Raw genomic sequence first — 144,179 nt, 5'->3', positions numbered from 1 at the left:
CTCCCGAAAACAGCTTGGCATTCAATGAGTTAAGTAAAAGGAAACATATTTTTATTTATTTGTGTGACCACAGAACTTGAGCCTGGAGTAGACATTATTTATTTTTTGCATTAGTCATTTCGTTTGCACAAAGCGTGGGCCCCTTATTTGGAGTTGATGAGCACATGGTGTAGGGGTGCGTGAGTATGTACAGGGTGCTAGATGAACTCGACTTCAATTACTGGAACACTTCAGGGAATTAGAAGTCACAGAAACCTGAGCATGGATGGGGAAGCTCCTCGGCAAACAAAACTAACAGTTCAGCAGTATCATCACAGACTGCTGCTTTCTATACTAATAATAATCATGCAGCCTACGCCTTTTCTTCAATAACATACTGCTCACTGTACAGTGATAAGTCATTACATGACCTACCACATGGTAATAGTCCAGAATGCCTTGGATGATTTTCTCCTCTTCACTTTTCAAAGGCTTCACTTTTCAACATTCTTGAGTCAGTTTCTTATGCAACCATTGGTTTGGGTTCGTGTGAGAGGGTCCCCATAACTCATACCATATGTTCCGCCATAACATCAAGGCCTAAGTCATAAGCTTGTATCAAACCCACCTAAATCCACACTGTTATTCCAGTATGTCACAATCTTTACATTACATTTAGCAGACACTTCTTGACCAAAGTGACTTACATATGTCAGCTATATTACAAGGGATTACATTGTCCCCGGAGCAACTTGGGGTTAAGTGCCTTGCTCAAGGGCACAACGGTGGAAGCCGGGAATTGAACCGACAACTTTCAGGCTACTGCACGCTAGCCCAGCTCCTTAACCACTACACTACCACCGCCCACAATCTTCTACCATTCAATTAAACAAGTCATAAACTAATTTTCTGTTTATGCCCAAAATTACAGACTGGAATGAAACATTACACAGCAACAGAATATTTGGGAAAATGCTAAAGTCCTGAATACACACTGAAAACCATCAAGACAAAGATAACCTCCGTCAGTTATATTGTCTTTAACACCAGATAAGCGTAATTATCGCAGCTCCGTGCTACCAGAGAAATTAAAGCACGAACTATCAGTTGCTTAGTTAAATGACCAAAGCCGGAGTGTTAAATACTTGGATACATCAGCAGAGGCTGGCGGCTAATATGATCATCAAATTAACACATGCTTAAGAAAAAAAAACATTATGCCTACATGGCATTTAACAAACAAAAATATTTTAGTCTGTAATAGACTACTTTGCACAGAAAGTCCCTTTAATGTTTCTGTCTCTAAATTAAACTGGATCCTTCCTGGAGCGATGTGAGAGGGACTGAGCTGTTAACAGAAACAGCAGCCTGCAGTTAACCAAAATTTAAGAGAAATCTACCACGCTACACTGGAAAAAAACTATTATAAGGCTATTCACAGTGAACTCTCTGCAAAGATCACCCTGCGTGCAGCTTTGACTTGGGCCACTAAGGTCAGGACTTAGCTTGAAAGAGCGTGGAGGAGATCCTAAACAAACATAGCAACTCTCCTTTTTCCCAAAACACCTTATGCAACACTCACACATGCGAGGTGTTACCCAACAGGCTGGCTCTTTCGCTCCAGCTCATGTGAGTACCAGGGGGCCGGCCAAGGAAGGGGGACAGTTGTCCATCCACCTATCAAGACAAAGGAGGCCTTGGCCAAACCGACCAATCAGGAGCGAGCAAAGGCTGAGACTAAAAATACAGCATGGTTTGGTAAGTGCTCAGCATGCCACGGACAGGCAGGCAGCGGAGAGAGTGCGTTGCTAGATTACTCCTGGGTGGAAGCCGGAGCATGTAGACAGATAGATAGATAGCTAGATAGAGATAGATACTTTATTGATCCCCGAGGGGAAATTCAAGATTCACATGTTTTGTGTAGAAGAGGGACACCCCACAATTCCCATTTGGGGGTTTAAAAATCTGGTTTAAAACCACATTCATTAACTATAATAATTGTTTGAGTATTTTACATAATAGTGCCCTGGAGGTTTTTCCAACCAAATTACCATGACAACGTGACGTAAATAACAGGCAGTTTAACAACACGTTTGATTTAAATGGTACTAAAGCTCAAACTGCAGCTCCCTCATGTCCTGTTTAACATTCACGTTAGTAAAAGGGACGACACAACCGAGTGCCGTGGTGTTATGGACACGTGACATTAACAGCAGCCACCACATATGGCATGGCATCTCTAGAGCAGTACATGGTTTAAAGAGATGGTATTGAACAGGGACACACCCAACAGAATGGAACAGAACAGAACAGCCATGGCTTAACAATGAAATCATTATTTGGCAACTTTCCCAGAAAACTGCTCAACGAAAAATGTAAACAGAGCTATTGGTGATACTGAGGGATACATACTAGCTGTTAAAAACAATATCTAATCACAATAAGATTATAAGTAATAATAAGTAAGTATATAGTAAGTAATTATATAGATATAATAATAATATTAATAATAATAAAGTGTTTGGCCTTTAAGGCCTGCAGTTTAACACAAATCGATGATCTATTTTGACTGGAAGGTTTGGAAAGCTTAAATGTTTACATCTGACGAGCAAGAACGCCAAGTAACCAAACACCAAGTATCACTCACTCTCACACACACACACACACACACACAATACAAGTAGATTAAATACGGTTAGGTCTACTGTATGTACAGCTATAACATTTAAGCAACACTTCTGGGCATAGGCTTGTGCAATCTGTGGTCGTCAATTCCTACACTCAGGACAATATTTCTGTGTTTCTGTTTCTGTCTGAGTAGTGTGTACAGTATAAGTCTGGATCACATAAGATCCATGTGCTACTGCATAGTTAGCTAAAGACATTTGAGTCCTTCCAAAGGGGGTGGGGCACTTGCAAAACCTGAATGACCATTCTGTTGTAAAGGCTGTGCCGTCTGTGTTCTGCAAATCCTCTGGTTTGGTGCGCATGACTCAAGTGTTTGCACAACATTCACTGGAACTGATAAGAGCCAGCCAGGCACCCATCTTTTTGAATTAGTCAGGACAAAACTACCCTATGATCTGATGTTGGGATTTTTTTTATTTTTTTTTATCAGATGGTCATTGACTTTCTGTGTGCTAGTGTGATTTTATTAGATTAAAAGGCATTAGAATGAAAGTGTATAGATCGGAAATGGGTTCCTGCTGTGGTTAGCCTACTCTTCTTGACTCATGAAGGATATACCGTAAAACTTCAAATAATCGCAGAGTCCCTAAGAGACGCCTGTCTCTTTTAAATGCCTGGCGTGGCTACAGGTTTGGGTTAAAGGCCGGTCTCCAGTAGAGGCCTGGTCTGTTTTTTAGTTTCGGGTTGTATTTAATCTTCTAAAACCAGTCAGATCGTCTGTTTAAAGATTCGCAATGACACAAAACCGTTACAGAAAGGAGGTTACAGCAGTGTGAATTAGATGTTGCACGTCGTTACAAGCCGTCGCAAAGCATGTCTGGTCACAGTTGCAAGGTTTTACAATGTTGCATCAAGTTGCTGCTCATCACGTTGCGAATCTTGGGTGTGATTTGGGCTTAAGTATGGCGCAGACGGCGCACGTTATGATTAGATGGAATTAAATGCAACTGTATTTGACAAAGGACCGATATAGGCTATTTGCTAGTGACAAAATATGAGCTTTCAGTGTGATACGATCTCTTTGTAGATTACTTTAATTAAAATGCGTTTCATCTGTTCTGGCTATGCTATTTGGATCTTACTGTATCTCACTCAATGAACAACATCTCAACACTAAATGAATGATGATCTGTAATTGTCATCAGATAGCCTAGTCATATAGGTAGACATTCAGTGTGTTTAAAATAATTAATTCGATAATATTTTCCGTCTTTGCAGAGGAAAAGTTTTGTGTAAAGGGAATTAAAGGCCTGTCTCATATAGACGCCTGTCTCTAATACTAGCCCGTGCAGTTTGGCGATTTGGGAAAATAAAAGCCCGGGCTATTATTTGGAGTTTTACGGTACATAAACGAACCCATGTTGTGGCGCCAACTTACTCCATTTCCTTTTTCTCTGCCTCTTCCTGAGTGAGGTCTTCCTCCACACTGTAGTCAAGTACTGAGCCAACGCCAAAAGCCTGGTTCTTGCTGATCAGAGGCTTGATGGCATGGTGGTCTTCCCCCGCTACAAACTGGCCATAGAAAGTCATCTTCATCATCTTCTCAAACAGTCGTTGGCCCAGAACTTTCTTGCTGAGGTCCATGAGCTAGACAGATCAAAGAAAAGTGAGGATCCGCACACCGGAGAGAAGTTCTTTTTATTTAGTGACGTTTCCAGCCCTTCGGCGGGTACGATACACTGAACTTGAGAGTTTTCATTCGCCCTGTAATGAGTCATTTAACCATATACCGACTTACGAAGATGAGTAATTAACACGAAAACGTTGCCTGGTGTGCCTTTAAACAGAGCATCGATAGTCTATCATGAGTCCTTCCTGTCTCTACAACACATCAAACAATGTCCTCGTTACATGAATGACATTAAGTACTCGAAACCACATGGGACTTGCATACAAGAACTTAGCTGCCATCTTAGGTGTGCTTGTCATTATTTTGGTCATGAAGAAACGTAGTAGCCTACTTATGCTAAATTATATATTATATTCTGTCCATACACTATATGCATTTTAAAATGAGCTGCATCATAATTTCATTAAGATAGGCCTACGTCATTTTACTTTAGTCGCACCATAATTTCACAATTCACTTACCTCCTTATTTTTGTCCACCAGGAAGTCAATTGTGCACAGCTTAAAGACTAGTAAACTTCTCATGAGTTCTAGAGTGTTTTTGCTCTTGTATGCTTCTTGAGTATTTTCAAAGTCAATTGAAATTTTTGCCTTGCGATTATCTACATTTTTGGTCTGACTGATGAGGTCCACATCGACTGGTCTCTCGACCATAGTGCATGTTTGGTCGACAGAATCATCCGCTTTCAGCTCTTGGCGCTGAGTTGATGCTACTGTTGATCGGAGCCTTTCTTGAGCAAACCTCATTCGCACTAACTTGTCGGAACTGGCTCTAGCAAAAGCCGGGGCAATCTTTGCGTAAGACATGGTTTTCCCTCCAAGTAAATCTTCTTTTTAAAAGTACAAAATCAACCACAAGTCTCGGCTTCCTTCCCCTGAAAGATCACGGATGGATGGGGGCTATATAACAGAGCGCGCATGTTGGAAAAATGCATGTTGGCAAAATATATTCAGCATTCTGAGCACGGATTGGCTGCAATATTCTGACGTCAACCTTATCCTCTCGTTTCTGTATACACGGGTTTCCCGTTTATCAACAAAACTAGATGCGCGCGCAGCCGTGAGGCAGAAGACGCTTGGTGGCCGTCCACAACGTTATAAACTTAAATAGTCAGCTGCTGTAAGCTACAATCGGATTTTTTTGTATACCCCTGTTGTCTCAATGATAATAACATCTCATTTCAGACTATATTTCAAAGTTTGACGTTAATTTGCATTATTAATATAACATCGTATTTTGTCATTTTTGGCGAAGACATGCATTCCGTTCGGGATATTGAACATATTTACGTTCTCTAACCATCGTGATTTCGAATTGGTGCAGTTTTCAGCACAAAAACTAATTTTATTCTTTTGCTCTTTTTTTGCTCTATGCTGTTCTATGGTGCTTTCTGCCTCTTGGTTGCTCACACATGTTTTCATGACGTTGCATAGAAATCCATGTATGGCGCTGGCGTTATCCACATGTAGCCTACTATGTAAATATAACCACATGTACACGACTGACCAACTGGATATATTTAAATATTCTCTCAAATCTCGTCATCTTCTGTATTTCTTGAGTCATATAGCCTAGCCACCGGTCAGACAGAATGTAAAAAGAATGAAGACTGATTGTTTGAAAACTGTTCTGTCTGTCTGATCAGATCAAGTTGGATCTTAAATGAGTTAATTTAGACTAGGCCTACACTAGAGGCAGCAATATAGCATCAAAGTGCGCCATCAGCTTCCAGTTGGCCCCCAACAACAAGTCTCATCTTCCACATCCTCCATCTCTCGAGCCATTGAATCCATGCATACATGTCTTGTCTGCTGGACATGACCTTTAGCCAGATGATGTGGAGGCACTGCGAAAATAAATACTAACAAGCAGAAACAGAGCTCGTCTAAATCAATGATCACTATGTGAGGGGTTTGCTCCTGGGGATTAGCCAACTAATTGAATCTGACACCCCTGTCCCCTATCTGTTCAGTTAGCTTGCTGATTAAAAGTAATAATGTTTGAGGAAAAAGTCAGTGTTTCTAGGCTTTGAAAGAATTGTAGTACGACTACTACTACTACTACTACTACTATACTGCTAGCCTGCTACCAGCCTACTGATAACAATAATGATCAATTTCAGCTATATCAGAGAAACTAAAGCACCTTTATAAACCACTGTCACTGCACCTTTACAGTGATTTATGTTCTCTCAGTCTGATATTGTTGTTAATTTTGTACTTAAACCACACCAAAGTCTTTTAATAGCCAAAGCACTTTATTGAAGTTGGGCATAAAAAGGTGCAACACATTCACACATACTTGATCGTACTAATTTAGTGCAGTAGATCCAAATGTAGGAGACGTCCATATCCACAGCCAGAGCCTTTTTTATCAGTACTGCCTCTGGTAGGCTAGCTGAGAATGGAGGCAAATACCACGTCAGTAACAGTCAAACTGCAGGTGCTCTCTGTTTCATAGTACAGGATGTTCTTGTGTGATATACATGCATGGCAAGCAAGCAAATGGAGAAACTTGACACTGAACTCAATGAGCAGTCAACAAAAGCTGCTTCTCTTTCTTACTTTGTTAAACAAGTGATAACTGTTTCTAAGATAAAAAGCTACCAGATGTCAAGATGGTCTTTGTTAAAATGATGGATTTTCACTTTTGTTCATCAATATAATAAACATCAAGTTGTATTGACCAGAAAAAAGGAAATGCTGAAATGAGTAGTTGCATAACTCCCCTCACTAGATGAATCAACATAATGTAATAACTGACCATTGACAAAGGCCTGCTATCTTATTGGTATTTCCTTAATATAGTAGTTTTACCAACATTTTAAAACTGTTCACTGTTACTTTTTAACTATTGTTTTGCTTTATTTGAAAGTCACTTTGGACAAAAAGCATGCTAAATCACATTACCATAACTACCGGGTTAATTGCAAAAACTGGATAAATGTTGTACTGTAGCTTGATGCATTTCATGTTGCACACTTTGTCCTGCCACTGTCATATTTTTGCCAAACATGTCTGTTCATGTATGCTGAGATCATATCAGTTTGCCTGAATCTGACAATTTATGAAGTATCAAAAGGATTTCAGTTATTTCTGTTCCCAGTATTGAGATGAGTGTTGTGTTGCTCACAACTGTTTCTGAAAGGAAAGCACACACACACACACACACACACACACACACACACACACACACACACACACACATCCATAGAGGTTCTCTTTCCACTGTTATAAAACAAACTATAAAAAACAAGATTATAATTTGGCTCTTTCAAAGCCTTTTCAAAAGAGGCAAGGATACTGGAAGCCAAAGGCTTATGCTGGAGGGATGGGCTATTCTACAAAATCACTTTTGACATTATCACAAAAAATTCCCAGATTCTGCACATAATTTGTAACCTGACTCTCGCCAGATGAATTTCGTTCCGCTTAGCTCCGCCTAGCTTCACTCACATCCATCTGGGACCTCTTCCATTGAGAGTGATTTCTGCACCAGATTGTATGGTACAGCCAATGAGGACGCAGGGTGGGTGTTTCATAGATGTGACATAGCGTAGAAGCGACTGTGAGACTGTTATCAGCGTCACGGGTTGGCTTCGATGTGAGTGGTTGAAGTAGCACGTCAATGGATGACGGACAAGTGGCTTATTCAATCAAATGCAAACATTTTTTGATTAGGCCCAGCCTTCTGAAGCAACACTCCAATGGATTGGTCCCAGATGGATGAGTGGAGCTAGGCGGAATGAAATTCATCTGGCGAGAGTCAGGTTACATAATTTGTGCACTGAAAAGGTTTGTCCTTTGCAGGTCTTAACGTCTCCTAAAGCACCTGAAGATAGAGTAAATACAAGATAAACAGCCACTGAGCTGCTGTTAGAAACAGGAAGCATGAAAAACAGTCATGGTGTTTCGTCCAACCTGTTTAGTCAAGTTTATTTATATAGCGCATTTCATACACAGAGGTCATTCAATGTGCTTTACATAAACAAAACCAAACAATAATAACAAATAAAAGCATAGAAGGGCAATATAGTCAAAGAATAGTTAAAAGGTAAAGATCATAATAAAAAGAAAACATAAAACACAAGGTAAAATAATTTAAAAATAAAGAATAATTAGTGAGCAAAAACAAAGGCAAAAGTAGTAAAAAAAGTAATAAAGTATAAGTATATATACTTTTTTGATCCCGTGAGGGAAATTTGGTCTCTGCATTTAACCCAATCGGTGAATTAGTGAAACACAAACAGCACACAGTGAACACACAGTGAGGTGAAGCACACACTAATCCCGGCGCAGTGAGCTGCCTGCTTCAACGGCGGCGCTTGGGGAGCAGTGAGGGGTTAGGTGCCTTGCTCAAGGGCACTTCAGCCGCGGCCCACTGGTCGGGGCTCGAACCAGCAACCCTCCGGTTACAAGTCCAGAGTGCTAACCAGTGGGCCACGGCTGCCTAAAAGACAAGGTAGAATAATTATCAAGGCAGATTCAGAATTTGTAACTCGGCACAGTTAGCAGAAAGCATCTGAGAACAGTTTGGTCTTAAGTCTAGATTTAAAACTGGCTACAGTTGGGGCCTTTTTGATTTCATCCGAAAGTTGGTTCCACAGCTGAGCCGCATAGCAGCTAAAAGCTGCTTCACCATCCCAGATAGCAAGGTGACATTGATATGATGTTGATTTTCCATCCAAATCATCATTTTGGTTGAGATTGAAATCTCAATGGTAAATAGACATTGAATCAGCATTACGATCCTGACAAAAACCCGACAGTGCATGAATATCGATATCGAAACAACATTGGTTTATAGTTTATGTTGCCATAATCGATAGAGCATCGATACATAGTTCACTAAAAGATATTGAAAAGTCATGGATTTGTGGTTGACTGGGAAATCTTAACGTGGTGATTGAAAAGTAGTGGATTTATAGTTGACCGCGCGACGACGTTTGAACTGTCCAGTTCATTTTCAGCAACAGTTCAGTCAGACCAACGGGGGTGTTCAGCTCTCTGTCAAGTTCACTCCTCCTTAATGGTAAGCAAGCATTTATTTATCAAACGATAATGTTTTATTGTAAAAGTGTACTACATTAAATTCGGTCATGTTTACAGTCTATGTACATCGTACTGTCAGATTTACAAACTGATTCAAATGCTAGGCTAGCTAAATTTACTTGCTGTTGTCAAATTAATGTTTAGGCTAACTTACATTATGGCAGTTCATCATAATGTTAGGTTAACGTTACTCGGCAGTCTGATTTATAATTAGGTTCTACCTTTGTTGTCAGTAAGTTACAGTTTATTATACTCATGATAATAAAATATGAAGTAGTGCTAGGCCTACCGGTAACGTTAGCTTCTAGGCTGTCAAAATTATAGGCTGAAGATGTGCTGCTGGTTTACGTGGAGATTTAGCTAACATTTATGCAACTCCTGGTGATCATATTTTTGTGAGTTTAATAGGCTAACTTTAGCAATACTGATATAAGTCAACTTTAAGTCATATCTGACTAGACTGCTATCATTAACCGTTCATTGGGCAGCAAAAGTGTTAGGACGAACAGAGCTGCCCGAATGGCTGGTGCTGCTAGCAAACACGGCATGTTCAATGAGCTCACCCAGCTTGCGAAACTGAATTATTCTAACACCATCTTCAGCCTGGCATTTTGACAGCAAACTCAACAAACATATAGAATATATATTCTATGATTATTCTAAAGTTTCAATTATAAGTAGCCTTCAGTTGAACATATTTATCTAACACTGTCTATCTCTTTTTCTTCTGTTTCTGTTAGGTGCCACTTCACTCTGCTACTGGATGGTGGAGGGCTAACTGCGAACGGGTGGTCTATGAATGCTATACTACTGAATGGATGGCAGGGAAGCACAACACACGTGAATTTCTAAATGAAGAAGAGTTAATAAATGCACTTGATTTTCAAACTGATAAGTTGTCTGGTTATTTATGCACGATTGTGTAGCCTAAACCAGCCATACTAGGCCTAGTCAAATTTATCCTGGCTGTATATAAAGCAGGATGTGAATTTCCCAATATTTTTCCAGATTAAAAGTGGTTTACTGAGGTTTAATATCAATTGAAATACCATTGAAATCGCATTGATCTTTAGTTTGGTTGTAATTTCAACGTTGTTTCAATATTCATTTTAATTGAAATACCATTGAAATTCTGTTGATCTGTAGTTGGAATTTCAACATTGCTTCAATATTAATAGAGGGTGCAAAATGTTATAGGATCAATGTTTAAGTGCGACGTTGACTCAATGATTTTAACATTGACAAAATAATGTTGATTTAACATAGATTCAATGAGTAATTGCTATCTTAGTTCTAACTGTAGGTTTTACTAGCAGGTTTTTCACCTGGGACCTGAGAGGACGAGAAGGTGTGTACTGCTGAAGCATGTCTGACAAGTATTTAGGTCCTGCTCCATTTACTAATTTATAAACAAGCAATAGTGCTTTAAAGTCAATTCTGTGACTTACTGGAAGCCAGTGCAAGGACTTAAGAATTGGAGTAATGTGGTCAGTTCTTTTAGTTTTTGTTAGGTTAGGTTTAGGTTGTTGTTTACCATCAACTGTCAGATACATCATTTGTCAACGACTTGTTTTTGTCTCTAATTATTCAACAAATTGTGTGCATATAAAATCTTCTATGAATGCATTTCATGTCTCTCTCTCTTTTTCTCTCTCTCTCTCTCTGTGTGTGTGTGTGTAGGCCTATAATAAAAATGAGATGATAACTGATTCTATCTGAAAGCTGTTCAGTGTTAAGTGGCACAGTTTGGTTGCTTTATTGGAGAGCATACCCTAAATATTCATCAATATTGTTAGAGACCCTGACATGAGTACATTGAACACAACACTGAAGATTAAAATGCAGTCATAAAATAGGTTATATACACACAATTTACGAGTTTCGACTACAAAATTAGAAACAAAAACAATACTGTGACAAATGATGTATTTGGCAGTTGATGGTAAACAACAACCTAAAACCTTCTTGCACTCTTGACTCCTGAAAGTTTATATGTCTTTTTTTACATTGTACTGAACACTCAGAACTCTAAAATAACTGGGGTGCCTAAACAAAATAATGTAAATGTTAAAATAGCAAAATATTTTAGACTTTCAAAGTGGACAATTTTTTGATGACAGCATTTCACACTCTTGGCTATCTCAGTCACCTAAAGTTACACACTGGGATTGGTTTTCCTACCTGAACGGTTGGATACATGATGAGTACTTCTTAGCTGCTTTAATCAAGCATTCCAGGTGACTATTTCATGAAGCTGGTTATAATGATGCACAAAGCAGTCATGAATACATTTATTATTTTAACAGAAGAAAGCAAAGCCTGTTTCATGATGTTTTGAATAGTGACTACAAGGTAAATGTATCCATGCATTAAATCTCTAAACTTACTAATGGGTAAATCTTACAGTGTATAAATTATACACTGACTGTTATAAAGGCCTATGCGACGTATTTTAATGAGACTGAGAAAGTCCAGAATTTTGCACACAACTCTATGAGAACCATTGATTGTCTGTCTCCAGACCTATTATGTATTGAAAATGTGTTGACTCCAAGGGGGTCAATCATATTTTTCATCACTGTATATGTAACATGCTTGTTTCTGAACTCAAAAATATGCATATTTATGCTTAGCTGGCAAACCTGGTGGTTTGACTTTGATGTTCCAACTGTTATCTGTTTTAACTTGATTAAAGTACTATAGTGACACCTTGTGGGCACTTTATTGAAAGAGGGATATGGACCAGCCTCAAATTTAGATGCTGCTCATAATGGGCTTTTACTAGAGGGAGAAGAAAATCAGTGTAGTTTGAGATAGGCCGATCATAGATAGTTTTACATAGCTTTTGTTGGCTGAATACTTATTAAGATGAAACCATCTACAAGACTAGGACCTGTTCCCCATGTACATGGATTAAGGCTAGCCCTGAATGCTTCATAAAACAAGGCAACACACACATAGTCTCAGCAATTGTGTTGCAATCTACTAAAAAATACCTTAAATGAAGAATCTTGATGAATGCAATGCAACCCCCATCTAGACTAATGTAATACTGTTCCCTTATTTCATTAATTATGGGATGTGTGACACAACTTTGTTTTTAAAAACTATATATCTTTAAGGACCTTGGCTGACAAAACCTCAGGTAGTTAAAGTACTAGTGAATAGTGACACCTTGTGGCCAATTTTTGTTTGCAGAGTGTAGGCTATCCACTAAAATGTCCTTTTAAAGGGACACTTGGCAACTATTTCAACATAATAAACCCGTTTAGAAATCCTTCGGAGGGTTAAATGACCTGTTCCGGTGAAAATGGTGACTTTCCCTTTCGCCCTAAGCGCCCCAGGCGGAAAACCAACCTTGCAACATTGAGACTTATCGTCCCGGAAAGAGAAGTGAGAAACAAGAAACTCGTTTTAAATCGTGTTTCTTATCTTGTAAGATCCACATAGTTCTGCTAAACTTATGCTAACCGTTCGCTAGCTTTTAAACAAATCCATGTGCTTTATCGTTACCTTTTCCCACAGTTTGAAATAGCATAATGCACATGCAGAGGGGAAATCCTTCCAAGTTTCCCTTTAAAGGGGTTTACAGATAAGAAGTGACATGGGTTGGGCTTGGTGCGCTGGATTGAGTGATTTGTCCAAAGAGATGGTAAAAGAACAAACCCATAATATTTTGGAGCAGATCTGACTCATGGGCCAACTACAACGCTGTTGTTACCGTTGTGCCATATGGCATTCACTAGTTTGCCCTCCACCGTTCAAAGCAAGGAAATGCATTTCTTTACAGACAATCTCACCCAAAACAGTAACTTTGGGGTTCATGAAATTGTGTGTAGGTGTTTTCATGACAGAATTGATCAATTAATGGCACAATCGGCGACAATGCAGCATTTTCATCAAATTAATTTCCTTGAAGTTGATGCACATCTGCTATAGTGTTAAAATCTACATATGGGGCCTACTGGTTAGTGCTTCAGACTTGTAACCGGAGGGTTGCCGGTTCAAACCCCGACCAGTAGGCACGGCTGAAGTGCCCTTGAGCAAGGCACCTAACCCCTCACTGCTCCCCGAGCGCCGCTGTTGTTGCAGGCAGCTCACTGTGCTGGGATTTGTGTGTGCTTCACCTCACTGTGTGCTGAGTGTGTTTCATAATTGGGATAAAGAGACCAAATTTCCCTCACAGAATCAAAAGAGTATATATACTTATATATAAAAGCCAATTAAACAATGATTTCTTAAGTTTGACTTGCACAGACCAGAGATAACCTACATGGCCTTGGCAGAGGTCTGCACTCCGAGTGACCTTGTAGTTCTTACCTTGTAGTTGCCTGAACACCAATTAAGCTGCAACTGCTGTAGGTCCACATGAAGCCAGAATTTGAGTTTTGAGTGATGACTATTATCAATGTAGGCCTACAATATAATACTGATATAGCACCTAAGGATGGGTATGTGTCTGCTAAATCTAATATAATATCCACAACAGCAAGGGATTATCAGTAAAATCTGAACAATATAACGGGGAAGTGGTTGAGCACTGCTCTCCTATGGCCACATCCATGGCTGAAGTGCCCTTGAGCAAGGCACCTAACCCCTCACTGCTCTCAGAGTGCCGCTGTAGCAGGCAGCTCACTGCTCTGGGTTAGTGTGTGCTTTACCTCACTGTGTGCTGTGTGTGTTTCACTCATTCATGGATTGGGATAAATGCAGAGACCAAATTTCCCGCACTGGAGTATACTTATACTTACTATATACTTCTCATGCTTGCCTTTCATAACTTAATCTTATATGTCCAGTCTTGCCTTAAAGGTGTAAAAGGGCAAGTTAAAATTATGCAATACCACACTTCTTGTTTCTAAACTTAACACTTGGTCCACCAAGTGGCAAATACTTTTGTCAACCTAGCTTCATAAAACTGAATCTAACCAGTCTTTTCAGCCTAGCTTCATAAAACCAAATCGAAAAAGTCTTATTTGAATTATGCTCGATGGTGTTTTATGCCCCCAATGTCGTCTTCCTGGCAGCGCTCTCACCACTGACTTAAAGGCACCTAATCCTAAAGCAAACCTCAACCCTAACCCTAGTGCCTTCCAGGCAGCGCTGCCTTGAAGACGTTGAGAACGTTGGGGGCATACAACACCAAGAAACTTGAATTATGCTCTGCTGGTGTCCTTTAAAGACTCTTCAAAATCACAGGGCAAGATTTAAAGCCTGTGGATTACGCAAACTTCAGGTATGAGGACACTAAATATGCCAAATCTTTAGCGCATTTGCCTTACAGGACAGGCCAAATCTAATGGATAGAAATTACATTTCCCTATACTTGATCTACACATACAAGTGAAAGGTCTGGTTTAAGTAGTAGCACAAAGACTGAAGTGCCATATTTACCCCAGTCAAGAAGGATGGTACAATGATTTATTTATGAGTGCCCATCTGAACTCTTTACTGAACCACTGTAGGCAGCAGTCAGTTGTGGAGGAGGCACATAGCCTATCCATTTCTATCTGCAAAATGTCAGTAACACAACAAAACACATGTCTAAGTGTAGGTAACTGTTAGATTTATTAACGTTAACATAAAATTAGCCATTTCCACACAAAGTAAGAGACATGACGACGACATGGGAGGCTGCATTAAAGTATGACGAAGGAGGAAGAGGAGGCGACACCAACAATCCAGGACTTTTGAATCCTTCAAAGTCTTTAACATAAACGTTATATTCCCACACACTTGGGCTTTGTGCCAGATGACGATGGTTGTGGCAGATGAGGACACAGTCCATGGTGCTGGTGTTGTCAGGGTCAACTCTGGGACTGGGAATGCAGCCGGCCTCAGACCCACTGAACGCTGTTTCTCGAAGTTATTCTTCGTCTTTCTCTTCGTAGTTGTGTTTGATGTGTTTCCACAGTTTCTGTCAACAAAATCGACAAACAATACTATATACTCAAATTTGTCAACATTGAATATCAATGTTAAACTAGCTCTCCATCAACTAGCTACAGCGCGTTTGCTAACCATACCGCTAGAATGCTGCAATATCTGATGAGACTGTCAGCTAGCAGCTAACGCTGGGTTTATAAGCTAACGTCAGACGTCCTCTCTTACGAAAGGTCAGGCCGAAACCCCGGTCATCTAATTTTTATATATTCAATACTCACCCCGCGATTTATCTGCTCAAATATCGCGTCTCCACCTTGGTCAAACACTCGCTCAAAGACGACAGCTCCAACCATAATGGTTATGGCGAAGGTTGACGTCCTCCTGAAGATCAAGTTGTAGACACTCTTTGCTAGCGCCATGTTGGTAGAAAGAATGACGTTAAGGAAATCAGCCTGGATAAGTAGGGGGAAAAAAGTCGAGACCATTATTGTCTTTCAAAATAAAAGTTTGATACTTCTCTTAACCCGTCCAGACATTCTCTGGTTTTAGCCATGGTTTTACCATTAGTCTGGGGTTTACGCAAGGAGAGAATGCTTTCAATTAGTAGACATCGATGGGAGTTTTGATAATTACCATTGTTGATATCCTAACATTGTCGACCTTTGGGTGTGGTTAGATTTGAATACTCATCAATAAATACCCAAGCTGCTCTGCTTTCTGCAATCAGAGAAATTCTCCTTCTCTGCATAGTTTGGCATGTGAAATGTTTACAACACAATTACTAACAATCAAAATTGGTAAGTGACAGATAGCTTCAGTTCATGTTATTCAAAATGCAATATTGACGCGACTTTTAATTTGATGACATAGCTGTAGTGACCTGGAAGTTATATGAGCTCATGTCGGAAAATGGTTAGTGTCTAACGCCGTGGTCAACAGAAAGAAAATAAGCGCTAGATTCTAAGGAAATTGTGTAAAATGCTTTTCATTCAACTTGCCATATGTCATAGAAGGACTTTTAACGTTTGATGTAGATAACGTGTTGGTTGAGCCTAACGTCCGTTATTCGTTAGTGTAAGTAAGTTAGCCTAATTAACATTGGCTAACGAGAAGTGACCATGGGGAAGCGTTACTACTGTGATTACTGTGACCGAAGTTTTCAGGACAACATGCATAACAGGAAAAAACATTTAAACGGTGTTCAACATCACAGAGCAAAGAAGGCATGGTTTGACAATTTCCGAGGTACCATTACTCATTTTCTGTGTTCATAGTAACCCATTCTTTCTTATTCACAGAACATAAACACACGTGTCCACTTCAGCCTCGAACACGAGATATTATTATGACAGTGTGTAACAGCTTGCACATGAACAGAAGTGGATGTTAAGTTTGGGTGATTTTTTGTTGTTGCCTGTCCACAGACGCTGCAGCCATTCTTACAGATGAACAGACAAAGAAACCTTGTAGGAAATTCCTTCAGACAGGTGAGAGGCCGTGCACCCATCAGTGACATCCCATTCTAAATCCATAGGCATTAATGTGGAACTGGTCCCATAACAGCTTCCACTAATCTGGGAAGGCTTTCCACAAGATTTGTGAGCGTCTGTGTAAACATTACTTGGTGCATTTAGATCTTTGGGAAATATATCACTAAATAGGGTTAGAAATTGTGGTCCGCGACTTTCGTTCAATGACGGTAATGTTTTTGCATGAGTCTTAGGCAACCCTTGGGTGACTGACAATCAGTAGGCCTACTTATTTACCCCTAATGCATACAAAAGGATATCAGAGTAGGGTTTAAGTGCATTTATCTCTTACAACAAAGATGAATGCACATTTGAGAGCTCACTGGCGCAAAAAACATATTCACTGCTCTACAAAGAGATGTGGAAAAGCGATAAAGTTGGATGAGGCATCCTTCACAAAACTCTTCAAGAAGTGGGCAAGTGCATCTGTGGTGTACATCATGAGTAGATGAAAAATGAAGGGAGGACACACACATCCCCAAACACTATGTGTTGGGTGCAGAGTCAAAGCAAGTGTAAAAAAAAAAAAACTCACACCGAAAAACAGCTCCCATCTATACTTATGTGTGTAATGTTTCAGACTGCTTTTGCTATGCCATTTTAAATGCATATGACATGACGCACAATGCGCCTATTCTCGATTTATATAATTAAAGCTCATTTTAAGCTCAGACAAATATGTACAGTGATAACACAGTGTACAGGATTAGCCTATACATAGAAGTGGATAGTATTTTTCACATTCATGCAATATATTTCTATCTATGTAAAGATAACAGATAAAGGGCCTGACCTTTGGCTCAGTGAACACCTTAAAAAAATAGTCCATTAACGTAGAACAAATAATGTGTAAAAACATTGATACACTGACATTGTATGCACATCACAGAAAATTTAGATATCAAAATCTTCCTTGAGGCCTTTAGGACCAAGAGTACAACACTGGGAAGAAATGGATGACTAAAAATGATGAAGTCCTGTTTAGTGGTCTAACTCCACAAGTTAGCACCACACCGTTTGCAGTCTCTTGATAATTTTTTTCAGGAGTAGCTTCCTAACCTATACATGATATTGTCTCACTGACAGTGAGGTGATCTGGAGGCTCTGCTGTTCCAGAGATTTGTAGAAACTGTGCTGAGGTGCATTGAAGTTGTTCTGGCAGCTTGTGTTGTCCCAAATTCTTACTAAGACACATTATGCTATTTTATTCTATTTGTCACCTGCCAATATAAGGAGGGGATCAGTTACTTAGCAACAGTGGAGACACACAAAGCATTTTTATGTTGGTTGATCCTATTAGCAAAATGATTAACTCGTTGATGTGTATCGGTTGTATGATGTAAGGAATGTGCTTTCACGGTTGGCTGATTTAGATGGAATATGTTTTATCACAAAGAGAAGATTGTCACCAAAGTCATGAAAAAAAACCCATAGTAATTTTAAGTAAAATAGGAATTTATGAAGTAAATCAGTGCTGAATGGCACATACATTTGTTTTGTGGTTTCAACTGTTGTTCACCCAATGTATTTTACACAACATATATAAAATTAATTATTTTGGATGTTTTTTGAATGTTTTCGGTGCTTTAAATGTACTCACATTGTGGTCTTCTGCTTTGTTTCAGGCCAGTGTGTGTTTGGCACAAACTGCCGTTTTTCTCACATGACTGAGCGAGAAATTGAACATTTGAAGAGATTGGCAGCAGGTACATGATTGACGATGCTCAATACTGCCCTCAAGTGGTAGCCAGCCAATCATCTTAGATTGCCTCTATACTCACAACATGGGCCTATTCCATTGAATATAATACTGGTTAAATGGATTAAGTTTACTAATCACGTTTGAGTTCAAGAAAGAATGATGCCATGCCAGATGCACAGATACAGTTCTTCCGATTGCGCTTAGTTGAGTGCTCGCTCAACATTATCATTAGTGGATGAGTCACCTGTGCACTGTTCCTTAATAGAGCTCCTCAGAGTAAAACACTGTCATGATCGCAGATCTTTTCACGTTGGCCCAGGTTCAGATGGCAGGTACCCCAAGGCTGCGTCTGGACGGAGAGGGGCCGTGTCTGAGCCTTCAGTGGGCGAATGGCTGGCCCGGAGGGAGAAGAGGAGGGCTGCTCTGGGCAGCGGAAGGTTGGTGTCAGACGCGGACAGTGGTGGTCCATTTAAAGGAAAAATTCGGAGTAAAAACAACCGAGGGTCTATTTATGGATGATAATGAGTTTGAACTTTCACTTGGGAACACTGTCACTATCCACAAATATACTCTAGGGCAGCGGTCCCCAACCACCGGGCCTAACCGGGCCGTAGCCTACGACAAGAGTTTAAAAAAAAATGCATGCAAACTAAATAAACTCAATTTAATTCGCAATAATGTCACATTCGCAATAATACCCACTGACGATGGTGAGCCAGATACCTCAAAGAAAAAGAAGGGGTCATTCAATACGAAATATGACGAGTCATATTTAAAATATGGTTTCGCAGAGACTGGTGACTCGCATGCACCAAGTCCTTTATGTGTGGTATTTGGCGATAAGTTGTCAAACGAAGCAATGAAACCATCAAAACTAATCTAGAGTCCAAGCATCCTACACTTAAAGACAAACCCCTTGAGTTCTTTGAGCGTAAGAAATGTGAGCAAGAAGGACAAAAAACTAGTGCGTAAAGCAACCACATCGGTGAACGTGGCTGCGCTAAAAGTCTTATAGTGGCTAGTCGGATTGCTAAATCTAAGAAGCCCTTTACTATTGGGGAAGAGTTAATTCTGCCTGCTGGTAAAGGCATGTGCAATGAACTCCTTGGGGAGGCTGCCGCTAAAAAAATAGCTCAGGTACTGCTTTCTGCAAGCACTGTCCATAGGCGAATTGATGATATGTCAGAGGATATTGAGGCACAGTTGTAAAAAAGTCACCGTTAGCTGCATATTTTAGTGATGAGGGCTGGGTGTCAAAACTCGCTTACCTGTGTGACATATTCGGGTTGCTTAATGACCTCAACCTGTCACTGCAGGGGAGAATGACGACTGTCTTTAAACTGGCAGATAAAGTCTCTGCATTTAAAGCCAAGCTTGATTTGTGGGTATGACGAGTGGATCGGGGTGTATTTGATATGTTCCAAACAGTAGTGGGGGTTTTGGGAGAGACTGAGGCAGGGCCCTTTCTCTGCGAGCTGGTCTTGCGATCACCTTGTTGCGCTTTCAAATGAGTTTGAGCGTTACTTCCCATCCTCCAAAGATCCACGGCAAACCAATGAGTGGGTCCGCAACCCATTTGTCAATATCCTGACGGTGACAGTGGTCTTAAGAGTGTGTAGGCTATGAGGAAACCTCTCTGGAGGGTTTTTGGATGAAAACCAAAGCAGGATGTCCCGAGAAAAGTGCTGAAAACGTTGCTACCATTTCCCACCACGTATCTATGCGAGGCCAGGTTTTCGGCAATGACTGCAAGACCAAATTGCGCAATCGACTGGACATTTTAAACACACTGAGGGTGTCCCTGTCTTCCATCACCCCCAGATGGAACCTTCTTGTTGCAGGGAAACAAGCACAGGGCTTCCACTGATTATATTCGTAATGCACGTTTAGTTCCCATGTTTTGTTACCATATTTTGTTAACACATTTTTAAGAGTTTGTTAATACCTTCACTGTTCATACATAACTGGAGCTAGTTCTTTTCAAGTAATGCATGCACAACACGGAACATGGAACCCCACGAACCCCCGTGAAAAAAAAAATGGGAATCAAACCGGTCCACGGTACATAAAAGGTTGGGGAACCCTGCTCTAGGGTATTCTTACTCCTGATTATTCCTTTAAAGAGCACTGGTCACTTTGACATGAGTTTTTAAAAAATTTTTTTTACCAAAGTGGTGTTTGTAGGTTTTCATCCAAATTGAAATTGGTAGGTTCATGAACAGGACAATATGTCTTATGTCAGTTTCCATAGCATACCTTGTTGCATTTTCAAAGCTCCGTAGTATTGAATGTGGTTGAGCAATTTCTTTAAATCTTTGCGTACCATCTCTGTTGTTACTGCAACAATGGTGCATTTCACCATCTTCTCCAAGCTGTCTTGTGTGAAATCACGTTGGTTCCTGTGTTATGTGATCAGATTAGGGTATTTTGCTGAAAAGTTTTGCAGGCACTTATAATCAGCACGTGGGGCAACATTAATATCCGTTGTCCTCCTCCTCCTTCATGCATTGTTGCACATAATTATGCAGTCGCCTAAACTCATCAAATCAACAGCAAGGCAGTGGCTGGCTTGCATATGGTAGGATTCAAAGTAAAACTATGAAGGCAACATGCTGACATGTCATGACATGTCCAAAGGCAAACAAAAAAAATATTGCTCTGAATATGTCAATGGTATCAAAACCCGTTCATCACAAAACAATGATGTTTGTCAGGCAGTCAGAAAGTTCATGTAGACAAAGAACACATACTAATGCTTGCAGGCTATCTTGCCCAGGAACTAACTGTTAAAAACACACACACACACACACACACACACACACACACACACACACACACACACACACACAAATGTTGACATTTTAATGGCCCCAAGGACATTTCGGCCAGTCGCCCTTTTTCAGCGACAGATGTGGAAATCATCAGTGTAGTCTGAAGAAGGATGGCCTGAAATATCTGGCCTGAAATATCAGTGGGTTGATTAAAAACGTTTTAAAAGTACTGTTCAGTGCTGTTCTTGATTTAAAATTATATATTCATTACCTGAAGGATTCAGCACCCAGTCTAACTGAGATTAAGGTGTTGAGCGTGGAATTCCATTTTTTCCAAACACATTAGACACAAGACAGCTTGACAAAAGCTGGCCACTGAATAGCTGAATGAATCATCACCTAGAAAAAACAGGGCTTTGAGGGAATGTAGTGATGTCATCAACAGGACTGTGGTTTGTTTTAGAGATTTGTTTGTTTATTAGTCATGTTCACCTGTCAACTTGGGAATCTTGTCTTAGTGTCCTCAGTGACGAGGAAGATGAGAAGCCCCTGGGTCTGGACCTTCCACATCACTTCCTCTCCATCCCAGACCTCCCTCCCTCTTTGATGCCTCCGCCCCCTAGTGGATGGACCACCACACTGCAGTCCCAATGGGGATGAGCTCCACTCAACTCCACTTCAATCAACACATTCATGCCCTTAGGTGCTGGCATATGCAGAGTGTGGTCGGTGGAGCTAGGATTGCCTGGACTACCGGCTTTTCCCCAAAGTGCACTCATGAATGACTCGGAATGCCATTTCATCTCCTCACTGGGCAGAAAAGGATGATTGCTGACCAGTCTCCATGGTTCTTGAGGAAACGTCTGCGTTCTGGCTGTGTCAGTTGTCCTATATTTAGACATTCAGAGTGGGGTGTCTTGGCACGGCAAACCTTTGACAACCATCTGAAGCATGTCTGCTCTGCCTGATACCCAGGCAAATGTGAGCTGACCGAGGATTTGGTCCCTGTGGTTCATTAAATGACTTCTGCCATCATCTATATTGGTGGTAGTGGAGACGTATGGATTTCTAGAATTTTCTGTGGAACAGCCTCGTAGACACGACCGGCTGTGAGTTTTTACAGATGCTTATCTAGATAACTCTCACGTCCTCTCACGAGGATCTGTGTCACATTAGCATTTTGATTACATAACATTTTATTGACTAGGTTAGACATTTTGGCAGAAAATATGTTCTACTTTTGATGAATTATTCTGTTTTATAAGTTTTGTACCTTATGTCTCCTCTGTATATTGTGATTAAATGACTATGGAGGAAATAAATGAGTTTGTGTGCCTTTGCAGTGGTGTGTTTCAGCCTTAGAACATCAGTTAGTGCCACTACATAATAGATACTGCAGTTGGGAGTGTAGTTGAATTGTTTCGCAACGATATATCCAGACATAATCAATCCATATTTAGGTTTGTCTAGATGGAGCCCAAAATACTGTTGCGTAGGTGCTGTAAAGGAGCCTCCCAAAATAACCTGGGCATAGACAGTTCTACCCTGTGGCAGCCGGACTCTTTATTCTGCCTCTGACTTGTTGGCTCCTCCAGGGAAGGGCCAGCGTTTGTGCTTCGACACGCTCTCAGAAAGAAACCTCACCGGGCCCTCTGATGCGTGCATGCGCACTCTCCCGACCTGCACGGCACCGTTTCCTTCGGGATGGCGGGGCTGAAGCAGTAGGTGTGAACTCGAGACAGTCTGCCAGGCTCCCGCGTTGATTGATACACCCCCGTGGGGAAAGCTGGATGCTCCTCCGATGATTGACAGCTCTGCCAGGGGGCGAGGGTCGGCTGCCTCCGTATCTGTCTTGTACCATCACGTCAGATTTCCTTCAGCCCCCCCCACACACACCCACACGTCTGACATATGATAATATCAGCCAGCCAGCCGGCAGTGGAGATGGACTCTATTGCCCACTCTCTGAGTTCAGTTAAGCAATTGAAAATGTCCACAGAAAGAGGAAGACTATTTCCCCCCTCTTCACAGCTGGAGAGAAAATATGGCCTCACAGCCCACTTCCTTCACCCAACAGGGAACAGGGGAGTATAAATTCGTCTTACGTTTTTCTGGTTGCTCTGTTCCCCTGTTTAGTGATGCAGAGACTGCTTTTCTTAGTTGGAGGAAAAGCTACAGGCTGCAGCGATCCATCCCCTTTCTCTGTTTATTCCGAAAGCATGTCTGTCTGATTTAAAGTGATTTATTCAGTCGATGTGGAGCGCACTGTGCTTTTTTATTTCTTCTATGGGCACCAACAACCAATTAGCCTAAAGTCACGGCGGCAAGCCTCAGTCATTTCAAAAAGAGTGTGTCTTCCCCTTTCTACTCCATCCAGGATGGCATGCTGAATATTTAGGCTTCCTTAACGATGCCGCTCCGAAGTTTCAAAGAGATATAAGGCCTCCCAGCGGGACCATAATTCCCACTGAGACTAAAAGGAACTGCTCCGAGAAAGGAACAACAGTTTGTTTCTGCCCTATGTTACTGATCCGAGAAAAAGGCTGTTTTGCTCACATTCTTGCACACATTTGAACAGCGACTCTTAATGTATGTATTTATTTATTCATTTAATTTATTTAATTTATTTGTAATGTGGTGTAAGATGGAGTGTTGAAATTGGCCTAAATCCTGCACTGAATGACATGCAGGTTTATTGTGAATCTCTATCCACTTCGGGGAGAGAGTATAGCCAAGTCCCAAAGCTCTCTAGTCTAGGCAGCCTGACAGCCCAGAGAGAGAGAGAGAGAGAGTGGCAGGGCTCTACGCCAGAGGCACCAAGAGGAGCCCTGAGAGGCTCTTATGCGTTCAGTATATTGATCTGGCAGATAAATATAATCTGTTTTCAGGAAAAAAAAGACTTTGTGATTACCACTGTTGAAATAGCGCCCTGCAATGAATAGCTTTTTACACACTCGAAGGCCCTCTTGCTGTCCAAAAGAAAATAAGATAAAATTCAAATGAACACAGACTGGTATAGCAATTAAATAAGCAGCATTTACCATCCAAATTAAGTTTCAGGGCCTGGAGGAAAACAGCATATTCCCTACTGAACTTGTGATGAGCTTTTTAGGGATTCTCCTTTTCTTGGTGTTGACAATTATCCGTTGGCTGTGAATAATTTCTGAAGGCATCGCTAATGGGTGCTGAATCGCACTGCTGATAAATATTCCGTCCTTCACGGCAAGCCATGAGACTGCACTTGCATTCACCAAGCCTTTGTGACTCATCAGCTTTCTCTCTCAATCTCTCTTTCACACACACGCAGGAAAAAACACACCTTTGGAGACATGGAAAGATTTCTTAGACATTTCTCTGAATTTCATCATCTCGGGTCCATCAGCCTAGTCATTAACCACCTGTGATGTCACACTGTGTTGTTTTGTGGTATAATAAATAAATTACATTGTTGCAGTCATAAATTCATAAAGGGCATCAAAGAGGGAAGCAGGATGGAGTTTCAAATGTAGTTATAGGAGGTAGGATGTACAGAATCTAATCAGTTTAATTTATTTAGGATATTTTATATGCTGTTGGTTGCACACAGGAAGATTACATTGAAAGCCCCAGAGCATTTAGGGACATTTTATTGTTTCCCAGTAGGCACTCGAACCCTTTTGACAGGTTAATTTTACGTATATAATTTTATATTTTCACCAAGGCCTTGACCTTATACATGTTTGGGCTGTAGGGCCAACTCCTAGACCATTAGACAAATCTGCTGCCCAAATTCAGTTTGAAATTCATTAGTATGCAGCGATCTTCGAAAGAGCCTGCCCTACATTTCACATTTCACCACATTTCTCCAGTCTGCACTGATATCCGTCAGACAGCTTGGAGCACTGCCATACCCTCCAGCTCAGAAAGAGAGAAAGGGAGAGAGCGAGCCCTGTGAGAAGTGCAGCTGAGAGTGCCAGCACTGTCAGCCTCTGTGTGTGATAAACGGATGTAAACAAGAGATTTCTGCGGGCCCAACGTAGCAGATGCTTCGGTGTTTACTGTCTGCTTTTTGCGATGTGTTACAAACACTGGGGATGCTCCGTAATTATGCCGAGAGACACGATGGCTCGTAGGTTCAAGACAAGCAAATTCAACCAATCAGGACACACACCATGATGAATGCATCAACTACCTTTATAATTGTTTTTCAACACCAAAAACATCATTGAAAGGGTTACACAGTGATCTATATTTGCTTTTACACATAAATATATTCATATAGTCATTCACCATAACATTTCTTCAGGTACCAATAAATATATGGTGAAAAGCTGTGAAAAAGGCAGAGAATTTTCTGTATTGGTAAACATTAAAATGCATAATGTCTTTCTCATCATAATTCCCCTGTTATTGCTGTTACGTCTTTGTATAGTCTTTATTCCAAAAGAAGACATAAAACTGTACTTATAGAAAACAATTTATAAATAAAAGGATGTCATTAAAATTAGAAAATACTCATAATCAAATCAACTGAAAATATAAGTCACAACATTTATAACATTCTGACACTACCATTTAGAAAAAGCCAACTAATAATCATCTCTATTGTCTCTATAAGCCAATTGTTATCAGTTATATATCATGACTTTTCAGTGTTCGTTTGTAGCCCCAGATTTCAGATGCATGTGCAAGTCACCTTATATCTCGATAACAAAGTTTGCTCAAAGTATGTTTGAGCAATGTATTATATTTTTAGGAATGCCCTCTATCTTGGGTCAGAAATAGTGTTTTAATACAATGGTAAACCTTTTAAATCTGCATTGTATTAAGATATTGCATAATTAAAATGAATTAAAACTCACATTTCAATACATCACACTATCTGTTGATACACACATGAGAAGTTACTATAGACACTAGGAACTAGTTCACATTATGGAATTCTACTAACTGCTTTGAGATATAGGTAACTGCTTCCTATAGGCCTAAGGGTATGCTGCATTAATAGAATGACAGTGTGATGACATTATATATCAAATGGTATTATAATTTGCATAACTTTTTCTCATGTATTCACTTGTACAAATATTTTGGAACAATATGACAGCGTTCATTGAAATGTAGGTTTGACATAAGCACAGAAACATGTTGTAACTATTTATACACATGCCCAGTATGTTGAATCCAATGTTATAACAAAAATTAATGAAATCAAAACAAAACAAAACAGACGAAAATCCAAACACATATGTTGATAATTAGGCTACTGAAACAATCCCTCATTATCGTCGATTCGATTATCAAATTGACCACAATGATGGACTTACTGGCTATGATTGGTCCAAAGACTACATAACTAACATTTACCATTTAAAATTCACATTAAGTTTCCCATGCAAGCTACTAAGAGCAGCACAGCACTAGTGAATTTAGGCACAGACATATTACAATTGTGACAGTTAAAGACTTCATTCAGATGGCAGGGTCTCTAGATATTATTAAAAAAATACAAGGACTTCTTTTAATTATTTATCCTCAAACAATTTAAACCTTAGTCTTTAAATCTTAAATATTCTTGTCGACTTTGGGAAGTATCTGCGATCAGCACCACACTACATCTTCTCACAAGTCTGGAAAAATCCTTAGTTTAGTTTGCTGTCTTATCTGGACCTCTAGAAAGTCATTATAGCAGTCCAGGGTCACCTTCAACAATTGGAGCTAAATATTTTAGCTAAGTCTTTTTTTTGTCCTGCAATGTGCCAAAGTGTAAGCACAATAAATATTTGGGCGACTTGACTAACAACATGTTACTTGAGACACCATGTGCATTCATGTGCATTACCAGTTGATTCCCCATAGGACACTTTCATGACACCTTCTCAATGAGCTGAGGTAGCTAACACTTTCTATTCATTTACACAATTCTATATTTTTTTTTTTTTTAATAGAAATTAAACTTTCATCTTCATGTCAGTGGGGAATACATTGTCATCAGGTCTAGATATTTCATTAAGCACTTTATGGGGAATATGAGATGAACTATTTAAAACAAACACTTTGGCAACAGCTGGGTACTTCTGTGTGTATTTACCACCAAGAGATGCAATATTGCACTTTCCAAACAAGAAATGTGTGATCATCTCTCAAAACTAGGGCATACAATTTAGATGCAAGCTAATAAACTCCCCTCTTGATCAGTTGATATTGTGTGTGTGTGTGTGTGTGTGTGTGTGTGTGTGTGTGTTTTGCATTAAACTAAATGTAAATTGAGAGGGTTTAGTTGAGATTTTCAGAGGGGATTAGATGGGCACTGTTTTGGGTGATGGGATCATTGTAATTTATTTGACTTAATCCTACCTGTTACATCTTAAAGACTATAAAATGTAATATCCTCCTGTTTTGCTTTGCTTAGTTTAGGGAGTCATATCCTTCTACTTTGAAATACTTGAAGAAGCCTTTCAACAGCTCATGAATACACTACCAGCGGCAGCAGCAGGAAGTCTTCCCTCTGAGCAGATGTAATACAATTAGAGGATGGCACGGTAAACTCAACAAGGTCAAACAATGATACAATGATAAAACATAACATGGAAGACCAGACTGTGATCTGATTTGAGGACAACTTCTTCATTCTAGCTAAGAATAAATGATGATCTTCTCTGATAATCTTATTAAGCACAGTGGATGGTCGATGTTGAAATGAGGGGCAATTTTTCATATGTGGAGAGTTACAATGCATATGAATTAATTATAAAATGATACTATTATAATGTGTGTGCACAGTTTATGTACACATTGGGATTTCACATTCAATACTTTTTGCTTGTCAGGTGTTGATTTCTAGCAAGCCAGAATGCTAGAATGCCTAACACTGATTTTCTGAGTGTTTTCGGAAGACATGTACTGCATAAGCTGCATTCTTCTGAATGCTCTTTTTTAAAAAAAAAAAAAAAAAAAGAAATTGTTCTTCGTTCGTCCCTGTAGATCAGGTTTGTTTTGGAGAGGTCTGGTCCTAAGAGCCCAGTTACACCCTCAGTAGTCCACACTCTGTAGAATTGGCCAGGGTTACTCCCAGAGACGCATCGAAGGCTTAACATCCTTTGGAAATAGTGAGAAGAAATGTGCCAATTCAGATTAATGTCTCAGTGACTCCAGAGCTCAAGGAATATTTTTTATGTTTTCCATCTACCCACAAATGTTCAGGGTGTTACAAAGATGGTTGGAATCAAGATTTATAAATACAGAGGATGTACTAAATGAGATATATACACAATAAGTGTCCTAAAGTTTAACAACAACTAACATTTTTTTGTCTTTTTTCTCATTGCCTCTGCATCCTAAAATACTTAATGTTTTCACTACTACCCTGACTTCTTACATCATGTTTCACAACATGTTTTTGAAAACCCACATAAATATACGTACATTTATTTTCTGTTTAATACATGCAATTTATGCATTATTCATGACTGTTATCAGTGGACATCAATTTGAGGGCCTTCGCCTTCTCTGAATGGTGAGTCATTATCTGTGGACATGAGGGCAGTTCTGGGATGATAAATATTTTTGACTTTTACTTGGGTGGTGTCTGAGTCATTGGACCAGGGTATCACGGGATAAGAGGAAGCATCCAATTTTCCAATCGGGTCGCACCGATCGATTTTCTTCCTTTTCTGAGGATGGCCCTTACTTCATCCCCCTGCGGAGCATCTGATTGGCTGCGATGAGCATGACGCTGATGATGAACGCAATGGCGAAGGCACATATCAGGCTTTTCCGCACGCACGTGTGTTTCATCTGATGTTTGGGGCTCGCTGTCAAAAGGAACATTAAGGAGATTACAGGTCAGTTACTGAGTTACTCAGGAGATGCAAACAATGACAATAAACGTCATCTTTATGGCCACTTTAGACAAATAAAATACGTCACACGCAGATCTTCAAAGGGTTCTACAAACGTTTCCCATCATTAGAGGGCCCTCCTTTAATGAACGTTTCTACATGACAGGTTTTTGAAGAGTAAAGAAAATCAAAACATGGCAAAAACAGTTTTAATGAGGCAATCAGTAGATATCATATCCACACTGAGAAAATCATTTTCAATATTGGTCCTCCACAACAGCAGTCATTTCAAACACTGCACACCACTACCACCATCGCCATCTCAACCACATCACTAAGACATTTCAAAGCTCTTTCCATGGCCAGTAAACTTTTGACAGTTTTATAAAATGGTAATCTCTTACTGTTAATGTCCACTTGACACTCTGGGCTGTCCAAGTGGCTTTCTTCTGTCATAATGATGTTCTCGATGTCTTTCATGGTCAGGTGATCGCAGAAGGTGTCATAAAGGAGCCTCTTGAGTTCATCCACTGTCAGCTTCTGCATGTCGCACTGGGAATAGCACAAGACAAGATGGACTGTAAATGAAGTGGCAGACAGTTAATAGTCAAGTGCTATCTCTCAAGGGGGTCAAAGAGGTGCCATTACAGGCCATACATAATTCCACACCTCGGGCTGCTTTAAAGTCTGCTCGACTTGTCCCACAATTTAACACAAGTGTGGGCTTGTTCTCCACTTTGGCGAGCCTGATGAGGAAGAGCTGCAGCCCGCACTGCCATTTGTTCTTGTTATCCTGTAGCAGCCCCCTCTGCCCGTTCTGCCAGTGAACACGTCAGCCATGATTTCGTCCCTGACCCACTAGTGGTAGTCGGGGGAGATAAGGCAAGGGAATTGCAGTCTTACCGGATTTTGTTTTTTTAAAACATTCACATCGACGCTGATGTTGACAGGTGCTAACATTGTTATTTACAACTGAATCTATTAGGCTCTCTGGGAAGATGGGCTGATATGTTCATTCCTCTGGTCATATCCTTGACCTGCTCCTATTAATATGTGTTGGAGACGGTAATGCATTCATGCAATAGCGTGAAAGCCAAACTGCCTGACCTTTGACCTTTTTATCTTTGTGATGTTTTTGTGTTGCCAGGAGCTATTGGAAATGTAGCACCTTTGGTTAGTTTGGTCCACTGCAATTTTATCCAATAAAATATAGGGGCGTGTCACATAGAACTGTTAAATAAAAGGGATGGATCAAAGTAGTATTAAAACCAATTGATGGCTGTATCAATGTGAAAGGACACATAAAATGTGATGCTCTCTCTTAAAATGGCCAATTTTGAACCGAATTACAGGACATTTTCTTATGTTGTCTTGTAAAGGCTGTTCAGTTTTTTTTCCATCAGTCAATGCTCTTACTGGCCAATGAATTGGTACAAAGACAGATTTGTGGACAGATAAATATCAAAACATAATTAAAGACATTTCAAAGTATACCTTCCAGAAGACAGAATCAAAGTCCGCTCCATGAAACTTGTCTGGCATGGTTGTCGCTGACAGCTTTGGCCCTAGCAATGTGACAAACTCCTCAAAGTCAACCTGACCATCGCCTGCAACCACAAAACAGAGAAAAAGAACACAAATGCATTTGGACAAAGACAGAGTTGAAAATGTGAAATATTTCCCTCATCTTTTCACGTAGGCGGCCTTCTATTGGTTCAGGTGGTGTAAAGTGAAAGTAAGGCATCTGATATTTTTAAAATGTAGAGTAATGTGGTCTTAAATTATTTCCATTTTTTACCATTTGATGATCTCAGTCTTAATCTATATGGAGAATGCGTACAGGTGAATAAAACATGAAGGTATCCATTGCATCAGGCAATCAGGTCTAGTCATCAAGGTGATTTAACAAATTAAATGTAACAAACAATGAATTATATATAAAAGCAGAGGCTGAGGTTTAAAGCAAAGTGATATGACTCACCGTCCATGTCTAATCGCTGGATGATGACCTCCAGCTCCACCTCGTTGGGCATGTAGCCCAGGGAGCGCATGGCCATGCCCAGCTCCTGCTTGGAGATGAAGCCGTTCCCATCACGGTCAAACACCTTGAAGGCCTCACGGATCTCTGCATGGAATGGTGAAGGGAGAGTCCGAATATTTGAATAATGTCATGGATTCAAATTATAAATCCAGCACATAGATCCTAATGGCAGATTGGCAAGCTAAGGGTTACTTATTTTAACCTTAACCTCTAATGTGATATGATTGACAACAACAGTTGTGCTTGTACATTATAACTCATGCAGTTTGTATATGTATATGGTAATTCTATTTTGTCTATTAAAACACACACACACACACACACACACACATCATATAACTATAAACTGTTCATTTGAATGTTAAGGTAATGCTTATTGATCTATAGGGATTTCGTCACATACTGCAGGTAAAACTTTTACAGGGAGGTCTTTTTAAGACAAGATGCAATCTAAATCACACAGAGGCAAGATGCTGCAGAGAGGGCCGTTCTCCAGGAGAGGTTGCATATAATGAGATTAAGAAGGAAGATGAGAAAGAATTAAATGAGCAATAAATTGGCCTTTTCAAGTCAACTTAATTAGGCCTGGTCATAATTGCTTGCTTGCTTTAATAAGCATTTGAAGTAATTTGATTAAAATGGATGTTTATGTGTCTCAGTTGTATCACTACCATATCAGCACAGTGCCGTAGGTTCATAAATATACAACACATTTTGGTTATCCAAGATGACGTGCATATTTTGTTATTGAAATGTATTTGTATACTGGAATAAATATGACACAATGGAAAAACTTAATGCATGAAATGTTCTAATTAACACAGATGCAGAGACACACACACGCACGCACACGCACACACACGCACGCCATTCCCTTTGATCCATTTCATGTCAAAACTCATGCCATCACCAAAGGGTACTGGGAAAAAAACATTCTCAGATCATTAAAACATCTTATGTGTCAAAACACCCAGACTTGTGTCCCCAACATATCACTGGGATAAGATCGAATGGTTTGATGTTCCATCAGAGTAGTGGCCCTACTCCCCAGAGACAGATCGATACATCAAACCAGCACTGATGTGAGATGCCACGTCACATTAATGGCTCACTCAGTCTAAGACTTATGGCACTTCTTTTGTAACAAAGACATGAGAAAATCAACGTGATTTGTGGAAGACTACATATTCTGTATTGTTTTGATTAGAGGTTTTACACGTGTGAGGATTAAATCACACTGGAACACACATACTGTATGGTAGCCTGGAAAATCCAGACCCTGATAATCTAGATAGATGGATAGATAGATAGATATTTTATTGATCCCCAGGGGAGAAAGATTAAGGGTCTGGCAAAGAACAATGTAATGGCCCAACTCGAGGGGCGGCAACAAGCATGCATTTAAAAACCTCACTGCACGCAATTGGAGAACACTAGACCATGTTTACTCTGAATGATTTCAGACTTCGACAAAATCGGATAACTCTACGACCAATGTGTACTGTCCTCCAACGTTGCAGCGCTGTCTTCATCAGTTTAGCTGGTTCCCTGGAATGTTGGGGTAAAAGTAACGTGCATCATTGCTCTTTGCCAGAGTGTCTCGCAGAGACAATTCCATTGTGCTCTCGCGTGAACTCTGGATTTCCAGGGTACTCATATGGATTAAGACAGTTCAAATTGTGTACTGGCAATGCAGTGCATGTAAGCCCAAAAACTCACCCTGCCAAAATGTGATCACTCATAACAATGCTTTATTGTAACACCAACAGAGGCTTGTGACAGTGGTAGACTAAAAGCACAGGCTTACATCAACCTGGTACCTGGAGTTTGCGACACAAATGGAAAACTTCAGAGTTCAAATCTCACTGAAATTACTTTTGTTATGTGTTTGTTATTCAAGGCACACATGCAACTACTGTAAGTATCAACATCACAAGTATAAAAGGGTCTGTTTGTGTAAAAATACTGGCAGTATTGTATTAAAATATCAAAAAGTCTACAGGCGTAAGTGTTAGACTGATGAATGATAAAGATGTTTTTCAGCTTAATGGTTTATGTTACACCTACTAATAAATTGATTTAAAAATATCTTGTCAATCTACATTTTGTAATTAAGGTTAATTGTTTTTTGTATCATCAGTCACCTGCCGAGGACACTCCAGGGCTGTAATAGGTTTAACACAACACTTTACAAACTATGGATTCATGTCTTAGCACTAATAATGGACTGGACTCATAAATCAAGCGGAGCTGTAGTTCACTTTCTCCTTCTTTGTCTAAAGCAATTTATTTTCTTAGCATTGTTGTGCTGTGTTCTTTTCTGGTGAGTGAAGGTCAGTAATAAGCTTAGGGGCCGTTGGAGAAAACTCACTGCTTTCTTGACATATTTTGCATATTTGATTGATAGAGATCCCCCAGACATGGCATCTCTGCAACAATGTCCCGACATTGCTAATCACGGACCCACTTAAATTCATAATTACCAAACGCTTGGTTCATGAACTATTAGCATTTCTGTATCTGTTAATTACATGAGTGGCCAGATAGCTGAATAATTAAGTAAGATGATTACCATAAACATGCAGAAAAATGACTTTCATTGACTGGCACTGTGGTGACACTGAAATACATCCAATGGAGTTTTATAGATTCATGTCTCTGTAAACAAGTTACGGTTCATAAGGGCCTAAACAACTGTTTTTCTTTGGGCCCTGAAGAGAATTTTGGTAAATCCCAAGAACCTGAGTTGGACTTCAAAGCTGTGTATGTTAATAGGTAGATATGTGCTTGAGCAATTTATTTGTGATTCATTTGTGTTAGGCGTGTATGGTGTAACTGCAAAATTCTTAGACAAAAAAAAAAAAGAATCATGTCGTGAATACAGAGAAAAATGGTCATGTGAAACTTTATCTTCTACCAAAGCTTAGTTCCATTCAGATTTAGTACTTGCGAGCTGTAGTGTTTCCCAGTGATGTCTAACAAATCCTTTTTTGGAACGGTGCATCTTCTGTTGATAAGGGCAGTGTCATCTCAGCAGAACTTAATCCTGCTATGATCAAGAATGCCTGTTACACTGCACGGGAGGAGGGAGATCGCTTCAAATCATTAGAATAGGATTGTGATTGACCTTGGCTTCCGAGGGGGATGAGTGCTCTATAGGGACTGTGGACTATTAGGAAGCACAGCAGATAGAGGAAATGTGTGTGTGTGTGTGTGTGTGCGTGTGTGTGTGTGTGTGTGTGTGTTAGGGCAGGGGGTAAATGATTGATCACTTTGTTTAGTTGAAGCAAACACAACAAAAACAAAACAAATGTGTATTTATAAGAACAACTAAAAGATCAATAATGGCCTCTGGCTCATTGTGGCAGTGAAGATGTGGAGAGCACTAAAAACAGGACATTTCTCCCAAAATAAACTTCAAAGTTTGACTAAAGCCATTGCCTGCATAGAAAAGTAATACTGAAACATTTGCATAAAGTAGTGTGTATATTTGCTGCAGGCAAACACTTAGCCATCTGCTCTGGGGAACACCTTAAGCTGTATTGTTCCACACGGTGTTCTTACACACACTCTGCATGCATTTCCAAGGAGTGAAACATAGACTGGAATCACTGAAATCGATCGACCCAAAATAAACCTTGCATACTACCACCTGCACACTCACACCCCTGTGTGTGTGCAGTTAAGTATTCTACATGCATGTTCGACAGAAATGAATATTCAATGACATACCCTTAAATAAACGTGTCAAAAATATTCTGTTTTCTAGAATTTTGGTAGCTGGATCAGGAGGCCAACAGGTCAACCAGCAATTCAAGAACCTTAAGTATAGTCCATGGCTTGATGTCCAAGTGTCCTTGAGTTAGACACCGAACTCCTGTCTGATTCCAGTGAGTAAGCTTCGCCCTTGGCAGGAGAGTGAGAGGCATTACCTGCGAAGTATCTTCAGGGTGGAAACTGTGCTATATTAATGCAGTCCATTTGCTGTTTCCCCTCATCACCTGAGCCCGCACAAACCACATGTGCTTCATCAAAATCAAGAAGGGACCATTTTTTGAAGACAGGCAATCTTCAAATGTCATTCCTCCACTACCACCATATAGCTCAGGATCTCTTATCTGAACAACTGATCACCATTATAGCTCAAAGCAAAGCAATAGAAATGAATGGCATGTTGCAAGATGCCATATAGCTGCAAGTTGTAAAAACATGGTATTTTTTCCAAGGATCATTCCATTCATAGCTGCCGCAATGATTCAACTGCCTGCTATAACCTACACTAGACTTTGCTTTAATCATTTCATCTTAAACAGACTTGCCTGGAGTCTTGCTCTGGATTGCATGTAAATGTGCAAAGAGCTTTTATTTCTTTAACACCAAGGGAATATTTCTGCTGAGACTAAAGATGTTGTATTGTAAATGACATGACATGATTTGATATTCTAAAGGCTAATTCATTTCAACAACCAAATTAATTATGATTGTTATGTTATATAGGCCTATGGCTTGAATAAATCTGGTATGCACAAGACGTATTTCCACTAAGTTATGATTAATGTAGATTTTCCTTTTCTATAAAACAAGAACCACATGGTTTCTAATAAGCATACATTGGCGGTCGTGCAATCCAGTGTCTGCAATTTACTCTCTAAGAAACTTCACTAATGATTTATCAGCAATATACCTCTTTATATAAAATTTTTTTTTGCAATTGATATCCAATGCAGCTTTGAAATGTCAATTATGTAGGTTAACATTTTATTCAAAATGCACCTCAGCCAGCAAGTGGTTGAACGGCACCTACAAACAGCGCATAAGAGCTCTCCAAGGTGCTGAAGTTTCAACTGAGAGAAACGCATAAAAGCTCCCTTAACCCAATAATCGATGGCAGCTGCCAGTCAGACATACACGATAAGGTCCATTATTTCATAACATGTTGTCTTTGGCTTACCTTCTACCTCATCGTCCGGCAGCTTGATGGGGGGCCGATAGGACAAGATATCGGGGATAGTGCAGAGTCCGCGGTACATGAACCTGGAGGTCACAGCACGCACTGGCATTTCTGCGCGGGAAACCCAACACCTGGCTGGTGATCTTCATATAGCACGCTGATGGTGAACCAGCACTTTTTTGCTGTACTCCTCTTGGAGGCTCAAGTCAGTAAACATCGAGAAGTATTCTCCAGCCTGTGGCTATATGCTGTATATCTGCTCTAGTAAATGGAGCAGTGTGCTCTTGGTGAGACGCCGACACACCAGCTAAGAGTTAAGTGGATTGTCTTTGGTTATAGCAGGGAGTGCAATCAAACAGAAGAAGTGACAAGAGATGCTTCCGGAATACAAATATTGCAACGCCCAAAGACTAGTATTTCAGCTTTATGGACGCCGAAAAATCAATTGCATGTCCCCGGTGACACACAAAGCACTTTCTCTTAAAATAGAAACATTAAAGAAACACTTTATCTGTGCTGTTCAGATGGCTCAATGAATTACACAGGATCAACACAAACACCCAGAACATGAGACAGAATTGATCTTACACTTCGTATTCCCTGAAACCCGCGCAGAAGATATACAGCTCTGGAAGATTTTTTGTGAATCAAGCTTAATATATCGATGATCCGTTTTCTGTCACACGAATGCCAGTCTTGTTTTGATCCCGGCGACGCCGCCTAGACAACACTGTTTTGGATGTTTGCCTTAGATGTATCTCCTTTCAAAATGTTTTTTTCTTGTCCCCTTTGTTGTTACAAGTCAAACAATTGTCCACTACAAGTAGCCTAAGCCTTTCGTTTTTCATCAAGATATCTCGACTAATTACAGACTCAGAAACAACAACAAACGACTGTCCATAAAATGATGTAAACCAGCTGACTTTGTTTCCTAAACTAAAGTACTGTATTAAGCCCAATCGGCTTTTCTCCGGTAGGCTAGTAGGCTACTCCCACCTGTCTCGTACGTGCACCAGGTTCGGTCGCTTCTCAGCACGCTTCTGTCTCGTTGCTGCTCCTCTCACGAAACCCTCACCGCCACTTGTAACCAGCAGCCTCGCGCACTTAGAGAGAGAAAGTGAGTGAGAGAGAGAGAAAGAAAGAAAGAGAGAGAGAGACAGACAGAGAGAGAGGGAGGGAGAGAGAGAGAGAGAGAGAGAGAGAGAGAGAGAGTAGTCACATCCAACATGTGTTAATTCCATGAATTTGACATTTTTGTTTAAGGTACAAGCAACAGCAGATTAAACGACCCACGAAACGCACAATATCGCAATTTTATAGTCAGGACACGTAATATTCATTTAACGTGGGCTCCACATGGTTGCTTTATCATCAATCGTTTTGGAGAGGTATCCAAGACACTGCTGTTGATTGAAAACGAAGCCTGGGAAAGATGGTGGTGGTGCTTGTTCCAAAGTAGGATAATATCTACATTCATTTAAAATTCATCCAGATGGATGAATGCATAATTTATTCAGATTTACAGACTCCCTCAAGGACAACCGTCCACACCTCAAATTAACACACAGTTTATCTATTGCAGATGCACACTCCAGCTCTAGACAACCAGCCTAAATAAGTGTTTCTAAGCCAAAGCATTTCTGAACTCAAAACAACACTATTCTCTCAGAATAAATTAGAGGTATAGACAAACACTAGGCACTAGACAAAAAAGCGGAACTTTATCTATCTCTCCATTTAAGCACCCATACAGATACATCCAGCTAGATATGCAACAACTGTGTCTTCTAATTCTCTGATGTGGCAACAAATTATTATACAGAATAGATTTCATGGAGACTTTGATCGACCTTCCACTTAAGATATGATTTTCACACCATGCATAACTAAATCATATTCTGAAAAACTTTACTGAGGCAGGATTCTATCTGGGTAATGGGTACAGAGGCCACAGGAAATATATGATGAGGCTGACCAGTTGAAATGATGATGAAGTTCATTATCTGTTACGGAGAACAGAAGCTTTGAAAGCCCTGATTTGGACGCCCTGGCCGACTGTGCAGCTGGACCAGTTTGACTACCTCAGGCGCCGGCCAAAGATGCTTGATCCGAGTGACCCGCCGGCGTTGGCAGCCCTGCCACTTAATCTGCTCACTTTCACTGTCAATTCTCAAATGGCCCCAGCTGTTCTCCTTCTTCACACCACCAAGTCTCATCATCGCCTCGCCGATTCACCTCACGGAGGCTGGGGGAGGGGGGGGTATTTGCGAGCAGCTGCTCCTCGGAAGCCACCCTCGGCATGTCAAACTCACCTGCCTAGTCACCCCGGCGCTGTCTGATCCCTCGTGCGCAGCCCTCCCTCACTGGGCCATCTTACAGGGGGGTGAGTGCCGTGCAAACTGAGTGTGAGTGGCTCTCCGTGTCCACCTGTCTTTTGCCATGATGTTAAACCTGCTCAGGTCCTGCCTTTCCATGCACTCAAATCTGGAGTTGACTCAGATTCTATTCAGTGAATGGACTGGAAAGGAATGTACTATAGCGTGGGAAGTTTTTTTTTTTTTATCTGCAAGGGCATCTGCATGGCATAGAGTAGACACTGGCACAGGAGAGACAGTGACAGACTTTCTGGTCTGCTCTCTGTTCTGTTTTGTTGCCGAGTTCAGAAGCTCCCTCATTCTGTGCTTTGCTTATCAGTGCTCTGAGTGCTTCATCCTGTGTTGGCAACGGTTGCATGGAGACAGTCCCAGGATCCTCATTTTGAGCCCTTTTCTGATGGTATTATTAGCTCATAACTCTAGTGGGGGATATTTTTTGGATTTGTGGCTCTCTGTCTCTCTGTGTCTGACTTCCTCTGCTGTCACCGTGTCTATGTACATGATTACCCACTGTGGTTTAGTTTTCTCTTGTTTGGAGTGTCATTTTGAGGCACTGTTTCCGTTCTAAAGTCTGCATGCAGGAGCACAGATTCATACATCATTAGATATGGTTGGATTTACCAAGCCAAGCTTCTGGGCATACTATTTTCTTCCTGTGAAAACATATCTGTGAATAAAGCCTGCAGTGCATCACGCTGACGGAGGGGTTATCACTGCTGACCAAAGACTGACTGGTCCACAAAGGATGGGGCTGCTTACATGGGTGAGTGATAAAATGATTTCCTGGGTGAGGCAACAATGGAATCCTGGACAATACAGGATTCAAGGGCTGTGGGATATTATCCTCTCCTAGTCTCAAATCCCATGAAGCATGAACTAAAATGTCAGAGAAAAGTATCCTCACCTTCTGACAGAAGAGCTTAAAAGCTGTATTTGAAGCTTATTATGCTATTAATATTTTACATTTCAGCACTGCAATTGGTGCAGTATGTAAAACTACTCGTTATTTGTCATTGTAACTGTAAATGAAGTGCATTACATGCTTTAAATCTAGAAAAGTACTGTAATTTATTATTCATTTTTCCCAATATTCTCACTCTCTTTTTTCTCAGATTCTGATGTATGCATATGCACCTCACTAAACTCAGTACTTAGGTGGTGTCACAAGAGCCCCTTGATTCATGTTTTTTCCTCAAGTGCAGCCACTCTTTAATCCAATTAAAAAAATGACCAGCTAAATGTCAGGCCCTGGTCATATGACTCCTTGATTTTCTCCTTAACGCCTCCTGCTGCCACAACATCTTTCTGGTAAAGGGGCTCCTCAGACCAGCAGGATACCTCTTCGGCTCCCATACGAGCGGCTGTCCCTGCAGCAGTCACCTTTGTCATTCTGCGGGCATTCTGTTGCAGGAGTCTCCACTAGTCTCAGGGCTCCGCTGTGACAGTCTGGCTGGCCGCTAAATCTCCTTGGCAGATGGTCTTACTCTGCTCGCGTCTCCTCAAAGAGGGAGGGTGTCATTTCCTGAAAGGGAACAGATGAAGGAGGTTAATAATTGGCTAAATTGTTTTTACTGATGTTGTAATAAGCACTTGAGTCATTTCTCCTTTCTCCTCTTTAACATAGCTGATTTTCGTGTTTAGTCTCTCCCAGATACCATAGAATCTATTAACAATTTAGTATTTTAGCACACTGTCATATTTTTCCTCTGTCTTATGTAAGAATTGTTTTGTTTCTCTCTGTCTACCGCTCTAGGTAGTTCATTTGCTGATGCAGTTCATATTCCCACTCCCTGTTCTTTGAAGACAAAATGATCACTGCATCTCAGAACTGTGTATTCCTTATGGTCTTCATGATGGCAAACAACCAGCCAGTGGGCAAATTGAAATGTGTGACTTGACTGAGAGAAGGCAGATTATGAGGCAACTTTTTCAATATTCCATGGCTTAAAACCATGTGTAAGTTGTATATAGCCCGGTGCAAATAGGAATCCCTAACTATTTTGGCTTCTTGCATTCCTCACCTCAGTGTGAGCAAATCCCACCTGATACGGTTCCTTCCATGAGCTGTCTATGGCTGCAAGGAACCTTTAATAGAACTCAGGAAAGGGTGTTTAGGGACTGATACATTTTAATGTGGAAACATAGCTGTCCTATTTTTCTTCTAGATTTTCAATACTCAGTCCAATCATTGGGAAATGGTGGCCAAACTTGAGTTAATTTACAAGCTTTTAGTGCTGTAATATGCTACTAATGAATCCAATCTCATGCTTGTTACAAGACATGGCAGTGTGCCACATGGCAATGACATGAGCACAGAAAGACCTGTCTGACGAGTATGAGCTCGGAGCGTGTGCGGGATAGTGTATCGGATGCACCCGTCGCTTGCGTTTGCATCCATCACAAAGGTGCCTGTGTGTGTGTGCGTGTGCGTGTGTGTGTGTGTGTGTGTGTGTGTGTGTGTGTGTGTGTATTGTTGGTTCATGTGTTTGGATGTGTGTGCCTTGCTTGCAAGCAAGTGGCGGTGTGGATGAAAGGCGCTTCGCCACATGCTGCCGGCGCGGCCGGGCTGCTGCCTGCGTGTCCTGTGTTTACCGCTGTAATGGAAGTGTAATGGAAAATCCCACCTGTCAGAGATGGGGGGGGGTTCATTGAAATTCCGGACCAGCCTCAAACTGACATCAATCCCAAATCCGAGGGGAGCCTCTCCTGCCGGTGTTGCCCTGCTGGTTGGGGGAGCAGTGATGGCTTAGCTCACCCACAGGTATTATATAAGGGAGTAGGCTCTCACAAATGTCCTTGTGAAAAATCTTCCATTTTACATATGTATGAGATGGCAGAACCTAATCAGAAAATGCTGTGAAATATACAATATCCATATGAAATATAACCTCTACGTGGGTAAGGCTTATGTTTTATTCCATGTGATTTATGCAAAGTCTTGAGAGAATTATCAGTTTGAAAATATCATTGACGACAGAGAGGCGGCAGATCGTCCAAGGAAAGTAAACACAGTGGCTAAAGAACTGTGGAAGTTTGTCAGAAGCTTGGATAAAATATGTTGAGAACAAAGCAGCTCAAAAGACGTGCGACACTTAGACACATTACTCTACACAATGCTGTACAGCAGGGCCCATTCATTGTGGATGTCACCTACAGAGAGAAATTGGAATAGAACGTTATGTCCAATATTCCAATATGGTTTAATGTTCTGCATTATGTCCAATATTCCAATATGTGGTCTAATGTTCTGCATTTCTCATTAGTGGGTCACTTTGACACTAAAAGTAAGATTCTATGTAATGACTGTATGATATCTGTACTGTCCCTGTGTATATCTGTGTGTGACTGTATTTAGAGATAAGCGGGAAAATTATGTCTTTGCAGTGTTTCACTGTTCTACATGGCTGCATCAGTAGCTATCTGCTCCGGATTGCCAGGTTGCCACTAATCAGAGTCTGATTTAGTGTAGTCCATGTGATATGGGATGACCAACGCCATCTCCCGTCAGCCTGTAAGGATACTTAAACCCTAACTATTTCCTTGTCTAGTTAGAGCAGCTGATGGATCTTTAGGTGAAGTAATGCTGTCTCTCCCTTTGTATCATTGTAAATAAATCTGTTCCTCATTTTTCATACTATTGGTCTGACTGGGTCTCTATTCATCTGTGGTATCAAAATTACCATCAGTACTAAGGGCCATCATTATACCAAATATAATTCATCAAGCTTGTTTCCTTTTGCAAAACAATCTAATGCAATAAGCACTACTAAACTAATTTTATCTTGTGTATTGCATCACCTCAATACTGATTACACGTTTAAATATTCGAGTATTCAGGTTGCAAAACTACATCACATGATGTCCACAAATACTTGCACAGTAGGTATCAGGAGAACAGTGTGCAATATCACTTAAATGTCAAACGACTCAGAATTGCATAAATTGTTACCTTATAGTTAGGCTTGGGAATCGGTTCCAGGTATCGGTCCAAACATCCAAACGTTAACGATTCCACTAACGATTCCAATACAAAGCTTTGTTTTACAAATGTATACTTTTTTAGAAATTTTAAAGTATTCAACTTCTGTATTGTTATTGCACACTTGATATTCATTCTCTAAAACCACTTTAAATTAGACATTCAAAGCCAACAACTCTCAAAGCTGTCCTATAAGTGTTCAGCAAATGGGAATCGATATGGGAATCGATAAGGAATCGCATCGACAAGCAGACTCGACAATGGCATCGATATCGATAATTTCTTAACAATGCCCATCCCTACTTATAGTAGATGCATTACTTCTATGTTAAACAGTACGTTGAAATCAGATTTGCTATATTAAAAACAAAATAATGCCCGCAATGCAACACACATCAGTACATCTTTCATTATTGAGATGTAAATCTTTTTTCTAATACTTTTTATTTTTGATGACTCTTTTTCTTATTTACACAATTATTCAAAAATGGCTTACCCAAATTCTGTTTTAAGATTCACTATCAGTGATGTATTATGTGATAATCTGTAGTAGTTATGTGGGAAGAAAAAAACAGGTATTTTGTTACAAAGTAAACATCCTCTCTCCTCCACAGAAAAGTAAATAAAACGTCACAAAAGATACTGATTGACTGTATATCAAAATGGAAAACAAAAGGTTTTGCCTTTCAGCAACACCTTTCAAATACTAATCTCTACTCTTGTTGTGAATAACAATTCCCACAACACCTTCTAAAGAAAAATGCAATCAAGGCTAAAATCAATATATCTGGCAACCTACTTTAACAGGCCCATTTTTAGAAAAAATATCAATTCAAATTGAGACTCAGGGAAACCACTATCCAAATTATTGGAACCTGTATTTTCTCAGGAATCCACAAGCTATTTTTTTTTCAGGACTAAATCAGCTTGGTGCCTCTTTGTTAACACAGATCCTGATTTTCAGAGATAAATCTATACACATATTCAAGACATGACTAAAAATACTGACTCACCACCAAGTCCATATAAGACTATCTATTTCACAATGGGAGAAAAACGTCCTACAATGTGAACAGGGACTCTTAAAATGAGTCTTTTGGAAACAGACATATGAGCAGCAGTAACAACTGATAACCTCCATGCCATCTGCTTCCACCCACCAGTCCATCATCTTTGGCACCAAACAAAACTTGCCACTCTCTCAGGAGACAGTACCCTGTACCACCCCCTGTGCTCACACAGACATTTATCAGTGGCATGCAGATCATGCACACACACACACAACACACACACACACACACACACACACACATGCGTGCACGCACGCACACACACACACACACACACACACACACACACACACACACACACACACACATGCACACACACACACACACACACACACACACACACACACACACACACACACACACACACACACACACGTACGCCACACACAAAAACACACACACACACACATGCATGCACGCGTACAAGACAGACACACACACACACACACACACACACACACACACACACACACATGCACGTGCACTAACACACACACACACACACACACACACACGTATGCGTGCACGCACACAAACACACACACACACACACAAACACACAAACACTACAAGTGAGAATCAGAAGGCTGCCCAGTTATTTATTCCACATGCGTACAAATAGATTACATATATATTGAAAGGCTCAAGAACCAACCCCATGTTCCATCATAGGTCTCAGGTCTGAAACACACCCAAAAAGAAAGTAATTTAATGTTGATTAACTCCTCAATCTAACCATATTGATCCCATACTCTTTTGTTCATCTAAGTACACTGCACCCAGAAGCTATTGTTTTTCTACACAGCCTGACTTGGCACAGTACGGCAAGTCTGTCCTCCAGGTCTTTTTAACACCAAGGTCACAGTGGACACAAAGGGCTTCCAAAGTTTGAGGAGGCCTAATTTACTCCGGCATGGCCACTTTTATGTAACCTGACTCTCACCAGATGAATTTCGTTCCGCCTAGCTCCACTCATCCATCTGGAACCGATCCATTGGAATGGTGTTTCGGAAGGCTGGGCCTAATAAAAAAATGCTTGCATATGATTGAATAAGCCACTTGTCCATCATCTATTGACGTGCTACTTCAACCACTCACATCAAAGTCAACCCGTGACGCTGATAACAGTCTTACAGTCGCTTCTACGCTTTGTCACATCTATGAAACTCCCGCCCTGTGTCCTGATTGGCTCAACCATACAATCTCGTGCTGAAATCACTCTCAATGGAAGAGGTCCCAGATGGATGTGAGTGAAGCTAGGCGGAGCTAAGCGGAACGAAATTCATCTGGCGAGAGTCAGGTTAACTTTTATGTTGTTGTACCCAGAATGACAAAACAGATAGCAAGTGTTGTCTGTGTAACAAGACATGTCACGGTAGTGCAGAATATATATCTAAGTACAGAATCACCTTTTTTGTCATACAAAATGATCAATGAGTATACTTTAATGTGAACACAATGTAAATGAGCACAACCCAAAACCATAATATCTCAGGTAAATGTTTACAGTCAGCAGGTCATTGCATCTTACACTTAAAGGTGTTGTAAAGTCTGTGATTCTAATCCAGACATTTTATCAAATTCAGCAAATTGCTCTCAGGGCACTTCAGCTGCCAGTTCAAAAGAACCCAATACACAGTCCTGGTTCTGGTTCAGTACACAGTCTTGGTTCTGGTTCAGTACACAGTCTTGGTTCTGGTTCAGTACACAGTCTTGGTTCTGGTTCAGCTCGCTGTCCTGGCTCTGCACATGGGAAGAGACACAATGGTTCAGACTGGGCCATAAAGGATTCCAGCCAATCCGCATGTTGCCACTGGAGCACAGAGGGCGTCGGTTTAATTTGATTGGCTATCGAGATCAAATCAAGATCAACATCTGTTTGCTTACAGTCATAACAAAGCCTGAATCGCAGACAGCATCTTCAAGTAGGCTATAGAATTGTTATGACTTGGTAAGCCATGGTAATAAAAAATGTCCAAGAAACCATTTAAAATAGGATACTGGGGGAAGGAGGGGGTACTTTCTGAACGAAAAACTCATAATTGTGTTGTGAGGCACAAACATTGCTTTTAGCTTAATAATTAACACATTTAATTTGGATGTTTGGTCTTTTTAGGAGGAGGCAGAAACCTGAGACATTCATAAATGTCTCTACTAGGCACCAAAATGATCAACAAATCTGTTCGGCTGTTAATTTCTCCGTCAGTAACTGTATTTGTATGCGCTGCACACTCACCAGCTGTTCCAAACCTTTGTGCTGCGAGACAAAAGGGAAACTGTGCTTATTGTCCACTACTGGCAGCTTCTATGTGCGTTATCAGACTCATATCCCAAGGTCACACTGGTAGCGCAATTCCCAACCGCGTGCCGTGTTTTCCAACAGGGCGGGCCCCCAGAACGCGCTTGTCTCGTCTGTTTGGACTGTGACCTTGGGGACGATTCCAAAGCCCTTGGGACGTTCGTCCGCCACTAAAGTCAATTACGCCCCAGTAATGCATTACGTAGAGTCACATTTGGCCGGCAATCAGTCACTGTCCACGCCAGGCCGCGTCACACCCCCAACTGACCCCACTCGTCTCCTATACCATTATGCCGTATGCATCCCTTCTCCGACTGACCATCAGTGGCTCCCTGCAAGGTGACCCTCCAGAGACACCTCATGGTTTATTTACTACATGCCTCCTGCTCGATGCTACTCACATGGGCAACAGAATGTTACTACCAATTTGTCCCAGTCTATCTTTGAGCTCTCCCCGAATGCATAATGTAAAGGTTTATAATGTTTGGGATTTCAGCTGAACCTTACCCACAAGATTAGTTCTCTTACTTTGATTTAAAGAAAATGTGGAAAGAGGGAGAGAAAGAGAGAGATATAAAGAGGGAAAAGAGAGAGAGAGAGAGAGAGAGAGAGAGAGAGAGAGAGAGAGAGAGAGAGAGAGACTACTCATTTGAGTTTCAACTTCTGTAGTCCAATAGCAACTAAATAAATTGAATTGCTGTGTAAGAGGAACTGAAGTGCAGGCCAAGAGGGAACACTAAGCCAATTATTAGATACTACCCAGAGATGGCCAGATAAGTGCTTCACACTCGATACCATCTCATAATCTGCAGCCCCTACATCTTACTTCATAATTCATAATCCAATGAATTCATAATTCATAATACAAAACATTTCATGTTCATAGTATATTCTACTGATAGAACTCTTTATAGTAGGCCAGGCCTGCATTACTTTTTAGTATTTCAGTTTAAAAATCTAAGACAAGGCACATGGTGGTGGAGACTAGTGAATTAGACTAAAATACTTTCTTCTTGCAAGTTAAACATTACATTACATTACATTAAAACACCTCAATTAGCGAGTCAAATACTTCCTCTTTCCTGTACTTCATTTCAGCCTTCGGCAGCACACAGGACCTGCAGTGCATCTCAGCAGGACTGCACCATGATGAGAGACATTAGCGCGATGGGATGTTTCGTAACCCCACTCAAGAGCCACTGCCCATAAGGGCTGCTTGAACTTCCCACCACCTCTCTCTCCACTCAGGGGCTGGATGACAAAAATTAAGAATGATGAGAGGAGCTCTGTCTCTCTTTCCGAACGTCCCAGATCTCGGAGCCCGAGCCAACCCGGCGGAGTCGAGCTTTGCTGCAGGTAAATATCAAAATTATTTATCTGTGTTTGTACATGTCTCCCCGAGGTCTTGGCGTTAGTGCCCACATGCCTCCATTAGATTGTTTTGTTCTGTGAAATTACACCTCCCCGGGTGTTGTCCCATCTCCTAATTATTCTGCTAGCAGAGCGTGGCCCTCGGAAAGGAGGGGAGAGTCGCTGGACGATGTGTGTCGCCTCAATGACGAGTCCTCTGGAGGTAAACAAAGCACCGCTGATGAATAATGGCAGATGACACCCCATCTCTTGAGTCAACAATTGCGAGCGAGTGGGAGCAACTGTGAATACAGATTGTTATGGGGTGGATAGTAAACGTGATTAAGTGATTTGTTTGGGGACGTGTAACGTTGGGGGCTGATTGTACAGCCTGACATGCACATACAAGGGGTGTGTGTGTGTGTGTATGTATGTTTATGTGTGTGTGTGTGTGTGTGTGTGTGTGTGTGTGTGTGTCTGTGTCTGTGTATGTGTGGTTGTGTGTGTGTGTGTGTGTGTGTGTGTGTGTGTTTGTGTGTGTGTGTATATGTGTGTATGTGTGTGTATGTATGTGTGTGTGTGTGTGTGATGTTGAGAATGGGGTTGTTGTGAATGCTCTTTGGATGGGGGTTCATAACTATACATCTCATTTTTGTTGAGGTAATGTATTGCCACCTGAGGATGTGAGGTGTTGGAATGGAGCAAATGAACAGCATTTGTGCCGTTTGAAGATACCCTGGAGGCAGAGAATCAACAGCACCCCATCAAGGCCCACTCATGGTCCACAATGGGGTGCTTTAGCCATGGGCAAATTCATGTGCTTTGGAAATGGATGTCAACCATATGGATGGATGGCTAGGGAGGCTGGGATGGGGTACAGTATATATTTATTTTTACAACAGTCTCTGGTTTGATGTAGCCAAGACAAGTACCAACAGTTCACACAATTTATTCAATATTCACACAATATTCCTTTGTGCTACTTCACAGAAACTTTTTTACAATCTTTATATTTGCAACTGACAGAGGCAAAAAACATGTTTGGTCTCTACAGAGAACAATAATAAGCAGCTACAACTTCTGGATTTTTGCAGCTTAATTAACCAAACAACATTAAGATACACTGAGCCATGCAAATGTGTCTGGGTGCATTGAACATTGAAGGCAGAAGGCACAATGTTAGAAGTGGATTTAAAGGTTTAAAGATTTAAAGATTTAAAGCAGCTTACATGAAGTGCGTGCCCCCTTATCATTCTTCAAACTTAATAAGAAGTTTAAAAGAAGTTTTACAATTGTAAATTTATGCATAGATTAGTTTTAGCTTGTTAGTTTAAAAAAAAAAAAGCATTTGGAACAAACACCAGGGCTTTCTCAGTTGGTGCACATGACAAGGTGCCATGCTGGTGAGGATTCCACACACATCCCATTATATGTATGAAAACGGTGTGCCTGGTTCTGGATGGATACGTGCATGTGTGCGGCGTGGTTTGCCTGATCCTGGTTAAATATCTGTGTGTGGTGTGGTTTGCCTGATCCTTGTTGGATATGTGTGTGTGGTGCGGTGTGTCTGATCCTGGTTGTATGTTGGTGCTGTGCGGTTTGCCTGATCCTGGTTAAATATCTGTGTGTGGTGTGGTTTGCCTGATCCTTGTTGGATATGTGTGTGTGGTGCGGTGTGTCTGATCCTGGTTGTATGTTGGTGCTGTGCGGTTTGCCTGATCCTGGTTAAATATCTGTGTGTGGTGCAGTTTGCCTGATCCTGGTTGTGTGTGTGTGCGGTGCTTTCCTGTAGATTACTCGCTTCCTCACATGGCACTCTCATTAGGAACTCATCTGCTAAGATGCTAGGGAGAATTCAGCATGCCCATTCATCTTTAGACACTCTGCTCATTACTATACGGCCATATCCTCCATCATCAGGCATGCATACATTAATATGTTTTTGTGTGTGTGTGTGTGTGTGTGTGTGTGTGTGTGTGTGTGTGTGTGTGTGTGTGTGTGTGTGTGTGTGTGTGTGTGTCTGGGGGGGTCCTATGTGTGTAACGTTGGAGACAATTTGGACAGTTGGTCCTGGGTCCATTGCCATTCGCATCACGGTCAGGCTGCCCCCTCCGGAAAAGGGAGGGAAAGTCATTGTCTCTCTCTCTCTTTCCCTCTCTCTCTCTCTCTCTCTCTCTCTCTTTCCCTCTCTGTCTCTTTCTCTGTCATTCTCTCTCTCTCAGCAACTCCAGAAGCCTCCCCGCTCTCTAAGCAGCTGCCGCTGGAGCAGGAAGCAGCCCGGCGCTGCGCTGTCACTTCGCCGATGAAAACAGCCCCCTGTGCATGTAAAAGAGGGCCACCTCCACCTTCTTCTTCCCATCCCCATTATCTTTCCTTTCTTCTCCTCTCTTCCGTCTCCATCCCTCCAGCTTTCTTCCTCCTGCTACACTTGCACCATGTAAATCAGGCAATCTATCCAACCTGTTTCTTCCACCCCACCCCCCCTCTCTCTTTCCCCCCTTTCTCACAATGCACTTATCACAGATCATGTTGTAAAACCGTCTATATATATATTTATCAGTCCTCTTCTTCCTCTGATTCTCCCCCTTCTTTATCTCTCTGACTATCGGCCATCAATCCTTCCTGCACTTGCGCTGCCTTTCTTGAGGACACACACGCACATGCACACACACACACACACACACCATGTAAATCAGGGCATAATGAGTTCCCTATGTTCTGCCTCCCCCAGCACCCGTCGACGTTCCACTTCCCCCCCCATTACTGTAATGTCATTCCCTGTCCTAGTCTCCTCTGAGGACTCCTGTCGAAGCCTGTTGAGGCTCTTTGTGCATTGCACAGTTCAGATGTGCTGTGTTGACACTAGTGATGCCTGGTGTTCAAGGAGATACGTTCTGACTCTGAATCAAAGCATTGGTCCCAAACAGACTGGAGAATGAAAGTCATGACAGCTCAAATATTTGAAGATGAGTCTAGACCATGGAAATGTATTTTTTAAAAGTATGCCGTGTATCTGTCAGTGTATCTATGAGTCACTGCACTTCCGACATGTGTAAGTGTGGTGTGTGTATGACTGTACAGTATGTGTGTGTATGCCTGAGATGGGAAGATAGTATTGTGATATTGAAGATATTTTTGTGTATATTGTTCTTGAAAGGGATACTACCTTGAATGCAGAAGTGTTCTCTGTATACCACAAGCACATCTGATCTGAGAAATAACAATAGCGTAACAAGAAGATTTTGATTCCAGTCCAGGTTTCATACATTTACATACATATACAACAGCAAAGATCAAAGATCATGGGTAAGAGATGGACATCAAGGTCAAACAAGAATAGACTAAAAGGAATCAATGAATGGACAATAATCATTTAAATTTTACATACTTTCATGCTTCTACTTTCATCAGCGCTCTTTGGGGACAGAAGATTCCCCTCTCTGGGTGGCACAGCTCTGCCTTCAGTACTACAAGTGATTGCTGTTGCTGTGATAATAAAAATTATCCAGAATCAAAGAGGATGCAAGTGGAGCTGCTTTGTTCCTCTGGTTGCTCCACCTGGTGGTTTTATATCGTACACCTGACTACACCCGCAGAGGCTAATGCCAGTAATCTTCTCTGCCTGTGAGGGGCTGTCAGGACTGTCTCAGAGTCTTATGTGTTCCCACTGTTCCTAAAAACTCTCAGCCCACCAAGGAATATGTTGGAAATTCCAGGCTGTTTCCCTTTTTTCGATCCTGTTAAAATGGCTGAAGGGATTTTGTTTTAATGCTGTGATGGAGGTTAGTTCTGCCCTTGATTGCACTTTGCTGGGGGGCAGGGATGAAACGACAGGCAAAAAAAAAAAAAAAAACTTGACTCATCAGGTGAGGTCAGTCAGTCGGTAATGTTGTCTTTATTTTGTTTGGGTCCTTCAGCCTACGTTGTTTTATCTCTGCGAGCCGAATAAAACTCTACGAGGAAGGAGGGCATTGTGAATTAACGAGATGATAAATTAATGTGAAATCAAGGATTAATGCAGATGTTTTCGACGCACTGAGAGCATGCTAAACAGGCATTGTTCTGGTTGACTTTAGAAAGAAGATGGAGATAAAAAATGTATTCAACATGTCCAAGAAACTCCTATTGTCTAATTAATTAAATTACTTTCCTGTGTGACCTTACTTTTGAAAGCTTACCATGACAAAGTCCCAGCTCTTTGTAGTAACTGTCTTGTTCTTTGAAACATAGAAGCCATTTTATTTTGACAAAATGGAATGGAACTTTCTCTGAGTCATCCTCAATAGATTCAGTTTTAGCCTTCGAGTTTATGGGCTGGATATATATCCCATATTTCCATCCAGGGGCTGTTGTGAAAACTAATAGAATGATCTCTTTATCTCTTCCATTTATTAATTTATATTTGTGCTTGTTTGTGCTTGTTTGTGCCCCTTTTCTCCTTTACTGTTTCAGAGCTGAGTGGCGTCAGAGCCCATTGTTGTGAAACCAGTAAAATGGAAAAGCAGAGAATTAGAGAGTATATATCAAGAAGGAGGACCATAAAATATGTTTGTATGCAGAGGGCATATCCTGGCTCCCCCCAAAGTCCCATGTTATCATTGCTTCCAATATTTCAAACTGGAGAGGTGTTTTTCATCTCACAATACAAGGTCAATTGGCTGGAAGAGTAGCCTATACTCCCTATAACATGTCCTTCAGTCGTAGCTATCCTTTATAAGGTCATGTGGCTTGTGCAATCTAAGGGACAATGTGTGAGTGATATAATGACACTTATTTCTGGACAAATGTTATGATTTTGTCTGTCCATACGTTTGTTTGTGTGTCCTCTCACATGGCCAAAAAAGTACTGGTCAGATGCACTCTGTTCTCTCACTTGGTCATCTGAATCCAGCTCAAAATGCAGATGCTGGAATTTGCTTTCAATTTGGTTAATATTGTGTGCTGGCCCATACGACAAGGGTCTGCAGGGTCAAAGGTCACCTGATTACTCATGTGTTTATGTTTTAAGAACTGCCGATGTTAACAATGTGGAAAGAGAGACAGTCGAAGTTGAAGACAAGCTTCATCCTTAATGACCTTTTCTAGAGATCTTCACTGTGTCCCTCTAGCAGGCTTCTTTGCCTGAGGACAGAGAGATAGTCTCAAGTCTTCAATAAAACTGCTGGGGCGTGACGGTGATGAGGGGTGAATCTTGAATCACTGGAGTTTTGGAAGCCTGACAGCACTCTGTGAAGAGTCTAACTGCTGGTGAAAGACCTACTAGACCAACATAGCTTGAGCTAATGACCTGGAGGAAATGCACATGATCCTCCTCGTCCTCTTACAACAACTCAGCTGCCAGCTCAGCATCTCCTCTCCTCAGCTCAATGATCTTCTGCTCAAGTGAATAAACTAACACTAAATAAGATTCATGCATTATCATACTGGATATTTAAACATCACACCTCTTTGTAACATACAGTACACCTCAGGTGGCTTTAAATACCATGTTCTTTTCTCTACACTGTTACTCATGGGCCTTCTCTGATTGTTTAATGCTCTGTAAAGGGCCATGAGACGTGCAATGTTTTGGCGCTCTATAAGTGATATTAAATTGAAATTGAAGTTCCTGCAGGACTCCCTCAGCTCACAGGACTCTGCTGCTTCTGCTGAGCTGGGATCAGTTCTTTCACCTCAGAGTGCCATCTCTCAATGCACAGCCTTAATGAAAAAGAACTATAGGAATCTTATAGTATATATTTTGGGAAAATAGCTAATTGCGATAAATATTGATAAATATTACGATTGTGATTTGATTTGCGTTTTTTTATTATAGTTTTTTGAAGTCGTGCTTCAGTTCAATATTCCAAAATTCACTTTAAAATAAGGTACTTAAGTAAGCATGCCTAGAGCATGAGAATCACCACACTCCTGTTAGGTGAGCTTCACTGTCTGTCACACAAAGAGGATAACATGAATCTTAAAACACAGATGTGATTAACCATTGGGACAGAGTTACGAGTGGCACAATTAATTGCAGCCTTTGTGACTGGCTAATTGCATTAAACATTGATTAATTGTGTAGCCCTAGTTTCAAAGGAAGTTTCTCTCCTAACTTTCACTGGGCTTTCTTATAAAAAGTGAAAGATATTCAAAATGTAGTGCAACACACAGCAAGCATGTCGGGTGGTGTGTGTTACGTGTCACATATGACGTTAACCATGATGTGCAAATGAGTGTTGTGGCTGTTTAACTACTTATTGCCTATTACTATTATTATTGCCTGTCATAAGTTATGCTCCTAGTTTGATTTCCCAATGTTTCCTATCTGAGTACAACTCTAATCTGCAGTTTTTGAGACCTGCATTCTACCATTCTGTATTCAGTGGAAATGGTATTGTGCCAAAACGACAACTTGAAGCTTGTCTAAGCTTGATTGCTTGGTAGTATATTGATTGCTTTGAAGTACTGTTGTTTAATAATGTATTCTGTCACCTTGTGAGAAGACGAAGTTTGTCTCAGCTCTTGAAGGTCCTCCTCTACTTGCAGGATTTTCTGTTGGAATTGATTCTGTATTTCCCCCAGTTGCTGGTACATGCACATGGTACAACATACTCTTCATCGATTTCTCACCCACAACATGCATTTTACAAAAAAATACATGCATCTGTCATGCACTAACTCACATTTGTTACTATTCAGCATATCAAGCTAAACTGTGTAGAGATTTTCAGTCATGTTTAAGTTTGAGGACTGTGGGGCATTCCAAAACTATACTGTTTGTCTTTCTGGAATTACTTCATGATGCATTTTGAAGTAGGCCATGAATCATTTTCCTGTTTCCTGCGACTGCTGTGGTGTGATTGCACAAACTGAATTATGCATAAAAAGTACAGAGAATAAATATGGATAGGATAAGAAAGTGTATTATTCAGGTTTATTTTTATTTCATTAAAAATGGGTCAGGGTATACACAAGAATGAGCACACAAATACTTGATGTCATTTCATATGAGTTGAACGCTAGTTAATACCTGTTTCTCTGCCCTCTCTGCTGTAGCTGAAACAGTCTCATGGCCACTGTGTTCGTCAATTGTGCACCACATGCAGAAACGAAACTAGTGCGATCTGTACAGAATGCCATGTCAAGAAGCTTGTCATGTTTACCACAGAATCAGAGCCTCTCCTGTAGCTGTGAGGTGGCTTTAACCTTGTGCTTCTTTAAGGCTGGATGTACATCATAGTGAGGCTGGATGGGAGATAGGCAAGACAGGTTTTGGCAGCTTTGAGTTTTCCCTCTATTAAGGCATGATTGATTTTTAGAGTGTCTATCAAAGGCATCTACTGTAGTTCCTCTGATTGAGTTCATTTTTCTGTTGTGATGAATTAGATAGTAGAACTTCTTTTTTGCAATTAGGCTAGTGCCATAATTTGCTGATTTATAAAATCTCAGTTTTAAATGAGAGATTGAGTTATATTTCAGTTCAAATTTTGGTGATTTTAATGTACATTTTGTTTTGTCAGGAATAACGACAACAGTGTAAATATGCCTTTAAATGCTTAGTTTATAGGCTATCTGCAGCTTTTTCAGTATACATTCCCTTTAAAATCCCCACCATGAAGCACCATGCTGCTAGCCGCCAGCATACCCAATGAGCAGTTTGAAGTGTAGCCCAGGGATAAACCAGGGGTGACTTTCTGAAGTCATTAGTGACGGGAGGGCTTCCTTAAGATGCTGCTGCTGGTCTTAATAGGGAACTGCCCTGAACTGGCCGACACTAGGGTCTTCTTCCCCGGCACCATCCTCATTAAACTGCAGCGAGGTATAATTATCATGTCCTGAGTCACCAACAGGTCATACAGCAAAGCCTGGAGGCTTCAGAAAAAGAACTCTCTCGTAAACTGTGACATCAGAAGGCCGGATGTTATGAGCATAGCCAGCATCATAAACTGGCAAAATGCCTGAAAAGTTTAGACTGTGATAAATTCTGGCTTTTCTGAGTGGTTATTTTATGATGACAACAACGTATGCCTATGGGTATGGGTGCTACTGAATTGGATGAAACTTGGTCTCTGTCTATGAAGGCATAGAAGGCACTATGTTCAGAAAAATGTGTTCATTCAATTTTTTTGGGGATTAGTAACACTATATATTTTTGGAAACCTAACAACATATCAAATGATAATGATAAAAAAAAAGACTTGATTCCATTTTTTAGAAGTCATTACTGCAGTACTTTTGGATCTGGAAAATGGTGTACTTTTACACCATTTTAAAAAACGCCATAAGCTAATTTGGGTGTTTCTTGCCTTAAAGTAGATCTGAATTGTGAGCTGACAAATGGACCCCATCTGTAGCTGGGGTCCAGCTAATTTTGTTGTTGGGTTCCATGGTGGCCCTATTGGGTCAGCCCAGGTGGGCTGATGATGGGTCCTTTATGTCCTTCATTCCCACATGGGTAACCTTACTAACCTAAGTTTTTACTAATCTTAAAATAATTTTGAGATTAAAGACTTCAAGATGATTCCACATTCCTGGTGGAAACAAAGTATGGTTCATCTCAAAACACAACATAACAACTCCAAATTCTACTGATCTTCAAACATAACTCTCTTTAAGAAAACCATGTGAAAACTTTTGGCAAAAGTGATAACTGTTTGATTATCTCAGTGTTCTCTCATTCTCTTCAATGAAATGGTGACACTCAGGCATCCCATGTGTTTATTTGCTTTCCGGGTTCAGTACTTAGGTGCTACACATTGATCCTAAATTATTATCTTGGATAAATTCATTGCTGTGGCAAAATAATGCTTTGATAAATGGGTCAGCCCAGACTTTTCCTTTTTGTCAGTGCAGGCATAAGATGTCATAGGCTATATAGATCATTGTAAGATACAATTTGTATTTTCTTTTGAGAATGTCACCCAGTTGGGACCCATGCAGTAGGCCTACCCATATTCGGAAGTATCTCCTGAGAAAGTTAAACTCATTTGGGGTTAGTAAACACATACTAACTCTATTCTACTATTCTTTTATTGAGAGCATCATGACTTTCTCTTTCACTTGTTGGTTCCACTCTATTAGCTTCTCGAAGGGCGACTTCAAAGACTAATGTCTGCTCCAGATAATTGGCTCTCCCCTTAGAAACCTCTCCTCACTATGTGAGCAACAGACGATTAGGTTGGCTGGCAAGATCCTGGGAAAGTATCCAAGTCCTAGCCTCATATTAACCCTTAGAACCCTAAGCTGTTTTTAGGGCATTTTCACTACCTTTATTCATAAGGATTTATTCTGGTCATTGTAAGTGCCACACACACATATTATATATTGTTTTTCTTTTTTAGGAGAGTCAAGGCTATCCAGATCATTTCATGTATTAATACTAGCATTGATTTTATTTTGCTTTTTAAAGAATTAAAATATAAAAAGTGTATCATAAAAATTCTTATATTTCGACATGTATCTCACCACAGCAAGCTCACAGCTCTACATGCATTTTATGTGTGTGTAGGGCAGACTGTCCTGAATCGGGCAATATAATTGCCATGTTGGAGGGATACTCTGGGGCTGAGCAATTTACAGAAATATGTGCTGTGTGATTTCCGGAAATAAATGCCATTTTTTATTTAGTGATGAAAAATGACCTTTCTGCGCTCCATATCTGTGACACGAACTGATCTGACCTGACTTGACCCGAGGTTGCGTGTTAGCCTGCGTGCCTATGTGTATGCAGTCATAATAATTCTCAACTTTTTACTGCATTGCCATGAGCAAAGTAAAGGCAAAAAAGGTGTTTATTTGTTGAAAAAAAATGGGATGCAATGTGAGCCTTGAATTGGATGCCATGCAGGAATTTGCTAGGATCTCAAAACCGGAATATGAACATGCTTTGCCATAGAGAAACACATGATAGCATTGGATTATAAACATGCTTTGCCACAAGAACAGACAAAAACGTGGGGTAAGTCCAGCTATATGAAGTTATTATTTTGCTGTCACTTCATCTGTTTTATAACCCAGAAGGATGTACTTGGTCAATTGATAGCTCTGAGTCTCCTCTTTCATCTGACATGCGTGGCATATGCGATCACGGGTCCGCGAGTAATTCAAACGAGAGTAATGAGTGTGTAGTTGGTTTGTGTACATGACGTTATTATTTTGCAGTCACTTCGTCTGTTTTTATAAGCCAGAAGGATCGATAAACATGGTACCAATGGATAGCCCTGTGCCCCCCTCTTTCATCTGATATTTGTGGATAGCCCTGTGCCCCCCTCTTTCATCTGATATGCTTGCCATATCGATGCGATCAGGGGTTCGCGAGTAATTCAAACGAGAGTAATGGGTGCGCAGGTGAACGCAGAGAAGTATAGACTGTAAATATAATGCAATTTGATTTAATTTCATGATTTTTTTTAATTTTCATACTTGAGCCCCACTTTTGCTCTGTCATGCAATAAAGGTTTCATCTCGCGATGAACAGTTCCGGAGCAATGTAACAGAGAAGAAAGGGTGTGTTTTTTGACACACTTTGCGTCAATCGGGTTCTAAGGGTTAATTTGGGATGCCCATGTTGGGACCCACGCATGTAGGCTACCCATGTTTGGTAAGCCCATTTGTACACTGCAAAAACTGCTTATCTAACAAAATCTAACCAAGTGTTATTAATCTTATATCAAGATAAAAAACTAGTTGGTATTGTATAAAGAGACTTACCTAGCGCTTTTTTGTGAAATCATTTGACTTAATTAAAAAAAAATTGACTTATTTTAAGACATCTCATCTTGAAAACAAGCAAATTTGTCTGCCAGTGCGCTAAGCAAATTTGTCCTAAAAACAAGCAAATTTGTCTGCCAGTCGCGTTGAGCAAATTTGTCTTGATAAGACTCCCTTAAAATAAGTTAAAGTCTTCTTAAATTAAGTCAAAATGATCTTTTGAGAGGGCGCTAGGTAAGTCTTTTCATACTAAAAACAATACCAAATAGATTTTTTAATCTTAATATAAGATCAATAACACTTGGTTAGAATTCATTTTTTGCAGTGTAGTAGGCCTACATGTTGAGACCCATGTGGTACCCATAAAGTAGCCTACCCATGTTTGTTTGCAGGTTTAGTTATTTTTGGCGAGTGTAGAGCTCCCTCTAGAGTCGGGATGTATTTATGTTACTCTGCTATTGTAAATAGCAAACTTCTCCAACTTATCCCCCCCTGTACACAACGCAAATACTTTTGCTGTGGAGGTGAAGGATTAAGAACAGGCAAAAACTATCTCCAAAGAACTTTATATACTGACAAGGTAATGTTTGTTTCACGATTCTCGCGAGGTTTGGCAGGGCGCCGCTCTTGGATGTTGCATGGCTGGTTTTCTCGGTAGGGACCATAGACTGTAAAAAATAGGTAGGGACTCGTTAAGGTGAACGATTCGCCTATTATAAGTTCGTTTACCATCAAATTGGCTTCATAAAGGTGAAAATCTTGCATAGTGTCCCTTTAAGGCCCATCTCTAGCATGTATGTGTGTTTGTGTGTGTGTGTGTGTGTGTGGGGGGGGGGGGGGCTGCTATGACTCCAGATGAACCACATCGATCTGTAGGCAATGTGCTGCTCACGTGTTCTGATTGTCACCAACAGCTAGATGGCAGCAGAGTTGTTCTCTGACCGCAGTGCGAAACACATTTCCTCTTTGCTTCATAATGTTAAAGTTTTGTTTCCGGGTCACGCAGCTTGCGGGGTTAAATTAAACCATGGAGCAGAAAGAAGGTAATATTAACTTTGGGTAACTACTGTATATGTTGCTTTTTAAAAGTTCATATGCACGAGCTCTAGATATAGCTTACACATGATAAGAGGATGTTGTATAATGAGACAGAGGACTGAACGTTGCGTTTGTAAACGCTGGGCAAACTTACAGTATTTAATGCTGGCTAGCCTTCACCAGTTCCAAGATAACTCATCCCGTAAAAAAACACCAAGGTGTCTGATTATACAAATATTTCATGTAAAGTTCTGTAACAAATGCGCAGGTACTATCATGATATGCTGTCGTTCGTTTTTATTATGTAACATTACAGGGTTTACCTTTTGCTAATTCCATGTCGTCAGCCAACCTAAATTGACACTCATAGCTAACATGTTTCATGTGTATGATAATGTTATCGCTAGATTTTAGTAACATTAATGCTCTGGGATCTTTCTTGGGGGCGGTGGTAGTGTAGTGTTTAGTGTTAGTTATATGTGTATGCTGGGGAGGGGGGTAAGAGTGTAAGTGGGCTGCTGGCGTCCCTGTTTCTATTCTAAGACTGCTTGTTTGGCCATCACATCATCTTTAGTCATATGGAATTTATTTATGTTACTATTATTTTATTTTATGTTTTTATACTTGCCCAGGGACTACAGGTGCAAATTAGCAATTGCTGCTACAACCTGGCCCAAGACATATTTTCCTGGATCCCAGGATAAATGTTATTTCGTGCATTGTCCCTGATTCAAATAAATAGATTTCCATTCCATTCCATTCCATTCCATAGTGGTTAAGGAGCTGGGCTAGCGTGCAGTAGCCTGGAAGTTGTCGGTTCAATTCCCGGCTTCCACCGTTGTGTCCTTGATATGAGCAAGGCACTTAACCCCAAGTTGCTCTGGGGACAATGTGATCCCTTGTAATATAGTTGACATATTTAAGGCACTTTGGTCAAGAATTGTCTGCTAAATGTAATGTAATAATAATAATAATAATCTTTGGTTTACACTCCGGAAACTGAGACAATCACGCTCTTCGTGTTTACTTTGTAAGACTTATCGTTTGACTTGCCTTGCTTGATGACCATTCTCAATCATTTATTTTCCCAATTGTTGTAGAAAACAGTAACGATGATGGAGACATTTCTTCTGTCATGGGGTTCTCTGGCTTTGGTGAGTAAACATGACATTAGGTTACCTAAAGAGAGGTTGTTGGTCCAGTTCATTGGACCATTTGTGCATGTCAGTATAAATATAACATCACATTACTTCTCATCAGGAAAGAAAGCCCGGACCTTTGATTTCCAAGCTATTTTTGAACAAACTCGAAGAACAGCCATTGAGAGAAGCCAACGAGTCTTAGGTAAACTGGGATATAATTGTTAGACTTCTGAGCAATTCTACCTTTCATACCTTGTCACTGCTTCTCACAGCAGTGGTTATCAACTGTACATTGATGATTTCCATCTTGTACAGAGGATCGACAACTTGAAGACCTTCAGAAAGAGCAGGCTGGTAGCTCTCAAACAGCCAGGTCATCTGATGCATCCAAGACACCCTCTGTATCAAGGTATTCTTTATGGTCTACGGTTTATGCCAGGACACCTGAGTTTATTTTACAGTACTTCTGCCTCTAAGTTCTTGTAATACGGAATTGACATTGTCAAAGGCTTACTTTCAAATGTTGGGGCCGTGTCTGTGTGTGCACGCAGGAAACAGGAGAGCAGCAGCGGCAGCAGCGGCAGCAGTGGCTCAGACTCTGATTCAGATGGAGAGGGCATTGGGCCCCCACCGCCCCCGGGATTCAAACGATTCGGGGCAGCTGCGGTGGCGGAGGAGGAAGAGGGACTGGTGGGGCCTCCGCTTCCTCCAGGCTACGGAGGCAGCAGGGCTGAGGATGAGGATGATGATGATGATGATGACGACGACAATGACGATGATGATGATGGGGACACTCAAGAGGAAGATGATGACGTAAGCACTGTGTTTACCCTGGCTTTGTTTTGGCCTCCATAGGAGAACTTACAGTATGATACGGCTGTGTTCATTAGGAATCCCTCCAGATGGAGAGTGCCTCAGTGATCTGTGAATAATGGATGGATTATAGCTGAGAGTACATCTTACCGTGGGTGATGGCACTTTCTTTTGCACACTGTAAAACAGTGACAGGTTAGTGGGTTTCTGGTAGACACAAATAGCTGGCGTATTTTAGCGGGAAGTCTGACCAAAGGGTTCAATTGTGTGCCGTGTTCAGTAATGACAGAATTCTGGGACAGCATTGTCTATAATGCAGACAACCATATTCATGAAAGTGTAATACTTTTGATGTATACTTTTATTATTGATGAAATAATTGGCTAGCTTGAAAGCTGGTTTGCTTAATAATGGACTGGTTTGTCTTAATAGCTTGTTTGTACAGTTTGAAGGAGACTTCATATTTCTAGCACTAGGGGGCAACAGTGTTGCAACATTTATCATGTGCTCCCTCACTCACTCCCACCACCATCTGTTGTGTATGTGAAGTGACCCCAACAGACATTTGTCATGCAGTGATTCATGGAGGTTCTCCACATGCTGTCATTCAGACTTGACCACTGCTAAATTGAAATGTCTGAAAACTGACTGGACAGTAGGGAGGCCCTGTAAGGCTAATCATCCATGGAAGAAAACTATACCACATTAAATCAGATGGGGACATTTGGTCACAGAGCATGACATTGTATTATAATGATGTTGATGAGACAGTATATAATTATAAGGCATGCTATTTAAATTGTTTTTCGGTAAGTTCATGTAGCACTATAACGTCAACTGGACAAATAACATGCTGTTTTTGTACTAAAAATAAACTCAGAAAACAGAGGCTTCCCTTCAGTCCATTATGATTGCTTGCCTGTGTCATCACCTCAGTGCTGGCTTGTCACCATATGTGTTGTGTATGGTGCAGAGCCAGACGGAGGAGCGTTAGTGGTCTATTATAGGTGTTAATGGACTCTTGAGATGATCTGAACAAACAAACAAACAAGCAAACAAACCAAAGCCACAAGGTGATTTGTTTTTATCATTTTGCAAAGTGTACTAAAAGCAGCGTTAAAGGGGATATTCCCCTGGCTGTCTTTAAGTACAGGTGTGTGTGTGTGTGTGTGTGTGTGTCTGTCTGTCTGTCTGTCTGTCTGTAACAGTAGTTGTTAAATGTAAATGCCCCATGACCGTGCAGCACAGGGATTTGGTTCAGAGTATTAAAAGAAAAACTCTTACAAAACTACTTTTCTACAAAACTACTTTGGAGCAAACTGTGAACTCAGTGCTCTGGCCTCACAGAGAAATGTTATGTTTTGCGTTCTTTGTGTGTGTGTGTGTGTGTGTGTGTGTGTGTGTGTGTGTGTGTGTGTGTGTGTGTGTGTGTGTGTGAACAGAGGTGTTGTAAACGTCCTCCCAGCGTTGGTTTGGCTCAATGTGACGGAGTGCAGGTGCTTTGCCCTCCCCGAGGGCTGCTCACACTCCACTCTGCTGATGGATGGCCTTCTAGGACAAGTCTGCCCTCGTGATGTCACTGCGTCTGAGCCAGACGCACACACACACATACACATATACACATAGACACGTGGTGTTGACGAAAAGCCCAGACTAGACGTCAAGTTTGATGAAAGACAGATCACCCGAAATCAGCAGGCACTTAGGCCACACTCTTACACGTGCTGAAACTCCTGTGTGTGTGTGTGTGTGTGTGTGTGTGTGTGTGTGTGTGTGTGTGTGTGTGTGTGTGTGAGAGAGAGAGAGCAAAGCCGCCCTGTGGTGGGCCATGACATTTTATTTCCGTCTCCGCGTCCATGGGTTGGGAGGGGGTGGCGGGGGTGCGAGACCTTCATCTCTTCCCCTGTGCACCTTGTCAAGTGGCGCCATGATAAATGACAAGTCCAGCACCTACGGGCCGGAGGTCTCCTGACACCCCCTCGTTTCCTCCCCTTCCGGTTGTTTTGGCCGTCCGCAGGGTCACCGGCGCTCAGGAGGGACCCAGCAGGCCTTCTCAGACGCAGCCCTTACAGGTGCAGTGCACCTCCCTAAGACCTCCGGGAGTCCTGACGTGAAAGGGTTCTCTCTCCTGGAGCATTAGTGTGGTTGGTGGGTGGGGGGGGGGGCGTCAGTGGCCCACTCCTCAACCTCAACCTTTCCCCCCACCCCCTCCAGTTTTCAGTGTGAAGTTCTTCCCGTTTACTGACCTGTGGGAACCACTAGGAAACATTACTGTCAGACCTGTGTGTGTGTGTGAGCGAGTGTGTGTGTGTGAGATCTGATTTGTACCAGCCAAGCATTGCATCTGCGCGAGTCCTGTTTCGTCTCCGGAGATGCTGTTATGTTAACAGAGAGCATGTTTCAGACTTGCCCCTCCTGCGCTGTTATTAATGTTCTCTTTCTTGCTTTCTCTCTCTCTCTCTCTTTTTCCATCTCTCACTTCCAGAACCCAGTGAAGAAGATTCCAGACACGCATGAGATCACCCTCCAGCACGGCTCTAAGACGGTGAGTGCTCCCCTCAGTATGCTTTCCTCCTCCTTTCTCTCCCTCTCTCCTCTCCTCTCTTTCCCTCTCTCCTCCCCTCTCTTTCCCTCTCTCCTCTCCTCTTTTTTAACCTCTCCTTTCGTCCGCCGAGCACTCATCAATTAATGTTCCCCTGGAATACGTCTCCGACTATGTCATTGGGGGAACGTTCTAGAGCATTCCGCCTCAGCTGTTATTTATGTCCGTGGCGCCCACACACACACACACACACGCTCAGGGCTTATGCAAGAGTGCGGCGCGAGTGGTCAGCTTTACCGTATATGAGCAGCGCTATATTAAGCCGTGCTAACCAAAGTCCAGTAATTGGCTCGTTAATGAACATTTTTCTCAGTGAACCCCTACTCATGAAGTAAGAGTCCAAGAGAGAGTGGGGATAGGGGGTGGGGGAGAGTGTGTGAGTGTATGAAGTGGCTGTTGAATGCAGGTTGCTCCTAGTAGGAGTCTGCAGTTGTGCATGTGTGTTGTCTGCATGTGTGTGTGGTCTAGCACCCGCTGTTCTTGTCTCTGTGCCTGACTTGTCCTAGCTGAGATGCCATTTTTTGCATATGTGTGTGTGTGTGTGTGTGTGTGTGCATGTTCCTTCCATTCTTCTGTGACAGTGGCCTGGTTCTGCAGGTGTCTATATGTGTGTGGTCTACTATTTTCCTCCTGGTGCGTGTGTGTGTGTGTGTGTGTGTGTGTGTGTGTGTGCGTGTGTGTGTGAGACTCTGTGACTGAGCTGTCTTCTCCCCCTGCAGGTGTCTGCACTCGGCCTGGATCCCTCAGGAGCCCGTCTGGTTACCGGGGGTTACGACTACGATGTAAAGTTCTGGGACTTTGCGGGGATGGACTCTGCCCTGCAGGCTTTCAGATCCCTGCAGCCCTGTGAATGGTGAGTCCAGGGGCCTTCCACTCCTCCTACTCCTCTTTCTCCCTTTTGCTCTTTCTCTCTTTCTCTTTTTCACTGTCATTCTTTACGCATCCTGTCCTGTGCTTTCCTGTCTCATCTCCTTACCCCTTTTCTTCTTTCTGGGTCATTGTCATGAATCCAGCAAACCACCACCACTTCTTCTCCCACTGTCCTTCTCTTCCTCTTCTCTCTTTCTCTCTACCTCTCCTCTCCTCTGGCCATCCCATCTCTCTGACCCTGTGTCTCTGTCTCTCTCCTTCTCCTTCCCTCTCCCTTCTCCTCTCCCTCTCCTCCTCTTCTCCTCTGTTGTCCCTTCCCTCTCTCCTTCCCCTCCTCCCTCTCCCTGCCTCTCTTTCTCCTCTCCCTCTCTCCTCCTCTCCTTCTCCTCTCCTCCTCTTCTCCTTCCCTCTCTCCTTCTCCTCCTCAACCCTGTTGTCCTCTTTTCTCCTTTCCTCTCTTCTTCTCCTCCTCTCCTCTGTTGTCCTCTCTTCTCATTCCCTCTCTCCTTCTCCTGCTCTCCTCTCCCATCTCTGTCCGCTCTATGCCGCTCTATGCTTCTGGGTTTGATGTTTACGCTGCGGTGGTTTCATCTCTCAGGAATGGTCCCCCACTCCCCCTCTCATGTCCAATCAGCCCAGTAGGCTAAATGGACCCAGATGCATGGTCCGGTTGCCCGTGTTTGTCTGTACAAGAGTGTGTACACATGTGTATATATGTTTGTGTTTGTCTCTGTGTGTGTGTTTGTGTGTGTTCGTGCACGTGTAGACCTGCGCGCGTGTGTTTGACACACTGTTGCCACATGCGGAAGTAGTCCTAGTGTGTAGTGTCTCGTGGGACTGGAAGCCAATGGGGCTTGATCCTCTTCCTGGGACAGTGATTATCTCCACCTCATTGGCACGGCCCCATCCAGCTACAGCGCTGCTGTGCATGGTGACAACAAGGTGTGGGTGGAGGCTTGTGGTGGCCCTCTTCGTGCCTGCGTGTGTGTGTGGCAGAGTTTCCGCTAAAAAAAAATGGTGCCGGTCAAAGTGACCGGCAGAGGTTTCGTTTTCCGGACATTTTGATGATATGCCGGTCAAATATCCTATTATCGCTTCTTAATTAGTCAAATTGAGAAAAAACTGTTGACAGGCTATGTAGCTTAAAAAATTACATAATCAGGCTGTATAGAATGCAACATGTTCATTAGCCTAACTTAAACATGATGCCTAACAAGATCTAGCCAGTATCTTTTCATGGACAAGAGTCCGCTTCGTTCGTTGTTTTAAAAAGGCTACGTTGTTTGTTGCTGCTACCCACGTTATCTCCAGTGGTGACTGTTTAACTTACACAGATGCGCACACACAAGAATGAGCACTCACACCACCACCCCCTAATGCTATGCCTCTTTATTTGATAACACCACTACCCCCTAATGCTATGCCTCTTTATTTGATAACAATAAATTAAGAAATGTCTCCAATTCTGGGAAATGTTTAGTTTCTTTTTCGTTCGCCCGCGGTTCAATGATACAGTTTAATTGTGCCAGGAATTATCCGCGGACCAGCAATCTCCTCGTCGAGGAGGCCCTGCAGATCATAGACACAGGCCTACTGTATGCTTTGGGTAAAGAACACTTTGCATGTCCAGTGTAGGCTACACGGAGAATGATAGTGTCTTGGAGCGGCCGCACCCCCCGCAACTCCACTTCCAATGTCACTGATTCGAAAGATACGCCCGACACTTCTGCTTTTTATCTGGTCGTGGTGGAGTTGACCGGACATCTGAGGCTTCAGACGTTACCAATTTATCATCATCCATCGCGTCTGGCTTCTGAAAAAACTTTTAAGGCTAGTCTGCCTGGGCCTGTGTTTGAACCGCCTCACTCATTTGTTCATTGTTTCACATGGACGTTTTAAGCGTGCGCTTCCTATTTGGAATGCAGCATAGGCTATGCGTGTTGTTTAATAGCTTAATTTTCAAATGGTAGAGCCTGTTCATTTAAAAACATAGACAGAGGATGTATAATATAGGCTTACATATTAAGGCTTATTCTCAAATTCAGATTGCATTAGGGGACGGGATTATTAGCCAATTTCAATCGGACAATTTGACCGGAGAGATTTAATTTTGTCGGACATTTCATTTTTTTTCCGGCCAATGTTCAACGGAAACCCTGAGTGCGTGCGTGCGTGCGTGCGGTGTTTTTTAGTTGTCTTGGTCAGTGTCCCCAACTCCAGAACGGTCCAGCTGGACACTGAGGCACTCAATTCTACGCCTCGCTCTACACAAGTGTCTGTCTGCCAGACGTTCATCTTTGCTCCTGCATCCGCAACGAGATACTCACAGTACTCCTCTCTCTCTTTCTTTCTCTCTCTCTCTATTTGCTCTGCTGCCAAAAACATGCTATAAAGTTACAACTTGTCCTGTAAAATGTGAGAATGACATTGGATTGGATGTTGCTTCTCCTTCTATGTCTGTCTTTTTCTCTCTCTCTTTCTCTCTCTCTCTCTCTCTCTCTCTCTCTCTCTCTCTTCTTCCTCCTCTTAGGAGCTCTGTGGAGGGCATTAATCTCTCTCCATCAGTGAGCTGGGCTACTTTCTTCCTCTCAGTGGTCTCTCTCTCTCTCTCTCTCTCTCTCTCTCCTCCTCAAACATTACTATTCTGATTTGTTCTCTGTGAGTTTGTTCTGACGGAGATCGCAGAGACTTCCTCCTTAGGGGGTCATCCATGTCCTCTGTCTGTACGAGTATGTGTGTCAGGTTGAAAGGCTCAGTGGCTTCCTGTTTTGTTGTTGTGTGTTTTTTTTTTGGATACCATGACAACAACTCTGTGGGTTTTCTTTCTATCTTCTTGTTTTCACCTGTTTAAAAAAAAAAAAAAAAAAAAGCCCTTATGCAACGATGCACAGGATTGTCTTTGGAGGTCGGTTCTTGCACAATCCCAGACAGATGGTTTTGACTAGTAGCGGATAAGAGGTGCAGTCCCTTGCGCTCTCCATCTGAGAGGAAGGGCCCCTGGGCTACACTAGAACACTCTGTGAGGCGGGGTCAGGGGTGCAGTGTTCCAGGTGATCCAGTGACCTGAGGGCTCGGGTCACGGGGTCGTTTCTGGACTGGGCTGGTGCACCGGTGGAAACGACCTGGCATATTCCTGCACTGTTGACATAACTCATTGTCATCATTGATAGGGAGCATGTCAATCACTGGTGTAGAGCATGCATTTTTTCCCCAAGTAAACTTTTAGGCTTTATGCCTCCAAATAGGACATCGAAGAGTGACAGGAAGCGAATGGGAGTAGGGGATCAGGAAATAACCACGGCTCTGATTTGAACCTGGGTTCTCGGGGGGGCATGAGGGGGCCACAGATTCCCCTCATACGTGTATGGATCCAATGCTACCACTCTGTGACTTGGCTTGTTAAGTGACACACGCCCTACCTTGCAGCCTCTGCATATTCCCGTCTCTGGCACGGTGGGTTTTAGCCTGAGAGATGGCCACTGGGGTCCTGTCTGACCCTTGTGCTGACAATTGACCATTCTGTCTCTTTTCTCCGACAGCCACCAGATCAAGTCCCTGCAGTACAGCGTGACGGGCGACGCAATCCTGGTGGTGGCTGGGAACGCCCAGGCCAAGGTCCTGGACCGCGACGGCTTCCAGGTGATGGAGTGTGTGAAGGGGGACCAGTACATCGTGGACATGGCCAACACCAAGGTAAGCTGCGGACTGTGGACACAGCACACAGTTGCAGACATAAGGACAGTTCACACCAGGAGCGATAACTAAACATAATGATAATCATATGAGCGTCCATAACGACCAACGATAAGGAAGGTCTCGCCTCATGTTAATGAATGTGACGTCTGAAATGTGATGGATTCTGATTGGCTGTCAACTTTTTATCGTTCTCAAAATCGCTCGGAAAAGTGATCTGCCAACGCTAACGTTTGTTGTTATCGTTATAGTTTATGTGTGAACATATAAGCTTGAGTTATATTTTTTGCCGATATCATTCTGTGTGTGTGAACGGCCTTTTACTGACTGGAAGGGAACAGAAGAGGCAAGCAGTACAGACTTGTGATAAAAAAGTGATACAAAAAAAGATTGAACCAAGGCATTCTTGATATAAAAATAGAAGATTTATTAGCAGGCTAGTTCATAATGGAACAGATAAAAATCTTTCCAACATATTTTGGCCAACATGGCTTTCATCAGGGCAGCTTACAGACTGTCCGAGCGAAGGGACCCTTCTCTCCCTCATCTTGTTGGCTTTGATCTCCGTCCCTTTTTAGTTCAACACCAGTTAATGTGGTCACCTTGAGACTGGGTCAGTGGTGAAATAGGACCACTAGTGCACATCGGCACTACCAATATGGGCATAGAGTACCAAAGCCATGATGTATATTTTATATATATATATATATATATATATATATATATATATATATATATATATATATATATATATATATATATATATATATATATATATATATATATATAGTATAGTATATTTTTTCACTATAGCCTACATTTAAAACAATTTACTAGCTAGAAATGATGCCACACGTCTACATTTAATGCTATTTAAGCCACTTCGAAAGTTTGTTTAGATCCAGTGATTCTGCCGTCATGGAAATGGAACGTCACACTTCGGTACTCTATTAAACTGCTTCGTGGGGCCCACTGCCTCAGCAGGGAGCACTGGTAATGTGCAGAGACCAGGCACACTCATGTACTTCCCAAGTAGAGCATAGAATAGTCTGAGACGTTCAGGTGAACTTATTGCGTAACCATTATGTGAAGCTGAGGCAGGCTAGCGCTAGGCTATCAGTGGAAAATGGAAATGATATTATGCAGTGGTCATATGGATATGGTGGCCAGCAAGTAAACTGGCACCAGTGATCATGGGCAACAGCGAACGCCAAGTGGCATTGGAAAAACAGGGTGGTCAATGCACACATAACCCAGGCACTGGTAACAGGCAACATGGGCAACAGTAATTAGAGCAGGTGTGTGTGTTTGTGTGTGTTTTTTGTTTGTGTATGTGTGTGTGTTTCGCATTTGGAGCTTATGACTGAGGGGTAATGAAGTGTTTAGTAAACCCTGCCCTAATGGGGGAAGTGTGTGTGTGTGTGTGCTCGAGCACATGTGTGTGCATCTCTGCATTGCTCAGAGTTTAGTGTGGGCCCAGGGGATCCCTCTAGCAGCCCCCCCCACCATCCCCTGGATGTGCTCTGCCCCAGCCTAGCCCACCCCTCCCCTCCTCCACCTCCTCCACCTCCTCCCGTTCCCCTGGATGTGCTCTGCCCCAGCCTAGCCCACCTCCTCCACCTCCTCCACCTCCTCCCGTTCCCCTGGATGTGCTCTGCCCCAGCCTAGCCCACCTCCTCCACCTCCTCCACCTCCTCCCGTTCCCCTGGATGTGCTCTGCCCTAGCCTAGCCCACCTCCTCCACCTCCTCCACCTCCTCCCGTTCCCCTGGATGTGCCCTGCCCCAGCCTAGCCCACCTCCTCCACCTCCTCCACCTCCTCCCGTTCCCCTGGATGTGCCCTGCCCCAGCCTAGCCCCACCCCTCCACCTCCTCCACCTCCTCCACCTCCTCCCGTTCCCCTGGATGTGCTCTGCCCTAGCCTAGCCCACCCCCCCCCCTGGATGTGCTCTGCTGCCCTGGTGCTCCTCTAATTTACTGCAAGGTGCAGCGGAGCACTAAAGTCATTCTAATGTGCTGTGTCCTCATGCTATCCTTCATCTGTACACACACACACACAAATGGGTGCACCAAACTCTGGGGTTTCCTAGAACCTCCCTTCACTTGTGTTTATAATTGGCAATCCCTTATGTGGCCTTTGGAGTGTTTATATTTGTGTGTGTGTGTGTGTGTGTTTGTGTGTGTGTTTGTGTGTGCTCTGCCGTCTGGTTCTCCTTAGTTATTGCCAATTTGCTGTCCTGTGTTGTCGGGGGGCTGTAAGTCAGATGTGCATTGCCACGGTGGCTCCCAGTGGCCTATTAAAGGTCCATCATCACTCCATTTATTTTCCCGGGGTTGTTTTTAGCCACTTGGGACAAATCAGCCGTCCCAGCCACCCATCCAGCTCCCTCACTTGCCGTTCCCCCCGTAACCGTGGCAACAACAAGTGAGCGCAATAGCTTGTGTGTTTACCTGTCATCTGGCCTCATCGTTCGACACAGACACAAAAGCCCAAGTGTACGCACACACATTCGTTCACCCAATAGATGAATGTGCATGAGTGTAATATTGAAACATGTTATCGTAAACTTACCTGCATATATATTTTTCGCTTTTTCATTCATTTATTTATTTATTTATTTATTTTAGAGGCTACTGCTTTCCTCTCTTGTCGCAATCCCCTCTTGTAAGCACGTCTTCTCTGAGGTTATTTGTTATGGTTTTAGTTTTTTTTTTTTTGGAATTGTTTTTGGATGTGTGTTGTTGAAGGAGCTCTGGTTGGGGTCACGGCGCCATGATCCCACAGCTTGGAGTACTTTAGCTCTTGGCTGCTCTCTGCTCGGGAGAGGCCTTCTCCCTGTGCTCTTTCCCATGACATAAAACAGTAGACTCAAGCCACTGGCCTCTCAGAAGGCCCAGCCTTTTGCTGTTCGTGGTTCATTTTAAAGTATTTTTTTTGCTTTCATGAAAATATTTAAATATTTCATTAAGACCTCCAGACTCCCGACTGGTGCTTGGACCTCGTTCTTGAAACAAATGGATGACCGTGGTGATGAGGTGCAGGTTAGCAGTGTGCCTCGTGTGTTCTTGGAGTTCTGCTTTATTTTATGACCTGGAGGTCAAATCTTAACCCTAGGGGGGATGCATAACAGTTTTAGAAACACACACATTTGTTCTGCTTAAACACAGTATGTTAGCTTTTGATGTGTGGTGCGGTCGAGGCCACTGAGGTAGGAAGAGGAAATGCCTCAGACTAACTGGAGCTTGTCTTGTTTCATTTAGGGGCACACGGCCATGCTGAATAGTGGCTGCTGGCACCCCAAGATCAAAGAGGAGTTCCTCACCTGCTCCAACGACGGGTGAGTCCTCGCCAACCTGTTCAAACCATATCACTCTTCCACAGACTACCAAAGACCACTCTTCACTTGACTTGAACACGACCATGAAGAAGTTTCGTCCAGTTATGGTCAATGAGGGCCAGACAATGTCACATCACAGGTCTGTGGTAAATAAATGGCGGAAGAAATTACTTGGAAAAAAAATAGAAAAAAAATACAGTATTTTGGAACCAAACCCTTTATGTTATAATAAACATAACATGTGTTTCATGAAATGAAACTCATTTTTGGCAATCCTAAGGATGAAGCAAAAAAAAAAAAAGAAATAATCACGTCTAATCACGTTTCCACAGGCTAGTCATCCCAAACATAAATTTAGACCTAAGCCGTCACAGACCACATAAGAGCTCTGGCCTATGACTGGACCAATCATGAGTCAGCTCATGGTCCCTCAGCTTTGGTCACATGAGTGAAAGTACATCAGATATGTCTGCTCGAAGGATGTGAGTAGGCTTCATCAACAGGGACATTTTAGTTGCTGCTCAGTCTTAAGAATATGACTCAGAGATGCGTCATCATGCATTGTTGCTGCTGGAGATGAGTTCAGCCTATCTTCCTCCTAGCCACCAGTAGGGAGTACCATTCGCCCACAGTTAATGGAGTACACTGGCAACCTAGTCCTCATCCACTCACTCACTTGAGATTGTTTCCTTTCATGTGTTGTAGTACGTTTTTGGTGTTACCATCCTTACACCAGAAGACTTTGACAAGATTTGGGAAAGATTCTTAAAAGATCTAAAATTCTAATTTTTTTCCCTCGGGATAAATAAAGTATTTATCTATCTATCTATCTAGATTGTAGTCTTTTGAGTAAAGCTTGTATGGGTGGCATTAGTTAAAAGACTCCAATCGTTCAAGAATCTTTCCCAAATCTTGTGAAAGACTTCTGATGCATGGGTAGCATAAGGGGAGATAACTCATCACTCTGGCAGGCTCAGGAGTGATTGATGGCAGTTGTTTGCCAGGAGTGTTAACAAGAGTTTTCTGTTGTTTTACAGCAGTCTTTTTCTTGATGGTTTATGAAGACATTTCCTTGCTCAAGGCGTGTGTGCGTGTGTGCGTGTGCGTGCGTGTGTGCGTGTGTGTGCGCGTGCGTGTGTGCGTGTGTGTGCGCGTGTGTGTGCGCGTGCGCGCATGCATCCTCTTGCCTCCTGTTCTGTTGCTGGAGCTCATAGTGACTATAACAGCTTATGACAGGGCTTGGTGCTGGAAACTGGACCCTGTCTAGCCCAACTGGAAACACTCCCCCCCAGTTAGCAAAACCAACCCCACCACGCACACACACACCCTCGCACACACACACAGCAGGGCGACGGTTCGGCACGATTGCGTGTTTGCTGAGCCCAGCAGCGCTGTGCAGATGTGCGGCGGCTTTTTTTTGCCACAATCTGGAAATGTTCCCATGGCACGTTAGTGGCGCTGGGTGTTGGCCAGAGTCCGCTGCTCTGTGTGTGTGTGTGTGTGTGTGTGTGTGTGTGTGGTGGGGTCGGTTTTGCGAGCCCATTGTTTGTTGGGGTGTTTTGGAGGCTCATGAAGGTGACACAAGTGAACTCACTCTTATCCACTAATGTGCCCACACACACACACACACACACACACTCCTGCTTCTGCTCCAGCTCAACAGCTCTAGCTACTCCCCCAAGGCTTTCCACAGGCATACCAGTAGGTGTGTGTGACATAGTTGTGTGTCTGTTTAGAGCCTGTGTGATTGAGCTTGGGTATGTATGTGTATTCACAATTGTGAGTGTGTGTGTGTCTGTGTTGGTGTGACCACAATATTCTGTTTTGTCCATGTGTGTCACTGTGAGTGCATGTGTTTGTCTATTTGTCAGTGTCACTGAGGGCTTTGTGTGTGTGTGTGTGTGTGTGTGTGTGTGTAGAGGTGGGGAGCAGGGGAGCAGAGATAAGAGGCGTGGTAATGCAGCAGTCGCTGTGGATTAAGATGACAGCCAAATGAAAATGTATGAGCTGAGCTCAGCCGGGCTGAGCGCTCCTCTGATAGCTGATGGAGGGGTGTGTGTGTGTGTGTGTGTGTGTGTGTGTGTGTGTGTGTGTGTGTGCGTGTGTGTGTGAAGCAGGACCCCAGGGAGTCATGAGGACACGGGCCTGCAGACTGAACCCCACACTGTGGCCTCACACACACACACACACACACACACATTCATGCTCTCTTTCATGTACACTCACACACTATACAAAAACATATACTCTGACACACACATGCTGCTACACATGCACACACACACACACACACACGGATACTGCACATACTTTTAAGCACGCACACACACCATTTAAAATCAGGCAGGTAACTGTTGTTGTTTCCCCAAGAATGGTATGTGTGTCTGTGTGTTAATGGAAGCATAGCTGCGTTTATGGTGTTTCTGATTGTGTGAAGGCATTCATGTGTGTGGTGTGTCAGACAGTAGGTATGCGTATGAGTGATACTTTTCATGTGTGTGTGTGTGTGTGTGTGTGTGTGTGTGTGTGTGTGTGTGAGACAGAGGAAAAGAGAGTAAGTGTGTCTGTGTATGAGGGAAAGTGTGTGTGTGTGTGTGTGTGTGTGTGTGTGTGTGACAGAGGAAAAGAGAGAGTAAGTGTGTCTGTGTATGAGAGAAAGAGAGTGTGTGTGTGTGTGTGTGGCCGCTGGCCTCAGGGTCAGATCACAGTGTCTGGCCCAGCATGGCTCTCGGCTCTCTGCAACAGTTTTGCCTCAAACCAAACTTCTTGCTTTGCTTTCACTCTTTCTTTCCTGCTCTGTTTCTTTCCTTCTTTCTTCCTTGCTTTCACACTTGCTTTCTTTCTTGCTTAACCTTAAATCTCTGTTGTGAATAATTGTGTCTTTCTTCCTGGCTGTCATGTCGGTCCACACAGCTGTCGGTTCCTTTGGTTGTTGAGGACAGAGCCGTGGGCTGACCCTACCTAGCAGGCTCTTCTTCTGATCGCCAGGGGGTTTAGAGCAACGGCTGGCGCTCAAAAGAGGGGAGTAGGGGCTGTAGTGGAGCTGTTGGCCACCCTGGTGCGCTAGGCCTTTGGAGGAAGCTGCTTTTATATGCAGTGCTTCATGCGTACTTAAATGGTAGGAAAAAACTAGCAGTAAACTTCATAATTACTGAATGAGAAACAGAATCCTGGTCTTTTTGTCTCTCACTCAGAGACTCACAGACTCACTCAAACACACACACGCAAACACACTCTTTATCCAGGCAGTAGTTCAAAGCACGCTTTGCCTGCAGTTTGTTATGGTGAAACCCTGAAACTGCAGTTTCCATAGCAGTGTGATGGCACTGGAGGGATTCTGCCTGGCCCCCTCCACTCCACTCCGCTTGCATCTTCTGGAATGCTATTGTAAAGACGGCATACCACAGATTCCCATGTGTGTCCTCTGGCTCCACTTACCAGTCCTGGCTCCACGGGTAACCACTACAGGGCTACATGTTGATCTCTCCTCCCCCTCACAGACTGCAGACTAACAGCACAGCTTGGTGTGTTTTGGTTGACCAGTACAGTCGACCAAGGGTCGTGGCCCTGAAGGCCATTGATCAACCTCTGCGGGCTTTGCCGCCCAGCACACCTCTGAAGTTTGATGCGTTATGAGGTCAGTGCTGGAGTTGCGGTGCACGTGTCCGGTTTGAGCTGCCGGTCCACTTTGGCACTCTAGCTCAGGTCACTACCGCAGGTTTGCCACCTGTTGTAGCAGGCCCCGTCTCCTAGAACAGATGGGCCATGAAATCCATGACCATTGGGAGCCCTGTGGAGCCCTGTGGTTTCTGAGGCGACATGATCAATATATCTGTCAACACGGTGACAGGACCGCTGAGAGGAGCCTGTGTGTGTGTGTGTGTGTTGATTTATTTGTGTGCGTGTGTCTGTGTATGTGACCAGTCCAAATAGTTGTGGCTGAAAGAAATGCCAGTCACCAAGATAAAATGGCAAACAGATCTACCTCACAGCTTTTACACTCAGTGAGTCATAGTTTTGTGGGAAGTCACATTCAAATGTCTGCAGTTCAGCACCAGAAGCTGGTTGTTTATGTACAGTATTTATGGAAAAACAGTATGGAATAATTTGTACAAATCACTACGATGTCTGTTTAACAGCATGAAACGTTTCAATGAAAACCACGTTTGAAAGGGCTTGATGGACCGGGTCAGCGCTCCATTAAAATGAATTTATATGGATGATCTTTTGATGCGTGTCACGTGTCACCAGTAGGCGTCGGCCTTGAGTGCCACGCCGCTCCTCTTCTCCATCGTCGAGGGATCAGACGGACAGTGGATGACTTCCAGTCTCGGTGGCAACGATCCAGACACCCTTCAGCGGATAACTCCGAGCTTGTGGCAAATGGGCTCGCTAACTAAACAGCTTTATGCACTCTCACACTCGCCACAGTGCAAGATGCCTGGACGGCTTTGGAATGGATTCGTACAAAAGCCTCCATTAGTATAAGAGCATGAAGTCTGAAGGTGATGGACATTCTTAAAGGTAAAAAAAGGCCCCTGGTGTGGACAGAGCAGTGCATTTCTTTGATTTACATGTATTTGGGCACCGTTCCTGGTTTTAAATATAGCCATGAAGCACGTGGAATTGGAACTCTTGAACTCTGGATTCGTGCAAGGAGGACAAAGCGTGTTTTTGTTATTTTTTTGCCATTGTGAGTACGCTATGTTGTGTCTCACTGGCTGTAAGACGACACCTCAACCTTGTGGCTCAATGCAACCTTTTTTTAAAAATTTAATTTCTCACATTCCTCGCTTGTCTTGCAAAACACATTTACCATTTTTCCTAGATGTAACCCAACTCTCCGGGGGATTACTCCGAGGCTTGGGATCACCTAATTTGGTCTTTTTCAGGGGTTCTGAGTGCACTTTTTGGGGGACGAAGAGCGCCATCCCCATGGAAACGGGGTGTGAGTTCCAAATCTCTTGGCCCAGCGGAACAAGTCTGGGCAATCAGTTGGGGTTCACCTACAGTCCAGCGAGTCAGCAACTGTAGTCCGCTTTGTAGGTGAAGTGTTCCATGTCCTCTTGTCAGGGAGCGTAGCGTTTGGTGTGTCAACTCTTGCATGTTCAAGATACGCTTACCCTTCAGCACCATGTTTTCTTGCCTAAAGACTCTGGGACCATGAACAGGCAGGAAACATGTGTGTTGTGTGTGTGTGTGTGTGTGTGAGAGAGAGTTTAATTGGACACCCAGCACGGCAATCCTTACCAGGGCTTTCCCAGTTCAGGCTAAAATGAATAAATTGTAGCCCTTAATCAGCTCAGGAAGGAGCTGTTTGGCTCCTACTCAGTGCTGTGGTCATGCTGCTGGAAGGGTCTCGGAGGCCCACGGTAGTAGGCAGCTGCTCCCCCTACTTGCCTCTTCCATTCTGGGAGGGAACATGATTTGCCCCCCTGCTACTTTCTCCTGTCACCCACCCCCACAACACACACACACACACACACACACATCTACAACCACCAGCGGTGACAGCCAATGTGGTCCCTAATGTGGCCCTACCGCAGGCGTGCTTTGATCAGACACTCTTTCATTTCTCCCCCTTATCATCCCTTCATCTGAGGCTGTTCTAGCCACACTCGTCTGCCTGGGATCAGAGGCTGATAGCATCTGGCGGGTGGGGCGCATACATGCTTGCATGTGCGTGCGTGCGTGCGTGCGTTTGTGTGTGTTTGTATTTTGTGAATATAGTACCATGCATGCATGTGTATTAATTTGGCACATGGACTGTGTGTGTGTGTGTGTGTGTGTGTGTGTGTGTGTGTGTGTGCGTGTGTGTGTGTGTGTGTGCGTGTGTGTGTGTGAGAGAGAGAGATCAGCAGGCTGAGCTGGTGGGTTTATGTGTGAGTGGTCACGTCAGCTCATAAACTGGCTGTGCTCTGCTGCGGCTGTATGGCCTGTGTCTCTTCTCACCCCGCCGTCCCCTGTGTGTGTGTGTGTGTGTGTGTGTGTGTGTGTGTGTGTGTGTGTGTGTGTGTGTGTGTGTGTGTGTGTGTGTGTGTCTGTGTGTGTGGAGTGACAACATAGTATGGAAAAAAAACACGTGTCATTTAACAGTTCTCAGTCCAGTTGGCCAGAGTGATGCAGAGTGATGCTGTCAAACATACAGGCAGTCCCATATATCATCGGCTTTACCAGCGACACATCCATGTTTGAAAATAAAATAAAATAAAATTAAATTCCATTCTAAATCCAGCAAAATGAGTGACTACCTACAGAGTGACCGCTGTGAGATGCTCAATATTCTGTGACTCTCTGGTCCCCATGTTTGTTTGTGTTTTTTTTGTTGTTGTTCGGAGGAGAGTTGCAAGCCATTTGGTTTTCACAATGCCCCCACCTGCCATGTGGACTAGAGATGGACATCTGACATAGAGCAGGTGGCCTCATCCCTCACCAGCCGCTGAGCCCTGATGGCCCTCTAAGCAAGGCCCAGAAGCCCTGCCAGCATTGCCATCACTCAACATGTCTGTATGGCACGGCTGACGCTTCCACCTTCTCCGTCATGGCCATGCCCAATCATGATGGAGGACTTCCTCCCGTCTGAGACTTGCTGTGTGATGAAAACCATTCCAGGCATAGGCAGGCTGAGAGGGGGCGAAGGCTGGTGTCCGTTATTCTAGCATCCGTGTGTGTGTGTGTGTGTGTGTGTGTGTGTGTGTTTGCCTGGCTGTCTAAACACACTGGGTGTGTGTGTGTGGTGGGGTGTGTTGTCAGAGACACGTGTGTGTTTACACTCTTGGCTGGACGTCTGTGACCCCAAAAGGTCAGGCTGGTAAAAGCAGCCACTGCGAGGGCTGGGCTGTGGTGGGAGAGCACCTCTTCTCCTCCCCACATCTCTCTTAATTTTTCCTCTCTTCTCTCTTCCTCTCTTCTTTCTTCCTCTCTTCTTTCTTCCTCTCTTCTCTCTTTCTTTCTTCTTTCTTCTCTCTTCCACTCTTCTGTCTTCCTCTTTCTCTCTTCCTCTCTTCCTCTCTTCTGTCTTCCTCTCTTCTGTCTTCCTCTCTTCTTTCTTCCTCTGTCTTCCTCTCTTCTCTCTTCCTCTCTTCTTTCTTGTCTTCTCTTGACTGCTGTTTCCCTCCCTCCTTCTTCTGTTCACCATTTGCACTGTGGTCTCCTCGTTATTCTTCCCCGTGTACTTGACCTCACTACTGTCTGTCTTTACCCAGAATTCCCAGCAGAGCGTGGGAACCCGTTTCATGGGTCTGCTGTTTAAGATGGAGGTAGAATGGAGAGGGAAATGCGTTGGGAGAGTATTTGCAGAGTATTTGTTGTGTTTGGATGTGTGTGTGTGTCACAGTGAGTTGGAGAATGCGTGCATGGACATGTGTTTGTGAGGGCCGCTCAGTCTGGCCGTTGAGTGGTCAATCTTTATTCCTCAGTGACCCAGAGTGCCCCCCCCCCTCTCTCTCTCCTCCTGTCTCTCTCTTCCTCTCTTTTCTTCAACTCTTCTCACTACTTCAATTTTTCCTGGCTGAGGCACATTGCTCTTGAATGCACTGAGGAGCAGGCTGTTGTTTGCTACAGAGGTGGCGGCGGCAGCGGCAGCGACCTCTCGACCCTCCTATTTCCCATCATGCTCTCTGCCTCTGATTTAGTGCTGTGTCCTGCCAGTCACCTTTGTGTGTCCTGTATCTACTGCGGGTCTGTTCCTGCTTCACGTTGGACTCGGAGGTTCTGGATTAGACCAAACGAGGTTCAGCCAAACTTTTCTTACTGCTTTCTCCCATAATTTGTCTCTGACCGGAAATATAGTTTTGAAGCTGAATATCAGTGTAAATGTGTGTGTGCCCTTTTATCTCCATGTAGGCCTAGCCGACTGTATAGGAAAGACTGTGAGAACGTGAAGTGTGCAGTGGAATATGTGTTTGAGAGGGAGCACTCTGTTGACATACACACAGTACATACGTCTGTGTGATGTTAGAGTTATGGTAGGTGTGGGTCCCTGTGAGTTTTATTTTTTTATTTTTTGTGTGTGTGTGCGCACATTCGCCATGTCCACCCGGCAGCTGTAATGTGTTGAGCAGATGTTGAGAAGAAAATGGGAATTTCACGGAACCCCACAATGCGCCTGTCATTCTGATCTACTGTTCTCTCTGTTTATAAGTCCTCCTGGGTCAGGACATACTTAAGCACTATTTAACGTTCAGTGCCTTTCGTGCTTCTTCAATCCCCTAGATGCGGCACCACCGTGTCTAGTGTTTAGGCAAAAGGCATTCGGAGGGATCAGCATCCTCGCATAGCATCCTGATCCTCCACTTCATTTCCAGCGGGCGTCTGCTTTTCCTTCTGCAGAAGTCCCAAGCCATTATTCTCGTTGCATTTTTTCCACTCTGTCTGGGCTGCTCGGTTCTTGCTCTGTGTCACCATGTTGTTGTGAGGGCTTTGGGTTGGTCTTTTGTTTAACGGTGAGAGGTGACTAATGTACCCAGTGTTGGATGTGTTGTAGATGGTGTGTGGGGGTGGTCTGATTTAAAGAAGCACTATGCAACAATTTTAGCAAAATTTACCTTAATTATGCAGGTTAAGAGTTGTTCTGATGGTTCTACAACACTTTCTGGGTCGTTTGGTGGGTGCTTCGTCTCCCCCTATCGGTTCTCCGCGGAGAAAACGAATATGCAACTTTCTGGACCCGGTCCGGGTAAATCCGGATGTGACTCGGCGGAAGTATCCAATCGCGCCTCGAAAATGTAGTCAGATTGTAGTTTCGAAGAAGACTGCAAAATGGACGCTGATTTGGCTTTGTTGCTGTTGAAATTAGCCTACCCTTGGGTGAACTTCGTCTTTGTAATGTTGTTTGATAGTCTCTTGAACAATGTGTTTGCTCGACCGTTTTATTGTGAGCCCTGTATGTGTTTAGCTTGGTTTCTTGATGGCTAGCTCGCTAGCTAGTAGGGGGTTAGCGTAGCAGTCACTTGCTACCGAAGCTGCAGGGGGAGCTGTGTAGTGAAAAATGCGAGCCCAAATCCGGCGAAAACCCAGAAACAGCGAAGGAATAACCAGAACTGCATAGTGCTTCTTTAATCAGTTGGGTGTGTGCGCGTGCGCGTGTGTGTCTGTGTGTGTCTGTGTGTGTGTGTGTGTGTGTAAGAGAGAATTGAGAAAGAGATGGGCAAGGCTTTCCAGTAACGTGAAGCAGTTGTTGCCGTTTGTCTAATCTCGGTCCTCCACTTTCTCTCCTTATAGCAGTTGGTCTTTGCACTGTCATTCTGTCGGCTGCTGTATCTCTCTCTCTCACTTAATCTTTCTTCTTCCTCCGCTCTCCCTCTGTCCTACAGTACGGTGCGCACATGGGACGTGAACTCGGAGAAGAAACACAAGGGTGTGTTCAAGCCTCGCACCCAGCAGGGCAAACGTGTTACCCCGACTTGCTGCACCTACAGCAGGGATGGGAAGCTCATTGCGGCAGGATGCCAAGATGGCAGCATCCAGATCTGGGACCGCAACTTAAGCGTAAGTACCCTATCAGTCAGGTGGTTTCCCTCCTGTCTCAGTTAGCTCCATCTGACTTAAAGGTGCTCTAAGCGATGTTACGTGGTTTCTAAATTTGTTTTGACACATACAGCAATCACCTCCTCACCATCTGCTAGCTGCCTGTGCCCTGAATACAGTGTAAAAAAACGCGGTCTCTGTGGACCGCCCACGGCAACAAAAACAGCCTGGTCCAGCCTGGACAATAAAAACATAACAAACTGTTCCAGCCAATCACCGACGAGATGCGTGTTTAGCTTTATCGCTCTCAAAATCACACTTAAAGTGATCCCCACATTATGTCATGTTATTCACGTGTGGACGTGGTCATTCATATTATTACAACAATACTTTTTTTGCCATTATCGTTAAAGTTATAACCGCATTGTTAACTTGCTATGTTTGTGAAGTACAGTATCTGATAAAGTTGGTGTGAATGGCTCTTTAGACTTAGATTTAGAAAAATGTAGTGTTGTCAAGAGGCAATTTATGTTACAGCACAGACACATGCCATGGGGGCATTCATGGCCTACTGCTTAGGGAATGCAGTAAAGGTGACCGAAAGGTGGCCGGGTATGGTACAAGGGCACGAAGAGCACACTATGCCCAGATGGGTTAAAATGCCAAATTTCCTACAGGAAAGTATAACTAACTTAAACTCAGACACACACACACACACACACACACACACACACACACACACACACACACACACACACACACACACACACACACACACACACACACACACATTGGTATAAACTATCTATGGCATTGTTACTCTGACCCCATACATAAAAGTCAAAACTGTCTTGGCTTGTCTTGTACACTGACCAGATATAGTATGTGAGACCAAGCAGCTAAATGTATTATTTTTTAGGCTTCTGGCAGCCATTCCACTCCTTCTCTATCCCTCTGTACTAGTTTATTATGTCATTGATGTATACTCTGAGATCAGTGGCCTATTCAGGCAACCAGGATAATCCAGATCACCATTTAAGTGTCACCAATGAGAAAGTGCAAGGTGACTAAGTTGTAATTGCCAAACTGGGATTGATTTTTATGTTTTCTGAGGGCATGAGAACTTGGGGCAGCAGAGAAGAATAATACACCTATGCATGTATGAGGACCGGTCAGGTCAGGTCATGTGTAGGCCAAAGTGACTGGAGGAAATAAGAGAATACCTGCACACACACTTTTAAAGTCAAAAGCACTCAAGCCCAAGCATTAGACCAATGGGACCAATGATGACCCAGTGGTTATAATGAAGCACTACTGTATTTGGGAGAGTTGTGTTGAGTGTGGATTGGGTCAAGCACGACTTGTTTAAACACAGATTGACCAACCAAGGCAGGCCAAAGTTCAAGAGGTCACTGACACTAACCAGGTCAGGGCTGTGCCGAAGATGGGAAAAGGGTGTTTACAACTGAGATGTAAATAAAGTCTCTGGGTTCCTCTCTGTGTAATATCAGACCAGGGCCATCTCTTTGGGACTTGGGTGTGGAGGCAGGTCAGAGTTCAAGGGTTGGATCACAGAGGGCACTGACTCACCTCAGAGAATGTCCATGTTAAACAAGGTTCTGTCGTTGCACTGACGGTGCAAGTAACAAGAACACTGATTGAGTTCTGTGAGTTTTCTTTCCGTTTGACATTGTTGGTGTCACAGACTTCTGGAATTTTCTGTGTATGTGCCTGAACCTTGCCACCCTAATCCTCCAATTCCCACAACTATGTCACTAAAACAACAATGAGCAATGAAGAAATCTGAAGCAGAGAAGAGTGGACCGTGTGGGAAAGGGGATTGGGAATTCTGACACCAATGGGCATTACTATAAAGATGCTAAAACTAATACAGAGTTTCCCATACATTGACTTATTTGTGGTGGCCCTCCACAATATCAACATTGACCACCACACAATCACTTTTCATGTTATACTATTTAAATAGGATGGAAATCATTAATTGTAGAGCTATGTGCACCTTTGCACAGCCTCTCCTTGTGTCTCAACAAACCTACATGCACGTTTAAAGAAAACATCAACAATCCTGCTAGCCTAGAAATCTAGACGCGCCCCTTGCTGCCAGGGCTAGTCTAGCAACTCTCCGTTGGCTTGTGAGCTCCAGAAATTGAAACTTATTCAGGCCAATGAAATCGTGTATAGAGTCGTTAGGTGGGCTTAACATAATGATTGATGGCAGAGTTGCAACGGTTTGGCTTGAATTCCCTGCTACTTGAAAACAAATCCGATGGATGTTGCTGCTGGCGAACAGTGTGACAAGAGTTAAGCTTTTATTAAGTTGGCAAGCGTTTGAACTAGCCAACTAGCTCCGCTGGTGGGAAACGATAAGACTCATAAGCTGCCGCTGTCCTATTGCGTGCAGAGGGAATTTGAAAGACAACTGATTATCCCGCCCCTCGGACTGAGCACTGCGAACGGTGAGTGCCCAGACCCTACATTTTAATGTGGGTCTGGCTCGCCAGGCTACAATCCTGCAATTTTTGGCATAAAAGTCGACTGGCTAAATTGTGCTTAAATCTGCATTATAACCATGTTGTGCTAATTTGTTAAAAACTGTTGCTTCAAACCTACCACCACAAATATAATTAAATTCTGTGGGAAACTCTGTAATAGTCAATATATTATATATCTGTTGGGTGGAGGGCTGCTTAAGGATTTTCAAAGAAAGACAGGAAGTATCACGCATCTTGAGTATTAAGTCTTTTAAGCGGAAAAGTGCAGGATCGGGAAGTCTCTTTGATGCTGTTGGTGAGCTGGCTTACATTCAGAGTAGTAAAATGAATTCACGGACCATTAGACATGCTAATGCAATACTATCAACAAGGCTGTTATTGCGGTCTGTCCACCTAGGTTGCCAAATATGGCAACCTTAGCAGACTGCTTTATAATCAGATAAAGCATATCCTATTACCGCATTGTTAACTTGCTATGTTTGTGAAGTACAGTATCTGATAAAGTACTGAACATGGATATGATCAGAATGAACATCTTTGCTCATCTGGTTTCTAGTCTGTTTGGAAACATTTCAAGATGGTCACAGGTTGACCTATTCCTGGTACTGACGATGAAGATGAAGATGAAAAGCTTGTGTCTAGTGTCTGTGTTTTCATGGCTTGCAGGAGGCATAGTGCGGGTGTCTTGACCAACCGTAAGGAACCGCTTATGATGTAACAATGCCGTGTCTAGTAGTGATTGAGTGGCTAGACCAAGCTAAATGGAAAGCCTAATTATCTTTCCTTTCTACTTTTTCCATTATTAGTTCGTCTAAGCAATTAAGTAATCAAAGGCAACGTTCCTTTCTCCTGATTTAGTGTTTGAATAAGGTTGTGTTTGTTGGCGCCTGAAGTTGGTCCTCCACTGAAGTGAGGAATTGTTTGTATGCGTGTGGTAGAATTGTATTACTGTGAAGAGGAAGGGAATATCACAGAGGCTCAGCAAATGTTGATGCTGTAGGAGAGATGGGTAATGGTGGAGTGTGTTGTTTTTGTTTTGTTGTTTGTACAGTGACTGTGGGCAGGAACTATGCTCTATTCTCACACACATACCTCAGATAACTGTAATGCTCTGAATTACTGCTGTCACTCTACCTCACCTTCTTTTTCATGTAAACCAGGTGGGCTCTAAGCATTGCATGCAAGATGTCTTGAAAACTCTTTGACTATGATTCAGAGCGGTTCAAATCAATGTGTTGAGAGGTGTGGTAGCTCTGCTATAATAACAAGGGTTATTACAGTGCATGTGAAGGCATCATGTTTACAACCTGAAGAACTCTCCTGGGCCATGTCATCTTCTGAGTTCTCTTGAGATCTGTTTCTGTGTTTACAGCAGCACTCAAGAAAAACCTTGGTGTGTTCCAGTTTCCTGCTAAGCTGGACAGCACTCTTCATCTCTTGGGTGTCTGCAAACCCCATTTCTTTGCCGCCTTTGCGAAAAAAAAGAAGCGTACATCAGCATTGTTTTCCAGCTTGCTGTAGAACTCAGGAGAACCTCACTGGAGAGAGATGTCTGTGTTCTCCCAGCAGCTCTCGAGAATCTCTCCTCTCTCTTTCTTTCTTTCTCTCTCTCTCTCGCTTGCTTTCTTTCTTTCTTTCTTTCTTTCTTTCTTTTTTCTTTCTCTTTCTCTCTCTTTCTCTCTCTCTCTCTTTCTCAGCTCTTCTCCTCTGTGCCCGGCCTCTGCTCTTTGTCTGAGCACCAGCAGGAAATTGCCAGGTGACTCGTTTCGGTGGAGAGCTCGGGGGTCAGCGGCGGAGCGGCGTAGCGGCTTTGGCACACTCCATTCCTCAGCCCCAGCTGTCACCCGCTGGCCTTACGCTAACCCCCCTCTCTCCTTTATTCTGCTCACACTCCGCACCTCACAGGATGGGAACGACTCGGGAGCTCTGCTGCAGGGTAGGTGGAGAGAAAAGTCTCCCGGACAAATTTTCCCAGGCCCCGAGTAGGTGTCCTGACTGATGCCCATCATGCTGAATTCATTTTCTACGTCATTAGCGTCCATTCTCACCACTTTCCCGAGGTGTTTGGAGTCTGTGAGTCAGTTTCACGCCGCCCCCTCCTCTTGTCAAGTCCTTCTGTCTTGTGCTAGCTTGAGTTATGCTATGATTGCACAGGCTTCCGTGTGCAAATCATCTTTCTGTCAAAACTTGCACTCTTGATGCAGACCCACACATTCATCGGACTGGCATGTAAACCTGCACGAGAATCAGTACAACGTTAATCCGCATGTCAGGAGGGATTATTGTCATTAAGAGAAGCCCTCAACTCGGACGGGGACTTTAATTGGTAGCAGGAATGAGAGGAGTTAATGCAGAGCATATGGTTTCTCTCGCTCTGTCCCTCTCTTTCTACCCATCACTTATTTTCCTTCTCCTCCTTCATTTGTTGTTTTCTCTGCCATGTCTGAATTCTCCTGGGATGTTTCTGATTGATCTCATAAGAGTCAGCTTACTCTCATTCCTCATATCCGGCAGGTCTGGTTCAACAGTGGACTTGAACTCCGCCTTTGCCTTTCTAAGAACGCTTTAACGAAGTGAAGTATAACAGTTTATTCCATATAAGTATTTCGGAACATTAAATCTCATTAAGTCTCAGATCAGGATCTTTTCTCCTCCCCAAAATACCAGCCATGATGAGACGCGTATGGTGTGTTTCTGCAGCGCTCTGGTACTCATATTCCAAGCGTGGAGCATAGTGTGCTCTGAGGCACGGCCTGTTTCAGATTGGCACAAGAGGAACAAGTACTTAAAAATGATGTAAGTCACTCCTGGTGGACCCTTACCTCTCTGGACAGGTGCTCCTTCCTCGCGGGCGTATTTATTTAAGCGCAGCCTCAAAGGCTGAGCTCTAACACTGTGCAGACTCTACGGGCTGGAAGACCAGGCCGTAACTTATCTCCGTTAAGATCCCCGCCACTGTCCCCAGGTGTCCCACATACCTCCGCCGATGGCTGTCTTCCAGCGCTATATGGGCTGAGGAGCTAAGAAAGGGGGTCACAAGTTTAAACGCAGCACTTTGGGGTGCTTTGCAGAGGCTTTTTGTCCAGGCCCTGGTTGAAGAGCAGTCCTCCAGGATTTTGCTAGAGCATGTGAAAGCCTTTGCCTCTTGGGGTGCAATCTAGCATTGTTTAAAAAAGGGTGGACGAAGATGCATGGAGGACAAGAGCTCTCCAGCAGCACCTGTTGATGGCAGGCGTTCACCAAAGTGAAGTACACACACACACACACATACACACACACACACACACACACACACACACACACACACACACACACACTCTCTCACACACACACACACACAACAGCCGTTGTCCAGAGACCAGTCCAGAGACCAGATGGGAGCGTCGCCTAGTGTGCAATAAGCAAGAGATAGAAATGCAAGTACATCATTTATTTGGTGAACGTATTGTGGTGGCATCCCTGTTTTATTCTATCCTCTACCACCCCAGCTGCACTCCCTTCAGTCCCAGCACCAGCACCTCCTCTCAGCCCACTGCAGCAGCCCGCATGAGCAGATTGTACAGCAATTTATTACTGCTTGTTCGCTCAGACTAAATATTTAACCAGCATTCCTCAGCAGCTAACAATAACAGGCTGCCCTTGTGGGGTAGGTGGGGATGGTGAAGACTGTGCTCCCTCTCTCAACTGCCCCACTCCTCCCCCTTCTCACCCCCAGACAGTTCCAGGTCAACGAGCACCCTTCTGCACCGAGCACCCCCAACACCCCCCCCATTTGACAGGTGTTGGGGAGAGTCACCAGGGAGTCCAGCAAGTTTGGTTTGTTCTGCCCCCCGTTGTCTCGTTTTCTCGTAATCGGCTGTAAATCTGGTGAATTGTGAACGCTGAATAAAACAATCCTTTACATGCACACTCATCCAATAAGTGGGATTTGGGAGGATTGGACCCAGGCTGGCGGTTGCCTCAGAGACAACCGCACAAGATGAGATCAGCCTTTGCCACTAGAAAGAAGCCATGAGACTCAAAAGAGCCAGGGGAAAAAAATGTCGTTCTTGTAAAATCAGAGGCTGGCCTTACTCAGCATAGTGTAAATGATCCACAGGATTGTGCTTAGAAGCAGTGAGAAATGTAAGTAGCTCACATCTACTTGAACCACCATTCATTTTCTCAAGAGCAGAAAATATGGACAGACAGAAGCAATCTGTTGACTGACCTCCATCTTGGACCTGGACTGAAGAGTAATTGGGAAGGACAGGCTTAGCTCTTGCAGAACGTCAGACAGCACTGATTGGGTCCTTTGATGGACCTCAGCAAGACTTCTTGGGGCGTGTGGATTGAGAGCTTTGGCCCTTTTGGGGGCATAGATTGCATGCTTGGTCTCAGAACCTTCATTCCACCGGCATTCCATCACTACCTTGCCTCTTTGTGGTTGCTAGGTAATGCGTCTTCACTCCTGAAGTCTTCCCGACTCTCTGATGACCTCAGTTCTGGAACACTACAACATTACAATACCATCTCATTTTGAACCTCCTCAATACACATCAAAGCCCTTAGCAATACAGACACTCTCACTTACTTGGAATCAAGCCTGTCTCCTCATCTGAGACAGTAAAATGGATCCAGATTAACCTGCATCTATCTGTGGTCATAAATAGTCATACGGTTCTTCCTGAGAGCACAGTCATAGCGTCCGTGTTTTATTTATAGGTCCTGCAAGCTCTAATGGTCGAGGTGGTGAAAGAAATCGGCCCATTCCCAGCGCTCATTCATAAAGTGCTTTGCTTTGGTGTGCTTCCCCTGTTAATCTTCTCTTCCTGCTCAGTTCCCCCAGCATGAAACCTAACCGGGGAGTCACTGCCAGACGCACACACACACACACACACACCCTGAGTCTCTTTCTTCTGTGCCCACTCATCTTTCAGGGCCATCACGAGAGAGTTTGCACATATTCAGCTCGGCCAGGGTGCAGGAGGCTTGTTTGGAGGGCTGGGTTGTGGCTTTGGTTGTCTGGGGTTTGGTTACATCCTCGGAAGAGGCCAGCGAAGATCTTATCCAAGCACAACTGTTCTTAACTATGTTAACCCAGTAGCATTACATAAATATAGTACAAGCACACACTCACACACACACACAAACCCAACACACACAGCTTTGTGATGACCTCTCTGAAGGCAAACCTTACCAAGTCAGTTCTGAACTCGTGCTGGTCCAGAGGATCAAGTGGCCAAAACCCCTCAACAGCTGCTCTTATCCTTCACTGGATATCACTTTGTGTGTCTGTGTGTGTGTGTTCCTGTGTATGAGACAGTTGATATGTGTATGCAAGTGTCTAGGTCTTCATGTTTTTATAGCATTTTATCAATGAATATGATGCATGAATGTAGCCATAATGTCATAATGAATTATGCATGGCCAGACTTTTTTGTTTTTCATTGAATTAACCCCCCAACCCCTTAAGACATTTATGTTCATTATCTTGACAAGGTGAAACATCCATATCTATGACTCAATTCTCAATTTTAAGAGAAAATATCTGAACATGTTTAGTGACAAGGTGTCACTAAACCGCGTGTGTGTGTGTGTATGTGTGTGACCGCATGTGTAGATGTGACTGTACATATCCGCTGACACCCTGCTGTGTCTCTCTCTCTCTCTCTGTATGTCCCCCCCTCATGCTCTCTCCTTGCCTCTCACACATGATCCCATGTCTTCATACTGCCTCCCAAACCACCAGGCTGTGGCTCCCCACCTCAAAAACCGACACAGTAAATCACCGCTGAGTTTACGCTGCTGCCAGAGGCATAGTGGGGGGACGATGTGGACGGAGTAGCCTACTTCTCCTCCCCCCGACGAGAAGCCAAGACCCTCATCTCACAGCTTGAGTGTCCCCCCAGCTGTGGAAGTTTGGGGTGGTGTAGGATTCGGGCGGCAGCTCTTGCCCCCAGGCTCTTTCACGCATCTGGGCGAGTTTGTTCACACTTGAGTCGTTTACTCAGGATAAGCTCATAAATACTGACGCGTCAGGCTTTTCCAGGCCCCCTCCAAGAGGCAGGCTCTGGGGCTCTCTTCCAAACATCTCAGCAGGCCCATCAGCTACACAGATCCCTCGGGCTGTCCTCAGAAGCCTCTTGGCTCAGATAGTGTGGCTTTGGATAGACATGGCATTATTTTAAACGAGGCTGGAAATGGAAGAAAAAGGAAGGGGAATGCTTCCCTTGTCAATAATGTTTGTTGCAGGAAAACTACAGGCTGCTCATCAAAATGCACCTCTAGGTCATACATGAAAATTGAGAATTGAGGCACACCTGTATGAAAAATAAGAGGTAACACTTTACTTTAGCTTTCAACATAAGAGTGACATGACATAACCCTAACCCTAACTTACTTGTTATGACATAAACTGAATGACACTTGACAGAAGCGAGTGATAGAAGTGTTATGTCATAAACATTTACATAAACATTTTTATAATGTTTATGACACGTTCATGACAGTGTCATGTCACTCTTATGTAAATTGTAACCAAATAATAAAAAAAAAAAACTTCAGTAAATACTGGCTACATGCCTACGTGTTTCAACTTTTAATCTTCATCAGGGCATCAGGGGTTGGAACTGTTTTTATTTCTAAAAGGGACTTCCATGTTTGTGAACAACGATTAAAAATGGCATTTCATGTGGTGAAAAGTTGTACAGTAGAACAACAGGCATAAAAATACTTGTACACATGATTCAAGTAGTAACCTTAGTCGACTATATTGGCTGACTAAATCCAAAGCTAAATAACTAGAGCTTTGTTGATGTAGTATACTGTGGGTGTAGTTTGTAACTTTCTTTGTTGGTTTGGTGCTCAAGAACATAGTGCATTTCTCATGCACCTAATAAATACTCTGTTCCGAACACTGACGTAGTCCCCGTTATCACTGACTTTGAAACACCTGTTGCTAAATTTTTTTTATGCTCTGGATGAAACTTTGCGAATTGTATACTTGATACAATCTTGTTGCGACCAATCTATTGCCAACCACAGACAAAAAAAACTCTCACTACACTAGATAAGCATGCGTCCATCTCACTAGACTAGATGCGCATTAGTCGATATCTCACTAGACTAGATAATGCATGAGTCGACATCTCACTAGACTAGATAATGGAATGAGTCGACATCTCACTAGACTAGATACGCATTAGTCGACATCTCACTAGACTAGATACGCACGAGTCGACATCTCACCGTTACAGTTACACTCATTTTTTTATCCTTCTTTTTCACCTCCTCATCGACATCTACAATGGAAATTCCATCCATGCAGCAGTTGCGGAGTCCCACAGCGGTCGCACTGGAGCTGGAGCGTGAAATCGGCTGTGTCTGATCCCTATCGGGGTGCTGGTGATGACAGGTGGAGCAGGGTGGGGAGGGTGGACCAGGGACCGGGAGACAGGGCTCACCTGTACTGATGGACCTCACTCTTCCAGCGCCCCCTCTCTCTCTCTTATTACTGCACTGCTCTCGATTTCTGTTCTCCTTTCCAGTGTGTCACTTTTCTCATCTCATTACTCTCTCCCTGTCTGTGTGTGTGTGTTCTCTCTCCTGTTTCTCACTCACTCCTGTTTCTCACTCACTCCTGTGTGGATAGTCGGGGTGAGATCAGATTTTGCCATGTGTCTCACAGAGGCGTCTGAGCGAAGCATAACCCAATTTCCATGTCTTGGGCTGGAGGTGTAGTGGTGGTCGTAGAACAGGTCATTGCAAGGGCACCACCTATGTGAAAAACTTCTGGTTTCATGTGCATTTGTCTAGGCCCACACTTTCCCAATGGTAGTAAAAATGATCTCGCATGGTCTGGTCAACTGAGAATATATTGAGCATGTTATGGTGAAGCCACATACAAATGGAGCCTTTGGACACATTCCAAGTTAAAGTAGAGTTTAATAATGTTTTGCTAATACTACTTTTCTGATATCAAAGCACCAATAAGTGGTTTTGTTCATTTGTCAAGTTCTCGAACATCTGGACTCAGCCTAGACATATCATTTGAAATAGGATTACAGATGTTTAAAACATGTCTTAATGCCGTGTCCACTTATAAAGGATGTACCATATCAAACAGAACACACCTTGAATCCTGAAGGAACCTTAATCCAGCCACACACTGGAACTATGGTCTGACTCCATTACGTTGAAAGCACGGAACAAAGAGGATCACACGGTTCTGGTGATTGGAAGCCCAGAGAACCTGAATACTACTCCCTTTTCTTCTGCATAACTTCGTTTCCCTTTCCCAAGAGGAAAATTAATTCTTGCTTATGATATTTAATGACTTTCCCCCAGCCCTGTCATTTGAAACATTACAACCCATTTATTAACCATCACAAGGGAGCAGCGAAGAACACTGTGCCAATTCTTTCACTCGTTCGCACGTTTCTGCCAGAATTTTCGCTCCGGCACCTGTTAAAAATTACGAACGTTCAATCACTCCCAACCCCCCTACTTCCCCGCCCAACACCCACCCATCAGCTACTTTGTGCCTAGTCAGGCCCCAGAGAGGAGAACTCGGGCAGACTCTTTCAAGTGAATGAGTGGCAGCAGGGCCCATTAGTGACCCCGGGTGTGGAGCCGGACTGATAGAGAGGGAGAGGGCCGCAGAGGCCGAGTGGGCCGCACTTAGAGGGGAGCGAGAGACGGAGCCGTTATGCAAAGTGTCCGACGTGTCGAAGAGAGCAAACCAAAATAGCACTGGAGAGGAGGAGAGGGAGGGAAGGAGGGAGGGAGAGAGAGAAGAGGGAGATAGGTGGAACGATGGGGGAAAGAAGGAGGGATATGGAGAGTGGAGAAAGAGGGGGGGTGAAAGGATGGAAGGGATGGATGAGGAGAAAATGGTGGGTGTAATCTTGTGACTGTGTGTGTGTGTGTGTGTGTGTGTGTGTGTGTGTGTGTGTGTGTGTGTGTGTGTGTGTGTGTGTGTGTGTGTGTGTCTTAGTGTCTTATCTGGCCACTGCAGGGAAATTACTTCTCTCCCCTGCTGTGGCTGAAAGTGCTGACAGTCTCAGTGCCTCACAACTCTGTCACTCTCCTAGTCGCTCTCGCACGTCACGCTCCTGCTCTCACTCTCTCGCGCACACACACACTCTGCTCTCTGTTCACTCTGTCCTTCCCTCACACACCAGTCTTACTCCTTCCTGCAAACAAGTTGCATAGACCCACACGAACACGCACACAAGTGACCATTTACAAATACAAAACTCATGATCATGTAAGTAGGACCATGAGCAAGACATAATAAATGAAACTCTCTGATGCTCCTTCTCCTGTTGCCAAAGAAAAGATTTATCCAGAAGGTTCCTATTAGATGTACCGAGCTACTGCTTCTCAGTTCACCAGATGTCCGATCTCTATTGTACCAGAGTCTACAGTCATCAGTGCCAAGTCAAATTCAGCGCCACAAGACTACTAACCTACCCTACTGCGTGCACTTGGCATCAACAGGATAGCTTATTAACAAATGATATGGACTTACGTGTAGATTCTGCAATATCTTAGCATGGTTGTATTTAAAACCCACACCCTAATCAGTTTACCTATGTTTGGGAAGGAAATTCAGACACATACAAATAAGTCGTGAACATATACATTTATGAGTCGTATACAGTGGATAGATAGATAATGCCTACTGCGTTTGGAGTGCTCTTTGTGTTTGAGTGGTTGGGCCTCAGTTGCACACTCTACACCCCCCCCCCACCCCTCCTTCTGTCCTATTCTTTCCATACAGTGAACTATTCTGTCAAAGTTGCATGCTGCTTGTCTCATTGTTATTATTCAAGAGCCTTATGAGATTGAGGGACCTCGCGTAAATATAACGTGCCTCCGCCGTCTGCCTGCCTCCCTCTCTGCTAAAAGCTTTAAAAGATTTATCGGAGTTTTTTGGCTGAGCTCGGCACAGGTAGAGACACGCATGTGGTCCACCGAGAGCGAGTGACGTGGGAGGGAGGGAGCGATCGAGCGAGCGAGTGAAGGAAGGAAACATTGCAATGATGAGTCTCTCTTGTTTGTCTCTGGCGATGACTAACTGCACGACATGTTCATGCAAACCCTTTCATCCAGTTGCGTGCTCGTGTCCTTTCTCTGCTGTTACGTGGAGTTTCGGCTGCTGCTGCTGCTGCTACCCATATGCTCACACAGGAAAAGTTAGTTTTGTTGCTGAAGCATGGCCGCCGCGCGCGCGACGCGACGCGCGCACGCGCGCGCACGCGCGACGCGCCGCGCGCGCGACGACGCACGCACGCACGAGACCACAACTCGCTTTTTTTATCCCACCAGCTGATTGTCTGTTTATGAAGGCAGACATTAGCCCACAGATAATGATACAAAGAAAACTTCACTTCAGAAGATTTCAGTATCTCCCCTGAAGATGGGTTGATGTGTTCTAGATTTTTTATTATGAAGAGAAAAGGTCATGTTTTTTTAGTGACTTTTAATGACTCAAATAACTTTGTCACAGGACGGTGATTCAATGATTATGCACACCTTACAGTAACAGCATTAGTGGCTGACGCAAGACTAATACAGCCGTGGGCAGCCGTGCAGCCATGCAGCCGTGGGCAGCCTACTGGTTAGGGCTTCGGGCTTAGAACCGAAGGGTTGCTGGTTCGATCCCCGACCAGTAAGAAAAATGTGGGCGGGGAAAGTGGTTGAGCACTGCTCTCCCCTACCCACATCCACGGCTGAAGTGCCCTTGAGCAAGGCTCCTAACCCCTCACTGCTCCCCGAGCGCCGCTGTAGCAAGGCAGCTCACTGCTCCGGGTTAGTGTGTGCTTCACCTCACTGTGTTTTTACTGTGTGCTCTGTGTGTTCACTAATTCACGAATGGGATAAATGCAAAGACAAAATTCCTTGTATACGCAAGTATACTTGGCCTATAAAACCGGATTTACGATTTACTAGTGTGTTTATGTGTGTATTTATATGTTTGGTGACAGCTGCTTGGGGACTGTGTGTGTTGTGTGAGCCATGACTTTGCTTTGCTGAGGACATGGTTCTTGTGTCCTGCCTCAACCTGATGAGCACTTTTACACCCCGCCCCCTCCCAAAAAAAAAAACCCCTACAAAACACTCTCTTTTTGACACATGGTATCTGCAAACATATGCACATAAGCACACGCATACTGACATACACACACACACACGCAAACCCACACACACACACACACTCTATGCCCTGTTGCCCTCAGAGACCATGGCCCCACTCTGTGGTCCCCTGTGTGATCTATAAATGCAGCACTCTCCCTGAAAGAGGAATCTGTTTTTATTGGCAGTTCCTCACCTCTCCACGTGCGTGTCTGGCATATATTTTGTTTTTTTTTAAAAAGATGGACCGTCGGTGTGGTGTCTCTCTCTCTCTTCCTCCCTCCCACGGGCTTCAGATCCACCACTCACCCCCTGGCCCCTGGCCCCTGGTCTTGCCTCGCCTCGTCTGTCGGCACGTGTGTCCTCTCTCTCATGTGTCATGTTTTGCCCTGTGCACTTACCAGCGGGCCATTGATTTTTAAAAAAAAAAAAAAAAAAAATGTATGGGCAGGGGGCGGTTTAGTGAAAGATCCAAACATCATCCAAAGCCCACTTTGAGCCCCTGCGAGACTGGCACGCGTCCAGCACAGAGTGTGGTCCCGTCGAGGCTTTGTAGAATGAGGAGACTCGCTACGTATGCAGTTGAGCCGTGAAGCTGTGCCTTAGCGGCCTGAGTTGCATTGTTGTTCCAGTAGCTCACAGACTGATCATGGCGCTTGGACCCCCCTGCTTGCCGTGTCCCCTATTCTCACTATGCTTGGGAGATTATTCTTTCAATTGCCCATAGAGTTGAGGAGGTGTAGTATGTTGCTACCTGCAGATGCCCTTGTCAACACCCTCATCAAGCAAAGCCGGATAGCCTAGCACCACTCAGGGTGATGACCGCTGCTAGTGTTTGTGGGAGTGTGTGTGCTCAGTGGTGGCAGGGCACTGGAGGCTGGTGAGGAGCTCTAAGAGGAGCCAATACACCCAGATGAGGCTGAGCTCTTTGAGAGCGTGATGACAGAGGGAGTATTAAACATGTGAGACACACACACGCGCACACACACACACAGACATGCATACACACACACACACACACACACACACACACACACACACAATATCAGTCAGTCAGTCACTCACACACACACTATTATGTCTATCATCAGAGCCCTGATGTGGGTTTAATGGTTTCTTCAATGCATTCTTGAGTCTCAAGTACTCATAAAGGTTATCATCTTTGTCAGATTTATGGCTGTATGTCTTTTAATGTGTTTCCCTCAAAGGCCTTTAGACATTATAGATATCTGAGTGGGACCGTGTAAGACCTCACGCACACACATGGAGCACAGTGCAAGTTCATACATAACGGCCCTTGAGGGAATTGATTGATTAGGCACACACCATTTAGGCTTTGGAGTCGAGCTCTATCCTAAACAGTTCTAAGCCTCACAGTTTGAATGTTTAAGAAATGAAGCTTTGTCATTCAGCATTGAAGGTCTTTGTATTGTATTTTTTTTGTTTTTTTGTAATATTTGATCAAACAATTTTCCTTGGCTTTCTTTAAGTTAATCAACTCGTGTGGTTTTCTGATTTCACACTAGGTGATCTAGGTGACCCAGCTAGACCTACTAACTGTTTATTGCTGCATTAACTGCTGCATTAACATGTCCTAGTCACACTCTACTTCTCATTTCCCCCCTTTTTTGTCAGTCGCTTTGGATAAAATCGTCAGCTTAATCATGACATGACGTTGTTTTTCAAGGCCCTTTAGGCGTCCTGATGGGATTGAAAGTCTAGTGCTCTGTCTCGTTCCTGTTCTCCTTCAGGTCCACACGAAGTTCCACTGTCGGCAGGCCCACACCCCAGGCTCTGACACCTCCTGTCTCACCTTCTCCTATGATGGGACCATCCTGGCATCTCGAGGAGGTGAGGTGGCATCACACACACAAACACGTGCACACACACACACACACGCATGCACACACGCACACGCGCACACACACACAGGCACAGGTATGTGCACAGACACAGACACACAGGTACACACACACAGACAATTCATTGTGCACCACTCCTCTTGCATAAACGGTCAGACAGATGGAGAGTAGCCAGGCCTGTGTGGAGGAGAGGAGTAGAGGACGGCTAGCTGTTAGATGTGAAATGCTCATATGTCACAAAGGGCCAATTGTTGCAGCAGCATAAGTGGCCGCCTTTCTGGACATACACACGCATGCACACATGCTCTCGAACTCAGGTCCACTTATGATATTCCAGAGTAAACACGCTCTCCCTTTCTCTCTCGAACGCAGTTTCTCGTAACTTTCAGGTGTGCCGGGACACACTCGCACACGTTCTGTTTTTCTTGTGCAAAATCATTCACTCAGTTAGTCTCGCTCACTCACACACCCACCGCTACTGTCTACATGTTTTCTCTTGCACACACACACACACACACACACACACACACACACACACACACACACACACACACACACACACAGTCTCTGACTTTCCTCCACTAGGGGATACGTCACTTCACAGTCTTCCGTCTGGAGTTCCCCCGTGACCTCCAGCACAATCCTCGTCTGACCCCTCCAGACAGACCCTGCTCTCTGTCCAACAAACCCCCTCTCTTCCCCCGACAAGCCTCCGCTCTCTCCCTAGAAAACTCATCTCTTTCCCTGACACACTTCTCCTCTCTCCCCGCCAAACCCATTTCTCTCCCCCCGAAAACCCCCGCTTTCTCCCCCCGACAAAGCCTCCTCTCCCCCCAAAAAAATTCGCTCTCTCCCCGACAAACCCGCTCTCTCTCCCCGACAAACTCCGGCCCTCTCCCTGACGCTGGCTCGGGTGAGTCACTCCTCCAGCACAGCGCCGGTCACGCCGTTGGCTCCCACACAATCGGCCTGATTCAGCCCCACCACTCGGGTTTGTGCTCCTCCAGAGTGACCTTATAGCACACAGCACGCCTCTCTCTCTTTATTTCTCTCTCTCTCTTTCTTTCTTTCTTTCTTTCTTTCTCTCTCTCTCTCTCTTTATTTCTCTCTCTCTTTCTTTCTTTCTCTCTTTCTCCCCCTCCCTCTTTCTCTCTCTCTCTTTCTCTCTCTCTCTGCCTCTCTCTCTCTCTCTCTCTGCCCCTAGCATCACTCAGCACTGGTCTGTGTGGAGAGTGCTGTGCGTCACCACCGGGCTAACAGAAGCAGAGCCTGTTGTGTCCCATGACGGGGGGGATGATGATGATGATGGTGATGATGATTATCACGGTGGCCGTGATTTTGGTGGTGTTTTCCGTACTTGTTTGTGGTGACAGCGGTGACTTTGTTTGGTAGGCGATGACACGTTAAAGACGTGGGACATCCGGAACTTCCGGAAGCCTCTGAACGTGGCAACTGGACTGAGCACCTTCTTCCCAATGTAAGTTGAATGACCTACAGTGTTAAGACGTAATGGTTGTGATAAATACTTCAGACTTCAGATTTAGGTGAATGTGAGAAATCTAGCTTGAAGCAAATATATGATGCTAAATACCAAATATAGTTGTCAAGCCTTAAAGAAGGTTCATAGTTGCCCTTAATGTTGTAGGGAAGTCTTCCCTATCATGTAGCCATCATATACCCAGATGATGCAGTCTGACCTTAGTCCCATGATAATTATGATAGTAAATAATTTATATAATTTATATAATAATGCCATTAAGAGCAACCTTGCCAAGGGGCTGTTTTAATTTGTAAGCTACTTTTTTCTCATAAGGCATTTCTCAATATGCATTATTTTCTGTAGTTGTGTTTTGGTGAACTTGTGAACAGTTATGAAACGTCATCCAGCACAGCCGAAGTACAGTTCCAATTCTAAAGTTAGTACTTAGTACTTAGAGAAATGCTCATGCATGCTGCGTGAATCACATTTTTCATGAGTGAAGTGTCCATTTTTAACTAGTACCCACTGTAGTTGCTGTATATGTTGCCTTTAGGACCGACTGCTGTTTCAGTCCTGATGACCAGCTCCTGGTGACCGGGACGTCAGTGAGAAAGGGTGAGGGCAACGGCAAGCTGGTGTTCTTCGACCGGGGATCCTTCCAGAAGGTCTATGAGATCGAAGTGACCAACGCTGTAAGTGTACACACACACACACACACACACACACACACACACACACACACACACACACACAGAAGTTGTGTATTGTTTATGTGGTGAGGACATTAACATGATAAATGCTAAAAGTCTACTGCGGCTAGTCTTTAGCCCTCAGCTGTTACTTGAAACTCCCTGACGGAGTGACGTTTTCTTTTTAAGACTTTCTGTGTCCGCTTGAGCTGAAAGTTTGAGCTGCACTTCCTCTTCCTCATTCTTCCAAATCATTTAAATCGGCCTGGCGGATTAGTCTGGCGCAGACCTCACAGCCAGCTGGATGGAGCTGGAGCTAATTTCAGGCTAAGGGGATGTTCATTAACCAAGAGCACATCCCATTTAAGAGGAACAAGAGTTATAGACATTCAAATTTCCGCCTCGGTTAAGCGGCAGTAATTTGACTTCACCTTTAAAAAAAAAAAACCCTAAGACCCCAAAGCTGCTTGAATGGTTACAGCCTGTTGTGCAATCTCAACAAAACGTTTTTGCCACTGAGTCACTGAATTGTGGGTGGACGAAGAGGCTGGGGCCATATGAGGAGTGAGCCTGTCCCCCAGCAACAAGGGTCCTGGTCAAGTGTGTGTCGTATTGTAGGTCAGCCAGAGTGGAGGACGGTGGCTATGTGATGGTCCTGAACGCCAGGAGCACACATGTGCTTGAGTCAAGGCTTCCAGTAAGAGAGTGTATGCTGGAACACACACACATACATACACACACACACACACACGCACACGCACTCTTACACACAGATACAAACACACACACACACACACGCGCGCACACACAAATGCGCGCACACGCACACACACACACATACACTCTAGCACACAAGGAGGCATTCATATGTAATGGCAACTTTCACATCAATCACAGCTAACGCTATCCAAAGTGTAGTTTGGGACCACGGCAGTTGCCAAACGTTCTGAAAGACTATGCTGAAAGATGCCACATTCTGTTTTTATTTGGTCTGAGCGGTTTTGAGAGAACAATTGAGAACAGCTGTACAGACAGGAAGAATCCTCCTGTGCAGCAGTCCTCTGGATGCTGGTTAACTCACCACCCTTATCTAGGCTGATGTTAGTGGTCATTTAGTGGCCAAATTAATACATTCTAATGATGCAGCTACACGACCTAGCACTTTTTTCCCTCATATTACCTTTTCCTGGCCCACTCCTGTAATGTACACTAATGCAGCCTTAATTTCCTCTGCACGGAGCCACATGTAGACTTGCTACTCCAGATTAGTTCTCATCCATCAACTCTTTAAAAGCCACTACCACTCGACCTCTGTGCCCTATGAGCATGGGTGTGCTAATTTATCAACACACATCACACACTCTTACATACATATATACATGCATACACGCATACACGCATACATACATACATACATACATACATACATACACACACACACACACACACACACACACACACACACACACACACACACACACACACATGCATACACACATACATACATACATACCGTACATACATACATACCGTACATACCACTGTTTCAGAGACCTAGAGAAATATAGGCTGTCTTGGAGAAGGTAATTTCTCCCATTGGTCTCCTCACCTCACCTCACCTCACCTCACCTCACCTCACTACACGTCTCCCCTCCATCAGAGTCCAGATGAGACATCTGTGAGAGATCTGTGAGAGATCTGTGAGAGATGAGACATCTGTGAGAGATGAGACATCTGTGAGAGATGAGAGATCTGTGAGAGATCTGTGAGAGATGAGACATCTGTGAGAGATGAGGGATCGGAGGCCCTTCCCTTCCTTCTCTGCACCACGTGGAAACATGAGTGGTCGACATGCACCCAGCCGACCCACACAAGCTATTTACTATGTTTACGCTTGCCCCCTCTCAACCCCGGGACCTTCCCCCCCCCCCATCCTAACCTACCCCAGTCAGCCAGGGGCTGCGTGCCTAAGTGCTGCCTTTATGAAGTGGTGTACCAGGCGCTGTCCTGGGAGGCAGAGCCACCAATCATTCCCAGTGTAAACACCCTCCATAACCTGGGCCCTGGGTCACGCTTTTGTCAGTGGAGGGCTATGCACTCTCAGCCGGTGCTGAGTAAATACTTCTGCAGGGGCACGTCTGATGGTTTTAAGACCAGGTTTAATACCGGGTTTAAGACGCGCTCAGGTGGGAATGTCAGGAGGCCTCAGAATGGTCCATAACTGTTTTGCTGCTCTTTGTTGATCCTTGTCTTAGTGGAATCTTATCTGAACATGTTGTATTGCAATTTATTATTGTAAATAGAGTATTGGCCAGCTTTTTTGTCTGTAAAACGATTTCCATGAAAGATTTGATGTGAAATGACTTTTCCCCATTTGTGCCGTGTGGCGCCTCATGTGGTGTGGATGGGAGGGTGAAGGGGCTGTCAGCTGGACACCACACACCCTTTCCACAAACTCTTAACTTGTACGTTCATTGAATTCTACACAGAATTTTAGAACCTTGAATTGTTGCGGAGCGGAATCTTATGTTAGAATGTTCAAAAACCCACACCTTTTTAGGGTTAACTTGCCCGTATCACTGCCCTTCTTGGAACATGAAACAGTTCCCTCCTCTTACTTCCTGACCCAAACACTTCAGGAAGCCCATATCCCAAACTAATGAAAACTTCTACCTGGCTCATATATGTTATGTATAAAAAAAAAAAACCAAGAGAGAGTAGAGTCAGGCTAATCACTAGTCTGGACTCTGTATACAGCGGTGTGTGTCTGGGCTTTATATTCGGGGCTTTTTAGGCAGGTTAAAAGCATATACAAGAGCGGGGCGGTCCCACCTCTTCTCCGACAGGACCCAGGTGCTCGTCGGGAGCGTCTGACAGCTCAGGCTCTCTGTGTGCTTCAGCGGCAGATTTCCAGAGCTGGAGAGGAATGCCAGAGAAGACACACACACACACACACACACACACACACACACACACACACACACACACACACAGACAGACAGACACCAGCCTCCACACTCCATTGCTCTTTGAAAAGAAGTTGGACGGAGAAAAAAAAGAATGAAAGTGATGTGCTAGCGGAGTTCTGGGAACTGTGCTGACAGGCGAGGCTCTTATCGGAGCCACTGCTATTGTTTCTCCTCTGTTGTTTGCCAGTGGAGGGATTCCTTCGGATTTGCACAAGGAGTTGAAGGGGCTTGAGTGGCAGGACCACACATTCACTTCCTTTTACTGTGCCACACACACTTTTTAGTGTGTTTTTGTGCCGTCTTGCCACTGTAATACACACCTATTGCTGTTAGTGAATGTGTGTGTGTATGTTGTCTGTATGCTACTGTGACCTTGAATTTCCCCTAGAGATCAATAAAGTATCTATCTATCTGAAATAGAAAATATATACATTAATACTACACACACACACACACACACACACACACACACACACACACACAGTACACAACCAAACTGCTATTTTCTTTGAGAGAAATGGTTATATCTACAGTAGGGTTACATCTCATGTTGGAGTGTAAACTGTGAGTCATTTGGCCATGTTTACATGGATAGTTTATGTCATTCCGATTGAAACTATTCTGATTTGTGCCATCTGTTTACATGGGGTACGTTCTATTCTGATCAGGTGTTCTCAAGTCACTTTAGAATCTTTGATCGGAATAGCTGTTGTTGCCTGCTTTTCCTTGAGAAGATACAGCAGGCCATCCGATTGACTGTTAACATTCAATTTAAATTAAATTTTACTTATAGAGCGCCAAAACATTACACATGTCTCATGGCGCTTTACAGAGTGTTACAAAATCAGAGAAAAGAAAATAAGGCCCATGGGTAACAGGGGCGAGGAAAAACTCCCTAGAATTGGAGATACATACAGGAAGAAACCTCGAGCAGATCCACGACTCAAGGCTCCACCACCTCTTTCCGATTAAAATTCTGATTGGATCAGGCATTTTTATTCCAATTGCAGTGTTTACAGCGGGGAAAATAAGTATTGAACACGTCTGTTTTTTTCAGTAAGTATACTTCCAGTGAGGCTATTTGCAAATTAATTTTTACCAGATATTAGTATTAGGTAATCCACACATATAAAAAAATCCAAACATTAATGTCCATAAGTAGAGTTATGAGTAAAAAAGTGGAATGCCACAGAAAAAAGTATTGAACAAGCCTGCTGAAATGTCTTAAATACTTTGTGGAAAAGCCTTTATTTGTAATGAGAGCTTCAAGGCATTTCCTGTATGACGAAACTAATCAGTCGCAGTATTCAGGTGTGATTTTGGCCCATTCTTTTAATAGTCTTTTAATATTGAAGATTCCAGTGGTCCCTCTTGTAAATCCTGATCTTTAGGTAACTTCCAAAACTGTTCAATTGGATTCAGGCAAAGTCAAGTATAAAGTAAGTATAAGTATATATACTCTTTTGATCCCGTGAGGGAAATTTGGTCTCTGCATTTATCCCAATCCGTGAATTAGTAAAACGCACTCAGCACACAGTGAACACACAGTAATGCATACGGTGCAGTGAGCTGCCTGCAACAACAGCGGCGCTCGGGAGCAGTGAGGGGAGAGGTGCCTTGCTCAAGGGCACTTCAGCCGTGCCTACTGGTCGGGGTTCGAACCGGCAACCCTCCGGTTACAAGTCTGAAGCGCTTACCAGTAGGCCACTGCTGCCCCTTGTTGTTGTTGTCTGTCACATGCAAGGCACTTTTTGGGGGCTTTATGCCTTTAATAGAACCGTCGAGAGAGTGACAGGAAGCAAACGGTAGAGAGATGGGACGGGACCGGGAAATGACTCTGGTCGGATCGGGTCCCCGTGGGCATTTGGACCCAAATATGGTATGGGCGCTGTTACCGTTTGCACCACGGAGGACACTTGGAAGACACCATGGAAGACACTTTTTAGGGTTCCCCCTATTGGAGTACACAGTGCCAGTTCAACACCATTACATCTGAGGACGCCTTTCTCAGAATCCCTTTCTAGTTCCTGGTACCCGCGGGCATTCTGGCATGACTGGGTGTGGCCCACACAGGCCCTGTTCTGCCCTGTTCTGCCCTGTTCTGCCCTGTTCTGCCCTGTTCTGCCCCGTTCTGCCCCGTTCTGCCCCGTTCTGCCCCGTTTGGTCTCCTCGTGGCTCTGTTTGTGAGGACCTGTAACCCAGGCAATGCTGATGGGCTGTTTGACACATGGCCTTTTGGTTGCCACTGAAGTAACGCTCCTGGCTCCAGGCGCAATGGCTTACAGATTCATCAAAGCCAGGCTCGAGTGGTATGCATACAGACACACACACACACACACACACACACACACACACACACACATAGGGGAGATGCTTATGTATTGCGTAGTTGTCCCCTTTTTTGTTGATAATGTGTTCTGTTCGTGCAAGGGTCCTCAGCTGGGCAGAATGAGTGGTCTGAGAGGGGCAGGATTAGACTGCTACATGTCATCCCAACCTCGCAGGGATTTTCTAGATCTTTCTAAATCAGCAATTACGGCAACCACATGCTCCGAGAGAGCAGATTAAAGCTTTCCTACATCCCGTTAAGTAAATACGGCTGAGGGGAGAAGGGGGAGGGGGGGTATACCCCCAATGCCCCCCTGCCCTACAGCCAAACCCTGTCAAGTGCAAGCAGTGGGGGTGAGGCCAAGTTCCGCATGCACCCAGTAAGTCGCTTTGGTTAAAGGGGTGTGGGCCGTGTGTGTTCCGTGTGGGCCGTGTGGGCCTATATTCTGTGGGTGGGATGTGCCACCCCCGGTCCCTTCGGGTGCTCTCAAGACTGAGTGGGTGTCGTCATCGCTGGAGTTTAGGTTCGCCAGTGGATCAGCTGCCGGATTGTCTATCTTTTGGTGAATTGCTTTCTCAGTATCCAGCGGTGGTTGTGACACTAGAGTGAGTGAGTGAGTGTGTTTGTGTGTGTGTGTGTGTATGGTACTCCAGAACGTAGGGTGGCAACTGAACAGCTGGATGTTAAGCAGCTTTCCAACCCCCCCCCCCCCCCATGACCAGCCAACCAAAACCTTTGACACACTCACTTTGTCGCGCACACACACACACACACACACACACACACACACACACACACACACACACACATGCATGCACACGCAGTCACACACACACACACGCACACGCATACACACATGCATGCATACGCATAGGCACAAACACACACAAGCATGCACGCACACACACTCACACATGCGTACACACACACACGCGCGCGCACACACACACACACGTACACACACTGGTCAGTTTTTATCCGCTTGCACCAGGTGGACACTGGACACACATCTGCTAGGATTGGACAGTTCCCAGCTGTTACACTGTGACATTGCTAAGCATGCATGCGTGTGTGTGTGTGTGTGTGTGTAAGGGGTGAAGTGCTGTAACAGAGTTCTGGTAATATATACTGTAGCTTACTGTAGTGGATGAGATCACCCTTCCCACCATCCAGGTCTCGGTGACGAGAAGCGTTGACCCCCATTACGGTCAGAGAGCACATCGCCTACTCCATTTTAGTGATGACCTCAGGTCTCGCTATGACGGTGGTTAGTGCTGAAATATGCCTATGACGTACTGTATTGCACTGTAGTTTGAGATGTGGAGTGGAGAGAGTTGTTCGGGCTATTTTTGTCAATGTAGTGCTCAGTAGAAGCGTGTGTTGCGTGTCATTCAAGTGTGTGTTTGTGTGTGTGTGTTTCTGTTTCTGTTCTAGTCTTGTGTGTGTGTGTGTGTGTGTGTGTGTGTGTGTGTGTAAGTGAAATATACATGATCCCACATGCTGTAAGCCTGTGAAATTTGCATGCATTGTCTCTAGAAAGCGATGTTTGTATAACGATACTCTCATCACAGTGAAAGCTGGAGCTTAGTGGAGTTCAAGGTCTCTCCCTCTCTCACACACACACACACACACACACACATCCACATGTGCAGCAACCAAACCAAACACACCAATCTCTCTGTTGCACACACGCATATGCACACACAGAACCAGCACACAGCACATCACTCCATTGACTTATGCAGCCAGTGCTCTCTCCCCCAGCGGGCTCTCTCTCTCTCTCTCTCTCTCACACACACACACACACACACACACACACACACACACACACACACACACACACACACACGCAACCCTCTGCCATACACACTGCAACTTTTCAATCACACACACTAGTTATTTCTCACACACACATGCACATGTGTGTACGACACGTTGGTGCACATACATGAACACACATACACACACAGACAGAAAAGGCATATGCACCCAACCCCACACACGTGCACACACACACTAAGGCTTATACACACTCACACACACACACACACACACACACACACCTAAACACATGGGCGACCACAGGCCCCTTTGGCAGTGGTCCATCTGTCACACAGAGACTGAGCGATTCAAGCCGCATCCCAACAGCCTAATATAGTCAACCAGTCCAGAGAGAGAGACCACGAGGGTGTGTGTGTGTGTGTGTGCATGCGTGTGTGTGTGTGTGAGCAAGCGAAAGCCCACTGCTGAAACTACCACCCCAGCATATTTGCTTTCTGAGATCTGTTCTGAATCAGTTTTTCTTTTCTTGTTGTTATAAAGGCTGTTGGGAGTGCTGATGGAAATATAATCTATTGTCAACATTATAACTGCTTTGCTTGTTACTTCACTGTGCATTTGGGATTTTAGGCACAATGACAATAAATCAACAATAATTTCTCCCTCTCCCTCTCACTACCCTCCCCCCTCTTATGTGTCTGTGTCTGTGTGTCTGTCTCTGTCTCTGTCTCTGTCTCTGTTTCTGTTTCTGTGTGTGTGTGTGTGTGTGTGTGTGTGTGTGTGTGTGTGTGTGTGTGTGTGTGTGTGTGTGTGTGTGTGGTTCGATGCCTGTGTGTCTCTGTCTCTGTCTCTGTCTCTGTCTCTGTCTCTGTCTCTGTCTCTGTCTCTGTCTCTGTCTCTGTCTCTGTCTCTGTCTCTGTCTCTGTCTCTGTCTCTGTCTCTGTCTCTGTCTCTGTCTCTGTCTCTGTCTCTGTCTCTGTCTCTGTTTCTGTTTCTGTGTGTGTGTGTGTGTGTGAGTGTGAAAGCCCACTGCTGAAACTACCACCCCAGCATATTTGCTTTCTGAGATCTGTTCTGAATCAGTTTTCTTTTCTTGTTGTTATAAAGGCTGTTGGGAGTGCTGATGGAAATATAATCTATTGTCAACATTATAACTGCTTTGCTTGTTACTTCACTGTGCATTTGGGATTTTAGGCACAATGACAATAAATCAACAATAATTTCTCCCTCTCCCTCTCACTACCCTCCCCTCTTATGTGTCTGTGTCTGTGTGTCTGTCTCTGTCTCTGTTTCTGTTTCTGTGTGTGTGTGTGTGTGTGTGTGTGCAAGCGAAAGCCCACTGCTGAAACTACCACCCCAGCATATTTGCTTTCTGAGATCTGTTCTGAATCAGTTTTCTTTTCTTGTTGTTATAAAGGCTGTTGGGAGTGCTGATGGAAATATAATCTATTGTCAACATTATAACTGCTTTGCTTGTTACTTCACTGTGCATTTGGGATTTTAGGCACAATGACAATAAATCAACAATAATTTCTCCTCTCCTCTCCTCTCCTCTCCTCTCTCTCCTCTCCTCCCTCTCCTTTCCCTCCTTCCTTTCCTCTCCCCTCACCTCCTCTCCTTTGCTATCCTCTCCTCCTCCCTCCTCTCTCCTCTCCTCCTCCTCTCCCTTCCCTTCCTCTCCTTTCCTCTCACCCCCTATCCTCTCCTCCTTTGCTCTCCTCTCCTCCTCTCCTCTCCTCTCCCTTCCTCTCCTCTCCTTTCACATCCTCTCACCCCCTATCCTCTCCTCTTTTCCTTTCCTCTCCTCTCCTCCTTTCCTCTCCTCCTCTCCTCTCATATCCTCTCTTCTCTTCTCACATCCTCCTCTCCTCTCCTCTGTTTTTCTTACACCACCACACACACACTCTGTCCTCTCCTCTCCTCTCCTCTTCTCCTCTCACCTCCCCTCTTCTGCTTTCCTCCCCATTCCTACCCTGTCCTCTCCTTCTCTCTTACACTCCCCCCCACACACACACACGCTGTCCTCTCCTCATCTCTCCTCGTCTCCTCCAGGGGGGCCAAGCTGTGTGTGGTGAAGAGCAAGCGGAAGGAGAAGCAGGCCGAGACTCTGACGCAGGACTACATCATCACCCGTGAGTGGCCCCTCCTCCTCAGCTATCACTCAAATGTGCTGCGTGGCAACCGTTGTCCCCACAACCCATCTGTCACCACTAAAGTGCTGATGATGCTAGTAGTGGCGGTGGTGTGTGTGTGTGTGTGTGTGTGTGTGTATGGGGTCACTGTGATATAGATCACGGAGACGCACACACGCACACAATGCAAGACACCCATACAGCACACACACTACACACACACACAATGCACAGGGATGCATGCATTGCCCCCTTTTGAGCTGTGCTGGCCCCATTAGCTAAGGATGGGTGCTGGGTTGTGGGGGTGGGGCTGTTATAGGAAAGAATGAAATGATGAGTGACTAGTAATGATGGAGATGGTGGGGGTTAGTGAGAGGGGGTTAGGAGAGAGAGAGAGAGACTGTGTGTGTTTATGAAATAAGTAGTCCGCTTGCCCTGCAGGGTGCCAAGCCATTAGCAACTGGTTTTTCCTGTTGCCACTCTTCTGCCACGCACCTCACTCACTCTCTCTCACACACGCACATACACTCGCTCTCTCTCACACACACACATACACTCCCTCTCTCTCTCACACACACACACAAACACACTCAATTACACCCCATACACAAGCTGCATGATCACAGCACACATCCACACATACCCCCTCACACCCATGCCTGGTACGCATGATCTCACACACACATACACATCCCCTTCCCATGTCCAGCTTGCGTGATCACACACACACACACACACACACACACACATCTGCACACAGCACTCAAAAATAGTCAGCTCAGGCCTGCATGATCACTCACACACACACACACACAAACACACACACACACACTCCAAGCTCCACCTGCTTCTAACTCGTGGCATTTCTAATGCACTTTAATCACCCTGCTCACATGCCCCTTGGTGAGGCCAGTGCTCGGTCAGCGCGCCTGCTTAACTGCCCACACTTGCTCTCAACGCTGCGCTGACATTTAGCTAGCACTTTGCCCGCCCCCCTAGCCAAACGCTGAGGCCAGTCTGTGACGCGGACTCCTCGCAGCCGGTGGAAAAATCGCTGGGTGACCGGTAGCAGGTGAATGATGGGCAGGTGAAAAAAGAACGCCGAGAGATGGAACGATGGAGGGGCCTGTCACCGATAACCTTTTTGCCAAATGACGCGTGCCATGCGCGAGTGAACGGCCCAGCGAGGAATTAACAACCCCGCCCGCACTGACCGCCCAGCTCTCCGAATGGAAAATCGCTCCATCTGGCCAGCTGTGTGTGTGTGTATGTATGTGTGTGTGTGTGTGTGTGTGTGTGTGTGTATGTATGTGCGGGTCTCGTCCTGGAGTACTGGAGTCTTTCGTTCTCTCTCTCCCTTTCTCTCTCTCTACACACACACACACACACACTAATTGGTAAAGCGTGAAAGTGTGTGTAAATAACGGCAACACATCCGCTCCTTAAGTAGATTACTACCTGTCTGGTTGCTGTGGTGGCCTTTGAAGTGGAGGAGTCTTGCTTGTGTGTGTGTGTGTGTCTGTGTGTTTATGTTGTGGTTCATGCGATGTGTATATGCTCCTGTGGCTGATGACCATGTGCTGTGACACATGCTGATATGAATGTGTGTATGTGAGGTTAGGACAAACATGCAGTGTGTGTGAACTGTCCTGATCTTTGCATGAGCATGTCTTATTGTGTCTAGATATTGTGTGCCGTGTATTCATGTTTGTGTGTGTGTGTGTTTGTGTGCATTTGATCTGTTAAACTGAGGTGGTGGTTGTGTTGGGTTGTTGATGTTGTTATTATTATTACGATTATTATTATTATTATTGCTGCTCACATGATGTTATTGACACTCCTGTGTGTGTGTGTGTGTGTGTGTGTGTGTGTGTGTGTGGCGCGCAGCTCACGCGCTGCCCATGTTCCGAGAGGCCCGGCAGCGCAGCACACGGAAGCAGCTGGAGAAGGACCGTCTGGACCCGATGAAGTCCCACAAGCCCGAGCCGCCCGTCTCTGGGCCAGGTGAGTCCCCTGCCCCCTCTCACCATCTCCAAAGGCCCCTGCCCTTCCTCTCACTCTCTCTCAGATGGATGCTGCTCTTTCTGTCACTTTCTCACACACACACACACACACAAACACACTGCTCTTTCTGTCACTTTCTCACACACACACACACACAAAAACACACACACACACAAAAACACACACACAAACACACTGCTCTTTCTGTCACTTTCTCACACACACACACACACAAAAACACACACACACACAAAAACACACACACAAACACACTGCTCTTTCTGTCACTTTCTCACACACACACACACACAAAAACACACACACACACAAAAACACACACACACACACAAAACACACACACAAACACACTGCTCTTTCTGTCACTTTCTCACACACACACAAACACACACACACACAAAACACACACACAAACACACTGCTCTTTCTGTCACTTTCTCACACACACACAAAACACACACACACACAAAAACACACACACAAACACACTGCTCTTTCTGTCACTTTCTCACACACACACAAAAACACACACACAAACACACTGCTCTTTCTGTCACTTTCTCACACACACACAAAAACACACACACACACACACTGCTTCTATTTCCTCCTTCCATTCTCTGTCTGCTCATTTTCTCACTTTGTCTACTTCTATGGTCTTATAAATCTTGTAACAGTCTTGATAAATTGTAAATCTGCAGTACCTCATAAAATATGATAATGTCTCATAATGACACTATGTTCCTGTGTTTATGTGCTTGTGGAAATAATATCCTTTTATCCTTTTTCCACTTAATACCGGGGTCAACAGAACTAATGAATAATAACTAATGAATAACCTCCGACTCCGACTGTGTTCATAAGGAGTCGTAATATAGGAATGTACACAAACAAAGAACGTCAGCACTGTACTAGACCCTTTTAAAAAAGAGTTTAGTGCAAGGGTCGCACGAGCACACACAAAGGCCATCAGGGCAACATTGCTGTGAATTTGTTGGAAACAGTCTCCTTGATTCATTGTGATCCCAAACCTTAGGTAGATGAGTAGCTATAGCTTTAGCTGTAACATTAATATACGTTACTGTCCTCGAGAGGCTATTTGTTTTACAGTAATAATAATAATAATAGTAATAATAATAATAATAATAATAATAATAATAATAATAATAATAATACATTTTATTTTTATAGAGCCTTTCTCAGACTCAAGGTCACTTTACAAAGTCAACAACAGTACACATTAAAATACAATGACACACACACACACACACACACACACACACACACACACACACACACACACTGGTCCAAACATCTAGGTAAGGCTTGAGCAATCCAGGGGTGTGTATCTATCCCAGAATAGGGCCCCTCTGCCCGTAGTGTTTGGATGGGGAGGAGTGTAAACATGCTGTACAATTACACTGAAGAACTGGCAGCATACCAGTGCTGAGTTCCTCACCCACAGACCACCTCTCGAAGCACTCTAAATCAACTCCTACACACACACACACACACACACACACACACACACACACACACACACACACACACACACACACACACACAGACACACAGACAGACAGACCGAGAGAGAGATAGGTTGCTAAATAGAGAAGCTATGAGCTTCTCAAAGAAAAGTGTCCTAGTCCTAGGAAATGGAAGCTGCTCAGCAGTCTGGGAATTTGAGTCTTTTTTTAAATAATTTCTCAGGCTTTTCCCTGCTAATATTGTTGCTCCTCTTGAGAAAATAAACTACAGTGTGCATCATCCCGCATTGAACGTTGAGATAAGCAGGAGTGAGCCGCACCGTCCTCCTCTTCCAGCCCCTCTCCCCTCTCAACACTGCGTCCTCCAGCCAGGCGCCTGTGTTTACTCACAATGTAAATATGCCCTGATCACTGCCTTCTGTAGTGGAGTTCTCACAGAGTCTTGTTTGTTTGGGTGTGTTTGTGTTGGCCAAGAGAGTCTCCTCTGTCCAGACTGTCATTACGGTCCCTAGTCCACTCCAAGCCGTAGCCCAGTGTTGAGAAAGAGTATCCTATAGGGATGCATGTGTGCTGAAAGGCATCCAGTTCTCATATGAATGACCAGTGTGTATCAGATAGATAGATAGACACTTTATTGATCCCCAAGGGGAAATTCAAGCTGGACTGGACATCATAACTAGACAGTGATATAAGGAGGTGGTGGTAGTGTTGTACGTGGAGCATGCAGTAGTGACAGAAGGTCATGGGTTCGATTCCTGCCTCTGAACATTGTGTCCTTGAGCAAGGCGCTTACCGTCTGGGTTGCATATGTACCGCCAGTTACCTGAGTAGAGACCCGACCTGTTACTCAATGGGATTGGATGACGTGATCTGGCGATCAAGTCCCATTTTGTAACAGGTCGCAGTTCATGCAAATGGGAACCCCATGTTGCTCCAGGGAGACCTGCCCCAGCAATTATCACTGATCTGTAAGTGGCTTTGGATAGTGGCGACAGCCAAATGCTTAAATAAGTATAAAGCGAAAAGCAAAGATTCTAGAGCGCTACGCTCTAGAACCTTTGGCGGAAAGCGCCAATGTGCTCAGTATGTTTACTTACTTAACGTTTTTCAAAGCCACTTACATACGTCAATTCTTAGAAGGGCTAGTTTGCCCAGAGAATCTCGGGGTTGTCTTGCTCAAAGGTACAACAGTGGCGGTTGGGAATTGAACCCTCAACATTTCGGGCTACTACTTGCTAGCCCAGTGCCTTAGCCGCTATGCTACTTCATAGGGTATGTGTGACGCTCACGTATGTGTGCAGGGCGAGGTGGTCGCGTGGCTGCCCATGGCGGGACGCTGTCCTCGTACATCGTGAAGAACATCGCTCTGGACAAGACCGATGACAGCAACCCGCGCGAGGCCATCCTGCGGCACGCCAAGGAGGCAGAAGAGAACCCATACTGGGTGGCCCCAGCATACACAGAGTATGTGGACACACACACACACACACACACACACACACACAAAAAAAAAAAAACAAACAAACACGTATTCGTATTTTTTCTCCCTGGCATACTTCAAAGCATCAACACTTTACAGTTACAATTAAATCAACTCAGGTTTGCACACACACACACACACACACACACACACTGCCCATACAGTATTGCATGCATACATGATCTCACACACTTGACTCCATAAATGAGGTTGCACACAGGGTCAGGGTGACATGGAATTTTACAAGTGTTAGCAGAGATCAGTCTCATAGTAAAAGCCACCTGGTAAGCAGAAAGGAGCATACACACACACACACACCTCACACTCCTTGGTGACGCAGACAGGTAGCAGGTAGGTCTCTGCGTTGTAACCAGAGAGCTGTGCAGGCCCCATTGTTGAGTGTGGTGTGTGCTTGTGCGTGTGTGTGTATATGTCTGTGTGTGTATGTGTGCGTGCGTGATCATTCATAAAGCAGCTGGCTGCAGGTCACACCGTCTCTCACACACCTTCACACCCAGGGCCTTACACACACATGAAAGTTTAACAAGCTGTTCTGGCGCACCTGTGGATCAGGTGTCCAGCTGGGACTCTCACACACACACGCTCACTCGCTCGGTCACTCAAAAACACACACACACACACACACACAGACTTACACACCTTACTGTGTGGAATCACACACAGGAGCAATACACTCAGACATTACACTGCTGTGCACACATGTGTAAGCTGCAGGCAACATACTAATATGCACAAGGCACACACACACACACACACACACACACACACACACTGGAAGACCTAACACTAGTGTGCAGCATGCATCTGTTACAAGGTATAACTTCATTACATGGCCTGCTTCAGTCTGCTTGGTCTATCTGGCTGGCCCACTTAACACATAGTTGCTGCTGTTTCCACTATTAATAAAGCTTTAGTTTACCACAGAGGAGTCTGTGCCTCCTACAATGTGTGCGGTGAATCCCCCTAGCCACCCCCCCCCCCCGCCCACATCTCCCCAAGCTTTAAACAGCTTCTATCAACATGGCGGCTAAGGCTGTTTTATTGGTAGTAAAAGAGGCGATTTTTCAAACATGTCCAAAGCCATCCGTCTTGGTCACTTTTGAACGCGCGGCCTCTCTGCCTGCGTGGTGTTGCGCGCCCATGTTTATCACGCCGCTGGCTTTTAGCCGCTTTTGAAGCCGCGCCAGCCAGCGCTGGCAAGCTGATAAGACGCTGTCAGTTCTGCTATATCCGACATCTCTCTCTCCAGTCGTTTCTTACACTTTCTCTCTCTCTCTCTCTCTCTCAAACACTCTCTCACACACACACACGCACACACACACACGCACACACACACACACACACACACGCATGCCCCGACTTCGGTGTCTTGCACTTGTTCACTTTCTCTTTTAAATGTTTACCTGGGGGGTGGGGGGGTGGTGGTAGTGTGTGTGTGTTTGGTGGGGCTGCCATGCTACAGATGACCCCTGCTGAAGCAGTGTCTGGGTAGAGTGTGGAGCACGCACAGGCGGGTTTAAAACCTCCAGGGCTTCACGCCATGCTCCCCCCCTCCACACGGCAGGCACATTCACCCACACTCACAGACACTCCCACTCACACACACACACACACACAGGCTTGGCCTCCTTTTTCTGCATGCCTATGTGTGTGTGTGTGTGTGTGTGTGTGTGTGTGTGTGTGGGCTAGTTCCTCGGCGCTGGTGGGAAACGGGAGCAGGCTGGACACGACGCTGGCGGAGCGGCCGACCGGCCGGCTGTGTTTTTAGGCCAGCGCGCCCCGTTGTCACCTCGGCAGACTGTCTGAGGGCTCCTGCCGCCGCTGCTGCTGCCTCTGCTGTTGGATCATGCATTATGCATGAGCGTGCCGCCGCACAGCACGCGCGCCGAGGCCGCTAATTAAAACGAAACTTTCCGTGCACAACCTTTTCTCGACTTCTTCCTCTATGTCCCCTAGTGGCAGCCAGGCAGCCACGTAAAAAGTATCTGTTTTTTTTTTTTTTTTTTTTTTTTTTTTTTTATGCTAGCCCCAGTTACCACTGCCCTCGTTTCTAGATCTATGCCTGGCTTTGGCCTTGCAATATGGGTAGTGTTGAGAAGCTGAGTCATACTGTAGCTATCAGTGCTGTCCTGTGTCTACAGAGATGAGCACAGCTTAATCATAGCTATCAGTGCTGTCCTGTGTCTACAGAGATGCAGAAATCGGCCCTCTTGTCCTCCTGGCTGTTGTCAACAATATTTCTTAGTTGTCTGCGGCAGACACAGCATATCTGTATCTGTTTGTACATGTGTGTACAACATTTTTCACATGTCTTGGTGATCATACTATCAACAGACTACCTCTTACAAGTGGCTAGCTCCACTCTTACATGCTGCTAATACTGTGCCTCAAGACTTTTGATCATGACTGAATATGAATACTGTGGGACACGGTTAAGCAACCCAGACTGACCCGAGTTTAAATTTGTTTTAAAAATCTTGACGTTTTTTTTGATTGCTTTGTTTGTTTGGATGTTTACAATTGCAGTTAGTCTTATAGGAGCTAGTTCAGCCTCACCAAAAGTTTTAAAATGTTAGTATTCGGAACCAGCCTATGACCACTTCAAGGACAAATGCCTCTGCCACTCAACCAGTGCGATTCCAGAAATACCATCAATATAGGTTCAATTTCCAGGTAAGTCTATAAGTGCCCACAGCACTGCGGTTTTGCTTTGAATAAGAAAGCTGGTGTGGAATAGCTAAATATAAACGTCACTTCGGCACGGCAGCGACGGGGTCCAAGCGGTACATGTGATGCTGCTGTTGAAAGGAGCAGTTGGGTCTTGGCGCCCTGTGAAGAGGAGTGTTGATGGCTCCATGGAGCGTTGATCCACTGTAACCTTATCCATGCCCGCATAGCCATTTAGCCAAAGCACACGTGCTCACACACACACACACACACACACACACACACACACACAGATACAGTATAGCACTCAATTACAGGTAATACGTCTGTTGACACTAACAAGGGTCATTGTAGCACTTGGTCTCAGGAAGAACTGCTTGGCCAAATGATCCTGTTACCCCTTTTGTTCCAGTGGCCTAATTGCCATGCTCTGAGTCAGAGCACTAGACTTACACCCACACACACACACACACACACACACACACACTAACACACACTAACAGACTTCAGTTAGCAGTTAGCTAATTGCCTCCTGTTGGTGTCGGACGACTGATGACTGACACACACACACACACACAGAGAGAGAGAGATAGACATCTACACTCGTTGCCCTTCAAATGTGGACTGGCTACCTAAGATGAAGATTAGAGGTTAAGTTTCAACCACAGAGCATGTATCCTGTGTCCTCGGTCAGCATTGTTTCTGCTGCAGGTCTCGTTGTCCCCCTGTCCTGCAGTGTCCATTTTGAAAGATACATTTGTCTGAAAAGCATGCATCTCACAGCCCAGTAACTGAACATCAATGTCACAGCCTTTCTGACATTTTGTTTGGGGGTGTACCGGTGTACTGTATCAAAGCTCACAGTGGTGAACTGGAATTGGGAAAGCTTAAAAGCTGCTGTCAAAACAGCAAAAAAGTCTGTCAACCCTTCAGTATGTGCTGGATACGTTGCGGGTTCTCTCCTCCTCTCTCTCTCCATCCCTCTTTCTCTCTGCTTCTGTCTCTCTCTCCATTCCCCTCTCTCTCTCTCTGTCTCTCTCTTCCTCTATATCCCTTTTGCTCTCCCTCTCCCTGTCTCACTCTCTCTCACTGTCTCACTCTCTATCTCTCTCTCTCTCTCTCTCTCCCTCTCTATCTATCTCTCTTTCCCACCACCAGGAGTGACTCTAATTGGCAATGGTGAATTTAAAGGACCTGTCAGTGCCTGTGCCTGTCACCGCTGCATAAAGAGTCAATACCTGCTTACAGTTCAAGAGGGGATGTAATTCTCTTTTGCATTTTTCCCCGTCCAAGATCATGTTCCCTCTGAGACTTAGGCACTCGGGCGCAGATGTCGGGTCTTAATCGCCGGTCAGAATTACGTGATACGTAAAGGAAATGGATTAATCCATCTTCCTTTTTTTAATTTTCTTTCCGTTTCTTCCTTCATCTCTTCATTTCTCTCTCTCTCTCTCTCTCTCTCTCTCTCTCTCTGTCTCTCTCTCTCTCTCTCTCACCTCTTTTCTCAGGACACAGCCTGAGCCACTATTCGCTGAGGAAGAGTCATCGGATGAAGAAGCCGACAAAGAACCGGAGTGGAAGAAACGTAAAATCTGAGCACACCACACAGCACCACACCTCTCCAACCTCCCTCTTCTCTCTATCCCTCTTTCATTTCCTTTCGTCTCTCAGTGTCTCTCTCTTCTGTTCCTCTCTCTCTCTCTCTATGTCCTCGTGGGTTAAGAGGGTGTGTTTGACTCGTGCACACATAGTGTGTGTTTGTTTTTGGAGAGAGGCCTGTGTTTGAATGCCTTTTCCAGCAGCATGCAGTTAGTGCGTCAGTGTGTCGACAGTCAGCTCACACTTCTCCTCAGAACCTTTGACACATGGGTGTGTCAAGATCTTTTTTGTTTTTATATCATTGATTAAAAAGATGTACAATTGTGTAGACATAAACAGTCAATGAATAATTCAAACATTCTTTTAATAAAGAACCTTTTTACAACTTGTTCTTGTATATTCATTTTGATTCCTCAAAATGCTAATCCATCTTTTTAAGTTTAAGCAAAACAAATTGATCTTTGTTTCAAACAGATGTGCTCACTCTTCCAAACTATTTTATTTTAGAAGAGAAAAAAACATTCAATACTCCAGCATAGTTCTGGACTAGCTTTGGCAGAATTGTTTGTGTTGACACACAGCTGCTATGCTCTCCTCAGACACACCCACAAACACACTCTCACACACACACCCTCGCCCACCCACCTTTAAAGGCACACATCGCTGCGTGTCACTACAGATTTGAATGGTTGCTGAGGCGTTCTCCTCTGAGGTCCAGGTGGTTTGTGTGACTGCAGAGGGGTATGTTCGAAGGCGACTCACAGACTCCCGTAAATATTTATTTAGCAGTCCAGCCTTCCACTCCACTTTCCCATCACAAGATCAAACAAATTCCTTCCAAACTCTGGAAAAATCTAAAGTGCTGTCTTTGGAAATGAGAAAAGTCTGAAGACCCTTCCAAAACAATGCTGATTATTAAATAAAAAAATATGGCGAAACAACCCCTCGCTCGCGGTCTGAAACTCTTTACCTTTTCTTTGCATCTTCAGTCAAGGGTTTTCGCTGCTTCTTCGCCGGCTCTGCCATTATACACACGTTAGCAACAATCGCTAGCGTTTCGTTAGCCTGCCTCTGTGCTGTGGATGCAGGATGAAAACTGATCCTGCTTCGGTCGGCGGGTACGATACACTGAACTTGCAAGCGGGATATTCTTCCTACAGGCAGTAGGGGCAGGCAAGAGAGTCTTCATTCACTCTGTAATGAGTCATTTAACCATATACCGACTTACGAAGATGAGTAATTAACACGAAAACGTTGCCTGGTGTCCCTTTAAGGGGATCCTATAAATGTGACTTGGTTTCAAAACTCCCTCACCTTAAGCCACCATGAAACCCCCTCCCCCCCTTCTAAATGGGCCGTGCAACCTGCTCAGAAGCAGTGATGGGTGGTATGTGACAAATAAGAATTACACCATGCATGCGGTGCATTTGAGGAATGTACCATCTGGCCAACAGTGGACAGTTGCAGAGAGTTGCATGCGGGCCTTGTGCCACTATCAGTTTCTACCCGCATAGCTGCCCCGTTTTTGTTTCATTACCCCCTGTTATGATGCTCGGTCCTTTAGACGACAGAATGGTGCCCAGAGCTCCCTTCTCTAGTTAAGCCCCCCGCGTGGTTGATTATGAGAGCAATGCAGCCTGATCTTACGGGATGCATTCCTAATTATTCCCGCTGCAAGCTACGTAGAACATCTTGCTTGTCAGCTTTTTTCTCAAGCGCCTTCTCAGAGAGACGCCCCCCCTTTTCGTTGCAAAGCCTCCCAAGCAAATCCTTGACTGTCCACCTCCTCACTTGGGTCGTGAAAAAAATAATAATAATAAAAAAAAAAAGAAAAAAGCTGTAAACTGTACGCGAGGTGCACAGACAGAGGCTTATCCCAGCAATGTTCCCATCTAATCCCAGCCAGCCTATTCCCGAGGGGTGATGTCAGCAGCCTCCCGCCGCAGTGTCTGTTACCGGCCGCGGAATGCTGGAATGCGGGTGCGGATGATGTCATGGCTCACCCATGCCCACCTCGGTCACCCTGTCCGGCTCTCACGGAAAGGCCGCTGCAGGGGCGTGTGTGGCGTGGCGTGGCATGGCTTCTACCACAGCCCTAAAAGTCAGTAGCCGGCCCCGCTGGGAGGATCGGATCTCGCGTCCCCCCTTGTTATCAGGTTTGTGCTCATGCTCTCGGCTGTTGACCACTCTGTGTGTGTTTGTGTGTCAGGGGCAATGGCCTGTTGGGACCCAGGCGGGACTGTGTCAGTGGCTTTGCAGACCCGAGGCGGTTCCTCCCTGGAGATTCTCCAGCTAATCCTGCGTGTCACTCGGCTGCTTTCGGATATCCAGAAGATTCTTGGGCCATCTTTCACTTTCAGTGTCTCCTCTCAGTGAATATTTACATTTTTCCGTTCAGCATACGCTTTTATCCAAACTGAAGACGCGTCGTCTGCATGCACTACTTTAACCCCTCCCGTTGAATACACTGGCTAATTACAATGGCCTGGGACGCCGTTTTTGTTTTGAAAAGCATACCGTACCACTGTCGTGCTGAGTGTTTACCTTCTCTGATTTCAGTCCCTGTGACATTGCCATTCAGTATTTTTGCTTCAGTTGATTTTCTGTTCAGCAATTTGAGTAGCTCCTCCTGGTTTGTGGTCCGTTAAAATGCCTTTGGAGCCTTTATCTGCACTCTTTGCACTGATCGTTTAGTTCTGTTTATTGAGTAACCTGTAAAGGATCTGCTTGTCTTTAAGGGTAGGCAGATAAGGACATTAAGATTAAGGGATATTGACTTTATTTAGCTGTTAAAACGGCAAAATGTTGAAAAGAACACAAAATTTATTTTTTGTTTTCATACCTTTATACCTGTAGCAAAGGTGGCATTATCTTTGAAACTGAAGATACACAGAAATAAATGTAAGAAGATGACAAAGATGATATAGAAACAAGATTTATTCTGTAAAAAGTTATAAAATGAATATTGTACAAAAATAAAGTCTGTAGAGAACTTTGGTTCAGTAACACAAAACAAGCAAGACATGACACCTTTTTTCACAGAACTGACACTGAAAACAAAACAAAAAGAAAACCAGACAGGAGACTTCCTTCTCTACCTCATAGTCCAGCAGCCATGGCCTCACCCAAACTTCTAGTTCATCCCATACACACACACACACAAAAACACTCATCAAAAGGAATCAAAATCTCAGTCACAAAACAAAGTACTTTACATTTAAGCAACCTAATATACAGGAGGACAACGAAGTATAGCTCACAGCTCGCACAGTTCCGGCTGAGGGAAGAGGTCGGGCGTGTGTTGATATTATGATGCCTCACATGGCTTCTCTTCTGAAGCAAACTTGCACACACACGTCATAATAACAACTGTGAAGGTAAATGCAGTTGATCAAATGATTCCGGTGCTAAAAGGACTATTAGCTGTAGTGTGTTTCCCTCTCCCCCCAGTGGGTTTGGCCTAAATTCTTCTCAATTCAGTGGATTTGTTCTGTGTGCGGCGGGGATTACCGCGTAAAGCTGGCTCCGTTCCTGTAGAGTGAGCACTGATTCAGGTCCCTAATCCAGAGCAACATCAGGGTCTGGCCTTGGGGTTTTCTGTGTCTGAGTGAACTGCACTGTTCAAACTGTAAAGGAAGAGGAGAGGGGAAAAAATCCTCACGGGATGTTACACAAGTGAGAGTTTATAATCAGTGGCTATTCTCTGTGCTTAGTATTAAGCTTTAGGCCAGTTATAGTCAGGGATCTTGGTTTTCTGGTTTTAATCATTTAAATGGGTTTGTAGTGCTCTAATTGGTTTTTTTTTGTCCAATTCCTGAGACCATTGTATCTTAACCAAGGAATGGTTTGTCCAGATTGCGCTTATTATTTGAACATACCCTTATCTTGTTTTCAGGGAATTTAGGGGACAGGATCACTACCTGAAAGCAGGGGCAATCTTCAGCCATCTGTTGAGTGTGTGATGATTTGGGGGCATTTGCAGAAGACTGAAACTTAATTGGACTTAAACTGTAGGGGATGGAGGGGGGCTACCAGCCAGTAGAGGTGCTTTAACCTTTGTGTTTGACAATCATTTCCCTAAGCCCTGATCCGTGAGTCAAACTATCCTCGTCAGCCTCCGGTAGTGTCAGCGCCCACTTAAAGGGCTCTTTTCAGACGAGCATACGGAACCAGAAGTGAGGGAGGAATCGTCCACCACTCAGGAGAGCAGGACGAGACGAGGCCATTCTGTTTGTGCTTGTTGATGACCGTGAGGCAAACCACTGCTCCCCTCTCCGTGTGCACTTACGACAGTAACTTTATTATGGACAGAAACAAACAGAATTGCTAAGGGATGTATTTTCTTCCTGTAAACAGATGCTTGCAATTGAGGAGTTGCAGGCCCGACGTCAAGACTGACTCCATGAGAGTAAACAGTTGATTGCTCTCCTAAAGGGCTTTTGGGCCCTCTTTGGTTGAGGTTCTTTCTCTTCTCTTTTCTTTTGTAAAATAATTGAGAGTTGAGTTGGAGGGGTGTATAGTGGTGAGTATGTGCTCAAGGGTGGAGATTGCTGTACCAAAAAAACCGGGAGCAGAAAATCTTTTTTTCTTCTGTTTTTTTTTTTGTTAAGGTGGGGGAGTTGGTCCTTACATCTATCTGTTCTGCTCTTCTCTCCCCTTTCCCAACCTTTCTGCAGTTTCAGTGGAATACATGTCTGTGTGCGGAATTACAAAAATTACCATATTCCTAAACATCACAGATGTTAGTAGAGACATCCGTGATGAGTGCGCTCTCTGTTTCCGTCTTTCTCTCACAGATTGTTTTGATTATTTACGGCTGCTGCAGGAAACGACTCGCTCCACGTTTGGCACCATCCAAAAAAAAAAAGACTCAAAAGCTCTTCAAATAAATAAAAAAAAAAGAAACAAAATAAAACAAGAAACACTCTTAATACGACAGATTGTAATAAATAACAATAAGTTAATTAAATCTCAATAAATACATTTCTCATATATATATATATATATATATATATACATATACATTGATATAGATACGATAGATAAATTGATAGATTTCTAATACTTAAAAAAACATCTGTTGCTGCTCCTGGGCCAGGGTGAATGACTCCTTACTGAATGTAAACGTTAAGAGGCATTTGCCACATAGTGATTGGAGCAGTTCTTCGGCAACCAAAGAACCCCATGTAGCACAAACAATGCGTCCTCTATCCTGAAGGGCTTGAACTAAAGCAGCAAAGTTGGGTAACAGAATGACTGTGTGTGTGTGTGTGTGTGTGTGTGTGTGTGTGTGTGTGTGTGTTTGTTTGCGGTGTGAGTCTTAGTGTTATGCTATTTCTTAGGAGGTGTCATGCATTACCTTTGTCTTTCTTGCCAGACTGTTAAGTGTGAGTTAGTGAGTTGTGTAAGTTTACATGAATGAACACTGAGGTTTTGACCTTGACTTGTACCTGCATGACTTGTCACACTGTATCAAATGTGATTCTCAGTCTGCATGGACGATCACAGGAGAGTCCCTGCACTCCACCTGTTCAGGAACTGGCCAACGTCCACACCACCATTTTGCCCAAGCTCGGCTTCTACACATGAGGTCTCTCTGTATGCACTGGCCATGGCACCTGCAGTGGACACCCCTTTGAGTGAAGTCCACTGGGCGCTCTGTCTTTCTTTTTTGTCCTTTCTCTCTCTGTCTTTGTCACACACAACCACATTTCCGGGCGGAATGCTTCTTCAGAATGTGGTATTCTAGGTTGTTGTCTAAGAAAGATAGGTCGTCATCAAAGGCGATTGGGCGACAGCAAACCCGAGAGGGCTTCTCCTTGTCCAACTTTTTGTTGTTGGTCAGATTGTTCAGAATCTTGTCATAGTTGGTCTCCGCGTCCGAGCAGGGTCCGCTGCAGTACCTGAAGATAAGTTCCTCCTTGGTCTGGTAGCCCAGCCCGAGGTCCGTTACATTGAGGTGGACCTCACGGAGCAGGCACCCTCGGCCCACTGTCGCGGTCCGTTGCTCCTCCCGGCCACCCTTCCCCGAGCGGCCGCCCTTCCGACCCTGGCCTCTCCTCCTCTGCCCCCTCGGCCCTTCCTGCCCCCCCTGTCCCCCCTGTCCCCCTTGTCCGTGCCTGGCGATCCACTCTGTCTCTGTCTCCCACTCCGGCCCTGGGAACTTCCATCGACTCTTAGAGAGCGGCGTAATCTACCGATGGTGGCCTCAATGAAGTCCATAACGTCATCAAACTGATCAGGGTATGGGCCTTCAAGTTCATCTGAAGAAGAGAAAAAGGCATGTTTAGATGCGTCGTTTGCATCCTGAAGTAGTTGTTATTATTGTTAACAATACACTGTAGAATTAACATTATTTAATGTTGTTTATGGTCTTGCCAATAGATGTAAATCATTAGAGAACAATGTTTTATCTGATGATTCATGTCATTTTAGAAGTCCTGTAGGAAGCTATATTTCCTCTTTTAAGAGGCTCCTTATCCTTTTGATGATATTGCAACAAACTTAAGTGCTTAGTCATTCATAAAGGTTCTTTTAGACCTTTGGTTGAAGTACAGTAGATGAAGAAAAATGCAATAGACCATGACATCCCCGTACAGCTGACTCCACCTCTTTAAACACACTGACAACCACAAACTCAAAACATGCACTCTCCCTTCTCCCTTCTCCTGACTCAAACATAGGCGTGGAAAAAAGCAGGCCTTTGATCCTTTGTGTTATACACAATGATTTCATTATAGGACATGTTCCCCTAATTTCCTCTCTTTGAGAAGTCAAGTCAATTGGCTGAATGGCCATGTCTGGAAACCCTCTGTGAAGATCATAGCCTACATTATTGTGAAATGACTCTATTTCGAAGGGGCCTGCCAATGCAAAGAGTGATCGCATAACAAGCAGCAAAGGGATAACTTGCTTACACCTCATGCTTGGAGGGATCAGGTAAGGCATGAGGAAATGGAAGAGGACTTGGCCGGGGATGCCATTAAGGCTGTGACTGTTCTTCCGTGGGTCTGTTTGACTCAACGCTCAGTGAGGCAGAGGCTGTTTGACGTGGCAAGTCGAGGTGTCGACTTGCCACGTCAAGGCAAGTCGAGGTGTCGGAGAATCCGATCATTTCCTCAGTCTTTTGGTCAGTCTCTGTGCCCTCGGTGCTCACAAGGTCTGCTGCGCCGGACCGGTTGGTTGCTCTCTCCTTGTTTCCTCCTCGTGTGAGTCAAGAGACCTTCTCCCTGATTGTCCCCTTACCTCAGCATAGTGACGAGAGAGGCCAATCATCACACATGTGCTTTCAAAGACACTGGCCAAGAGTAATTGAGCATGTCGAGTTTCAAATGAAAGGAAAGAATACCTCTGGATCAGTTGCACGGTTTGCAAAAATTGGGCTCTCTATCAGTTCCAATTGAGCCAGCAGACGGTCAATTTGAATTTGTCTTTAAATTTCCCCTGTTCCTTGTACAGACATGCCTCCCTGCATCCTGGTCTGTTTTCTTACTGCACACTAGGGGAATATTCTACACATATTGAGACACAGGAGTGGCAAAAAAAACCCCTGAATGTTAAACCACACTGTGTCATTCTGTCATTCCCGGTCTTGGTAGTCGAAGCTCTGTAACTCTCATGTTTAAAAAAACAAGAGCCTGTGCCTGGATGCCTCTCAAGTTATGTCATGTAATTTGGGCACTGTAGAGTTTATTAGTTTGCTCTTGCGAAAAGAAATGGTGCGACCTTCATTTCTGTTAAGTACTCTAGCGGAGGCGAGATGGAGATGGAGGGCCGCGCTGAGGGAAACATTTTCGCTAAATGTTCCATGCCTTATCGAGAGTGCGTCGGAGGTTTACTACTGTGTAAAGACAAGACAGTGTCGTGTTCTATTAAACAAACGACGACTGCTCCTCCCACCCAGCTGCTAAAAGGAGCATAAACACCACGATGGCGCGGAGCGCGGCGGCTCGACACTTCAAGCGCCGGAGCCCGGGTCGCTCTTCATAGGTCGTCATCTGTTTAGGCTCCCCTGCTGTAACTTCGCCGGGGTGCTGTGCTGTGGGGGTGGGGTGGGGTGGGGTGGGGTGAGGTGGGGGGAACGTCAGTCCCGTCCTTCGTTTTTGTGAGCAAGCAAAGGGGTGCTCGTCTGCTGGGAAAGGCAGCGGTGAACATAAACAAGCCCCATGAAGGAATGTCAGTTCAGGCTTTTGTCCAGATGTCTCCTCCAGTTCTACCTTTTGCTGTAGTGCTTGTTTTGACACTCGTGCAATGCGGCCCGGAGCAGTCAAGAAAATACTTTGATGATAAACTAGGCCCTTCGTGTTGATGGACGATGCATAGATCAAACTACCATGACAGACCATCTATACGTCTATAAAGGGTTGCACTGACTCCAAAGGTTACTCAGTAGAGTAAACAGAATGTTAGTGTAGCATTTGGGGAAAATGATTAATGTTCTATGATTTATTCTCAAATTTTACTTGCCTGCTTTTTTTTCTTGAGTGGACTAAGTGTGAAGTGCCCACAAAGTCAGCATGTGTACTCTTTGCCATAGATCATAAGGTTTGTAGACATTTCTGATCTTCACCTTATTCACAAGTCATCTTCAGGCCCTCTGCTATCCACCCTGACCTCCTAACTTTCTTAAGTCCCACTGACTATAGGATAACAGTTAAGTAGATATTAACTTGATCAGCATCATTCCCATATTCCTGTGGCTCACTGCTGAGGAATTATCAGGCTGATTTAGTGCATACGCAGCCTCCATCATGCCAACTCCTTCAACACATGAGTGATAAGGAAACAAAGATGTGATCCTTCAGTAGCTCAACTTGCTCACTGGCAAAAATATATATGTATGTTCAATTTCTGTAACTATGAGTTTCAATAAAATGAACCACTCTTCTTAAAACATGCCTGTACTTGTGTAAAACAGTAAAACAAATATCTTCATTGCCGACTGAGACCTTTACCCCTTCCTGAGTTAGATTATGTTTGTAAGAATGTATTGGAAGTAAGGAAAAATTGCGGCACACTTACATTGTTGCTCCATGGAGGTTTTGTGCAGGCGCTCTGGATGGGAGTAGGGGTGTATGAGAGAGTCCTCCACAGACAGGGCAGCAGAGTCACGATGCAAGCCCACTACAGGAGGCCTCTTGACGGGCTGCAGCTTTGGAAAGATGGGGCGCGTGGAGACGGAGCTCAGGAGCAAGAGACACGTGGCCAGAACATCCCATAACTTCATTTTAGACTCAGTTCCTCAGAAGGAATCTGCAACACAGACAAGGTCATTTAACCTCCTTTAATACTGTCATAAAAATGTTATTGACTGAAGTAAATTACCCAGAAACTTAAAAGGACATTTTATTTTTGCTTTGCAGAATTCTTAGATTTAATACATGTGCAATTCAAGTGTTATTCATTGTTTTCTGTAAAGAAGGTGCTTATCCATTTCTTGTGGAAATGGCAAGTCTGTGCCAACATGCCAGAACTTGGCCCATATACACAGAGAAGCTTGCCAAAGAAATAGGCTGATGTCAATTGAAACGCAAACCACTATGTCAGATGGCTAAAATAAAAGTAAACAACAGTCGTGCTGTTGTCAGTTATTTGGAAGTACGTGATTAGTGGCGCCTAGCTGATAAATCGTGTCTTTATAGCATTAGAGCTGGATGAAGTATTTAAAAGCTCGCAGTTTTGACTTTAATGCTGATCCCTTGCTTAGACCAGCGGCTCATTTGAACAGATTACATTCAGTGTGAGAATGAAAACTGTCCCATATTTGAAAAAATCTGGTTGTTAGAGCAAAAGGACTTTTAGGTCCTTTTGCTCTAACAAATCCAGTGAGTTACTCAATATGATCATCTGGCTCCCTACTCTCCTTCAAGAATAATACACGTAAGGTTACTTGTCATTTGCGCGAGGTCGTGCAGCCGTGTTCTACCATAGGCTTGTTAAATTCGAACGTAATTCTGCCTGCTCACGCATACATGTCATCAATAAATCCTCAAGTATAGTATTTGAATAAAGTAACCACTTGCAAAAGCATAAAATAGACAAACAAACAGAACGCATGCCAGGGGTCCTGTGCGCTTTTCAGTAAGGTAGATCTCGGCCTCGGTCAGTAAAGCACCCGAGAGTGGTGCAGGACAAGTGCTTCATGTGGCAAGTTAAACGAGTGAGACTTGATGCGGAATCACCAGATGGTGTTTCCTGAACCCCCGGTTTTGCGTGAGTGTTTATGATTACGTACATCGAATGCAACAATAAACGTTAGGCAGATCATAAATATATGGGCTGATGGCACAGACACGCACAAAAACAAGTGAGTGCTGCTCTAACGTTAACCTACTTCATGAGCGCATTTGTCGCGAGTTAAATGATAGATGTATTCATAATGTGCATAGAAAACCATATACATTAAAGAACACGAATACGCAATATCCACAAATATTAATGCAAAAAACTGTTCATAACCACTTTTCTGTTACAATGCATAGGGTAGCCGTACAGGTGGACTTACCCTAAAATAAGACAAACTTTTCACATAGTATAGGCCTACTAAATTTGTGACCTTTCTGGAAACGTTGTAATTGCCATGCTAAATGTATCATTTACATTTTAATGTGCACAGAGGCATTCTTTAATCACCTTAACATCAAATAGCCTACATACCTTAAATCCGGCCCATGCAGACCCTTTGCTGAAATCGTTCTAAGATCCAAAAGAGGTCAACAATGGTGCATGAAATGATCCAAAAAGATCTATGATATATATATCCAGCGAGCAAACTGTCGTAGAGGAAGAAAATCCACACCCATTCATAGAATCCACTACCAGTTCAGCGCTGTACGCCAATACCTTGAAATTAGCCGCTGGTACGGCAATCAGTTCGGTCTCCAACGCACACACCGATCCGCGGCTTCTGTAGTCCCGGGTCAGTGCGCGACGGACTGCTCTGTCAAAATCGAGTTGCCCAATAACAGGATGCTACGATCCACGGAGGAAACCTGATAGAGAACTACCATCAACAACTGCAAGGAGTCAAATGAAGACATCAGGACTTCTTTTCAGGGAGTTGATGGCGAAAGCCGAAAGGAGCAGTAGACTACTAGGCGTCTGGTGGAATACTTTTAATTAAATGTGACCAGGGAATAAATTAATTACTCCTCCGGTGAAGAAGACAACACTCGGACCCCAGCCGTGCCGATCGAATCCACACAACTTGAAACAATCTGAACCATTAAATGATAATGCGAAGTCCCCAGAACATTGAAAAATCTTGAAAATTTTACGAGACTTTAAGCCAGCCATTGATTTCCATCGTTACGCGCTATTTTGATCCTAGAATGTCTCCAAAGAGATCTGTGGTTTATTGGAAACAAGCTTGTACACTTGCACTACAGATGTGCAGCCGCATGTGAATTGCCCTCGATGGAGACTGCGGCCAGTTTAAATAGATTCAAGGGTTCGAGCGCACTGACGTTGCGCATGAGTCCGCCCTTTCTGCATACGACCTCTACCAAATAGCACAAGTAGCGGGTGAGGAGTCCACACCTTACTACACATGCCGTGCCTTTCCATTTGCAGAACCACAAATTTAGGATGGCTTGGAGATTATGTCAGCTCTATGTCCCCGTATTAGGTGTCCAGCAATGCGGAAGGCGATTAGAAGTAGTTCTCTTCGCCATGGATGTTTGATGCATTCTGATCTGTGCCGCGCGTCAGGTGTCAAGTTTCTAGTCTCGCATTAGGATGCCAATCAGGGTTATTTACCACCCCTGCGTAAGCGTTCAAGCGTGTTTGTTTATAAATACGAAACGGTCCATAAGCCTGCAGGTAGAAATGTCAAACAGCGAGTTGCTTTATAAACTGCAGAAGCAAGAGCACGCGCACTGTGCGCAAGCATACACAGAGCGTGCTAGTCTCCCTAGAGACTGTGATAACAGTTATGTCTTTCAGTAGACATGTTTTCAGTGTAATTCTAATTCACTTCACTACTGACAGTTCCAATATGTTGTTAAGGATAAAAAGCACTTTTCAAACACGATTGAACTTCATAAAGACATCTTTCTGACAACTTAATCCTGGGCGTTTCCCCCTATACAGCAGGGCTATTAAAGTTTCCAAGACTGCAATAAACATGTTCTGGAATGACCAGCAAACCATTTAAAATTTAACTTTAGTGTGTTGAACAATTCCATTAATCTTCTGATTTGGTAAAAATGCTACAGGCAATTAGCTCATGTTTTAGTTCTTGTTTACTGACAGATTTATTGGTCTAATTAAAACTATTTTACATCCTCTTAAAAGTATTTGCAAAGAGCATTTTTAACCCATTAGGTAGCTACAGCCAACATTTTTTAATCTTTGAAACTGAACAAATAGAGTTGTTTATGAACCTCAGAATACTTACTTGCTATCTCTCCTCGACCTTTTCTATTCCCATCCAGTGGCATGGACATTCCTGAGTGACCCTTGCTCTGGAATCAAGTCTCTGTGTGTCACTGCTCGAGTGGACTCTGTTGTCTACATCACATTGCCTCTTTTTGCTCAGCATAGATACAGTGTATTCCGTACACTCCGGTGAGTTCACCTGCAGTGGTGCTTTGATCATCACGAAACTGCCCCCATGGATCTCCCCTGACTTGCCCTTGCACCCCTGGACAATCCTCTGATCTGTCGACGCTGATTCACAACTCACTTGAAGGCTTTCGAGCGCTGTACGCCATCCAGGAGGGGCTGGGGAGGAGTGCAGTCAATCTTTCCGTACCGATTGTAAGGCGAAGTATGCTGTTGGCACTGTACGCGATGATCAACCAAATCCCACCTTTGACACTCTAAATCCCTAATGACATGGTCGGGCTTGCTTGGGCTCTGTGAACAGATAATGAGCAGCATATTTTGGAAGAATAGTGACAGCCCTCTAATGGAGGACGATGTGAAACTGCAAGAGGCTCAGAAGAGTGGCTGCTGAAAAGCATAGGGTTTCGCAACAATGCCACAGTCTGACCTGTGAAAGGCGGTGTTATGGGAGCTCACGCCGGCTTTTGTTTGTTTGCTTTGTCAAATGGTATTATGGAGGTCTCTGGTTCTAAAGTAATATCGCTGTTGTGATCACGGACCTCGCTGACACAACAGCTGATCTCCAAAAAATCCCTCTGCATCTCTGTGAGGCAACATTCCCACCATCCCACCACCAGCTCTGCACTCACCAGACACCATAGGCACAGAGCTCGGCATTCACAAACCGTCAATCACCTGGATTCCGTTGTGTTATTTTCTTCCTCCAACCTCTTGCACGTATCGCATTTCATGCAAAGGTCAGAGGCTGGTTTGTGAACGCTTATGATGATCTGATGCAGTCGTCTTGACCCACATCTGCACTGGAGATCTGGACCCTCTGAGGTCTGTGGTGCTGACGGCCCCTCTGTCCCAGTCCACTGCCCTCCACGTTGGCCAACGCATGCTTGGAAAACCCACACTGACACATGCTCAGATGACCTGCCTCTGAAAGGCCTCCAGCAGTAGCACCCTTAAGGAAAAAGTAAAGAAAGGAAGACAAACAACTTTCACAGTTCCTCAATATCCAAATTAAATAATATGTACTGTACATGGGATACAGTGTATGCCAGCAATGCTGGTTTTAATTTTGAGCTATACAGATGTTGTTTTCTTGTTGGCTCTTTGGCGTGCGGGGATTGCTGGCTGCTCTTGTCTGTGTAGGTTATAGCTCAGCCTGCTTGGAGTCTCTGGGGTGTTTTTGCACCCTGCAGTGCGGAATTGAGTAGTGAGTGGACTTGTTTTCCCTCTCCAGAAATGCCGCCCATTTATTCAGCCCAGCACAAAAGACTGACTGGAGACGGGCCAGCGACATCGCAGGTGTTTTCATGCTGCTGCCACGTTTGCTCAACGCGGATTTCATGTCGGGAGCTTCACACCACTTTATGTAACCCCACTGGCAGAGAGAGGGCGGAGAGAACATGGCCTACTGGCCTACACTTGAATTTCCCCTTCGGGATTAATAAAGTATCTATCTATCTACCTATCTATCTATCTATCTATCTATCTATCTATCTATCTACATCTATCTATATATATATATATATATATATATATCTCTATCTATCTATCTATCTATCTATCTATCTATCTATCTATCTATCTATCTATCTGTCTACACGCTTGCCACGGTCATTCATTCAAAAAGTGAGTTACCTCAAACATGGGAGTGCACCTTTGTGAGGAAGTGTGGCGTTTGGCGGTGGCAGTGCAAACGGACTTCAGGTCCTCGTTCGTTCCACACAGTGAGGTCCAAGCTTGCGGTCCCTTCAACTGAAATATGTAATCCTAGTTATATATATATATATATATATATGTACTGCTGTCATAATTGGCAGTAGGCCCAGGTTAACTGATTTATTTCTTGCAATGATGAATCTCAAACTGTCTTCCCTGTTCTATTTTCTTCGTGCCCATGTGTAATTCGGACAGACTGTTTCTTGCTTCCCATTTGACCGGCAGCCAGTGTTTTCTTGGCCTCATGACAAGCCAGCCTCCCCATCCCCCAAATACATCGATCTACTTTAAATAAATATTTTCCCTGAAAATAGTAGAGAGGAGTTGCCTTGCAGAACACTATGTTACAGGAGCATTCCTCTCCTCGTCATCAATGTATTGACGTTCATATAGAATCTGGCTGCTGCTGCTACTACTACAAAGGTGGTGGTGGGGTAACGTGTGTAAAAAAAGAACCAAAGGTGGATTGAAAGTGTTGACATTGAAAGCATGTATGTTTGGGAGGGGCAGGGAATGTGAAAGCGGTAGGCGGGGCCCGCGTCGAAGCTCTTCTGGGTGTCTGACTCACCCCTTGAGCAGCGAGGTGTCATTGAGCCAGTGGGATGTAGTTATCAGGGGCGCGGGGGCCTGAGACGTGTTTACCAAGCTCTCAGTGAGCAGGTGAACGCCGCAGGCCTTGGCAGGAGTGAGTCGCGCACACAAGGCTACGCTGACTTTACCAGGGGCTAGTCAATAACGCGTCACTTTATGTCTTGGCATGGTGAGAGGATATACCTTGCACCACATGAATGCACGGTAACAATTGCAAAGGGATTGATTAAAGTTAAGAATAACAAAATGACAGCTGTGATGTTTTCCTCTGACTGGCTCCTTACTGCAGGATTCACCTGTTCAGAGTTCAGAAGTTATTTATTCCCCACACCATCAGCATTGGGTTTGCATGAGATACACAGTGCATACCCATATACAGTACATTCATCTGCAATGGGGTTTGACCAAGCATCCAGAGCAGAAAAGACTTGTGTCTTACAACTCTGTGTTGTAATTTAAGCAATATTTCTGGCCCATCTTTTTATTGATTTCTTCTTGCATCAGATGGAGCAGTTGTTGCTTCATAAATGTAATCAATCTTAATTTCTCAGTGAATGGGCAACTCCATATGATGAAAGCACATAATATTTTTTCAGACATACAGGACTTTGCATACATGTGGTTTCATTCAGTGTGTTTATGTGTTGAGCACACAGACGTGCCTTCTCAAGTCCGAGTGCTTAAGCAGGGAGTGGATTCTAAATTGTTGTTGTTCACAGAGAGACAGTGGCTGAACCTCTATCCTGCATTTCTTTCTTCATAATTATGACTTTGGAGGGGTTTGGTCACAGTGGTTTCTGGGTAGATATGTAAGGTTCACGCTGAAGGGCAGCATTTTACTGGGATTATCAGGCCACTGCTTGGAATTCACACATAATACATACATGACTCTTTCCCGACCAGCAAGGAGTCTTCGGGTGAAGGGCCATTGGGGTATGTCTGTCTATGCTGGAGGTCTTGGTATCAGATGTCGTTCAGACATGCAGTGTTGTTTAAACTCTGCTGAAAATGGCTGCCACACAAGCGATAGCATCTACACATTTGAAAGGTTCCTGTGCCTAAGCATTAAAGCTGTTGGCTTTAATGCATGCATGCATGTGATGCAGAGAGCATATGGCCATGAGCATGACGTAAACACGGCCTATTTGGATGTATGGAATGAATAAGAAAACAAGCAAGTCAACTGTTTTAGCATATTATTGAACCAAAAGGCGAATAATCTGAAGGAGAGAGAACCAGCCATCGAATTGTTAATTCTAAAGTTAAACACTGATGGGAATTTGAATTTGTTCTGTTGAAATAGCTGTATACTAGAATAAAATAAAATGCCAGTATTTAGTAAGGTGTCTTGTGTAATCCCGCTGGATTTTCTTGAAAAAATTGATTTTTTTTGTTGCATATTTTGCTAGTATAGAGTCTAAGGAACAAGATTTTTTCACGATCCATTTTCACACTTAGATGACATCATCATTTATATAATGCATAATTAAGACTGGGACTACTATCACTTGGGGGTCAAATGTGAGAAAACACTGGTAAAGAGGGTATTTTGCCTAATTTTTGGGTGCTGATTCTGAATATCATATTTACTTAGCTGATTTTTTTGTTTTAAACCTGCTAATAAGCATTTGCGGCCTAAAACTGGCCTCCATAGGCAACATAGAACGGGTGAATAGGGTAAAAAATGTAACTCCTTGATATTCTTATGAAACTTTACTAGTTGATTATTTATGTTGAGACAATATTTTTTTGCATTACATTTTCTCTGAAAATATATGTTTATGGATGTAATTTAACAATATCTCATTAAATTATGCACTAATTTGCATACATTTAAATTACAAAAGACATCTAAATATTGGATAGTTAACATTGAATGTAGTCAGGTTCAGGTTTGCCTTCAGAACTTTTTCTGGATTCAGAGCCTTAAAAGAACGGCTTGTTCAAGCGCCAGTCCTAGGTTATGTCGATTTCAGTCGTCCCTTTATCTTAGAGATGGATGGAAGCCATGCAGGATTGGGGGCAGTTCTGTGACAGGAGAAGGATGGGTTACGGCGACCAATACCCTTTGCTAGCCGGGGCTTGCGACTAAGTGAGATGAACATGTAAAATTATAGTGCCATGAAACTCAAACTCCTTGCAGTCAAGTGGGCAATCACGGAAAAAAATGCAAGTATCTCCTGGGCAACAAGTTCACCATGTACACTGACAACAATCCCCTCCAATACCTGCAGTCAGCGAAACTAGGCGCTCTGGAACAGTGCTGGGTTTCTCAGCTTGCCCTCTTTATTACAACATCAAATATCGTCCTGGGACAGCTAATCGCAATGCCGATGCCCTTTCTAGGCTTCCCACAAGTACCACTAACACTTTGCGATCTGTGTCACACGGCCTGGACGTCCCCCTGCCGATTGCCATAGCCAACATGTAAGCCTCGAGTGCACCTATCCAAGACTCTTGTATGGTGGACACCATCCCTGGTCGAACCAAAAGAGACCTGAAAGTCCTGCAAGGGACTGATCCCTGTATTTCCAGATACCTGTGGTTTTGGCAACAGGGACGACCATCTACCCGTTAAGACAAGTAGAGTGAACCAAGGAAAGTCCAGTAGCTGATAAAGCAGTGGTCCCAGATACAGGAAGTGGATGGGTCCTTGTACCGAGCAATCCAGGCTCCTCTTTCCAGGGATCCAGTGCTGCAGCTTTTACTGCCCAAGGTGTTGCGAGTTGAAGTGCTCACTAGCCTACACAACAACCATGGCCATCTGGGGGTGGACAGGACCACAGATTTGATATGCCAGAGGTGCTACTGGCCCCAGATGTGGCATGAGGTGCAAAAGGGGTGTTCTGAGTGTGAGCACTGTGTGGTTGCTAAAGCAAGACAACCTAAGCCAGAACCTTCTTGGGAAATCTGTTAGCCACTAAGCCTTTGTAGATAATCTCCATTGACTTTACTCTCTTGGATTGGGCTAGCACAGGACAAGAAAATGTTCTGGTAGTCACAAATGTTTTCTCAAAGTTGACCCAGGCCTTTCCCACCCCTGATCAGAGAGCTTCCACCATAGCTAAGATTCTAACAGAGAGATAGTTCTATGTATGGCGTGCCAAGGAGAATCCACTCTGATCAGGGGCGCAGCTTTGAGGGGGAGCTGTTGAAGCACCTGTGTGACATCTACAGCATAACAAAGAGTAGAACCACCACTTATCATCCAGAGGGGAATGGTCAATGTGAACATCTCAACAGGACACTTCATGACTTGCTCAGGACCTTACCCCCTGAAAAGAAGCGTACATAATAATAATAATAATAATAATAATAATAATAATAATAATAATAATAACAATACATTTTATTTAGAGCGCCTTTCATGTCACCCAAGGTCACTTCACAAATAAACAAAAACAAAAAGGTTGTTAAAATTATAGTCATCTCAAAAAATAAAATAAAAAATAAAAGTAAAAATCAGTCAGTCAGTCCATAAGCCATCTTGAAGATATATGTTTTAAGTCTGTTTTTAAAGTCAGTAATTGAGTCACAGTGTCTGATGTAGTCTTGCAGTGAATTCCACAGCTTGGGGGCGATGTAGCTGAAAGCCCTCTCTCCCTGGGTGCTGAGGTTCACATTAGGGACATGCAGTAGGCCTGCTGAGGAGGATCTCAGTGAGCGGGCAGGAAAATGGCCCCAGTTGCTCCCTCAGCTCCTGTTCGCCTATAATACCACCATGTACCAGTCCACACAGCACTCCCCATACGAGCTGATGTTCGGTCAGAAGACCCAGTTACCAGTCGACCACCTACTTGGAAATACTGGAGGTGACCACAGGGTCAGTCCACCGACTGATTGGGTGGTGCAACTTCAAGAGTACCTGACTTCTGTCTATGCTAGTCCTAGGAGACACTTAGAAGAGGCAGCGGCATATCGTAGGCATGGTGGTCCTGAGACCGTACCCATAGAACCACCTGGCACTCTAGTCTTTTTCTAGTGGGCGGTGGTAGTATAGTGGTTAAGGAACTGGGCTAGCGTGCAGTAGCCTGAAAGTTGTCGGTTCAATTCCTGGCTTCCACTGTTATGCCCTTGAGCAAGGCACTTAACCCCAAGTTGCTCCGGGGACAATGTGATCCCTTGTAATAATATTAATAGCTGACATACAGTATGTACGTGACTTTGGTCAAGAAGTGTCTGCTAAATGTAATGTACATGTAAACTCTTTTGCAAGAACCATTTTCACGGGTCGCCACAAAATCCAGGATACATGGGTGTCCACCAAGTATGAAATTGTGGAGTGTCTGGATGGAATTGGCACACACTATAAGATCAGGCAGTATGGGGAGGAGGGCCCCCTTAAGACCATGCATCGCTCCGAGCTTAAACCTGTTCCCACCAGTCAAGATATATCCAGCCCACCAGCACTGGCTGCTCCAGCCTCATGGGGGTGTCTCCAGGCCCTGTAACCCTGCAGTTGGAGACCCGCTTGAGGGTAGCCATAGTCCACACCAGGACTAGTGCTTAGCATCACAGTGACCAAGATGGTGTTAACTTTAGCCTTGACCAACTGTCCCAGGCTCATTTGGAGGGCGTGCTGTGATTAAAGAATGGTTTAGTGTCTGACCAATGTTTTCCCTTGAGTTATTTGTTTTTTGTATTAGTTCAGGCTGTGAAAGGGCCATCCGTGGTTTGTCTGTCTGTTTGTTTGTAACTTATATCCATGGTTTGTCTGTTTGTTTGTAAATTTTTATATTTTTTTGTTTGTTCATTTTGCCTACTGCTACTTTAACTACTCATGCCTATGACACCTAGTGGTGTACTGCATTGCCTGTACTATTATAGATTATTTCCAAGACAAACTGATAAATTTTATAGCTACAAAATATGACCGCCACATCCGCCATAAAATAAATCACACTTCAATTTGTCTCCATATTTTACCCATCCCCAGAAACTTTGGTGTGCTTGTTTGGCATGCCTGAGTGTGTGTGGCAGCGGCTGCACAGAAAGTAAATTCTACTGGTGCTGAAAAGGTGAATAGATTGTAGAATAGCCAAAGAAGATGTAGAATTGTTATAAAACCTTTTAAAATCTCTAAACAATCACAAGTAGGGCAGTTCATCACAGTTCATCCATTGCAACTGATTGATGAAAGGTCACTTACACCTGTAGGCTACATTGTATTTGGGAAAAGCAAAAGGTATCAGCATAATGTTATTTATTTATTTATTTTTATGTATTTATAAACAAAAATATCTCTGTCAGTTCCATGCCGCTTTCAGCTATCAAAAAACAAAGGTCATTTTGGATGGATGGATTTTTGTGAATGTTTCTTCTTCTACATAAGATTTTAGTCATCTTTAGTTCATGTAATACTTTATTGTCAATGCACAAATTAAGTAACAGTAGTCTGAAACGCGGTTGTTAATGCACAAATTAAGTAACAGTAGCCTAGTCTGAAAACGAAATGCTGTTTTACATCTAACCAGTGGTGCAAATAACTGACATGTCCAAATGGGCCTTTATGAAATGCGCCTAGACTGTTCATACACATTTTAAAGGGCCAAAGTTGAAGAGCTTTTGTCCGTTATTGTTAGTACAAATATAGGCTGATTCATGTTCCCTTGCATTGTTTAACTGAGGTCCATGGCTAGTCTGGCTTTCATCAGACCAAGCTCAATCTTTTAAGAAATCAAAAAATAAATAGCGGGAGATCAGGCTGGGTTCACCCAGCCTAGTCCATAGGCACCCGGTATTGTTTAATTTTTCCATTGAGATATACACGCCTGGCTATTCTAAATGCAAAAATGCATCAGGGAGTTATGACAAACGGTAACTAACAAACTAGATCCTAATAGAAAGTTGTTAGCTTCCCCTACAGGTAGGATTAAGGGTAGGCCTATATTTACAAATATAAATTGTCAATAGGCTATGCTGGCTACACAAATAAAATCTTGAAACCAATGGCTTACTTACAGTATCAAGCTGACTTAAACTGTCATATCGTGGCTAAAAGTTGTAATAACATTCACGAGCTCCATGAGTCAAGGAAAGCCAATGAAGTAGCCACTTCTAAATGGGACCCACTACACAGTAGCTTAAGGTGTTTTGCTAAAGCAGCCATAATGAAATGAAGGTGTCATTGTTTGGATACTTCACACACACGCGCTTTTAATTTCACAGACTACAACTACAAGTTTTAATCAAAGCACATCGATTCCTCACACCCTGCACGCACTTAAAAAACAAAATAAACAGGCGCCTCAGTCTCACGATGTATAGGCAAAACTGTATCAGACCGGTGTAACGCTGGTAAATCTTCCATTGCACAGAATGATTTTGTAGCACGTGCAATAATGACAGTCGAAGATACAAACAGTGCTGCTATACATTTGCTTGGTATAACCGCATTTATAGTTTTCTACAAATGCAATAAATCAAATGCCTCCATCACTCAACCAACGCTAACGGTAACATTACCTAGGTCCTTATTGATATTACAAGATTAACGCATCTGCAGTAAAACCAAGCATGTCCGATAAACATCCTCAGATTTATTTCGCCAAGAAGAAATGGGAATTACATCATGTGAACATCGCCCCATCCTTATTAGATGTTCGGCAGAAATTACAGTCCTTGTATGAAGGCCCATTGTTTTTCCAACCCACTTTAACTTCCAACAAAATTACGCCTCACTGCAACGATGCGCCATCTAGTGGACAAACGAACGCCAATACTGAAAATGCAGCCATGATGATGATGAAATATTTATTTTGGCTTTTTTTAATCCTACTGATTTTCATTTTTTTACCGGGGCAAATCACAAATGAGTGATTATGAGCCAGGTTGATGTGGGCCCTTGAGACCAACATACCATAAAAGATTCACAGAGAACTGTGTTCGCCCTACCCTCCTTTCGGGGTCCAGTCCAGCTGGGGCTGCAGATGAAAAACGAAAATGACGGTTCCATGCTATCCATGGGGGTACATGTCACCAAGTTTTGTGTACCCCGGTCTTTCAGTGTCCCGAATCTTTGTTGGTGTAATGCTACTAAATGTACATAAAATTATTTTATTGTAAGGCCCCCCATGAACGAAAGTACACAAAACTTTGGCATGCATTCAGAGGGTGTCATAATGATCCTACTCTTTTAATTTCGTGCAGTTTTGACCTTGTCAGCCAGAGATATTGAGATGAAAACACCTAATTTTTTGCTTTTTAATTTTAACTAGGGTGGCGCTATACATGAAATAAGTGGTAATGGATGGGCTGACATGCCCCCCCTTAAGACCAAACATACAAAAAAAAGGTGGACCCTAGGGCCCGGTTCTCGAGATATTCACAGAAAACTGTCTCCGGCCACCTTGGCCAGTTGGTGTAAATTAATTTATTGTGTGGCCCCCATGAACGGAATTCCAAAAAACTTGGCGTGCATACATTGTCATAATGATCCTACACTTCCAATTTGTGCAGTTTTGACTACGTTAGGTCACCCTTCAATTACACCACACCTCATTTTTTACTTTTTTTGTTTTAACTAGTGGCGCTCATGAGTGGTTATGGAATGGGCTGACATGGCCCCCTTGAGATCAACATACAAAAAAAAATGGTCCTCCTAAACCCTACGGTTTTCGAGATATTCATAATCCTCCTTTCGGGGTCCAATTCAGCGGGGCTACAGATCAAAAAACGAAAACGATGGTTCCATGCTATCCATGCATTCCACTGTACTAGTGTCCCGGGATAGATTATTTCAAACCTATATGACAAATTTAATCTTGACATGGCATGTCAAGACAATAGAATGACATGGCATGTCAAGGAAAGCATCAAGAAAAGCAAAGATTAAGAAATCGTTTTTGACATAGGCAACCAGGGTGGAGGTGTTTTTACACTTTTCAGACACTCAAAGTTTGAAAACTTTAGACATTGTTTAAGAAACAACAACCTTTCTACATTATCTGCGGGTTTTGTGTGCAAAAAGTGGAATTAATTGTCAAAAAATTAGAAGAAAATGTGAAAATCACTTTTCGGACTAGATATAATTTGCTTATTTTAAAACATACAGCGTACTGTACTGTACTAATTGATGAAAGTCATATTAGTTCACCTTCAGCAATTACCAATGAGATGTGTATGCTATGGTAAATGAAGTTCTGAGACTTTAACTGTCATTGTAGGCCCACAGCCAACATCCAAACACTCCATCCCTCTCTCTCTCTCTCTCTGGATTAAGTGCTTGTGCTGCTCTGCTTGCGTTATCTGCGGTCTTTTTAAACAGGCTGTGTTGTGACAAAGTGCCCATGCCTTCATGGCCACTGCAGGGTTATTATTAGAAGACCAGAGACCAGACTGAATCCAGGACTGTGCATTGTGTCTGTGCAGAGGTCAGTCAGCACTGCTGACCACGTTCTCCGTTTTGCTGTGGTGAAAAAAAAAAAAACTTTGAGCAGGTGACCGAGAAAGGTGTGGTTGATGTGGTTTGGATAAGGATTGATAAGGATGAGTTGTCACTGCGGGACAGAGATACTGCTTTTACTTTTTTAGACTTTTACCCTTCCCGTGTAATGACGTCTACAGCTGGCCCTGATCACAGCTTTTCTTAATGAGTCCAAAAGCCAAGGTAGACCCATCATGTTTCACACCCTCTAACAGGACATCTCTCGTAGTTTACATTACATACTGTTTTGGGGGCAGCCGTGGCCTACTGGTTAGTGCTTCGGACTTGTGACCGGAGGGTTGCCGGTTCGAACCCCGACCAGTAGGCACGGCTGAAGTGCCCTTGAGCAAGGCACCCAAACCCTCACTGCTCCCCGAGCGCCGCTGTTGTTGCAGGCAGCTCACTGCGCCGGGATTAGTGTGTGCTTCACCTCACTGTGTGTACACTGTGTACTGAGTATGTTTTACTAATTCACGGATTGGGATAAATGCAGAGACCAAATTTCCCTCACGGGATCAAAAGAGTATATATACTTATACTTATACATACATTACATTCAGATACATTATGCCAACAGAATTTGATGAACTCATGTTTGATAAAATTGGTATGTTTGAACAATCTTGGCATTTGGTTTTGGCATTTTATGCTGGTTGCAGTTATGCTGTTTTTAATGTACAGTCATCACAGTTACTGTTTTGTAAATTCCACTGTTATTGCACTCGCACTAAAAGCACTTGAATTATTGATCTGAGCAAAGAGACGGCATGGCTGTCTGCCTCTCCTCCCCACCCTCACCCAACCCCAACCCCATGTCACGCGACAAGTGCAATCCTAGTGGTTCCACAGCAACAAGTGTGCGGACCTGCGCTATGCACAGGCTGCTAATTGCCGGAGCAACAGGCTGTGCTGGCCCAACTCCAGGGAAGCTAAATGCTCACAGGAGTCGCGCTGTCCAGCCGGCTGCATAACCAAACTAGGAGCGATGCGAGGAATCTGAGGGGCCGACCGGTCCCCCTCCCGCCACCGCCATCCCCAGAGTGCTTTTGATTCTCCGCCGCCCGGGGCCCGCGGGGAGATGGCCGCAGCCACGGACAGATGAGCGGAGCCTGGACCCGCCTGTGTGCCGACGCTGTAAGCCTCTCGGCCCCCCCCAGCCCACGACTCGCCCGCTTGGAGGCTTTCACTCTGCGGTCAGAGCAAGCTGAGTGGCCTGGCCTCTCTAAACTCCTGCATTGTCCAGACAAAGGGCCTCTGCTATGCTAGGCCTGCAGCATGCCATTGTGTTGATGGTGTGTGCAGTACCTGTGTGCCCAGTGCGACAGAGTGCCCTTCAATGCCAGTCAGCTGTCATGACCCCATCTCTTAGGGAGAAGCCCAGTGTGAGGACTGTAGGTTCCATTTTCACTTTGATGAGGTGGGGCAGACACTCTAGAGTAGCCTATACCATACCAAGCATCTCAACTGCAGAGATATTTTAGTTATTCATGTATTCAGGGCTAACTCACTCCCTCCCTGGTCTTCTAGAGGAAATGATACTTGTACATCTGAATCTGAAGAAGTAGAACATAAACGACTCAAGGGATACTGGGTGTATTAATGGCGAGCCTTCGACTCCGCCAAGTCCTTTCGGCCACTATAATTCAATACGGTGAGCTGATGTGCTTCTCCAAGTCGTGATTGTGGTCTCTGGCGCTGCTGGTTTGCTTTGGTTCAATATCAATTTACAGCGCTCGGCAGAGCTATTTTGATGCTAACCCCTAGCCTTTGGGTCCGCCTGCTGCCTGCGCCTGCTAAAAGTGTGGGTCGCGAGCCGGGTCTTGACTTTCACAACGCGTACGCGTTACACGTAACAAGGTCGTCTTAATTGGAGAAGGAAGTGCCGCGGATGTTTGGTGGCCAGAGGATGCAGAGACGCAGCGCGAGATCTGAGCGTGGGGATCCTGTTTCTTGGCTCCATTTCCTCCGAGGTCCTGTTCTAATCCAGCACCTCCATACCCAGGGACTAGGGCGGGCGGCCGATGGGGCGGGGGTGGGGGGGGGTTGCTGTCTTAAGGGGGGGGCTCTGGTGTTTGTCGAGGGGGCTGGGTGGGTGCCCCCCCCCACACACACACACACACACAACGTGTCCATCCGGCCCCAGCCAGTGGCTCGCAAGGGGAGTTGGCAGCGTCCGCTATGCCCCTACCACCGAGAGGGATCAAAGCGGGCAGGGCAGCTAAGCCACTCACAGATCCATGTGACACAGGATCCAGAGGATATAATGTCTCTCTCGCTCCGCGCTCCGGCCTCAGCAGCTGGACGCCTGCGCTAGGCAGGACGGCGTGTGTGGGCCTTCGCTGGGTAGTTTCGCAAGCGACTCCGGCTAAGGGGTGTAAGAGTCTTGATCAACGGACTATGACTAAGTCTACCGGGTTTAAAGAAGAGAAGGGTCCTGTAAGATCCAGTAAGACAACGCTTGGCTGTCTGTCATGAGATACGCCATGTCTGGTGCCCTGGTGCAAAGCTTTCTCCTTTAAGGCTCCAGGTTTGGGGTTTGATGCAGGGCAGGTGCCAAGTCTCTGATCAGCTGTCATACAAAGCACCGTGTAACTTCCAGACAGGTTACCAACATCTATTTTTAAGAATTCTCTATCACTTTTTTTTTAAAAGTGTGCATCAGATGGAAGAAAGGGAAGGGTGAGAATCCACAGAGGACAGACTTGAATGTGCAGAGGTCATTCTGTGAGAACGTTCCAGAAGCACTGAGGCATAGCCCTGGAGACAGAGATAAATGATTAGTTTACTTATTCACACACACGAGGGACACACAGTAGTTATCTTCTCATGCCTTTCAGGTATTGTCACAGCTGGATATATTTTACTATCTATGTGATTGGGGCAAGAAAGAACACAGTGTTTTCAAATATTTATGTGAGCAGTGTAATTTGACTGAATCTTGTAGGCAAATATTATTTGAGACTTTGAAAGTGTGTAATTTAAATAATTATAGGTGAGAAATGAATGCCATTTAAACATAGCTTAATATTGTTGGGAAAAGGGAAGGAAAATCAAATCAAATCTGTACACATTGCCTCTGTCTTTTGTCACGCATGGAGAATCAGACTTTTATTGGAAGCATTAGACAGTCTCTCTTCCTGTTCTTACTCTTTTTTAGTTAGAGTATCAAGGTGTCAGTATGCATGGCGACACCTCATAGTGCACAGTATTAACATCTGCTACAGTTTTACCTTATGATGTCGTCTAAAGGGTTTTTAGCTTACCTAATGCATTACAGTAAATGGATTCTGTCTCATCAAAGTGTTCTTTGAAGTAGACACCATGAGCAGACATCACAGCCCTTTTGCTTCAGAGAGATTAACAGTGGCGAAGTTACCTTGACACCCCACTTCCTGCCTTGGTGTCCTCTGCATGGCGAGTGCCATTGTCATCCCTGAACTGTGTTTAGTTGTGTAAACAATAAGGGCTGATATTGTTTTGCGGAGATAAACACCGGCATCCACAATGCTGTTCGGGATTAGCCTCAAACACCCTCCACAATCTGCCAGCCTTCAGCAGAGCTTGTTGTTGTGTAAACGATAATGTTAATTAAACTCTCAAGGTCACCGGAATGTAATAAAGTAACAACAGCGGGTTGGCAGTCAATAAACAAGTCATGATTTAGTCAGCGCAATTTGTCAGGCATGTTCCAAAGGAAAGGAATCAGGCTTGGCTATCTGCCAGGCTTACGCTACCTGTAACATCATGGCTCTGTCAGAGCAAACCACTCAGCTCGAAAAGTCTATTGTCTCTAGAGTGATACAAATGGAGGCTTAATCCTCTTAAACAGAATGGCATTGGGACAATATTTAGATTTACGATGCAGCTATAACACGCTGAATCAGATGTCACTTAAAGAGATACAGTACAGCAGCCTGCCGATTCAGACAGAACGAAGCTTCATGGTTGGTTAAGTCT

The 144,179-nt window shown here is 44.0% G+C and overlaps 6 protein-coding genes across 8 annotated transcripts in view; 2 read left to right on the top strand and 4 right to left on the bottom strand.

Moving 5' to 3' along the window:
- The window catches only part of prodha (proline dehydrogenase (oxidase) 1a), a 17,382-nt gene extending 12,169 nt beyond the window's left edge, over positions 1 to 5,213 (bottom strand). Inside the window, exons 1-2 of one of the 2 annotated variants that reach the window (XM_048234560.1) lie at positions 4,759 to 5,213; positions 4,046 to 4,254 (exon numbers count right to left, since the gene is read on the bottom strand). In XM_048234560.1, the coding sequence (XP_048090517.1) occupies positions 4,046 to 4,254; positions 4,759 to 5,103 (554 nt within the window). In that variant the 5' untranslated portion in view covers positions 5,104 to 5,213. The remainder of the gene's footprint in view (positions 1 to 4,045; positions 4,255 to 4,758) is intronic. The other variant, XM_048234559.1, reaches the window with a different exon arrangement.
- Positions 5,214 to 14,893: 9,680 nt separating this feature from the next.
- LOC125288874 (cytochrome b-c1 complex subunit 9) lies at positions 14,894 to 15,675 on the bottom strand. Its single transcript, XM_048235561.1, has 2 exons — positions 15,513 to 15,675; positions 14,894 to 15,265 (listed from the first exon to the last, which is right to left on the bottom strand). The coding sequence occupies exons 1-2, from the start codon at positions 15,651 to 15,653 to the stop codon at positions 15,215 to 15,217; spliced, it is 192 nt and encodes a 63-aa protein (XP_048091518.1). The 5' UTR covers positions 15,654 to 15,675; the 3' UTR covers positions 14,894 to 15,214.
- Positions 15,676 to 16,092: 417 nt separating this feature from the next.
- On the top strand, positions 16,093 to 22,578 carry zmat5 (zinc finger, matrin-type 5). The gene is made up of 5 exons (XM_048235560.1): positions 16,093 to 16,479; positions 16,659 to 16,721; positions 18,389 to 18,469; positions 18,785 to 18,902; positions 21,755 to 22,578. The coding sequence occupies exons 1-5, from the start codon at positions 16,353 to 16,355 to the stop codon at positions 21,894 to 21,896; spliced, it is 531 nt and encodes a 176-aa protein (XP_048091517.1). The 5' UTR covers positions 16,093 to 16,352; the 3' UTR covers positions 21,897 to 22,578.
- Positions 22,579 to 25,386: 2,808 nt separating this feature from the next.
- Positions 25,387 to 37,134, bottom strand: cabp7b (calcium binding protein 7b). Of its 2 annotated transcripts, XR_007192550.1 has the most exons (6): positions 36,049 to 37,134; positions 31,038 to 31,181; positions 30,551 to 30,663; positions 29,461 to 29,608; positions 28,793 to 29,029; positions 25,387 to 28,313 (listed from the first exon to the last, which is right to left on the bottom strand). XR_007192550.1 is itself a non-coding variant. In XM_048235706.1 (5 exons), the coding sequence occupies exons 1-5, from the start codon at positions 36,155 to 36,157 to the stop codon at positions 28,902 to 28,904; spliced, it is 642 nt and encodes a 213-aa protein (XP_048091663.1). In that variant the 5' UTR covers positions 36,158 to 37,134; the 3' UTR covers positions 25,387 to 28,901. The 2 variants fall into 2 exon arrangements, 1 of the variants encoding a protein (XP_048091663.1); XM_048235706.1 differs by having other exon boundaries at positions 25,387 to 29,029.
- Positions 37,135 to 58,784: 21,650 nt separating this feature from the next.
- On the top strand, positions 58,785 to 117,311 carry LOC125288955 (WD repeat-containing protein 70). The gene is made up of 17 exons (XM_048235670.1): positions 58,785 to 58,856; positions 59,952 to 60,005; positions 60,112 to 60,195; positions 60,309 to 60,402; positions 60,545 to 60,806; positions 63,292 to 63,351; positions 64,128 to 64,261; positions 67,818 to 67,971; positions 71,232 to 71,308; positions 80,623 to 80,797; positions 96,162 to 96,261; positions 97,665 to 97,749; positions 98,306 to 98,444; positions 107,509 to 107,650; positions 109,538 to 109,654; positions 112,461 to 112,623; positions 116,836 to 117,311. The coding sequence occupies exons 1-17, from the start codon at positions 58,841 to 58,843 to the stop codon at positions 116,921 to 116,923; spliced, it is 1,944 nt and encodes a 647-aa protein (XP_048091627.1). The 5' UTR covers positions 58,785 to 58,840; the 3' UTR covers positions 116,924 to 117,311.
- Positions 117,312 to 120,225: 2,914 nt separating this feature from the next.
- On the bottom strand, positions 120,226 to 128,294 carry LOC125288149 (glial cell line-derived neurotrophic factor-like). The gene is given in 4 exon segments (XM_048234271.1): positions 120,226 to 122,990; positions 122,993 to 123,189; positions 125,948 to 126,178; positions 127,583 to 128,294. Coding segments are annotated over 3 exon segments (771 nt in total). The 5' UTR covers positions 126,153 to 126,178; positions 127,583 to 128,294; the 3' UTR covers positions 120,226 to 122,621.
- Positions 128,295 to 144,179: the final 15,885 nt, after the last annotated feature.

Source organism: Alosa alosa, chromosome 23 (assembly GCF_017589495.1).
Source record: "Alosa alosa isolate M-15738 ecotype Scorff River chromosome 23, AALO_Geno_1.1, whole genome shotgun sequence".
Lineage (NCBI taxonomy): Eukaryota > Metazoa > Chordata > Actinopteri > Clupeiformes > Clupeidae > Alosa > Alosa alosa.
The sequence above is the reverse complement of the archived record's forward strand: the minus strand, read 5'-3'. Positions and strand labels throughout refer to the sequence as shown.

Coding starts and splice junctions, on each gene's coding strand:
- cabp7b (XM_048235706.1), bottom strand. CDS start 36,157: ATGCCAGTGCGTGCTGTGACCTCCAGGTTCATGTACCGCGGACTCTGC. Junction 31,182..36,048: donor GCCGGACGATGAGGTAGAAG/GTAAGCCAAAGA, acceptor CATTCCATGCAG/AGATCCGTGAGGCCTTCAAG. Junction 29,030..29,460: donor GTGTCAAGTGGACATTAACA/GTAAGAGATTAC, acceptor TCCTTTTGACAG/CGAGCCCCAAACATCAGATG.
- LOC125288955 (XM_048235670.1), top strand. Junction 64,262..67,817: donor TCCCTGCAGCCCTGTGAATG/GTGAGTCCAGGG, acceptor TTTCTCCGACAG/CCACCAGATCAAGTCCCTGC. Junction 67,972..71,231: donor TGGACATGGCCAACACCAAG/GTAAGCTGCGGA, acceptor TGTTTCATTTAG/GGGCACACGGCCATGCTGAA.
- zmat5 (XM_048235560.1), top strand. CDS start 16,353: ATGGGGAAGCGTTACTACTGTGATTACTGTGACCGAAGTTTTCAGGAC. Junction 18,470..18,784: donor TTTGAAGAGATTGGCAGCAG/GTACATGATTGA, acceptor ACGTTGGCCCAG/GTTCAGATGGCAGGTACCCC. Junction 18,903..21,754: donor GCTGCTCTGGGCAGCGGAAG/GTTGGTGTCAGA, acceptor ATCTTGTCTTAG/TGTCCTCAGTGACGAGGAAG.
- LOC125288874 (XM_048235561.1), bottom strand. CDS start 15,653: ATGGCGCTAGCAAAGAGTGTCTACAACTTGATCTTCAGGAGGACGTCA. Junction 15,266..15,512: donor TTGAGCAGATAAATCGCGGG/GTGAGTATTGAA, acceptor TTTTGTTGACAG/AAACTGTGGAAACACATCAA.